Source organism: Scardinius erythrophthalmus (genome assembly GCF_964197995.2).
Source record: "Scardinius erythrophthalmus genome assembly, chromosome: 6".
Classification (NCBI taxonomy): domain Eukaryota; kingdom Metazoa; phylum Chordata; class Actinopteri; order Cypriniformes; family Leuciscidae; genus Scardinius; species Scardinius erythrophthalmus.
The window spans coordinates 12,931,481-13,053,376 of NC_138226.1; the positions used below are offsets into that span (position 1 = coordinate 12,931,481).

The window sequence follows — 121,896 nt, forward strand, 5'->3', positions numbered from 1 at the left end:
GCAAACATCCAATCAACAACTGATAGATAGAACCATAGACATAATAAATACATAGTATTTATTGAATTTTCTGGTACGCGTCACACGCATCTGGTGTGTGGCCCTATTGGCCGCTGGATCGTAAGTCAACGGCGCCGCCATATTGCGGAGGGCAACTTTCCCATAACTCTCATAGCGGGAATTGAGAAAAATGCCTGCTTCGTGTGCTGCTTGGGGCTGTACAAATCGCCGCACAATTAAAAAACAGGTCTCAGGGAATTACCTTTCACAAGCAAGACTGAACATTTATTTCTGGTTGTATTTGGTTGTATTATATAATAGTAATAGTAACTTTAGTTGGCCACCGGAGTCAGTCAGACTAAAATAGCTAGCGATGTCGCTAGTTAACTTAGCTGTGAAAGTTGAGACATGAGTTGACATGACTCGTCTATATATTTATTATGTCTTTGGATAGAACCACATGTCCTACATTTTTACTTTTTTGATCATCCGTTTCACTCGGATGTAATTCAAGATTTGGAAGAAAAGATCTGTCACCACTTCTGTTGCATTGCGTAATCACAATCGTTGGAAACGTTCTGCGAAAACAATCCTGTGCTGTGAATAGCAGACGTGTTCAGTTTTCAACTGTAGTGTCTGTTCTCTAACTGAACGAAATTATTTTTATTACTATAAAAAATCGAAACAACGGTGAGTGCGTGATGTAACTGGTGTTGTGGCTGATCACAGTGTAACACTATAACACCAGTAACACAGACAATCATAGCAAGCCTTTTGAAGAGGCTTACTTGTCTTTACTTTTCAGTGAAAATTCACTGCAAAAACTAAGTAAAATGCTGTTAATATGTTTATGGCAGATTTTTAAATAAATAATTAAATAAAAAATAGAAAAAATGTTGTCACTTTTAAAATGTATAAAATCTTTTCTTTTTTTATGTAACATTCCTCAAAGCTGCCTTTTAGCTACTAAAGTGTACAGTGTTCAGTTCGACACATTCGACACAACCTACTATAAAATCATAGCTTGCCAGCCCGAACCCCGCCCACAACATTTTTTGGTTGGGAAGTTCGGTCTGGACTTGATCCATTGAGGAGTAATTATGCTTGGCTCCCAGAAGGCCGAACCAATCAAATTGCCAGGAATCGATGATGGACAGATGATCTGCGGTTACGTAATCACCCACGTCATCAAAGAGCGGTTGGGTTGAATTAGTTTACAACAAAGATGACTGCCGCTGGAGAATTGAGATTTCACGAGTTCACACTTACAAATAAGTCAGATAGAATAAATGCGTATATGAGATTTAACGAGTTCACACAAATAAGTCAGATAGAATAAATGCGTATATGACGTCCTGTCCAAGGAGAGAACTGTGGGCTCAGTAGCCATACTCCCCCCGTGTTCCTGGTTGTGAGAGAACAAGCCAAGACAAGAGTGAGGATTCGGGGTGGTGGAGGGATGCTGAAAAACTGTCAAGGAGTGTTAGGTAAGTTGCCAGAGTGAATATGCTTCCTCATGCTGATAGATAGGGTAACGTTAGACATAGTATTGTTTGATGACAAGTTGATATTGGATTGATTATTTGTACGTGCTCCTCCCGAACTTTGTTTATGAAACATCATGTGTAGATTCCGCCATCGCGTCAGAAGATATCCACAGCACATTCATTTTAAAAGAGGAACAGAGAGCTGCAACATTTTGTTGGTTGAAAATATGAATGAAGAACATGCGTCATTTACTCCGTTGCTCTGATTGGTTGTAGGTCTATCCAACTGAGTGCAGAGTTTTTTTTTTTTTCTGGTTCGGTTGAGACACGCCCCATAATCAAGGCCCTATGAAGCAGAATCAGACTCACATTCTGACTAGAATATGAGTATGACGAAGTCAGACTAATAAAATCATAGATTTTTGGTCATTATTGTTCGTTTTCTGCCTTACACATGTAAATGTCATTCTAGAAAACAATATTCAATGAGGAAGGGAAGAATTTTTCAGGTATACTGTATTATCAATATGCACCTGGCTCTGGTTCTCATAGGTGGATAAGGTCCAAGGTTGCAGGACCAGGTGGCCTGAACGAGTGACACAGTAATGGATTCATGGCAATGGTGGCATAGTAAGCAGGTGCAGCTCATCACCAGGAGTGCCAGTTTTATTGCATTTCTGCTTCCATCCTCTCAGGCACACATTGCTGTTGTGGGCCAGTGGTAGAAGGACCGTGGTGGCTGAATCAAAATTTGCATATAATCCTTCCAATATAGTATAAGAGAGTTGGATTAGTACATCTCAACTGATTCACCAGTACCTACCTTTTTGGAGGGTTCTTGGAAACATTCAAATTGGCTCAAAACATACATGGTTGCTATTTAGCAAGATGCTAGCAATCACACATGCAAATTATATGTGATTAAATGAGTCTGTGGTATATTTTCGTATTACTACACACTAAAAAATATACTTTCCATTTGCTAACAAAGTACTTACTTTAGGTGCATAGTAAAAGTATGCAAAATTGTATTCATATGATGACTGGAGGGTGTGAATCTCCTCCGTCACACCGGCCATGTGTGAAATGGCTTTCTTCAGAAATGGGCTTCTGGACATTAGAAGATCTAGTGCCCAGAGTCTGACGGGCCAGAAGGAGAGTAGAAATAAGAAGATTAGAAGACAGAATGACAGAGAGAAACATCCGTGGTGAGGGAGAATGAGTGGAGGAAGACTGTCTGAGGACAGGTTGGGCATAACTCTGTGTGTGGTGAGGGATATAAACCGTCCTACAGGCAGGTTTCTGTGGGCCTGAGGGATGCGAGGAGAGCTTCTGTTCTGATAGGATGTGATAACTACCGTATATCAACCACTACTGGATCAATACTACAGCACTACTGCACATACAAACACCCGGCGCGGCCACATACACACCATAAAACATTGAATAGCACAGACGCTATCGAGTGATCAATCTCATAGGTCTATCCATGACGTGAGGGATCAATATCACCCAATACCTTAAAACAATCTACACTGCATTTTTAATTGAAATAGCCATTTTTCAAGCCCATAATACAATAGGTTGGTTATTCAAACATAGGCTACATGATGTCATTTAATGAAGGCTATTGTAAACATTATAATTATTTCACTTTTATTTAAAGAAGAAAATCAGCATTTTACATAATGTTAGGCCTAAACCACCGCAGTGGACAAGCATAAGATGGTAATGAAATGAAAGAAAAAAAGAAAAGAAAAAAAAACACGGTTTAGGGCAAAGAAGAAATATTTGAAGAATTAAGTCTCAAGATCAAAACCACCCTCAATTTTGTCTAGATCAAGTCAGATTGTTTAGGAGTATCTGGTCTCGCACAGGCAAACTTTAGACTATTGGCATGTGTTCTGGTTCAAATTCCAGATTATGCTGTCCAAGAACGCCTACTTGGACAATATAGTGCTTTATTTATTATTTTCCTGATGCAATTGTAGTTACACTATTACTGCCCACGAAAAAGCAGATGCTAAACAGAAGTTTACTTAAAAGTGAAGTTTGAGAACATTTTATTGTAATCATGGCTGCAGTGATTCATTACACGATGGAGAAAAACATTATAAATGGGCATATCGGACGGCCATTGCAGTTAATTGCACTTTTTAATATTTAATGAGTTGATCAAGGTGCTTATACATTAATGATGTATAAATTGTGCTAATCTACTGAATCTTCCACATAGAACTCATAAATAGCCATGTAAGTTTGCCTTCAGCACAAATTTTTCGATCTGTTTCTGACATTACATGATTTTCATAATCGTTAAAAGAAATGGGAGGTAAAACAAGCAATTGTTATTGAAAGATGTACCTAGATCGCAGTGGTGAAGCAAAGATGTATACATTGTGTTTATCTACTGCGTTTTCACAGCAGTGCCATAGAAGAACCATTTTGGGTTCCACAAAGAACCTCTCTAAGTTAGTAATCCAATCTTTTTCTTTAATACTGTTAACTGCTACTTACAGTAACTGATACTGTACATTTTTTAAGTCAGTTACATACAAATGTAGATTGGTGTAATTAGATACTGAACAGTAAGACTGATTGATTACCCTTAACTAACCGCTCGTTGGTCATTCTAGTTAAGACACTGTCTTAACATAATGGCTATATTTATGCAACTGTCCCCAGGTCTTCCTTTTTTTTAGTGTGAAGAACATTTGAATAACCCAATTAACCTTTTTTTTTCACTAAAAATTTCCGGGAATGTTTGCTGTGAATTTTTCTCTTTCTTTGGAACCATAGATGCCAATAAAGAACCTTTCTTTTTAAGAGTGTACATGTTTTACAATGTCTGAATATTTGTAGTAATGTTACATATAAGTTCAGATAACTTTGTTTAATGTCAGTGAAGCAATCTTTATTGGACTTTTATATTGGAGATCCAACCTTTGAGCAGCTTGGGCAAGATAGTTTTTTGGTCATGTAAAATGGTAATAGTTATTTGGATTCTTTAGTTTAGCAGACAAAGCGCTCGAGTGGGTGTAAATACCACTCACTTTCGTGTTTTTTTATTTGTTTGTTTTTTGCACAACCTGCAAAAATTGCTCAATGCCATTTCCGCTTCTGTAAACCACTGATCAATGCTACATACCAACACTTTTGTTGACACGTTTCCTGCCTGAAGTTTTCGCGTCGCTCTGCAAAGTACGTCACCCGGATCGTTGGTCTGATTGGTTGAAGGACTATCCAATTGCGTACATTGAAGTCATTTGAACTATGCCCGTTGATCACGCCTCTTGTGCTTGGTCTGGTGTTAGCCAGACTAGTCTAGTGTGGCAAATTGGAAGAATTAGACGTGTGTCACCATGGCGGGTATATCTACAATTTATACTAGCACGGTTATAGAATTACATTATTCAAATACTTCCATCTCAAAGTGGTGGTAAACAAATAGGAGTTTACCCCTACAGGTAAATATTTAATTTGCTATGCTAATGCTTAAGTCATCAAAGCAGACTAATCTGAATGGAAATGGTGTGGATGCAAGCACAGAGAGCAAGGAATAGGAAACCAATGTAGCAAATTAGTTCAATGAATTATTAATAATCAATAACAATTTGTTATAATTGATTATAAATGTTTGGGTCAGTTAATAGAATTAACTTAATGTTGTAAATTAATATTACAATCAATTAACCTGTTTGTTCCGTGAACGCTCAGTGTTAACTGTTTATTAATTCTAAGAAATGTACATTTCTGGGGCATGAGAAATGTCTGTCTTACTTTACAGTACTAAAAAGAGCAAGTAGTCAAGATCTATGATTAGAGACTCCAGATATGAGCTTGAGACACAGACAACTTTATGTGTGACATGAACAAGACTTTATTAACTAGACTAAACACTTAAACTACTCTAACATATACATACATCCATGCATACAGTTTACCAAGGGAAAGAGAGCTGAAGTAGAATACAGGAAAGCAAGAAGTTATGCTGTAGCAATAGTTTGAAATTCACCAGATCAACAGCCTTGAGCAAATCATCAGTTTAGTTCTAACACGCCCTTCATTAAAAAGGGGTAAGGATACTTAATGTATCAAATAATGAGACTAAGTTTGATACTTGCATGTCTCGCCCATTTGAATTAAACTGTCCTGATGCAATTTGTTGAGGCTCTAGTTGATCTTTTCTGATGTGGGCTTGATGAGATAGAACCAGTGGGAGTCAGAGGATTTTTGGTGAATGGAAAGTCAAGGCCGCAGCCTGGCACAAGCTTGGGGGTCCTTAGAAACTTCTAGTTCAGCATCATCTTCAGATCAGGATTCCAGAAAAGGACTAGAGAGTAAGAGGCTAAGAGAGCTGATCTTGTGATGAGTGATTTTTAAAGTGTGAAGATGTCACACCCCCTGGAGGTGTGTGAGCCAATAAGAAGTTTTCCCCTTTGGAGGGATATTTTACGACCCTTTGTGCTCTAGCAGGGCATTTGAATATGTAATTTCATTGGGTGTTCAAGAAAAAGAATCTTCAAGATTCTTATAATACTAATGCGTCACAAAGTTAGCAATATGTAATGTAAATGAACAAATTAGAGACCAAACATGGTATAGTTGAGGTTTACATTGACTGTTGGTTCTATAATAAAATTCAAGGTCTGTAGGTCTTTCCTTTGGCCTAGGTGCTGACCACATGACCACATTTTTCACAGCAATATAGACATCTTATCTGATCATCGCCCTGGCGACTGAAACCTTTCCTGCTCTCTTGTCTCTTTTGGGGGGGTGTTTCATTCCTAAGAGTGGGCTTTGAACATTATTTGTTAAATGTAACAAATAGTTATGTGTCTGATTGTCTCAGTCGTTACACCAAGTTTAAATGGGAAGCCCTCTGTGCTAAATTGCCTGGAGGAAAAGGGAAAGCAGAGGGAAATTACAGTGTTCCGTTATTGCGGCCCATATGGACAGACGTGTAGCTGTCAGGAACCAGTGAGGTGTGTGTGACGCTACACTGACGGACTGCCTCTCTGACAGCCTAATCTCCATCAACCTGTCTGTCTGCTGTCACACCTCCACTGGAGCTCTCTCCCTTTTATTTTTCTCTCACATTCTTCTTTCCCACCTTTCTTACTGCTGCTCTACCTTTTGTGCACAATCCACACTGCATCACACTTTTCGTTTTTATGGCCTTTTTTTGTGTACTTCCTTAGTGCCTTCCTAATAATAAGTTTGAGTTTTAGAAAAACTGCAGATGTACACTTTCTTTCACTCTCATGTTGAGCCCAAATGAACAACTATCACTTGGGATACGTTGGGTCCCGATTCCCCTATAAAGACGAAGCGTTCAGTCTACCACTGAACTTCACTGAAATTAAATATTGATTTGCATGGTTCAAACAGTTTGGGTTTTATACTGTACTGTGCCTTACTGTCAGATGTACATGAATTGTGTTGAATATGAATTAGTCTTAAGAGGAAAGATCCAAAACTTGATCAACGATTCTCATTGTGATTATAAAGACCCCTGTTTATGCAAAATGTATTTGCACACTGCATAATGGGCTACTTACTGTATATGGCATTTAGGATAAGTTTCAATTCATCGCTTTTTATTTTATTTTCTCCATTAAAGCAGTGGCTGAAATGAAAATGACGAGGGGGAAATGAAACCTTAATTCATATCTAGGGGCTCTAATTTGTCTAAGTACATAAAATCTTAGGAAAAGCTAGCCAAAGTCGGGCCACCGTTTAATGAGAAAATTGTTGTTTTGCATTTCAGTCCTCGCTCTTATAGACGTGATAACTCTGAGTATTCATATTTTTTAGAAAGTACATTAAACCATTTTTCCCCCGTCTTTTTCTCAAGCTTCTAGTGGATGTGTGAAAAGTGCTGACTTTTCCAAAACATTTCATTTGTCCCCTGGCGACAAAGAGGTAGTTCAAAATTGCTGATGTTTTTTAAGGTTCAAATTATGGCTTTCAAGTTGGACAAAGAGTTTATGTCGGCATAACCACCTGCAAAATTACAGACAAACTCTCCTTTTACAGTCGCATCTAGCCATCCATTAGTGTACATGCATCATATTTTCCACAGTAATAAATAGACTGCATTCTGGAACAATAAATAACCAACTGGAGGGCAAGAATAGCAAGCCAACATGACAATCTTAGCATAATTCTGTGTCCTGCGGTGCATGTTAACATCTTTTTACTTAAGCGTATCCTAAATGCTAATCATCTCACAGCTCTGAAGAAATTCATGCAAAATGCAGTTGTTGTTTTTTTTTTTTTTTAAATTCAGGAGTTTTTAATGGAACAAGTGTTCCAGATATGGTGGATTGTGTAGAGATTACATCTTGTACATTGCTACATTACAGTTAAATTGGCTAACTAAAAGTAAGCTAATTGAATTATCCCTGTCTCTGTTTCCTTTCTTAATTCAAAGGTGTTAAGATTTATCTTGCCTATTGCTTCACTGATTCCAGCCTGATATTTAAATTAATCTCACTAAAGCCAGCAAATTAAATAAACTTCAGCTATAACCAATCATGTGTTTAATGGCCCTTCACAGTCTTAGCTAAACGCTATACTGCATGGTCAGACATTTATTGGTTAATATTCATTGTTTTGCCAGGCGGCTACACTTCACTTGCCATAGAGTTAAGCTGCAGTCACAAAATTACTCCGGACCCAGCTATGCAACAGGATATGATGTCAGAGTCTAGTGCATACACATTTTTTGTCCACTCCACATTCACAGAACACTACAAGCCATCCAGGTTGTTTGAATGCAGCAAGTTTGTTGTATTGCTCTTTGTATTGCATTGTCTTCGGTCAGAGTTCATCAAAATATTGAGTTTTCACTCTCTGAGGTTAATGTGCATATGAGTTTTGAATCATTCTCGCTTTAAGTGTGGACAGAATAATTACTCTTCACTGTGTGCCATTCAGAATTCAGAATTGGGTGTAAATTCCAATGTTCTGGACTTCCGGTTCAGGTTTGCATGGAAAGAGCTGCTCTTGTATCGTAATAACTTCACGATAAATGAATCTGTAAATAGACATTTAACCCTTAAATTTGTTTAATCTTGAGTCAGAAATCAACTAAAACCCACAGCAATGCCAAAACACCCGGAAAAAAACGACAAACAAAATGAAGAGACCGACGACCAGGGTAAGGCCACGGGAAATGCTACGGGGGAGCCAAGGCTAGTTGGCGCTACTGGTAGTGGAACCCCTCCTAGTAACCAAGACATCATGGATGCGATAACAGCTTTAAATGCTTCCATTAGCCAAAATTCGACACGTGAACGTGACTCTCCCTCGATTTTTATATTTATTTTTTTCAATTCCTGTTCTGATACCTGTCAAGCTATTTGCAAAATTAGAGTCTATTATTATTTCATTTATATGGAATTATAAAGCTGTCAGAATATCCAAAAAACATCTGTGTAAGCCAAAAGCAAAAGGAATATTTAGTCTTCCCCACTTCAGATGTTACAGTTCCTTTCCTGGTGGAGACAAACTCCAAAGAACAATGGGGAGATACCGGAATGGGTCTGGTTAGAAAGGACCTCGTGTTGGAAGACATCTGTAGAGGTTTTGTTGAATAGTCTAGTAAAAATTGAATCAATGAGAATTTAATAATAAATAATTCCCTTAAAATATGGAAGCGGATTAAATCATTTTTGGATCTTCCACATATATTTTTGGACAGCCCAATTTGTCTGATCAAAAGAGTGATAGTAAAGACTTTTACATTATATGGTTACATTATATATACACAACGGTTTTAAAATCAGATAATAAGGAATGTCTCTTGAGCACCAAATCAGCATATTATGACACTGAAATCAGTATATATATATATATATAACAGGAATAACATTTGTAAGTAAAATATATTCACTTAAACCGATTAGTTTAAACAATCATATTTCACAGTATTACTGAATTTAATGTATCAAATAAGATACTTCTAAAAAAAAAAAACATTTAAAATTCTTACCTCCCCCAAACTTTTGAACAGTAGAGGATTTTTTTATTTTTTTGAATTACAATTCAGTAAATTCCTCTTCCTGACATTCCGATTCAAATTCCAGTTAAGCTTCCTGTGTGGTGACAGTTCTTTGATCCTAAAATTGGCACAACCCTGGTTAGTGTTATTCTGCCGGACAACAAAAAAAGTTAGCTTATTTCAACAAATGTTTGGAGTATCAGCTTTAAAATCCACTAAATGCAAATCAGTGTTTGAAATCACTTCATATAAATACTACAATTCATTTTCTAAAAGTAACTGCCTTGTCCCACTTACCATTTGAACAGTTCTATATAAATGCCAGCATGAGTACCATTTCCCCGAGCCCTGAGAGGACCTGGACCATTTGAACACTTCATGAACAATGGGAGCTCTCATCATACACATGTTGAGTCGATTCAACCAGATTGCTGCATCACAGAGGTCATGTTTCCCATCAGGGTGGTCCCTGTGCTCGGTGTCTCCACGACCTCAGGATTGAAAGGGATTGTGAAGAGGTCATGAGCAGTGAGCAAGAGCAAGAGCAGTGTGCGCTTATAATCATATTTCTGAGAGGAGCAGCACGGTCACTGATCTACTGTCTAATCAGGGAGATTTTTGGAGTGGATTCTGTGGTCAAAACTCCCAGTGACCTCCACTTTCTCGAAATCCTTTGAGTGTTGAACCCTTAACCCTATCCATAATGAGCCAGAGTGCTTTGTAGGTGATATGGAACCTCGGTTGAATGCGATCCAGCCGTGCTGTGGGATCTTCTGAAAATGTGAAATCTCTGTTGTTTTCTCTCATGGCTCGATTGCTTGGTTGAAATCTGAGTTTGGTGCCAACACTCTTCCTCTGCCCCCACAGGTCTCATTTCACTTTATTATTTGGTGTAGTATGTTTGCAACCTCAAGCTTTTTACAACTGTGTCTTAATAACAAGGAGAAGACTGAAGCAAAAACAGAAAGCATTATTTTATTCAGATTCTTCAGCTGTTTTTGTCCCTTTGGTTTTATTACCAAAAGTTAACACCATGACATTTACGTCACTAATGCACAAATAATGCGAGCTGTGCTGCCTGCAGAAGTAATTTCAGCAGAGACATGCAACAATGAGATTAACAAGATAGTTCACTTTCAAAAATGACACCAAATTACATTCACACAAATTGCAAACCATACTAGATTCCACATAAACCGTACCTCAGATACCTACTTGTGCGAGGTTTCTTTTTGCACAGCCAAACAGTTTTATTAGTATCATTATTATTTAATGGAATCAGAGATTTTATTTTTATTCATTGGCAGTTTATTAGATATACAGTATTGGATGATAAAGTGTGGTCTGTTCTGCATTTCTACTCTTTTACATTTAGATTATCTTTGCCATCATCTAACTCTCACTTAAAGTTGATCTTTAATAAACAAACACTAATTTAATTACACTGTTTAATAAATGAATATCCTTTTTTTTTTAACTGCACATTATAACGTTGAGATGTTTAGTGTATTTAGTGTTTATTGGTTCATTTTTAATACTGGTTTGGTGCCGATCTAGTTGGTGATCCAGCATCACAGGTTTCAGTCTCTTAAAAATACAGTAGTTATGGCATGAACTCAGCATAAGCTCGTTGTTTTGGTTCAGGAGGAACTGTAAAAGCTGGCTGCTGTTTCGGTTGCGGTGCTCAGTGACTGACGTCTGTCTAACACTGCATAGCATGAAACACACTCATGACGCGATGTCTGTGCGAGCAGGTGCGCGGAGAAAATGCATACGTTGACAGGCAGGTAGGACATCGTACCATTACATTCAGACCGAATGCAATGATTGGGAAACATTTTATGGTCCTACACCTTCCACTGACGATATATATACATACATTCAGACCACTTAGTGATTGCTATCAGGATGTGAAGAGACTTTCAACCAGCATGACAAAAAATGTTTCTGGAACAAATCGTCTGCCCTGCCTTGAAAGGGGCACGCCATCATCCCATTCTGGGGAACTGCATTCAAAGCACATCATACACTTCACAGCTTTTAATGAAAACACATAGTGATTGGTTTCAGTTATATATAATGCATAAAGTGTGGCAACCATCATTTATTATTTGTGGACCTTGATACATGTTCTTGTTAGGCACTGTATTAGTAGCAGAGCAGAGCACTGATAAAGCTGAGGAGAGAGTTTGCTGTGACCTTGCATCTTATCTGCTCCCTGCTACTAAGATGTGGGTTGACAGGGTGGCTAATAACCACACATATTTGTCTTCTTGTTTAAGTTACATCCTAGAGGAATGGTTACTGCTTTCTCATGAGAGGCCATTAGCAGGGTGCATGAGAGGGATCCAATTTTGGATGAATGTTTACCTCTTTCTGGCCATAGTTTGATCCCTCGCTGGACCTAAATGTATTGTATTGGAATAGGGATTAAAGTTTACAAAAAAGTAATGTTTATGACATTATGAAAGTTTTAACACAAGCACAGATTTAATTGAAAGAAAATAAAACAAATTTCAAAGACCCCCAACTGTACAGTAATGAGGCAAAAATAATGATGTATTATTTTTATTGTAAAGTATATGTATCTGTATATCTTTAACTGAGAGCAGCTGAGGCACATAGCATAAAAATAAAGGCTTCCCCTAGGACAGTAAACACTGTTATCAAAACAATAGTGTCATTATGAAGACTGAAGAAGAATGCTGACACACATCTCTTGCTGATTACCTGATATTGTATTCAATATATCAAGTGGATTTACAACAGGAACAGACAATGATTTCCTAAAAAACGGAACAAATTTTATTAAGCCATTTCCACTGGATAGACTTTTTGTTCAGGGATTTAAGCAATAATTGTTGCTTAGAGAGATAACGAAACAGCTGTAACGGCACATCTCTGTACATTTACAGTGATTTATCTGACGAATAGGCGTACAGAAGTGCTCCAGAGAGAGAAATGCAATGAGGCCACTGCCAGAAGGACAAATGAGAGCTTTCCTTCAATGTGATTATTCTGCATGCACACTCAACAAATCTCCATCAGCTGAGAAATAGGGCAGTTATAAAAAGTAGAAACTAGCCACACATGACAAAATATGGAAACATTGATCTCATTTTTGTCACTTTGAGGTAAGTCTGTTTATCACAGTGTTTATTTCAAACACTTTGTCATGCAGCATAAGGCCATATTTATGGTGTACCTAACACACTCTGTAACCTTTCAAATTTAAATATGCTTGTGTTGTAATTTAAGTAATTATTTCAGTAAAAAGGTCTAACAGACTTTCAAAAGGATACTATCATCAATGGCACATTAATACTTTTAACTTGATTATTTACACAAAGGAAAAAAATAACATAATTCCTTGTGGGATTGAAATGTCAACTAAATTAAATTTGATGTTTATTTGAATCACCTTTTGAAATTTTAATAAAATCATAACTTTTTTCCAAGCAGGGTGGGACTTGTTTTAACACTAGAAATGGTCTCTTTCTGGAGGATGAAGGAACTGGATTTTTAAAGAAACAAACAAGGTTGAAAATTATTTTCATGACATTACTAATAAAAATTTTAGTTTGAAACATTAGAAAGGGGATAAAATGGCAAACACCTGGAATAATTTTTTCATTTTAGATTTTAGTGAAAAATAAAATCCATCCATTGTTGCCTTATTTTGTGATATTGTGCTAAAAATGAAGAAATATATTTTTAAATATTGTGAATTTTATATTTTATCTAATATATCATGATATACAAATATGATGATTTTAGATGTGCTTTTGAACCCTGAATATCAGACATGAAACCAAAGAAATGGGTGACGGCATTCATCTTTTGTCATAACTGGTCCCTTGTGCAAGGCGCTTTGCAGAAGGATCCAATTAGCATACATTAAGAAGTTGCTTGCAAGTAACACTAGTGACAATCACTAGGTTGTTTGACTCTTATGTACAAATACAGGTCACACAAGAATCAGAAATGGCTGGTATCCATTTGGTGTAATGACAGATTTACACACAATCAGTGTAGTTGTGTTATGAAGCAGAGAATGAGAGCAAGAGAGAAGGATAGAGATAGACATGGTGAGAAAGACGGCAAGAGACCAGGACATACAAGACGCTCCTGCATGGAGTGGAATATCAAATGGTGTGAGGAGAATGATTGTGTATTCTTCACAGGCTTTTGCTTAGTGAGACTGGCAGCAGAGATTTCTGATTGGTGATCAGAGATATGCCAGAGTCCATGATCGAAAGATCCAAACCTTACACACAGAGGAATTCAAGACTCAAAGATTGCAATAGTTGCACAGGAATGGTTCACTCAGAAATGAGAATTTTGTCATTACTCAATCTTATTTTGTTCCAGTTCAATATGCTGTTATGTTTCAATGGAGCACAAAAGGAGAATTTTGAAGAATCTTCACATATATCTTTGGCATACTGTGACAATGACCATGAGCCAGTGACCAATTTGAGAGTTATGCTTTGTTCCTTGCACAAAAAATCTATTTTATGTCTTCAGTCAGTTTGTAATATAATTCACAAGCTAGATAGTGGACTATTTTGGAGGTTTAAATTTAGATTCAGATATCTAATACAGACATTAAAAAATACATGAAAAGAACATTTCAGTAATCACACTGGTTACTTCTATAAGAAAGTAAAATTTCCAGAGAAGTCATTCAACTCATTTTATATTTAGAAGGAAAAATATTGATTAATACCTTGATTATAATCACTCATTACATATGCATTGAAGCAGCAGTGGATTCCAGTCCACCCCCTTCACTGTCGATTAGGTTTAGGGTATAGGGTTTAATGTAGTTGGTAAGGTTTTTTTTTGTATTCAGGATAGTGCATCCCATAGAATTTTTTATTTTATTTTTTCTTCAATGAGGATGGGTTGAAATTCTGGCTCATCCAATGGCATAAGTTATGGGTGGGACTATCTACTTTTCCAAAAATAGCTGATTGGAAGTAGGGCAGATAATGCAGAATGTTCATAAAACACACAAAAAATTGTTGTTGTTTTTTTTTTTTATTATTGTTTGTATTTTTTTTTTTTTATTATTCCTAGTGGTGCAAAAATCTCTTTTTTCAGAGACGTATTTGGTATAGTGTTTAAATGACAGAAACGAGCCCTGTCTCGTCCCAGACACCTTATGCTAAGTTGCATGCAACACATTTTTCCCTCAGAGTATTGTTTGTGTTTACAGAACAGGCCGGTGAGGTAGAGGTGTGAAATGGGTGGAAAATACGAGATGGTTCCATTCTCTCCTTTCCCCTCCCTCATTTCACGTCCTTTCGACGGGCTGTGATATCGCAATAGCAGCAGTCAATGGATTTGGCGCGTTTAGGCCGCATCAGAAAAAATGGGATTTTATACAAATGCATCTTGACACGGGGGCGGGGGAACACTGGGCATGTAAACTTGGCAAAGGCACAACCAGGCTTATTTCACACTGGGAGACTCCGATTAGCTGTATATTAATAATCCATCTTTTTTGGACAGAAATGAATGCCGAGAGAGATAATGGAGGAGAGGCGGAGGTAGAATATCCCATATTGATATTTGCATCTGAATCTGTTCTTGACGTTGAATAGCCAGAATGTTAAAAGGAAGCCATAATAGACCAATCTCAGTGTGAGGAAAACAATTGAACAAGCTATTGAAATGATAGCATTCCCACTTTTTCTGTGAGACCTAGCGTTAACCCATTAGCTAGCTTTTTTATGTCAGATTGGTGGCTGAATTAATCTTTCATGACGTGAAGGATTGGCTTGATAAAACTGTTAAAAAATGAGCCTGGGGAAAGTATGTAAAGGATAATGGACAGTGAGTTAACCAGTCATTATTGGAAAAAAAAAATATATATATATTTTAAGTTCTCTTTCATACAGCTCTTTGTGTCTCTTACAGAGTCTCTCAAATATAGAATGGTTAAAAAAGGTTATCTTTATTAAGTTATGAAGAGATTTAAAAAAAAAAGAGTAGAATTTTGAAATCTATTCTCTGTCGAACTGGCAGCCAGAGAAGAGATTCAGACTCCTCGCCTCTAGCCATCTTTCAAAAGAAAGACTTAGTGACTCTGATCATTTTTAGATGCAAAATGGTGCCAATTAGCTATTTCAGCTTGCATTTGTATGACAAAACTGAGAAACATGAAAGGATATGTGGGAGATAGACGGTTTCCTGGTCAGTTATACAGAATTACCTGGATGATTGGTGATTGTTCAGAAATATTTTTGAATGCTGTTATTGACCAATTAGAATCCCACATTACAGACAGCTTTAAAAAAAAAAAAAAACAGCTTCTTCTTTTTAGTTACAGATTCAAGTTTGATTGAATGATTTCATTTTATACAAAAAAGTGCCATGGTAAATTTATTTTTATGCTTTTTGGACATGATACCAGGGAAATACCTTTTTGTGTTTTTTGCTTTAATTGTTTTGTTCCCTCTGTGAATTTGATGAAACCATGAACATTGGTAATAGTATTGCAGCATTTCTGTCCCTAGACTCCCTACAGTAATATTTTCTATACATTTTTCCAGATTTCTTTCAATTCAAACGTGTAAATTAGGTGAGCTACGGGAAATCTGTGAGATAGCAATGAAATCTATTTCCCTAACATGGAGCTCTGTTCAAATTTCTTTCCTTTGCATCACAGAAAGGCATCTGATGTGGCTAATGCAGCTCCTACCAGTGACATGCAGTGGTGTTCTGAAATGAGGAGACTCATTTTTTTAATAAAATAAATGTAAAGTAATGTCCCAGTTTTACCTATACTTAATGCTGTCACATTTTACTTGTTAAATAAACATTACATTACTTTGAAAAGAAAAAAGAAACCAAATACAATTTTATTTTGTATATTTACAGTAACAATGTAATTAATGTTCAATTTATTAAACCCAAATATAAATCTCATCAAGTTAGTGTTTTAAGCATTTATTCCAAAATAATAACTAAAGGCAGTAACAAACAATATATTTTATTTGTGAACTGATGTGCAGCTGTTCTTTTTAATAGTCAACTTATTTTCAAAACAACAGATAGCGCACAAACCAATCGTATCCAATCATAACCAATCATATCCATTCATAGTTGCCTCCTCTTACGTGACTTTCCTCCATTCATTCTCAATTACCCCCATCAAACCCAGCATACGCTTTAGGGGGTCTGTTAAAACTCAATGGGCTCAGGGGAGGCAAGAGAGACCTAGACTCTCGCTGTAACTTTACCTGCTGTCGCTGTTGGACAGTGTTACTTTAGAAAAACTAGTGATTTATACACTTTTAAATGTCACATTTTGTAATATTTGGCTTTTTTATTTTTGCAATATAGACTAGTTTCTCATTACATTTTTTGAGGAGGCACTGCCTCCCTTGCCTCCTCAGAGGAAACGCCTCTGGCTTATATAGCATCATTTGATTTTTGCCTTTTATCGATCGAAAAATTAGAGAGATGTCAATACATGGTGAGGAAAAAAAGGATTACAGAGATCAGGGCATGACACAGGCTGGATTCAAACCCACATTGAATGCATGACGTGTTAACATCTAATCTTTTATTCATCATGGGCGTCAGTTGACACTGTACAGGATAACTTATAGGGATTAAGGGACTGATATACTCACTGCAAAGTTCTTTTTTTATTGTTCGCTTAACGGGAAAAAGTTCAAAATATGTGATCAGTGGTATACTGTTAGCGAACACCCCAACGCCACCCACACTGTGTTTAGATAAATATGTAAATATTAGAGATGTATCAGCCAACAATCAGTATCTGCCGATAAAAGCAATTATTTTCACTATCGGCCGTCGGCCGATTGTTTAAAAACAGCCGATGATGAGTGCCGATTATATCCTGTCAATCAAAAGAGTGCGGTTAAACATGACCAACTGTAAATCACACTGTGTGTGAAGTAAATCTCTCGTGTTGAGTTAGTTAAGGCAAGTTAATGCGACAATAACGCATTAACAGCTAAAAACAGCTACATAAAAGCAGCCTCTATTTGACCCTATGAATAGTTCAAGCCAGGGTTGCCAGATCTGCGGTTTTTCCCTACACTAAACATTATCGCAAATAGCTCTGTGCTTTAACTTCTAAAAAGAAACAAAGTGTCATCTTTCAAATTCTGTCCATTTTATCACGAAATTCAAACAATAAATTTGTTGAGTTTTGACGCTCTTAAATGTGACATGACAGATCGCTGTGGGGCCTCAGTTCAAGCAGCAGCGCAGAGCACGAGTCTTTTCTTCCACTTTAATACATTATATCTAGAAAACGTGCATGAATATTAGAAGGTAAGTTGAAAGATACAGTATAACTTACTGAAATCCGTATCATGTCTCATGTAATCACTCTATCAGTGTTTCAACCGTGGAAAGGTGTCAATAAAACAGATTGTGAACAATATCACTTAATGTTGCATTTACCTTAGGAAAGTCATCCATTTGTTAGAAGCTTTAAAAAAATAGAGAGGAGCTTTATTTACTGTTAATTATATATGTACGTTTGAATAAATTTGCCATGAAGACAAGTGCTTATGAAAACTACCTTATATGTGTCAAACATTTCAGCTTTTATTTGAGTTGAAGAAAAATTTCATGAGGCTGAGAAATTTCATATCGGTGCATCTCTAGTAAATATGTGATGCACGGTTTCCATTCAACAACAAAATAAAAACCCTCACACAAAAAAAATTGTGGTGAGTAAACGGCAGTTAAGAAAGCATCTGAGACATGGATATGTTTGCACAAGCTCTGCCATTCAATCTAGTAAAGTCACGTCACGTTTATTTATGTAACAATTTATACAATATCAGTCTCTTTAAATTGGAATTCCAACTTCTTTTTCTTCTATAAAGCGGTTCTCTAAAAGCCTTTATTTAAACTTGGCTATCCATTAAAAACATGCCAACATGTTTCGGCCTCTGTGGCCTTCTTCAGGGCAAATTCAAAATGGCAGTCTGTAGACTGCATGCTGTATATCTGCATGTGGTCACATGACCTAGAAGCACAGGTGCTCATCTGCACAGGTATCACCTGACAGAGAGCAATTACAACAAGTTACTTTAGATAAGACAAGTCACATTTTCAATATTTTACCAATTCCCACATCAGGATAGTTTAAAATATCCATATAAAAATGGATACATATAGCAAGATTTTTACTTTATATAAGACAAGTTACAGAAAAAGGTTACATTGTGAAAAAGATTTAATTTTATTTCATGCTCTAATAAATATGTGCAGTCTCAGATGTTAAATAATTTTACACTTTCTATATTTTACCACTTTCCACATCAAGATACAATTTGAAATATTAATATAGATACATATAGCAAAACATTGACATGTACATATAGTCAGTTACAAAAAAGGAGAAAAATCCAATTCCAAGTTTAGACCAGGATATTGATTAGCTTTTAAAGTATAAATCCAAAAGGATTCTCTTTGTAAAAGTTTTTTGAGTCTATCTCCCCCTCTTGGTGATAACATGTTCTATCCCAAAGATTTTTAGAGTATCAATACTTTGTAAGAAGTACACCTTCTTGGTTGTAAGAAGGTGTTTACCAGCCAGAGCGAACTTTTACGTAAAGTTCGTTCCCCAAAACAAACTTAAAACGAACTTCATTTTGGCCTGATTTTGTTCAAAATGATGTCACACCATTTCATTCTTCAATTTCGACTGAATTGTATTGAGGCCTTTAACCATGCTTCTCTTTCCTTATACAGTACACTCAAGGTCTTTCTTTTTACTTCAGTATAAATGTCTGTGTGTGTCAAGGAAGGTTAAGCAGTGGCCCTTGAGCGCAGTTTGTTCATGCCTTGAAATTACCTTTAATAGAATGAGAAAGTAATGCATGCCTCTGTTTATCCAGCTTATTGTTCTATAACTACAGAGCTGTCTGAATAACAAATGCAAGCAGTTGAGCGCAATACAACTACACATTCATTACAGTGACGCATACCACACACAAGTGCTGTCATAGATTCGTGTCAGGTTCTTAGCCTCTTTTGTGAGCAAAATGTATTATTCTCCTTCTCTCAATGTATATCTTTTTCAATACCTCTTCCACGTCTGTCTATTTCTCACACTCATTGACAAACTCAAGTAAGCACACACTTATTAACCTGTCTTTGGGAAAGGGAGCAGTTTCTTCAGCTCTGGCTGCCGTGATGATGAGTATGCAGATTACCCATCTGTTACTGGGTCTCTCTCTCTCTCTCTCTCTCTCTCTCTCTCTCTCTCTCTCTCTCTCTCTCTCTCTCTCTCTCTCTCTCTCTCTCTCTCTCTCTCTCTCTCTCTCTCTCTCTCTCTCTCTCTCTCTCTCTCTCTCTCTCTCTCTCTCTCTCTCTCTCTCTCTCTCTCTCTCTCTCTCTGCCTCACTTTCTCTCAGCCTCTGATTAGTAAAGCTCATTGGAAGTCCATCTGTCCTCCACTGCCACATCTATCAGAAGTTGAATGGGTTGCTACACAGTTTTTGAAGCATGTGCCCAAGTTGAATTGATATTAACTGTGGAAAGCTTTGTGTTTGTATCGTGAGGGAAGGAGGACGTGGCTTGGTTTCCTGCAGCTTTGTCTTAGGATCAAATAACTTTTGCATTGATTTTACTGACATTTTCTGCAGGAATAAAAAAGTAGTTGCATTGCTTTTGTAGCTCAGGAGACTTAAAGGGATAGTAAATAAAAAAAATAAATAAAAATAAATAAATTTTGGTATGTTTTAGCTTACCTCAAGGGCATCCAAGATGTAGGTGTCTTTTTTTCCGCAGTAGTTTCAATTTTGATATTTTTAGGTCAAACCGTTCTTGTCTGACAGTCATATCATGCAGGTCTATGGTCACTGTCTCAAAGAGCGTGCACACAGTCCAAATTAAAACAATTCCCCATCGTCCAAATTAAACAATTCCCCATCGTAAGTACACATTGATGGCCTAAGACACGAAACGAGCGGTTTGTGTGAGAAAACGAACAGTATTTATATCGTTTTTACCTCTTATAACACAGCCACATCCAAGTGATCTGAGGGCGCGGGCGCTTCCTGCTGTGTGACGTGTGCGCAGACTGGTGCATAGATATATATACACTAGATGTCGCATTAAAGACATTCGTTCCAATGAACTGCCGTAGCCAAGGCGACATCTAGTGTATATATCTATGCACCAGTCTGCGGGTATTTCCTTTTACTTCAGTATTAAATGTCTGTGTCTAGGAAGGTTAAGCAGTGGCCCTTGAGCGCAGTTTGTTCATGTTTGTTTCTGTTTCTCAAACAGAAATGTTTGAGTTCATATGGATTTGTCCATGTGAGACATTGTTTGAGATCTCTTCTGAAACTCTAGAGACGTGAATTTACTTTTCTACTTCTGTTTCACAGGAGACAAAAATATTTCTTATGTTATAATTTCTTTTTTTCTTTTCTTTTATTAGACAAACTGAAGTGTAAACACTTTTATTTCATTAGACAAACTCAAGATTATTTTATTTTATCAATTAAATGCCTTAGCTGTTTAGGAGAAACAACTGCGATATTAAAGAGCACTCATTTGTGAGATCGTTCTTTCTTATGGAAAAGTATTTGAATTTTGGAAGCACATTATTTATGAAAACCTCAGATGACTTAAAGAAAAAGGTCACAAGTGTTTTTGTGTCTTGACTTGAACATCATGTGTAAAGAAGTTAGCAGCCAACAGGATAAGCCAGGCTTTACATTTTAAAAAAAATTCAAGACATGTCACACCAAGTCTGCCATCACTGTTTTGAAATTCTCATCGGGAATTTCTTCAGATATGCTGCCATAACCAGTTATATATTTTTTTCTGAGACTCATCCTTGTGTGCCTCCTCAGTGCACTGCCACACTGCTGGACAGATAACAAGTTTATCCTTCTTTATAGTCAAACTTCACAGAGGGTCCAGTCAAGCACACAGACAACTAAACCTCTTAGTGTCCTCTCAACCAACCGAGCCTGACACTGGCACTGCTGATGCAGTCGAGCATGTGGCCGTGCAGCCAATCACTGGCACAGAATTTTCAGATAGATAGGCACATGTTATGACAAATACTTCCCATGGCTGCTCTCAGAGAGGCCTCATAAAATCTCTGACATTATGAAACACGGTTTGAGCAGAACCATTGAGGAGTGTGTTCCATTACTGTCATTTTATTTGATTTAGGATCATTGAAATGGCATTATAGATTTGCCGGCTTTGGATAAATAAAATGGAGAAAAAATAGTATTTTCATTTATTCTTAGTTTATTTTGAAATATATTAAAATATATTTTAATTTTAAAAAGATGTTTTTCAGTAGTAGAGGTTAATACTCCGACTCTACTGACAGCATTTGTGGCATAATGTCTATACCACAGAAAATAATTTTGACTTGTGTCTTGTTCCAGAGGTTTTAAAGCACTTGCATGAATTATAAAATAGTTTAGATATTTCAAGTGGTCTAAGTAATGTTTTTGAAGAGGGACTACCTTTCTTAGGTGACTGAACCTCTGGTTATCTGTTTCCAATGTAATTACTGCACAGTCCCAATCTATCCGTAAATTAGTTTCTGTGATTATCGACATTGTGTCCCAACAATTTTCGTCCAATTTCTATTATTTGTACTACTGCAAAAATTTTTGAGAAACTTATTTTTAATCAATTATCAAAGTATATAAGTCAATTCAATATTTTATCTCCATCACAATCTGGATTTAGACCGAATTTTTCTACTACAACAGCTCTACTAAAGTTCACAAATTATGTGTTGTCATCCTTTGATAAGTCCCAATTTACAGGTGCAATTTTTCTTGATCTTACTAAGGCTTTTGATCTGGTCGATCACTATCTTCTCCTTGATAAGCTTTATTCTATTGGTTTGAGTCAAAATGCTCTGATGTGGTTTAATTCCTATCTTCATGGTAGACGACAGTGTGTTGTTTTTCATGGGTGCCAGTCTGACTATTTACTTGTGGATAAGGGTGTTCCACAAGGATCAACGTTAGGACCACTTCTTTTTACTATTTTCATTAATGACTTACCACAAATATGCTCTAATTCTTCTGTTCATCTTTATGCTGATGACACTGTTATTTATACCTCTAACTCTGATTTATCTCAAATTCAGAATTCCTTACAGTCTGACTTCAACTGGGTACAAAAGTGGCTTTATAGTAATAAACTTATATTGAATAGGAAGAAATCATGCTGTATGTTGTTCGGAACTCGATATAGTCGTGTTTACTCCTCGGAGTTACAAATTAAGTTTGTTAACGGGACCCTTCTTGAGAAGGTTGATTCATTTAAATATCTCGGACTCTGGATTGAACCTGAACTCTCATTTAAACTACATATTGAGTTTATTACTAAAAGATCATATGGTTGTCTTAATTCACTCTATCGTTCTGTTAATTGTTTCACTCTTCCTGTCAGAAAAAGAATCATTTCTCAGATGATACTGCCTATTATTGATTATGCTGACATTGTTTATCAGAATACCACTGACACCAATCTTATGCCCCTTAATGTTGTAATGAACTCGCTTTGTAGATTTGTTTTGAGGTGTCCTTATAGAACTCACCATTGTTTAATGTATGAATCACTTAACTGGTTGCAGCTTAAATCAAGAAGGCAACTCCACTGGGTGCAGTTTATTTTCAAATGTGTTTATTTTAACTATCTCTCCTATTTAAAACAGTATTTAATTCCAGGCAGGTCTGCATATTCACTCAGACACATGCAACATCCCTTTTTTGTTGTGCCCAGAATATACAAAGAAGTTGGACGTAGAACGTTCCAATATAAAGCGCCATGTGACTGGAATAATCTTCCTCTTTCTTTGAGGTCTATAACTTCTTTTCGTTTTTTCAGATCATCCCTACTTTTATATTTTCAAACAACCTGTTTATGTTTTAAAAGTTAACCTCAATTTTTTGTGTATTTTGTTTATTTTTAAAATATATATATTTATATATATATATATTTTGGTGAGTGGGATAGGTAGGTGGATGTAGGTGTATGTTAGGGAGATAATCTGTGTATGAATGTGTTGTGTCTGAATGAATTTATGTGTATTTGTAATGTGGTTATTTATTATTTTTTGTTTATGATTTGTTTTGTATTCTGTATTTGTGTTTATAGGACCCTCTTGAAAATGAGATGTTGCATCTCAAGAGGCTATCCTTCAATAAATTCAAATTCAAATTCAAATGTTGTCCATAAAGTTTACCTTATATTGGACCCGGCACATTCCATTAAGTAAACGCACCCTACAACTGATACAGTTTTTTATTAATGCCGTAAATGTTCATTTCTTGGCCATGCAGAGTTCAGTGCCTGGAAACTCCTGTTTGAATGGAGCCATAATAAACGAGTGCCCAGAAACTGTCACTACAAAGTTACACAGTCTCCTTCACCACAGGGTCAAACCCTTCAATTACTACTCGATAACAGTGCAAGTAAACCTGCAATTCTGAAAGTGTGGGAAGGCTGAGCGGTGTGATGAGGTTAAAGAGTGCAACTGGCCAGATTAAGATGTGGCTGGGCTGGGGCAGTGCAAGGGTTGCGTTCACCTTCTTACCCTTTTTTTTATTTGCCTTATATGCAGTGGGATCTATTATTCAGCCAATAATCCAACCCCTAATGGATAGAGAGAGCGAGAGAAGGCGAGAAGCTAGAACATTATACCAAAAATAAGGATTCAAAGGTATGTTAGAACAGCAGAGGAATTGCTGCTGTGGATCTGACACTGTTGCCTTCAAAAGCACTTGATATTTTCATTTTAAGTGATCTCTGTGGCTAGAATTTCCATAGAGGGAAATAAAAAAAAAATTTCCTCCTGAAATTTAACATTGCTTTGGTGAAATTATTCCTTTAATCCATAGAAAGCGCAGGAGGTTAATTTGCAATGCTTTTGTGTATTGTAATCAGCACCCTTCATTTGCATAAACCCCTGTGGGCTGTAAAGATCTCCAAGAGATTGTGAGGTAATGCTTAGATAGACAGTGCTTTGTAGATAAAAAGAAACATCATTCCAGTCAGTAATGTGAGCATCTGTAAATTAAACACATTTTAATGTAATATTTAGAGGGACAGGGACAACTGTCAGCGTTCCTTTTTAATGACTTCCTATCCTCTGAATCACCAGTGCCTGTTCTTCAGTTTTAGTTTAAGTTGGTAAGCCAACCACATTTCTGGAAAAGTGAGGCTATTGACACAAAGCTACCTGGGTGTATGTATGTATGCATGTATAAATGTATGAATGAATGACTGAGGGGGCATTAGTGCTGACCAAGGCTTATTTGGTGGCCTAGGAGAGATAAAACAGGACCAATAGAAAAAACAAAAATTCAGTCTCTAGTTATTTATGCAAGAGTTAAAGGGATAGTTCACCCAAAAATGATTTTTTCACTTACTCATCCTCAATTTGTTCCAAACCTGTATTGCATTGATCTGTTGCTGTGGACGCCATTATAGTTTTCACTACCGTTATTTTTATAGTTATCTTTTTTGGTGTGAACCGACCTTTAGTCTGGAAACTGCTCCTGAAAAAAACAACAAAAAAACAAAAAAACTTTTTTTGACTCGAATCCTGATGGATCAGGTGAGTCCTTAGCTGTTGGTGATGGCAAGGAGAAAATTTATATTGTGGTTCAGATGTTTCTCATTCTTTGTAAAGATTTTTTTTCTCAGCAGAATTACATTTAGCTGCCACGTGCACAAAGGACTAAAAATACAACACTGTTTGTAAAGCTGACAGCCCGTTTGACAAGTGTCTTCGGAGGAAGTTTTACACTTCCATTCTTTTTCCCCCACTGTTTACGCTCACTCTCGTTTTGTACCCTGTAGCAGCAGCTGTTCAACCGCAGTGTGTTTCAGAGGCAGTGTGACTGCTATGCCTCACGGCAACTACTGTGACTCATACCAAATCTATAACCATGTTGCTTAGCTCAAACCCATAAATCACGTCCTCGCGGCTCACATACAAAATCAGTACAGTTACACTTTACCATATCTAACTTTGTTGTTGATGCATTTCTGCAGTCTTAGTAAGTGACCCAGTGGTATTTTGTTTTTATACTGACACCGGTTGGCCTGGATGTATGATGTCCTATTTCCTGCTGCTTCACACCAAAGCTGCTTGTTTGTATGTATATATATATATATATATTTCTTTTTTTTTTTCTTAATCATACTACACATATTCCTACAATGGACATGTAGTCTTAACAAATATTTGTGTTGCTGGTGCTACTAGCAGGGGCGTAGTTTGTGGGGGGGTTTAAATCTATGCATTACAACCCCCCCGATATTTATACCGTGATCACATGAAAAATATGCAGACCCAAACTTCAACCCCCCCAATGTTCAAACCAAATCTACACCCTTGGGTGCTAGCAATACTGGCTACTGCATTGCGTTATGACCGGTCTACAGTAACACAAACTCTTTCACTGGAAGTATTTTACAATATAGCTGTGACTGTTGTGTGTTTTTGCTCTATTATTATTGTAGTAATTATTTATTTAAATTAAAATTATTAAATTAAATAATTGATGAAATAAATAAAACATAAAAATATTAAATTGATAAATGAATTACGGAGCCCCGCACATAGCATGCGGTGGAAAAAAATATGTATATCGTGGCCACAAATTAACAATTAGTTTCCACGACTTACTAATGGGTCAGATTTATAAATTTGTTTCCTTGTTTTAATTAAATTTTGCTCCCGATATAATAATTTGTTCCCTCATTTTACTAAATCGTGGCCACATTGTAATAATTTGTTCCCTTGTTTTAGTTAAATCAAAATGAGGGAATTAGTTCAATGTGGTCATGGCCACAATAAATCTTAATTTGTTGCCACGATATGCACAGTAGGCTATATTTTTGTCGTGTCATGTGCGGGGCTCTACAATTAATAAATCAATCATTACATTTAAACTACAATAATAACAGAGCAAAACACACAACAGTCACAGCTATTATATTGCAATATTCACAATGCGATACAGCAGCCAGTCACACTTTTTTAAGAATTTTTTATTTGTTTTTTTATTCATTTAGTGCACTAAGTAGTTCTATTAATACATCCATTTTGCCAGACAACAGTTCTTTTATAACTTTACATAAATTAATATTTTGTTTTTTTAGTAGTTTACTGTACATACGATTATAAATTGTAAGTTTGGTTTACAAAGAGTTAATTTGTTGTTATTAGTAGTTGCAATAGTAGTAGTAGTAACTCTGTCGATTGCATGAAATGGCTTGGAATGTGATAACAACACGACAGCACCTACGAGAATAAAACAGCTATTTCTAGAAGTCTGATACAACTTGAGTCTTCATCTCATGGGATTTCATTTTATTCATATTTCTGATTGCTATTCAGCACCTGAATAGTTCTATTAATTTCTTTCAGTATGAAACTTTTTTAATTAGCAAAAATAATGAATGAGTGCACCTTTAAGATGACCAGCCCTGGTGCAGCTATTCGTTAGCATGCTGTACTTTATAGCCACAGGGAACCCTGGGCTTATTGTAGCAGCCCAGACTTAGCATGGCACTGCTGATAAGGCACATTTTCATTAAATTCAGAATCGATTCAGTTATTATTAAACCTCTTTTCATTTTTTACTATCCCATTTCTCAATACTGGCAGTGCACATCCCATCCCAGCAGAGATCAATGCGTTTTGGGTAGATTATATAGACTTGGAAGGCCAGCACAGGTTAACGGTTCGGATTTCAGCAAGTAACTGCTGGCATTTAAAGAGACTGTAGTTTGAGTTGCCAATTGCTTATTCGTTGTAAGTGTCTGGATTGTAATAAGATGATGCTTCTGTTCGGAAGTATGAATGTCACTGATTCAGAGATGCTCGGAAGTGCACATGGAGATCTCGAAGTAGGGAGTTAGCATGAATAATTGACGCCTGTGCTGTTAAATGCCTTGGGAAGTGCCGTTCATTAAACATGATGTGTTGTGGGCTATCACAAGAGGTTTGTATTTGGGTTGCATTAAAAATACATACGTTTGTGCAAAGTGGGTACAATCTTTAGATAAGGTGAACATCTGAAACTTTATCAATTATTGAGCACATGCTCTGCATTTAAGAGGAACCATGGCTTGCCCGTCACAGAGAAGGCTTGATTTCCATCTCCGTGATTTCTGGGCTTTTTAAAAACAATACCTCTTTCTTTTGGTCTCGCTTCTTGTTCGTTCACAGTTTGCTCATTTTCCCTCGCTGTTCCTCCTATTTGATTCATGTATGTTTTAGATTTTTGCTTTCCATAAACAATCTCCCACAGGCCGTGACACATAATTCAGAGTGATGAAGAGGGACATGGGTTGCCACGGGCAATGAGTCTGTTGTCATTATTAATTACACATTGGTGAGAATAGTTGGTTTTGCAGCTCATAATTATTAACCAGGGACACTATGGGGTGTAATTATGCCATAAACATGAGGTCTTATCAACATTACTCTCTCGTGGTGCTTTATATTCCCCTGCCAGGCCTTGTATTAATGTTCTGTCACAGCTGGCTTATTTGTGTAGCTTACCTACATGTTTGTGCAACGCTTGGAGAATGTTGTGGCAGAACCATAGAGTGTGCGTTTGCGTTAGTGTGACTGTGTCTACGTGCCTACATCATATTTGAAGGAGGCAAACATCATTGCAATACAATGCCATACTCGGACCGTACATGTTTTCAGTTCGTTTTTTAGCACTAGGCTTGCTCGGAATTGAGCAAAGCAAATGGTGAGAGCTTTCAAAAGCAAAAAAAATAAAAATAAATTGGTTTAACTTTTTGAGGGAAAACTTTTATATAGTACTTTATTACAATATTTACACCAATGGCTTTAACAATGAAATTATTTAAATTGGTTAAATGGGTTGTTACAACGATTTCGATTTCAAATAAATCCTGTTATTTTGATCAGTCTAATCATCAAAGAATCCTGAAAAAAAAAAATCATGGCTTTGCCATCACAGGAATGCAGTAAATGACATGGTAACACTTAGGTTCATTTGTTAGTGTATTAACTAACAATGAGCAATGCATTTTGAGCATATTGTTAACTTACATTTATGCATTTGGCAGATGCTTTCCAAAGTGACTTACATTGCATTTCAAGGTACACATTTACATTCATATCAGTTCTTGCTTTCCCTGGGAATCGAACCCATGACCTTGACATTGCAAGCGCCAACACTCTACTGTTTGAGCTACAGGAAAGCATTAGTTAAGCATTAATTGTAAAGTATTACCAATTACATTTTAAAATATTATTTATTTGAAATGTAATAATATTTCACAATATTACCGTCTATTAGATCAAATAAATGTGGCCTTGATGAGCGTAAGAGACTTTCAAAAACATTACTGACCCTATGCAACCCTTAAGTGTAGTGTAGATGAAACGGGTGAAAGTTTAGCAGTCCAATAAAAAAGGGTTGCATAAAGTAATTTATCTATTGTACCATGACTCTATGTAATGATAACGTGTCCCTTTCTTTTTTCTAGCAGCTATTGGCAGCGATTACTACCAACATATGTGTTGACGTCTATCGAGTTTGCATTTTTTGGGGGCATTTTGAACAGGTTTCTTTCGCACTCCTCACTTTCGCCGATACATGGTTTGTTGCCAATTCTGCATTATGCTAGTCTTTCCTGCATCTGGAATACTGGATCCATTTGATCCATGACTTCCGACTTCTCCTGCTCCCGCCCCCTTGATTAAACCACCACATCTGTTCCGGAGAGGTTCGGAGTGCAATTTGATTTCTCATGGGCTGTTTTATAAATAGCTTTTCTTTCAGAAAGCTGGACCTGATGGTGTGAGGAGGTAAAGAAGCTCTCAGTGACTCACTCCTGCTTTGTTTCAGGAGCTTCGGGGCGACTGAAATGTTGATACAGTTGTCAGAAGTGAGATCTGCCTGTCTGCCTCATGATTCAGTGCAGACTTGGCCCTCCGCTCAGCCTCGTCCCCTGAGACACTGCGGGCTGAGAGATGGTAAATAAAAGAGGAGGTGTCGTACCGGAGATAACGTAGGTTTTACTGCTAATATCCGTCTCAGGGAGGGCGGCTGGAATGGTTAATAAAACAGAGGAATGAAACTGTCACGGTATCTCAGTGCGGTTGCTGGGTCTGATGCTGTCTCTCTTCCAGTTTTGATACTCATTTGTTATTCGTAATCTGCAGAGCAGCCAAAGGACATTTTCTCCTGTGTGCAATAGCTTCAGTCAGATGCACTAAAGACTATGAACATGTGATGCACATATATATTCACATATCTCCAATATAGTGGAATCCTTAATCCTTAAGCCTCTTGATCCTTTAGAAACACACTCACACACACTGCGTTTTATGGGGACATAAAACATAAGTATGTTTGTCCATAGACATAAGGAGTTTATACCGAACAAAATGTATAGTCTCTTCCCAAACTGAACCCTACTACTAAAAAAAAAACAAGTTTTACTATCATTGTAGGGACATTTCATCCCCACAGTGTAGGGTTTTCCCAACTTATGATGACAAAAAGTAGTAGTATTGTTGTTATTGCCATTATTTCATTTATATAAATAGTATATATGAATACTAATTATTCATCATCATATTATTATTATTATTATTATTTATTTATTTTTATTTTTTTTGTATTAGTGTATAATCAATATATTAATATAATAATAATAATAATGAATAATAATATGAATAGTTGTTGTTGTCTTCGTCATCAGAAATTATATAATAATAATAATAATAATATGTAATAATAGTTATAATGATAATAGTTGTTTTGGTATGTGACATCAAGTTATAATTTAGTTTTTAATTAATTTAATTTAAACATCATAAAATTAATTACAGTCATGACTGAAATAAACAATAGAATATTTGATACACACATTTTCAGCACTCCTTAATAATATATAAATTATTTATGAACTATTAAAGTCCCCCTGTGGTGAAAAGCAAACTTTTAATGTTGTTTATATGTATATGTGGTGTTTTTAATATGTTTTAATATGCTTTAATAAACAATGTGCAAATTCATAGTAGTTTCTCCTTAAAACTGCAGTGAACTGAAGACAGTCTCAAAAACACGATTCGAAAACGCTGGTGTTTCTGACGTCACAAACTACCTCGTAACCAATCATGTCAACGTGTGATCGCCAACGAGTGGATCTCTGAGCTGGTGTAAGTTAGTGGAGGCAGGGCTAATTTGCATATTCATAGAACCTTGTATACTAAAGGAGGCAAGGGTGTAGAGTTACATTCAAGCTATTTTAAAGAAAAAAATTTAAATATGTAATTTTGGTGATCAAAGGTGAGTTTTAAGGGATAAAATGATTGACTACAGGGGGACTTAAACTAAGCCTAAGGTGCCTGAATCCACTAAGTATTCATATAGGTATTCTAATAAGTTGTGTTTGTCATTGCTTTATCATAATTGGCAAAGATTTCCAAGCACAAATACACAGTGGCGGACAGGGCATGTATAATCCACCAGGGGGCAGAAGACAAGAAGGTGTTTCAGGAAAATTGATTGATGATGTTAATGTAGAAAAAAAAACTGTCCTACAGCTACTATAATGCAATCTGATTATGTGATGTGGGTTACAGGTTTTGCATACATCAGTTTAATGTAGTGCCTGCATGCTGGTACTCTGAATCCTCATGACAGAAAATTATGTAGAAAGCTCCTTTTTTTCCTCACCCTCTGTGGAGGAAAGATGGATGAATGTGGCCTTTCGCGTCAAACGCTGCTGTGCATCAGCGTTCCGGATCGCCGTCAGAGACCCGCAACCCGTCTCTCCTTCACTCTCCTCTCTCTCTATTAGCCTGATGGATTGACCATTTGTCCTGAACGCTGGCCCAAAATTGTACACGCAACTTGCAAGCCAAGCATCCATTTACAGCCTCAAAGTCTATTTAAGGTTCCTAGTCTCTTCAGTTATTCAGCGCAACACTGGGTTACATATGGGGTTAAATAGACAATCTGTTACACTGATGACTTAACGTCGCGAGTCCCACATGGAGGGCAGGAACAGTATGGTGTATTACTTTGTCAAGTAGTTATTTAACACGATAAGAGACACTAACGCAGGTGTGACAATAATAGCGAATAGCTAGTCTTCAACAGAGTGTCATTTGAGAGAAGGAGGTGGAGGTGACGGGTGTAGTGATGCAATAACATGACATTTGTCTTCCCCATTATTGTACTTTTGACCTCTTAGTGTGTTTTCCTATGCAGTTTAACCAAGTCCCAATACACAGTTTACATGGTAAACAGATTTTAGGCCTCTTACCTATTTCAACAGTATGTATGGCAGATTTATAACCTGATGTACAGTAGTCTGATGAATTTACATTGTTTAAATCTTGTTAGAGGCATTTTCTGATCCCTCCAATATTAAAATATTTTAATTTAATATTTTTTTATTTACCATAGTCCTCCGATCTCATTTCATTTATCGCTATGCGTTTTTGCTTAATGTGTGTGCTTTGATTAGAATCCTTTATTTTTGCTCTTCACTGTTACTATCCATATCGTTTGCTTCTGTTCTCTTATATTTGATCTCATTTCGTATGGCTTATCGTTTCTCTTTCAACTTTGTTCTTGATGAATATTAAATATAGAATAGTAAAAAAAAGATGATGTAAATCTGTTATAACTTATATTAATGTTTTGTTCAATCTTTGTGTAAGAAATATTATAAAATGTAACTTTTTTCGTGAAATGCTGCATTTCATGTCACAATTCATTCAGTCTACAAAATTAGTTACACTTGGTCATAAACTAAACTAAAATGTAGGCCTACCTCTGTAACTGTACATCTAATATACAGTAGGCTACATCTATAATGTAAGTTTAAATGGATCACATCTCTTAAACTTTTACTCATCCTGATTCACTGAAACTGTGCCTTCTCTTGTGAGGTTTCATCTCTTTATATCTTGAAATACCTGTATGTGCTTTAATTTGGGTTATAAAGCGGTTAGTTCCAATCCTTGATTCTGATTGGTCAATAGCTGTGCTTTATTCACAATAAAACACGGCTATGACCGCTTCACCCAACTGTTCTATGTATCACTACACAACACCCCTAGCAACCACTCTAAGTAACTTAAACACATTTGATCTCATCGATATTGTTCATTGAAGCTATAGTAGAGTATTGTGAGAGATCGAATAAGCGAGTGTACCTGCATTTACAGTAGATATAGCATTTTTCCTTCAGGTCAGTCATATTCATAATCAAAAAAAAATCTGTTTGAATGTCCGCTGCGATATCTTGTCTTTTTAACAGTTAAGGGGTTTTTCCGTGCCCATAGTCATCTGTCAGTTGCATCTTCCTTCTTCGTGTTCACAAGTTTGATTCCTTTCAATTTAAAAGTCTTCACTACTGACTGACTCACTCATAAAGACCGTCTTTGCCGCCATCTATTGGTGAAATAATGTATGTAACTTTTGTTGCTGTTTACGGTCAGGGACTTTTTTTCCAGCGGAAGGAAGGCTTTTAGTGATTTTACTTCATAAAAGTTGCATAGATACATGTTTTTCGGCTTTAATAGTTGTATTGTGTGGTAACCGTTTTCCGCTTCGCGTCGTGCCTAACAACGCCCTTCAGCCGTTACTTATTCACGATACAGCACAGCTCTCGTACCTTATTGCTTACTTTTATACTTGGGTTCTAACTGTTTGTTTTCTCAGGAATTTTAGCACATAATGGCAATTTAACACCACTTAATTGTGTCTTGTATATGTCTTGAATTGTGTCTTGACATAACTGAATATTCATATGCTTCTCAGATTTGTTGGATCATAACAAAAGCGGCAGCTGTTAACTGTATTCTCTTGACAACCTCGGGACTTCATTACGATTTTCTGGGACACCAAATCCCTGCATTTCTTGCAAAGATGCAGCCTTACACAGATCCTGTTTGATCATGCGTTTGATTGGCGGCACACCATGCTTTGTTTGTTTGGTCTCTCCCATTTTCTGCTTAGTTAACTCACAGCTCGAAAAACAGCACCAAAGATTTTTGATGGAACCAGTAAGAGCAGAATCAGGACAGAGACAGTATTTTATGCACACAGCCACTCGTGATGAGTTGAGGATTATAATAAATCCTCAAGATTATGAGGAAAGAGTGAGCAACATCTTCTTCAACAGTCTCACTGGTGGGTCCCGTTAAAAAAAGAAAGGACTAAAGAAGAAGCTCCATCAACTATAAATACCACAATATCTCACTGCTCTATAATAAGCTGAGGACACATCCCAGACTGCCGAGTGTTTCCATGGTCTCTGCTGCTGTTGCTGGGCAGGTGTTTTCAGCTGGAGATATTGCGCTTGAGCAAACACCCCGCATCACTGTGTCAATAAAGTGTTGAAGATGAGTTTGTGTTTTCCATATGGACGGGGTCACTCATATTGAGAACTGCTCAGAGAGGGTAATTATGCCTCTAAGATAGCGGTGTATATTATATTTCATATCACGCTCACATGTTGATACAGCCCGCCTGAGATGGGGTCTGGGATGTCCTCTAAAAAAGTATCTATCTGTTTGTCTGTCTGTCTGTATGTATGTCTGTCTGTCTGTCTGTCCTCCTTTTGTTACCGTTCTACCTGTCTGTCTGTCCTTCTTTTGTTATATCGTTCTACCTGTCTGTCTGTCCTTCTTCTGTAATATCGTTCTACCTACCTGTCTGTCTGTCATCCATCCATCCATCCATCCATAAATCAGATGAGTAAATTATTTTAGAAAGACTAATTTCTTCACATTTACTGACAATCACACATTATTCTACTGGAACAAATATTAATAACCCATGACATTTTTCTTTCAAAACATGTTTTGTGCCAGTGTTGTTGCATCCAAATTATTTTGAGGTTAAAAATCAAGTCAAATTATCTAATAATAGCTAGCAAACATAACATTCGTTTGGTGGTGCTTTGGGTCAATGATAGTATTTAGGGTGTTTTTTATTCTAAATAGCTCAATGAAATGTAATGGTTATTAATTGAAAATTTAAACAGTTAATGTATAATTTTAAAAATATATATTTTTTACGCACCAATACCTTAGTGATCCATTTGTGTTGGTCTGTTTGTCTGAGTGGGTAGTTCTACAGAGTCATTCTGGCTAATGTATTCTCCAAATTATCATCTGTTTTGAGACTAGTCATATTATGCTGCCTAATCTTGCTGAAAATTCCAGAAGAGCAAACAAAAAATCCTTCTCTCACCATTTGACCTCTTTTCCAGTAAGAGAGCCCTGCATGTGAATGCTGTAATCAGATCTTAACACCCCCCTGGTGTTTCAGACTAGTAATGCAAGGGTGTCTTCTGTTATACGCCGCGTCTAAATAGGCCTGAGAAGCGCTGTGTGCTGAGTAGTGGAACTCCTGCTAGTACGGCTTATATTCAATAATGGTTAAATCAAATATAACATCTTTTTTTATTCCTCTTTAAGGTCACACTAACTGTATCAGGTGGTGGATCACTATCTGCACTCCCGTTGGCAGTCGCTGTATAGTTTCGCTTAGTTTTTGCATAAAGTTCAGCTCTGCTCAACTTTCTCTGTTGGGGTTACATGGAATTTCCGGTTGCTTTGTTGTTGTGGATGGCTTTTTTTCTGATTGCCCCTTTAAAAGTGAACTATGTAATTTCTAAACCCCAAACGTAAAACGGATTCTTGCTGAATAAAATTATTTTTTTTTTTTTAAATTATCACAAAAATAAATCTTACTGATCTTAAACTTTTAAATTGTAGCGTATATATTATTTATAATATATTTATTATATTTAGTTATTATAATTTATATTTAGTTATACTATTTAAGTTATTGCAAACCAAAGCCATAGAGCATGCCATCATATCCTGTTGGCCATATATGTGGTGTCTGACTTGATTTTCCATGCTTGAAGTCTAGTGTGACCGCATTTGCATTGGGTAAGTGGAAAAATCAGCTGTTGAATTTTCAAATTTCATTAAAGTCTTAATTGAAACAGGAATAACACACTAATCATGTTTTCCATACCTAATCTGTGTCATTTCTCTCCGTGATGATGATCTCATCTATGTTGATGACCCTTCCTTAGCCTTTCCCAGGGTTCTAAGGTATACACTTCTCTGATTGGCTGGCCACTTGTACTGAAATCAAACTAGCAATCAGCTTAAACAAAAACAAACATTTCACGTAACCTGAGCCTGCGCCACAGGGCCAGTCTGTGTTCAATCCAATCAGTGTCCAGAGTGATTGGCACGGCTCTCAATCCCAATCCCACGAGCCCCTGCTCCACAAATCACACAGTGACGGCAGAGGATCCGGTGACTTTGCCGTATATCACAGCCCGTGCGATGGCGCGCTCAACCAGCATCATTATCCTCCCTGCTCTGAGGAGGGCGGCCATTTTAACTGCACTGATTATGCTAATCTGGTGACAGGGGACCACCCTCGGTTGATGTAGTGGCTTATTAATATTTACTGACAGCGTCCCGGCATGGGGGAGTGTGTGACATAGCACTGGATCTGCTGGGAGTGCTGACACACTGCCGCACTGTGTTTACATCCCTTCCTTTCTGATGTTCTACAAACTGTTCAATTAACGTTACAAAGACAAAAACACTCAGGGCATTTGTATATTTATCATTTAGCCACTAGGCAAATCGGAGTAGTTGGACTTTGCTGTACGGACAGGGAAGAGATTTGAAGGGGATAAAGGAATGGATGTATCGGCGTGACAGGTTTCATTTTTGTAGAGGGCTGAAGCGATAGACCGCCAGTGGGGTGTGAGAAAGAAGATTGAAGAGTGAAGAGAGAAATGTATTTATTTGTGTCAGTGCTACACAAGTGTGGTGAGCATTCCTCACTGTTTGTTTGGAGCTGACAAATGGCACAGTCCTTCTGGCACAGACTGATTGACAGTATTGAAGACTGTGTTAGACATCAACAGTGTGTCTACAGAGGAGACAGCTTAAGCCAATCTGTCTTCAACTCTAGAATAAGGAAACGGGGTGCGGAATTATGTTGTGTGTATGTTATGTACAAAAAGTATGTTAGGTTTTATTGTTGAAATTAACATTAAAATTAACAATTATTTTTCATCAGTAATTAATGTGAACTAATGTAGGAAATTTATTGTAAATTGCTTTTTTAAAATAATGTGTATGCACTTTTTTAATATTTAGCTTTCATTAATTTTTATTTCAGGTTTAGTTTTACTAGTACTTCAACTTGTTTTTTTTTTTTGTTAGTTGCAAAGGCAACATTTCTACCATTCATTTTTTTACTTTTTTTTTTTCAAACTTTTTAAATAGTTATAGCACCCCATGTGTCTTTCTTTTTTGCTTCTTGGGAGACAGTAACAGATTTGATTTCTTGTTGGAAAATGGCATAGCTTGGACATTGTTGATAAATATTTCCTTTTTGTGTTGAAAAGAAGAAAGTCTCATGAGTCATATGAAGTAAATGGCCAAATTTTTACTTTTCGGTTTAAAGGTGAGGGTTTATTGCACTTCCCCCCTGAGGTTTACATCTTACATGATCCTTTTCCACTCTCTATTTGACTTTGTTACTTTAAGAATTCTCTATGTGAATCACAATTAACCAAAATGACCTTTTACAATTGATAAACATCTTTGCAAGTGAAATGACAAACAATTCTTGCTTACGTGATGCAATATAGTTCTCTTCCCCATTTTCCAAAAACAGCCTTTTTGCAAAGCCAGCATCACATTGTGACAAGTTCACAAATCAGTTCACACTGCATGTGCCACACAAACTGTAAGGTCAGGCTCCAGTTAACAGGGGCCTTGGTAAAAGACTTCAGTCCAGTCAGAAGGGATCCTTTGGGAAGGCTATGAATGGCCTCTTTAAATTTAGTTTTTTTTTTTTCCTCCCTTTTCTCTGCTCATGTTTGCCCTTCTGTCAGATTAATACCACACAGAGAAGAAAAGCAGCTCTCATCACACATAAAAAAGTGTTGTCTTTGCATTTAATTAACACAGCAGGAAGCAGACAGCAGGGAGAAAGAAAACAATTAACATTTCCAGCATGTCTCTCACTGTATTGCACATATAATCTAATTTAAATCTGAATTCAAAGAAGGAAAGCATAAAGCCTGTTGTCAGAAATCTCTCTGGAATTGTTTATATCGTAAACACATTAAATGCAGAACATAAATTTACGCCTGGCAAAACTCTCAATACGTGCGACAACTGAAAATAAATAATGGACTAAAAGTTAATGGTAGGTCATCTGGGCTGAATAAGCACATTTGGTCAGCTATCTGCATTGTGGAGAGTTAGCATCCTCTTTGTGGGTTCCGGTCATTCCGCATAAGAGAAGGATTTTTCATGCATTCAGAACTTGATTGGCTTCAGTACGAGCGTCCGCCTTGCATTCAGTCATATAGCCACTGAGTTAAAGCAGATAAGACTTGTCCCTCTTCTCTTCGTACTGCAAGCGCACTGGCAGCATTGTCAGCCTGAAGAGTCGAATTCAACTCCCTTATTTAAGCAGGTCAGCCGGTGTCAATTCCGCCATGATAATAAATTCTCACGGTAGACGGAGAGTCTGATTCAATTTCTGCACAATGAAATCTTAACCTACAAACCCCAGCAGGTTCCTCGAAAAGAAGAAGTCCGTGCTCAATTCTCCTTTGGCTCTGTTTATGAGAGTTTCACAAGAGCTTGACCCTTTCCGTTGCCGCTCGAATCTATTTCGGCGACTTACAGAGCTGGTTTGAAACATAATTAGATGGCACTTTTGGGAAAACGCTCATCCCCAGACAATTTTGGGGGTTCTGAAAGATTTGATTTGAGCAGATCCCAAAGGTTCTAACTACATCTAGTCTCTGTTAAACCACTAACTTTGGTCGGTTCCATGTGTAGTACATGTCTCGGTTATCAGTAACTTACACCTTGGTCATTTCTATTTCCTCTGAGAGAGATGTAAGCAGGCAGAGGGGACAGAGAGAGATCTCTCTGTAGTCATTTACTCTGACATTTCGGGTGCAAGGGAATGCACAGAAAGAGACAGGGGGGAGAGAGTGAGCAATGTAGCCATCCTCTCTCTACCACTTAAATTACATCTGTGGTAGAATCCAGTCTTATCTCAGGGGAAAGAGAGTTGTGCAAATGCCCAATACCATCCAGTAGTTCCTTCAGACAAGGTGGACAGGTCCAGACTGTGGAGGTAGAGGTTAAAGAGGAACCACTTCAATAGGAAAGCCTGCAATGAGGAAAGACAACTTTTCAAACCACATATAATTCTTTTGACGATATGTGAAAATGAGATTGCACAAGTGAGTGAATATTGCTGGCAGTTTACAAGTAAAGGTATGATTTTTCCATGTATGAGTCCATTTGGTGTGAGTTAACTTGAAAAGTCCAACAACTTTTAGAAAATTGGATCTTTTGAATTTGTTTAAATGAATCCGGTCAAAGAATTGATTCAGTGATTTGCTAAAATGGAATTCCACTGAAATATGTAGTACTATTTAGTGCATGCTTGTGCCCCGCTGCTTGTAGTTGCAAGAATTTTAGTGGAAAAAGCATATTTCGCCTTTTACAGTTGTTCAAAGGTATAGCTGTTTTGCCAGTTTACTTTCGCTGTATTATTTTCATTCATTCATTCATTCATTTCTCTGCAACTTTTGATATCACAGCTCATGATGGCCGCTAAGAAGGGTTTGGGCATGTCTTGTGGTACAGTACACTCTGAAAAATAAAGGTTCTTTATTGCCATTGATGGTTCCATGAAGAACCATCAATCTTTCCATTCCACAAAAGGTTTGTGTGAATGATTTGTGTGAAGGATTTTTAAATGTTCTTTACACTAACAAAAATTTTAAAGAACATTTAAAGAACTGTTCACTGAAAGGTTCTTTCGTGGAACCAAAAAATGGTTCTTCTATGGCATCACTGTGAAAACCACCTTTGGGACCTTTATTTTTAAGAGTGTAGCCAATCTGCATCAGGTTAAGACAGACCAATTTGTGATTCAGTTTGACCGATTCATTAAGAGGAACTCATGCTAAAGATAAGAATGATCTCAGTGGCAGTGAGAAAGCATAGCACACTGTTAAATGACTGGTGTGTAGCCTTTCAGCCTGGGGGCTTTGCACTGCTGCCTGCTTAATTACCGCTAACTCACTTCTTCCACACAGGCATTTTGTTCGGAATGGCAAACACACCACAGAATTACAGTAAAGCAGAGAGTTATGTCTGCACCTCAGGCCTCCATTGATTTCAGACTGATTTTATTGGTCTGGGGTCCCGCGTGAGCAAATATTATGAGGACCCATGCACTTTGTTTTACGGCTTTTAGTTATCATTACAGAAGTTTCTTGCTGCTATAGCTCAGTAATTTTTTATTTTTGTTTTTTGGCAGGTATTGATATTTTGGGGCATTACTTATTCACATTTGTGGCTGGCTCTCTCCATTTGCACATCTAATTGCTTTGGCAACTCATCTCTACAACTCCCGCACTCTCCCGTGCTCTTCTGTTTTCAGGGAGCTATACGCACTACCAGCGAAACACACTGCTTGAAATAGACATGTTTAATGGCAAAAAAAAGAGGATTTTCCCTATTGGTGGTCTGATATGTCAATAGTGTATTTTCTTTTTCTTTTCATTCTCTCAGCTCGTAAATTGGTGAAAAAAGTGGTGTTCTCTATTTTTGCTCCAATGGCTGTTGATTCATATCAGTTTAATTAGATTATTTGGCTGACAGACAGTTAGGTTTAATCAGAGAACCGACTCTCGTGTGAGTGTGAAGTAATTAATTGCTTTAATTACATTTAGTTCCAGTCTTGGCTCTGAGGGAAGTTGTCAAAGATAACCCACATGCTATCAGAGCTCAAACTTGGCGATAAAAAAGGCAGGTGAGAGTATGACAGAATGACCAGGGAAAGAATGAGCCTCACTGATATGTATTTTATTTGTTTGTTTGTTTGTTTGTTTGTTTGTTTGTTTGTGTGCACTATACCATTCAAAGTGTATGGATAAAATACCATTTGCATAATATTAATGCAAAAAATACCATGGATAATGGATCCATGGCCCAAAAAAGATTAAGAACCTCTGTTTTAGGGCTACTGTAGAAACATGTTGATGCATTTCAATGTATGGGGACCCATGGAGTGAGTAGATTGTAGGTAATAAAAACATAACGGTTCATTAAGTGAGGTCTTTATACAACACTGAAAACATAGTTATGTATATGATATTGCATTTCTGTCAACAGATCCTCCTAAATATTACACAATGCACCTTTAATCAAGAGAACAGTAAATGGTCTTGGATTATATCACTGCCACCTCTGCTACTTGTCTTTTTAGGGGCTCGTTATCTTGTCTATCTGACGTGTGTACAAAATTTAGATCAAGATCAATATTTATATCCATGAATTATGCATTTTCTTTGACACACTGACATTTCTTGAGGTGGATTTTGCTTTAGGACAAATCAAACACATGGAAATGTGTTCCAGGAGAGCGAGTCTGCAAGTATAGCACAGGCAGTTTGCCTGACATCCTCTCTCATCAATGTTTTGTCAAATGTGAGATACACTTTGATTACAGGTGTTAATGTGCTTGACTCAAAGTTTACAATGTAATAATGACTTCAAATCATTTTTTACACTATATTAAGTGTCATTTTGTTCATTAACTTGTGACACCAAATATGTAATATTGTTTGAACAGTACAATAAGTGAAAAAAAAAAAAAACTTAATGAGAAGGCTTGTTTTTTTTTGTTTTTTTTTCTCCCAATGTAGTCTTGGGGAGTAATTATATTCTGGTTGCTACGGGCAGCAGCTCACATACCCTCAGACTTGTCTCCATCCAGATGACTAGCTCCAGCCCCACTGTGCTGTAATTAATCATTACGCCAGATGCCAGTGCTTCCCCCATGAGCTCCGTCAGTGTGTGTTTAATTGTGTGTTCGCAAGTGTGTACGTGTGTCCAGTTTGCTCTTGACTCTTGCATGCCAGTGTGTGAAAATCATAAAAAGAACATGAGTTGGTCATTCTCAGATGAACGGAGAGACCTCCAGCTCAAGGAGTTTGTCTGCTTTCTCACACATTCATGCTCCAGCTCCAGCATGCATTCGTGTTCTCATTCATATGCTGTCCGCTGCCCTCACCTCTACCTGAGCCACAAATTCACAGAGCACTTTTAACGAGGAACCTCGGACCTCTCACTGTCATCTCCGTATGATTGGCTCTGCGGGTAAGAAGAACATGGTGATTTCATCTGGTACTGAGCAGTTCTCAAGGGGAAAAAAATACCTGAAAACTCATTAACCCTCATGTCGTCCCAAACTCAAATGACCATATTTATTTATTGCATTTAACACAAAAGAGTTATTTAGCATGCTCTCAAGGTCTATCTAAGACTTGCAGACTTTAGAGCAGATGGGACAGGGAAAGGTTGGGTACAGTAGCTGTCTTTGGGTACTTGGGCAGCCAATTCTTTCTTTCATATATGCTTCGCTTGGGCAATTTTCACTATGCGTTCCTCAAATTCCCTGGCAGCCTTCAATGTAATGTTACTCCACTTGGATCTATCAGCTGCCAGTATCTCCCAGTCTTGGGGGTTAATATAAACTTGCATCAACTGTTGCTTCAGCTGATCCTTATAGCGCATGTGTGGGGCTCCTCAATTTCGCTTGCTCTGGCAAAGTTCCCCATAGAACACTGCTCTCGGCAGCCTCCCATCATCCATGCGTAACACACATGTCCTGCCCAGTGAAGCTGACGCAGTAGTAGCATGGTCTCGATGCTTGGCAAGCCCACTTCTTCCAGAACTTCTGTGTTTGTCTTGAAGTCCTGCTACTGAGTTTCCATAATGGAATGGAGACACCGTTGATGGAAGTACTCAAGTAGTCGGATATGCTTTCTGTGGACCCATGACTCGGAACCATACAGCAGAGTGCTGAGGACAACTGTCTTGTAAACTTGGATCTTAGACAGCAGGTGCAATGAGCGGTTTTCTTCAGGCTGATAGTCAGACCAAATTTTCTGGTAGACGAGTAACTGGAGTAACTGGTCTACTTTTGTGTGTGTGCAAAGAGTGTGCAGTCATCTGCAAATAGTAGCTCTGTGATCAACACTTCTGTCATCTTGGTTTGAGCAAAAAGACGACGAAGGTTTTAAACACTACCATATACATATAATCTTACCATATATATATATATATATATATATATATATATATATATATATATATATATATATATATATATACCAAATTATTATCATAATATCATAATCATTATCCAAATATAGGAATAGAGTTACTAAAAAAATAGATTTTTTTTTTATATAGTTCTGACCCACATCTGGCTATGCAAAGACATAATTGTGTCATTGCAACAAATACATATAAATATACAGTTAATGACAGCTCTAGTTGTCACTATTCTCTTTAATTGTATAGAAAAGAGCAGCTTGGACATTCTGCAAGAGTTCCATTTCAAACTATTTAAATTGGTGAATCACATGCTAAAACAACACAGACAACGCATTCAAATAAATGACACTACCGGCAGCTGCAGTTTATTCTTACTGGATTCCTCCCTGAGAGCGAAATGCAATGCAAGAACAGACCACATATATAAAAAAGAAAAAGGCAGATCAAAGCTTTGTCTGTCTTGTGTCCTTTTCTTTTCTTCACTATTTTTGTACCAGGTGCTAGATGTTCCAGGCTGGCTAGTCTGATTGAAGTGATTGGGAGGGGGTTTATAGAAGTTTCGCTGTACCTTCTCATCTCTCCAGCTTGCAAAGACAGTTTTTTGTGCCGCCTGTGGTTTGGTGTGATTTCTGTGGCAGGAACATGTGAAGCACTCTTGTTGTACCTGCGGTTCGTGCACTGAATTTTTGATTACTACCTCTCTCTTATCTCTCTCTGTCTCTTTTTCTTTGTTTTCCAGGTGTCCTCCAGGTGTCAATCTCGCTAAAAAAGGTGGAGCTGAGCGTCGGAGAGTCCAAGTTTTTCACATGCACAGGTCAGAACTCTCGCAGCATCACCTGATCATGTGTCTGACATTGATGTAGATGAGATAGATGCATGACTGCACACAATTTACATAGTGCTACCTCAAGTAGTCCTTTATTTAGGTTGAGCGGCTTAAATACCGTCTCCTGTCATAAGCAGTATGGAATACTAAGACTAAGGCTTTCTTCATGACCAAGGCAAATTGTCTGATTGTGTGTGTATGAATCTTTTTTTTTTCTTGGACTGACAGCTGTTTTTATATTGATTGTTTACAATATTTGATTTATTTTTTGGAAACTGGGTGGGGACCTTCAGGGGTCTGTAATAGGTTGCTTTGAGGAAATTTTACCAAGTATATTATTAAGGGCTGTTAACATTACCAGGCTAACCTAAAATTTGATGTGATCAATTATGTTTATTTTGTTATGTTTATCACAGTTACTGAATTTGATTTTATTGCAGTCAAAATCAGTAATCACATTTTTTCATTATATTGACAGGCATAGTTTGTAATAGTAAAATGCTAAATATATTATACACACACACTCACACACTGCTGTTTAAAACTTCAAGGTCAGTAAGTTTTTTTTTATATACATTTTTTTATATTAATACTTTTATTAAGTAAGTTTCTATTAAATTGATTTTAAAAAGATTTATATTTTTACAAAAGATTTATATTTAAAATCAATTAAATGTTCTTTGGAACTTTCTATACATCAAATTATTTTTCTATTTCTAAAAACAAATTAAACACGGTTTTCAACATAATATTTTTTTTTTCGTGCTCACGAAATCAGCATATTAGAATGATTGACATTGAAGACTGCTGAAAATTCAGCATTGCCATCACAGAAATAAATTACATTTCAAAATATATTAGACTATAAAACATTTATTGTAATGGAATAGTTCACCCAAAATTTTTTATTATTCCATAATTTACTCACCCTTCTTCAAGCCATCCTAGGCGTGTATATATGACTTTCTTCTTTCAGCCGAACACAATCAGAGTTATATGAAATAATATCCTGGCTTTTCCCAGCTATGTAATAGCACTGAATAGTGCCCAAGTTTTTGAAGCTCCAAAAAGCAATGTCATGTTTGGGGCATGCCCTTGCCTTTAAAAAAGTTTGTAGTCTAAACAAAAAAAATCAGCACAATTCCCTTGCTGAAAGTTACTTATCATTCAAGACCAGTCAGTTTCTGCCTGTAAACCGCAGATCCTAAGCCTGTCTCTTCTTGAAGACTGCAGGCAAGGTTGTGCTTGGACATGAGTATGGATATCCATGTGCACAGGGGTAGATTATGTTTTGTGGTGAAGCTGGGTGTTGTTTTTCTTTTCCACATGGCTGAGCTACTGTAGTCAGGTTGCAGGGCTTTGCTGCGTGAGCTCCAGGCACTACCTGACAGGGTGATGCATGCTGACCCCTGCTGGACTCCGTCCAGATTGCGAGTGATTAGCACACCTGGTATGTGTCTGGAGATATTATGGAGGGTGCACACATGCCCTGCAGACCTTCAGGTCAACTAGCTGAGACAAACCAGCATGCTTGCCTTCCAAAATAGCTTTGGGATATGCAGGGATATTGCTTTGATGTATTTATAAAGTTCTTTTTTTGGCTTTAATTTCTGTGCTGCATGTTATGGAAATAATTTGCTTCAGAAAAGCTAATGTTGCACATGATGGTGGATAACTGTTGAGGAATGATTAAAAGACTATTTTTAGCAAAGAGCTAGACATGTTCAGTGCATACTGAAATAGAAAACATAAACAGGTCACAGTATACAGTGTCTTTGATGTCTAAAATGGATCGTAGGCTCAGTAGGCTATATGTTCATTTAGGGACCGTTCGGTATTTATGGAAGGGGCCACCGGAGGAAAATAGGGGAGGGTCTCCATTACGGACATGACTGCTCTGAAAGCGACTTTAAAAATTTCACAGAGACCTCAAACAGAAAGCACAAAGCCTTTCTTTAAAGTAAATTTCGTTTTTTTATTAATTGTATCTTAATTTTAATCAATGTTTCATCTGGATTTAATAAATAAGAAGTAACTATAGTGGAAAATAGATAATCATGACACGGAGGCGCGGGCGAGTGAACTGGACTCTTGTCTCATAAATGAACCGAAACTCAGCGTAAGGTAGCCTATGCTACTTGCCTCACAGACCTGAGAAATATATAGAAAGCTTGAAATGTCTACTTTTAAACAGAACAATTCAAAACGAAGGAAAACAGACTGCTTTCTGCTTATGAAATGTGCATTTCTCTCTGGCGCGTTCTGAGAAGATCGCGACGCATCGTCAACTTCATCTTTGCAGCCGACACAGAAAACACTTGTTTATTAATAAACAATTAAAATGTCTCCTTGCTATATTTGACATATTAATAATTCTTTGTGACAGCTTTTAGATGCTTTGTTGGCATCGCCACCCACATGTTGAACGAGTCACACCGCATCAGCACCGAAAACATGATTTTTTTTAAATCTAAAATCAAAAATCGTGAGACGAACTGAATCGTAGGTTTGGTCTATCGTTACAGCCCTAGTCAAGTCAAGTCAAGTATATTTGTATAGCGCTTTTCACAATACAGATTGTATCAAAGCAGCTTCACAGTATTAAATTAAAATAATACAACAAGGTTTGTTTCTAGTGGAATTTATTGATTGATAAAATAAAATTAAATATCCCCAAATATCCCCAACTGAGCAAGCCAAAGGCAACAGTGGCAAGGAACCGAAAAACTCCATCAAGTGACCTAATGGTGACCTGAATCTCCATCAGGTGACCTAATGGAGAAAAAAAAACCTTGGGAGAACCCAGGCTCAGTCGGGGGCCAGTTCTCCTCTGGCATTTATGAACTAGAGGCCGGATTGTAGTTTGAACTGTAAGATTAAAAATATTATATGAATGCCTGGCCGAAAAGATGCGTCTTTAATCTAGTTTTAAACTGGGAGAGCGAGTCTGAGCAATGAACAGTATCAGGAAGGCTATTCCAGAGTATTCCCTAGTAAGATGAGAAAGCAAGAGTTTATGGTTTAAAAAAAATAAAATAAATGGCTATCTGAACATCTTTGCAAAACAACAAAACCAAGCGCAAACCAGTACAGAAGTAGGCTAATCAATAAATTATCGGGAAGGGTCATGCCTTTTTTCACAATCATTTTGGAGGGTCATAGAAAAATGTATTGCTGGTGAAGGGAGGGTCATGTCTTTTTTGACAACAGATCTCAAAACTCCTCCGGTGGCCCCTTAAATAAAAAACGAACAGTCCCTTAGTGGATTATTTTATGTACAGTGAGTGTCAGTGACAGAGCTCCACGACATAATGAAATAAAATTGATATTGTCAAATGGCTTAATGCAATAGTCATATCACAAAGACTGCGATTTAATGAAATATATGCCCTACCATTTTTGAGTGAAGCTCAGCACTGTGTTCGTTTATAAAAGTGCAGCTCATGATAGTATGGAAGCATCTCGCAATTCTGATATAAACTCACAATTGCAAGATGTCAGAAGTGTGAGTTTATATCACGCATTTTGACTTTATGACTTGCAGTTGCGAGTTTATATCTTGGAATTTTGAAGGAAAAAAAGTCTGAATTGTGAGATGTAAACTTGCGATTGCAAGAAAAAAAGTCACAGTGGCAATGTGGCATAATTTTTTTAACAAAGACAAAGAGAATTCTTGTAAAGAGAATACCCTATGAACACCCACACTTTTCTGTTAACAAAAAAGTCAAATTATTTTTATTTTTTATGCAAAATCGTGCGGTCCTAAGAGTGACTAACAGTACTCTTTCACTGGGACAAGTAGGTTAAGTGTCTTGCTCAAGGGCACAGTGTTAATATCTCATGAATCCCCCCCTTTCAAAGCTTGAACCTTCAACCTTTTGGCTGCCAGCCTACATCTTTAACCACTACACCTAATTATTAAAACTAAACTTCATTCACAAGCGAAGAAAATTGAATGTGACCAGCAAAGTGCGCTAAGCTTTGTCCCTGAGCCCTTCAACCCCTAACATCTCATCCTTACCCCTTCATGGTCCAGCGTCTGCTGAGTGGACTGAGATTATACTGCCATGTCCTCTCCTTGAACCCCTCACGTCCCGCAGATCATCCTCTGCTCCTTCGCTGATAACCCCCTGCCCGCTCTCAGCGTCTCTCCCCTGGCAGAGCTGCATCACAGGGCCGGTTGCATCCTCGGCCTGCCCGTCTGCCTGGAGCCGCAGTCTCACGCTCCCCCGTTGTGCAGCCGAAGGCCCCTGTTGTGCAGTTGATTGATGCTTTGAACGGAGAAGTGCTGCACCATGCTGATGCTTTTTATGACCTTCCAGCAAAGCAGGATTTACAGCGCCAAGCACCTTGGTACCAAATGTGGGTCCGGCCAGCCAGTCTCTGCAGGGCAAAGCACATGACGAGTTTTGTTTATCGCAGTGTGTGTGTGTGTATGAGAGACAAAGAGAGAGTGTATGCCACTACCAGAGGCTTAAGAGATATCCTTAAAGGGGAAGTTCTGCACCACTAGCAGCACCAAATGGAATGGCAGTGAAACGTGTCCAGTTGTTTCCCTTTGGGTATGAACATACTGTATTTGGGCTGCATGGTATATCAAAAATAAAATCAATATCGCGATATGGCTTTGTGTGATTGTCAAATATATGCGCTATTGTTTTCAGTGAAGTGAAGAGGTTTCTGCATGGGTGTGAATGAACACAGTGTCAACGGCAGTGCATATTTTTATTTATTTTATACCCGTCAGAATGAAAGCTTGATGGTTTAATGTTTGAAAATGAGATTAAGACATAAATATTAGTATTGTAAGTATACGGTAAAAGAAAGTTATTTTTACTATAGTACATTAGTAGTATTAAAAATTTTCTTATTTTGTTTTTTTTATTTAATAATAGTTATTATTTATTTTATTTTTTATTTTACAGTCATATTGAATTGGTCAAAAACATTTGTCCTATGAAAACTTACATGGAAAGATATTTTTGTTTTGGTTACTGAAATGGTAACTGAAAGAGTTGGTTCTTGGAAAAAGCAAACCCTGTTTGAACTCTCACTTAGTATTTTTTCAAAAATCATTCAGCCCTACAAGGATTTTGAAATATGAGTAAGTTACATGTTTTTTTTCGTTTTTTTTTTTTTTTTTTATGCAGATGCACTCCCAAAATCACCCTACTCACTCTAAAATTAATAATTGAAAATTGCTGTATCTTTTCATATAGCAATAAATATCGCAGGAAAAAAAAATGTCAGTTTTTTCCAATATTGTGCAGCCATATGCTTTATCAAGTCCTGTGCAATATTGTCAAGTAGTCATTTACACTATATTCTGTACCGCACTATGACCGTAACCGTGTGTGTGTTTGTAGTGATCGGGGAGCCTGTGAATCTGGACTGGTATAACCCACAGGGGGAGCGGATGGTCCCGTCTCAGCGGGTGGCACTGCACAATGAAGGTATCCGTTCCAGACTCACCCTCTACAATGCCAAAATAGAAGACGCTGGAATCTATCGGTGCCAGGCCAGCGATGTACAGGGACATACAGAGGAGGCCACTGTGGTGCTGGAGATCTACCGTAAGTAGCAAACACACAAATAAATCTGCTCATACACACTTTGTATTGCCATCATGGTTTTATAACTTTGCGTACTGTATGTAGATACGTTTGAAATAGGATCCGATATTAACGGGGACTTGGGGTAAAATACCAAACATATCCCATAATGTAGCAACACAAAATGCCCTTTGAATAATGAATTCCTCTGTTTTTAGGTGTAAAGTATTTTATATACACTAAAAAGATTGTAAGATTGACATTATGTGTTTTAGCTATATATCTATATATCTATATATATATATATATATATATATATATATATATATATATATATATATATATATATATATATATATATATATATTAGTAAAGTCAGTACGATATTTTTTATAAAATAAATGTATATTTGTATTTGATATCAAATAAATGCTGTTCCTTTGAACTCTCATCAAAGAATCCTAAATATAGGCTATCACTGTTTCCACAAAATAATTAAGCTGTTAATATTTAACTGTTTTAAGTTTTTCTGCAGAAAATTCAGCTTTGCCACCACAGGAATAAATTACATTTGAAAATATATTTAAGTAGAAAACGTTATATTTGAATTGTAACAATATTTCACAATATTAAGCAGTTACTGTATTTTTGATCAAATAAATGCAGCCTTGTTGCACATAAGATTCTTATTTCAAAAACATTAAAAAACATCTTACTGACCCCAAACTTTTGAACTGTATTTTTGGTACTATACTGAGGAATGAGGATCAGGAAATGTCATGAGCCAGAACTGAACTTGCATCGCCTGAATGAGCACCGCAGCTCAGTTAGCCATAGAACAACAAATCGTTTAAAATTAATGCTAAAGTGTTTACTGTATTGCTGGTGTTTGGAGACAGAACCAATTGGAGAATTTTGAGAATTTAGATTCTAAATCACCTGTGATTCAACACTGTGGGGCTCTTCAGCATGAAAAGCAAGCAGCTTTTTCTCCCACCTGTTCATGGCACTCGGCACACAGAATCCACCCAGGGGATACGATGCTTCATGGCACGCCTGTGGTCTCTCAGCAGTGGGGATCCTGTCCCTTTCAACGTCCCATCAGTGTCAGAGACCATAGACTCACATCTGTGCTGAGAAACCAGATGCCCAGATTTTTTTTTGCTCTATTTTACAAATCAGCAGAGAAAATAAGCAAAGGGTTTTCATGTGGGCAAGTAAAGTTGTGACAGTGAGGTTTGCATTTCAAATCACCTATTTACTTTGGATGTAGGCCTATGTGTTGAAATGATATCGGCACACTTGTGTGTTTCCTAAAAAGTTTGTTTTGTCTCCAATGACACATCATTCCAATTTCAATATAATTTTTTTTTCATGCATCTCAAGAAGAAAAAACATTCAGTTATCCTCCATCTGTCCTCATTTGTTCTCTTTGGAGATTAGATTTGATGCAAACTTGTACCGCGAATGATCATACATTTACATTGAGATTTATTCAGCGTATTAAAAGGAAGCATGCTGTTACATGTCCCGACTATAAAAGCAATTCAAGAGTATTGTATATTGATGCAGATTACAATGAAACAACATCTTGGCACAACTATTTAGGAATCCATTACATAGCAGAGGACATTATGTGTGTTAGCACAAAAAAACCTTCCACCATTGGAAAAGATGCCATTGAAATAGCTGTTTTGATTTCCCTCTGAATAGGACATCCAAAAGCTTTCAAAGAGAGAGCCTCAAAATGCAGGGAAAATGGACGTGTTCCATCCAAAGATGTTTGACAAATCTGTTGATGTAAAGCTAAATGTAATTCCCCCAACAACAAGACAGCTGTCGCCACACGACAGGGAGAAAACCGGCATCAGTAATGGGGGAAAAGTGACAGGGATAGGGGGAGGACTTCACTATAAGAAAGAGAGAATAGTTGTGTTGTGGTCACAACCAAATCGAATGCTCCTTACAGTGGTGCATTTAAAGCAGTAGTTCACGACTTACTTTCTACTGTGGAACAAACAGGAGAAATATTATAGAATGTTCAAGTTGCTGTATTTTTTATTCAATTACAATAAATGATGAATAGCTTTCAAGTTAATAACAAAGATGCAAAAGTGTCAAAAAAGTATCATAACTATGAATTGTGTACTATATTTCAAGACTTGTGAAGTCTATAGCTTTATGTGAAAAACTGCTAATCTTCTCCTCCAGTGAGCTGAGCTCTTAAAGAAATAGTTCACTTCAAAATGAAAATTCTGTCATCATTTACTCAACCTCAAATTGTTTCAAACCTTTATGAATTTCTTTCTTCTGCTGAACATAAGGGAAGATATTTCGAAGAATGTCGGTAACCAGACAAAACAAAAACAAAAAAATAATAATCATACAGTTTTGAAACAACTTGAGGGTAATTAAATGGTGACAGAATTTTCATTTTGAAGTGAACTATTTCTTTAACCTGAGAGCCAGTTTACTACAAAAAGTGATTTCCTACTATGTCTTGTTTTCCAGGACAAATATCAGTAGCACTTTATAATTATACAGTAATGAAGTATTTATAAATCATTTGCAAACTATTATTTTATAGTTAATTCATAGTTATATACTGTAGCGTGTAGCCTCTACATTAGTATATTATACTGCACAAACTGTATATTATTTCCCCTAACTGTAACCTGATGTGTTTTAACAACTTGATCTCATGATTATTATGTATATATTTTTTCTACCACACGTACATTTACTTACATTCGGATTGACACAAAAACATACAGTATTGACATATTGACAGCATTTTTTTATTATATACATATTTAAAATGATTAGGTTTAGCTTTGGGGACGAGGTCATGTACACTGCCCGGCCCAAAAATAAAAAGTTGCTGTTTGGATTTAAATATGCAAATCCTTATGAGTCTATGATTGGATCATTATTGCAGTGATTAATATGTTTCTAGCATGTTATACTGTATGTTTGGCAACAGTTCTTCTTGATGGAGTGTGTATTTCATTTAGGCCATTTTCCAGGATGACAATGTCAAGATTCATCAGGCTCAAATTGTGAAACTTAAATTCAACTTTATACTAATGCAATTAATGTCCAATAAGACAGTAGACAAAATAATGTTTGAAAAACATTCATCAAACAAAGCTCTCATACACTTCTAAAGAATCGATAATATAATGCAAGAATCATAAGTAATATTTTCATAGATTTTCATTATTTCCCATTCATTGTAATTGGATAGAAAAGAGCAACCGGCTCAAAGTCCAAAATTTATTCTTATTGTACATGTTGCACAGAACTAAAAAAGTCAGGTAAAAAAATGAACTTTTTGAACTTTTGGAAATACATCGTAATTCCTTTGTTAAACTCTCTAAATTAATGGGGAAAAGGTAATAAAGAACGAGTATGAAAGCGAGAGATCCCAAGCACAGACAAAGTGGAAAAAAAAAAGAAAAAGGTGCAAGGGTGAGGAAATCTTTCTCTTTAAAGGGACCGACTTCAAAGGCTTGAAACACGGGGGTAAAACAAGTCTACATGAAATGTTCACCAGAAATTCTAATGGATGTTGCAAAACTTTCAGGAGATATTTCACAAGCGTGCTTCTCTGTGGCTGACTTTGTACCAGGCTTGGCATTTGCCTGTTCCATTAGAAGTTGTATTTGGAGCAGTGGGAGCCGTGTGTAAACAGACATGACTCACAGATCGTTATGCAGAGCTGCTGCGCTGATGAGGGTGTGCAGCATCTCTCAGCCCTCTGAAGACACATTTCCTTATACTGCGCTGGAGCAGCTGTTTACACCAGCTTCCCACACAAACAGAATGTGGCTGTGAATTGTGAATAATCAGAGACTATGTACTGTAGAAGCATACCTGATTTATGACAAGCAGACATAGATGTTGACACGTCCCTTGTTTTTCGTTGATTTTTCTTTGGTTTTCTCACTGGGGGTCTGAACTAGGATTCCAAAGCCCGCATGTTGTTTCTTTCATCTACATACAGCTGGGGTTTCAACTGTTATCAAAGTCTACTAAGTATTCAAGTGTACAAATCTGTACAACTTCCAGCCAACATACAACCCCGTCCTTAACAATTAGCAGTATCCAGCTTAATTGGACAGGTTTGTTTGTGTGTTTTATATTTCATTAAAGAGTTGTACAGTATAGAGAGGAGGAAATGGTACACAAGGTAGAATAGAATTTGCATCTTCTACATAAGCACTATGACACCATATCAGAGCATGTGCACTAACAAATTAGCCATGGCTCAGACAGATACAGATGTGTTCTAAACCTGAAAATGCTGTCTTATCAAATGATCAAAGTCAACTTTATTGTCATTTTTAGCACATCACATGGCAATGGATCAAACCAAGCACAGTTCCTTCAGGAAACAACAGTGACGCATGTGTAACCCCTCCACCTGGGTCCTACTCGCCCCTCGAACCCGAAGTCAGACGCTCTAACATGGAGGCTAAAGACTGCAGCTGCTAGCGCGCCTATTGAGATCAGAGGAGTGAGGTTTACTCGCACAGCGACTACTAGTCTCCGTTACACTCAGCCCCCTCTGGGTCACGGCACCAATTTAACCCCTCCACCCGGGTCCTACTCACCCCGCTCTGCGCGGGCCTCGAATCCGGGTCTCCGGCATGAGAGTCAGGCACTCTAATAAGGAGGCTACTAGCTGGCCTTCATGTAGCATTGAAATGTTACTGACAACAAGTGGCACTGGCAAAGGATCTACGATCAATATATCTTCATTGGAGCCAAGCAGACTCTCATTGTGGAAACCCTGTCATGCAATAAATACGATTACACACTGATAAGTTATGCTAGCTAAACAAACCGAAACTAGCTGCATCTAATTGTTTTTTTTTTTTTTTTTTTTTTTTTTTTTTTTTTACACATTCTTTTTTTAATAATTTATTTACGCTTGGTATTGTAGTCGTGTTACTAACTGTACTAAAACGTTTTCTCACCGGTGAATGACACATGATGGTATTGCAGTAACGTTGTCTCTGGTCTTCTTGGCTGTGCGCGTTCATGCTTTCAGCATGCGTGGCTTTGGACGGCGATTTGCAGGGAGGATGGAACGTGCGCTTTTAGTGCTATCAGGCTAAAGTTAGCATTTTCCCAGATGTCCTACAGTACCTTTAATCTTTCCAAGGCTGATCAAAAATACAGTAAAAACAGTAATACTGTGAAATATTATTGCAATTTTAAATTAATATATTTTAAAATCGAATTTATTCCTGTGATGGCAAAGCTGAATTTTCAGCGGCCATTACTTCAGTCTTCAGTGTCACATGATCTTTCAGAAATAATAGAATTAGCACAGAATCACATTTGCGCTGCTGCCCGTGCATCTTGACAAGGAAAATTTTGAGGAAAATAAAACCAAAAATGTAACCTTTCTCCTTCCTGCTCCACAGAGAAGCTGACGTTCAGAGACGTGAGGTCTCCTCAGGAGTTTCGACAGGGCGATGTGGCTGAAGTGGTCTGTGATGTCACCAGCTCCCCCGTGCCTGTGGTCTCCTGGTTTTACAACAATGTGGAGATCATTGAAGATACTGAGAGTAAGTAATCTGTCATACCGGCTAACAGCTATATTGTTGTAAGATAATTGCTTGAATATAGATATAATTGTCTGTGAACACTTGAATTGTTGAAAGTTAACATAGAGTTCATGCTGCTCTGGATATAATTTCAGAAAGAGAAAAAGAAAGAAAAAAGGAATAAATAAATGCCAAAAGTATTGTCATTGTTAAGGATTTAAGGCCTACTTTCACTGTAAGACTTTTAAAATGTTATTCCCTTTCACGACTCAGTGTTGACAAGTGTTAACAAGCATATTAGTTTAAAAAAATCTGCGTTTTATGTAAATGTCATTTCTGCCAGCAATAGCTTCTTTGAAGGCAAAATTAGCCTGTCATTAACACCATCAAATATTTTGTTCTCCAGAATTTCAACTCTTACAAAACAACAATCTGCAAGTCCAGAGAGTAACTAAAGCAGATGAAGGAGTGTATCGCTGCGAGGCCAGAGTGGAGGCCAGGGGAGAGATTGACTTCCGGGACATTATCCTGGTGGTTAACGGTGAGTTTGGGAAGATATGTTCAGCACACAGGGATGTAAGAAGCCGTAGGATCCAGTAGTCTTTTTTTGAGATCTGTCAGTTTAATTATTACATTATATTAATAATCACAATTTTTAGGTGAACTATTCCTTTAAACATAAAGTCATTCCAGCCCTATCTTTCAGACGAAAGCCGTGCGTATCCTGTTATCTCAATGACATTAGCCCTGTTCGCTCTGATAGGAAGGAAACGGCACAGTGACATCACCCTGTCTGCATGTCCTTGTATAATCCAATGATAGCGAACATGAACGGGTGTCTGTTTAGTTTACTTCTGAAATTTTCCTTGCTGATCCAATCATGGTGCTCAATGAGGCATGACCGATAATCCTGCCGACATGACAACACATATCAGAGACCGACATAAAATAAATGCCACTCTGCGGGGCTGTTCAGAAGCCCCTGGTCAGATAAGTGTTAGATTGGGAATACAAAATTAATATGTCTTTGTCCTCTAGGAGACGTTTTGATCTTTTCGAAGTTAGACGCATTTGCTGGACGCGTCTTGTTGGACACTTTGAGATGACTTTGAAATGCCCAGGCCATACTAAACAGCATCTCTGTAATATCCTGTGGCTTTAATGTGTGAGTAAAACTGCAGAGAGCTTAGCTGTCCTTTGGACCCTTCATGATGTGTGTTTGTTAATATAGATATGAATAAAAATGGAATGAAAATGACTGTTCAAGAAGTAGAGAGGATTTCCTAAGCAGGAGTTTTCATTCAATTAGTTTGCATAAACAAGTGCCACTGGAATTTATTTTTAATATCGTGTTTACGGTTGTTATTGGTGTTGGAAATCACATGGATAATTTTCACTATAATTGGTGTACATACAGTGGGGGAAATAATTATTTGATCCCCTGCTGATTTTGTAAGTTCGCCCACTTATAAAGAAATTAAGGGTCTATAATTTTTATGGTAGGTTTATTTATAACAGATAGAGACAGAATATCAACCAAAAAATCCAGAAAAAAAAACACACACATTATATAAAGGTTTGCATTTTAGTGTGCGTGAAATAAGTATTTGATCCCCAAGCAAACATGCCTTAGTAGGCAAGCACAGGGGTAAGACGTTTCTTGTAGTTGGTCACTAGGTTTGCACACATCTCAGAAAGGGGTTTTGGTCCACTCCCTTTACAGATACTCTGTAAACCTTTACTCTATAAAGGTTTCTTGGCTGTCGCTTGGAAACTCAAAATTTCGTCTCCCTCCACAGATTTTCAGTAGGATTAAGGTCTGCAGACTGGCTAGGCCACTCCATTACCTTAATGTGCTTCTTCCTGAGCCATTCCTTTGTTGCCCTGGCGGTATGTTTTGGGTCATTGTCATGCTGGAAGACCCATCCACGACCCATCTTCAGAGTTCTGGCTGAAGGGAGGAGGTTCTCGTCCAAGATTTGACAGTACATGACCCCGTCCATTGGCCCCGTCCCCTCAAAACAGCCCAAAAGCATAATGTTTCCACCTGCGTGCTTGACTGTAGGGATGGTGTTCTTGGGGTCATAGTCAGCATTTCTCTCCCTCCAAACACGGCGAGTTGAGTTGATGTCAAAGAGCTCAATTTTGGTCTTATCTGATCATAGCACTTTCTCCCAAGCCTTCTCTGAATCATTAGATGTTCATTGGCAAACTTCAGACGGGCCTGTACACATGTGCCCTCTTGACCAGGGGGACCTTGCGGGCGCTGCAGGATTTCAATCCATTGCAGCGTAGTGTGTTACCAATGGTTTGCTTGGTGACTGTTGTCCCAACTGCCTTGAGATCATTCACAAGTTCCTCCCATGTAGTTCTGGGCTGATCCCTCACCTTTCTCATGATCACCCTTACCCTATGAGGCGAGATCTTGCATGGAGCTCCAGACCGAGGGTGATTGGTGGTTATTTTCTATTTCTTCCATTTCTGAATAATGTGTCCAACAGTTGTCTCCTCCTCACCAAGCTTCTTGCTGATGCTCTTGTAGTCTATTCCAGCCTTGTGCAGGTCTACAGTCTGGTTTCTGACGTTTGACAGCTCTTTGGTAGTGCCCATGGTGGTGGAGAGGATGGAATGGAAGATACAGATTCTGTGGACAGGTTTATTTTATACACATAACTAGCTGATATTAGGAGTACTTTCTTAAAGTGACAGGGCTAATCTGTGTTACACATGGGCACATAACCAGTGGGAGTCTGTGGGAGTCAGAATTCTTGCTGGTTGGAAGGGGATCAAATACTTATTTCATGCGATCAAATGCTAATCAATTTATAACCTATATATATATATATATATATATATATATATATATATATATATATATATATATATATATATATATATATATATATATTCATTTATTTATTTATTTATTTATTATTTTTTGGTTGATAATCTGTCTCTATCAGTTAAAGGGCACCTATTATGCCCCTTTTTACAAGATGTAATATTGGTCTTGGGTGTCCCCAGAATGCATTTGTGAAGTTTTAGCACAAAATACCCCACAGTTAATTTATTATAACCATTTGAAAATGTCATTTTTGGGGCCTGTTTTAAAAAGAGCTGTTTTGTGCGTACCACTTTAAATGTAAATGAGCTGCATATCCCCGCCCAGCTGCTGGACCTAGATGATGAAAAGACTCCGGCACAGAATAAACATGAATGAGAATGGACTAAACGTCTCGGAATGGTTATTTGATACATTTATTTAACTTACTTACAAAGTTTTAATTGCGTCCTCTTTGCAATTATGGATGAGCAACACACACATACACACACACACACACACACACACACGAACTGTGATAACGTTCGCGCAATTTTTTTAAACCACACACACACACAAATACTGTGATAACGTTTGCTAACGTTAAGTACAAACGATTTATTTATTTTTTTCTTAAGAGGAGGGAGACGTTTATATACTGTCTATGGAGATAGAGCAGACCTTAATTTATTTACATTTGTATTTGCTGCAAAAAATGATAGCGTACGTGGCATAAAACAGTCTGACGTTGTTTGTTGAGACATCCTATGACGACGACAATAAATAGCTTTAGACGCAATTGTTGTTGAACTGGCTGACATCGATTGAAATGACTATTTGCTCAAAAATAATAAAATACACTTACTTCTTCTGGAGGTGAAGTTGGATCGCGAACAGTAGGCAACGATCCACACTTGAGGATTAACTTGAGGATTAACTCGTTCACTAAACAGTCAGAAAATGATTCTCGTATTTAGGAAGTTTAAGTGGCGCCTTTTCTTCATAAAAAAAATCCATCCGCTGCGTTTTCAGTGGCTCAGATGTCAGTGAAGACTAGTATGTCCATTCTTACATCCCGCAACAGAACACTACACTTAGCCATTCTTACATCCCGCAACAGAACACTACACTTAGGAGACATTACCGGCTGTCGTTGAAACAATGGAGGATGGTGTACAGATCACTGAGGGCGGGGTCTATGCCAAAACCAGATGTCAATCAAATCATGTTGGTGGGGCTTAGCTCATTTCTACGTCACAATGAGGGAAATCTAGAACAGGGTGTTCTGAGACAGTGCTTATGATTTATTGAGATAGTAAAAAAACTACTGGGTGGATTTTTATCATTCTAGGGTGGTTTTGCTCACACACTGCCAACACACATTTATGTTCAAACACCATGTAAAAGTGAATTTTGCATAATAGGTGCCCTTTAAAATAAACCTACCATAAAAATTATAGACCTTTCATTTCTTTGTGAGTTTGTAAACTTACAAAATCAGCAGGGGATCAAATAATTATTTCCCCCACTGTAGATATATCAGGGACATTATATAAAATTGTTGCTCTTTCATGGCTTTTCATAGCTCAGAATAGTTGCTTTATCTTCTTTTCAGTTGCTTTATCTTCTTTTTCAGTGGCTTAATATTTTTGTGGAAACTGTGATGCATGTTTTTGCAGGATTTTTCTTAATTTCAAATAGTAAAGACATAAATAATGTTACAACAAAACAAAATTGTCTCACTGGTCAATTTAATGTGTCCTTACTGAATAAAAGTATTAATTTATTTTAAAATAAATCTTACTGATGCTAAAACTTTGAACTGTAGTGTAGCACAACTAGCTTTAATTAGATGTTTCTTGGTCAATCTATACACAATTTGAAACATTGTTGAGATCTCATCTAAAACTATAAATTATCCATTGGTGAGATTATTGTTTTCTATTCCAATGAGAAAAATTAAGAAGCAGGAAGCTTAAGAAGCAGTTGCACTCTATCGTCTCATAGGAACAATTAAGATATTAAAGAGATCACAGTGGTTTTCTTTCCTATAAGATTTTTTGTCATTTCTGACTCATAAGTGTTCTTACTGTCCTTCAAAAGAACTGCTTTATAGTCATTTTATTTATAACTGGATTATTAGCCTTTGAAAGCATGTAGTTGTTGATACTAAAGGTCAATTCAGTCTGTATCAGATGGTTTGCTGGCTTGATTTGATGTCTTAATGCCCAATTGTGTCTCACATTAGCAGAGCTGTTTCAGTTGGGCATGCGTATCTGGGAATAGGTTAAATTAGATTACTGCCTTTGGAAAATAGGCATCGATTGGCAAGAAATTCAATGATAATCTTGTTGAAACCATTTCAGTGCATGATAGCCCAGTGCTGTGTGTGTGTGTGTGTGTGTGTGTGTGTGTGTGTGTGTGTGTGTGTGTGTGTGTGTGTGTGTGTGTGTGTGTGTGTGCCTCTGTTTCCTCTGACTCTTACCAGAGTTCCACAGTGTGTGTGCAAATTTAAAGGGGTATTTCACTGAGAAATTAAAATTCTTCACTCATTTACTCACCCTTAAGGCATTTCAAACCCATGACTGACTTTCTTCCATGTAACACAGTAAACACACACACACAATTTTTTTTTATAAATTCTGAAGACTGTGCGTGTCACTTTTTTCAAACAGTTACAATGAATGGGATAGCTTTTCTAATGTTGATGCAGGTCCTAAAGCTCTTGCCTGGTCATAACCCTTCTTTTTTCCATTGATATTCATCAGACCTTTTCTCTTTTGTCTCTCAGCCATCTCTCTTCTCACAGTCTTTCTTCAAATCTCCCTCTTCTTGCTCTCTCTTCTCCCCCATCATGAGTGGACACGCCCCCTACTGCTGATTGGCTACAAGTGTGTTGTTATGCTCAGTCTGATCCACTTTCAACAGCATTTCTCAGAAATCTCTTGCTACACCTTTAAAGTTGTTAGTCATTTGATAAGCTTCATCTCCAGTGGTCTTCTATGACAGTGAGTTGAACTTCCACAAATCATTTTTGATTCGTGAATGAATCAATCTTGACTTCCACCCTTGCTCTCTTTGACACATTCATAAATCAATAAGAGAAAAATAGCAATGTTCTATTTTGTTTCTTTCTCGAATAAAGCTATTGTGTGATTTTAGACTTGTAATATAGTGCACAAGTCAAATGGGTAAATTTTATGCTACTTTTATTCTGGTTCTAGTGTTTTGCCGAAGACAGAATGTCGAGTGTGAAACAGTTTGATAAGTTAACTATCGCTGTGGTAATGGGGGGAAAAGCACAATCAAAGTCAGAGAAAATATAGAAACCGACAAGTCTGCAGTGCCCTGTGTGATCTTTGAGCTGCCCACTCACACAGACACCCTCATTACCACCAGCTCAATTGTAGGACTGTCTATTTAACCCTGGAGAGTGGTCAAAGCATGCTGGTTTTGAATGGTTTGAATAGAGGTTTGAGATTGAACCCTATCCGTAATGATGATGATTCCCATCAGGACCTCCACGGCTGTCATCTCATCAACAAAAACATGCTCATTCTTCTTCAAAGTGCCCTTGCGGGAGTAATGCGTGCCATGGATGGACTGAAGACAAATAGCAAATGGCAAAACAATTGTGGCATTAATTTGAACTTGGCTGTCAGCAGTTTGGGTTTACCTAATGAATGACCCATAATGTGCCAGGGGAAAAGCAAATAGTGTGTGCGTATATGATTTCTAATAGAGGATGAGAGCGATGTGTTAATATACTGCCAAGTCAGGCTGAAAGTGACCATGAATAAAACATCCATTTAATCTAATCTTTTTACCCCGGCGCACACTCCATTAAATTGTGTTATGTCTTGAAACCAGTCACAACTCAAAATTATGCCTTTTTCCAGACACGATGGGTCCATCCATTCCCTAAACCAGAAAACTGGAAAAGGGGAAAAAAAAGGCTGTATTTAAAAAAAACGGTGTTGGAAGTTTGCAGAAGAACATTGCTGCCTATTATTGAAACTATTTGAACGCCGTTCCTTCTCAGGTGAATTACCTCATTCTGAAGGGCAAGGCAGAGTAATTTCTGAATGAGTCAAAATTGGGTTAGGTTCAGTCTGAAATTACTTTATTACCTTCCAGTTCTCTGCAGAGATGGAAATATAAAAATTCTCACTCAAATCATTGCACATACAGTACCAATAATAGAATCCGCCAATGAAAATTGCTATATCTGCCTGATCTTGGAGTGCACATATAGAGCTTTAATAGACACACACACACACATACTTTCAGCTGTAAACAGTCACTTTACGAAGATAAGTCGATTTTTCTCATGAATATAAAGTCTGAAAAACTGAGATTGTCAGTGGAAGTTTGTTTGAGGTCATCCAGGTTGACCTCTTGTTTGACCCAAGGTTTTTCTCAGTTGACCTTTTACTATATAATTAAGTAGACTGCTCAGGACATATTGATTCAGAGACAGAGGGTGGCTGATGTATTTATTCATTCTATTTCTGGCTTGTGACGGGGCATTTTGAGTGTGATCACGTTGTTGATGATCTGTATGCACTGGGGATGAAGGTGAGTGAATAGAGTTAGTTCTATCAACTGCTGTGCCTGTGTGTGTGTGTGTGTGTGTGTGTGTGTGTGTGTGTGTGTGTGTGTGTGTGTGTGTGTGTGTGTGTGTGTGTGTGTGTGTGTGTGTGTGTGTGTGTGTGTGTGTGTGTGTGTTGGAATATAAATGAAAACTCACTACATTACAGGATAAAACAGCATTAGTGTTGTCATACACTCTAAAACAGCTGTTTTCAGCATGACTGGACATTGTATGGAGCGATTTACATCTTGCTTCTTAAGAATACAGCATTCAAGCATTAATTTAGCTCAATGACTGCCACATGCTGTCAACCACCATTTCCCAGGAAGTGAACATGAGAACATGTTAATGGCTTGTGTATGAATATGTCATTTGAATAAGATTTGTTGACACTTAAACATTTGACACTTAACACTTAAATCCACCAAGAGATTTCACACTTAAAAATTTGAAATGACAAGTTAAGTTTGTGTATTTGGATAATTCATTGGTGACAGACAGAAACACCCTATCATATTTTTCTCTGTCAAATAGTTCCACCGGTTGTCTCTGTACCTCAGCAGTCCTTCAACGCCACTGCGGACTATGGAGAGTCTGTGACCTTCACCTGCCGGGCATATGGCTCACCTGAACCGGATGTTAGCTGGCACAGGTATTACTTATCAGCATCGCCGCCATAAACTAAAATATATTTGTCACTTTTGCTTTTGTTTGCTACAATAATGGTGTGTTTTGGAATTATCTGTATAGGGGGGCTTTTTGCAGTTAAATATGATTGTAATATAGAATTATTAGAATATTATTCAATTATTATTTACATTATTATTTGTCTATAATGTATTTTATTTTGAAATAATATTAAAATAATTGATTGACAGCCCAACAACAATTTCGATTACTTTATATAATTGTTTAAAGGGTTAGTTCACCCAAAAATGAAAATTATGTCATTAATGACTCACCCTCATGTCGCTCCAAGCCCGTAAGACCTCCGTTCATCTTCGGAACACAGTTTAAGATATTTTAGATTTAGTCCGAGAGCTTTCTGTTCCTCCATACTGTTCACGTACAGAAAGGCAATACAGACATCATCAAAGTAGTCCATATGACATCAGTGGCTCAATCTTAAGTTTATCAAGCGACGAGAATACTTTTTGTGCGCAAAAAGTAAACAAAAATAACGACTTTATTCAGGATGTATTCATTTACTCACCCTCATGACTTTCCAAACCCGTAAGACTTTAGTTCATCTTCAAAACACAAATGAAGATATTTAAATTAAATCTGAGAGCTATCTGTCCCTCTTTTGACAGCTACACAAATACCACTTTGACGCTTCAAACTGTTCATAAAGAGATCGTAAAACTAATCCATATGAATTCAGTGGTTTAGTCCAAATTTTCTGAAGACGCGATCGCTTGATATGATGAACAGATTGAATTTATGCTTTTATTCACATATAAACATTCATCAAACCCTCGCATCAGTAAACAGAAGCTCAAGCATGAACCAAATGAAGTTCATTCTCATGTGATGCACAGCATGTTTGAGCTTCCGCAAGAACCAATGAAGTTTGTTCTTGCACGTCAAGAAAGTACGGTTGAGCTTCTGTTTATGTTGCTGATCAATGTTTATATGTGAATAAAACCCTAAATTCAATCTGTTCATCATGCGTATGAAGCGATCGTGTCTCTTAAGAAAATTTGGAATAACTGTTTGATTCATATGGATTAGTTTTACAATCTCTTCATTAACTTTTTTAAGCTATGGGTAGTCGTGGACTGTCAATGGAGGGACAGAAATCTTTCAGATTTAATTTAAAGATCTTCATTTGTGTTTCGAAGATGTACGAAAGTCGTACAGGTTTGGAACGACATGAGGGTGAGTAACTGATGACAATTCTTTTTTGTCTTTTTTCTTTTTTTCTTTTTTTTTGCTTGAACTAACCCTTTAACCTCGCCTTCTGTTTTTCATAAAAAATTACTAAAATGTTGCACAAACAAAAAACTTTTTTTTTTTCTCAGAAAACAAAAGTTTTCATGAATTAAGGTGTCACATTGAGGAAGCAGAAATTGGGGAACAGGAACGGGGGTAGCGCAGCCAAGAAAGAGCTGTGATAACAGAGAACGGACACATTTATTCCATCCTTAATGTGCGGGCTTTGAGTGACAGCAGCACAATGTGTTGATTACAGGCTCTCAATCACTGTAATTACCTCCGGCTCAGATGAGAATGAACGTGATGAAACCAATCCCAGCCAAGCATTCTCACACTTTGACCTTAAATGAATGAGCCTAACCAAACCACTCACTGATACATTGGGACATTACAAAACCACTACCAATTACATTATGCTTGCTAAAACCTGATAGTTTCATTTAATTTTATGTGTGCATGTGTGATGGTGCCAAAAAAAAAAGGATTGTGGAGATAGTAAAGTATATTCTGGGAAAAAGCTATAAATAAATGTATTCCAGTAGAGTTAAAGGTCTAAATAGTTTGTGTAATTTTAAATATTTTTTGTGTAAATTAAAATATGATACTTAATACTGCCTAAGGGTACGTTTACACGACAATGATATGCTTAAAACGGAAAAGTTTTCCCTTGTTGTTTCCTGCGTACAGAAGACACGATTGTCAAAACGATCCCCATTCACACGGATCCGCGAAAACTACTAAAAACCCTGTATTCTGCTGCCAGGCCATTAGATGGCGATGAAACACTATACACTGAACACGTAATACGCATGTGCATGACGTCATCATCTTCAGAGATTTGCGTTTTTGTTGTTTACACGGAGACTGTTTTCAAAAACTTGCACTTTGAAACCCGCTTTCAAAAGTTTGCGTTTTCAGGCACCCAAAACGTTGTTTAAATGAACGGCCAAAACGCATAAAAAGTTTTACGTTTTTAGTTGAAAACAGTGTCATGTAAACAGCCCCTAACCAACTCGTTTTATGAACAGTGAGGAATATTTGTTACACCACGACTCTTTAAATTACTTCTAAATTAATGAAATGTCTGCTGTTTGTTAGCCGTCACGTTACCTCAGCTAATTGTCTGACTGTAAAAATAAATAAATTCGGGAGTGACGCGTTACCAAGATGGCGACGGTCGCCACGGCCACTTTAGGCTTCAAAAACGGTCTTCAGAAACCTACGGGTGACGTCACGGACACTACGTCCATATTTTTTTACAGTCTATGGGTAACAGGCAGGGAAACTAACAATGGCGGTAACCAAGGAGACGGATGAGTAGCGGGAAGCTGAACAAAGAAACATGTGACAAATGAAAACACACTCAAAGTCCATGAACAAAACTAAACTGGGGTGCGTTTCCCGTACAACTACGTAACTCACTGCTTCACTACCATAGTACGATGCATCGTTGGAGAAATCAACTAGCTAGTTACGACTGTTTCCCGAAACTATATTGTCGCAAAGTGGTCGTTCAACCACCTTGGTTTATGACGTCACGCACATGATGGAGTAATAACTTATTTTAATGAAACTGTTTGAGATCGAATTAACGCTAGATTTTTTTATATAAATTACAGACATGGCATTTGAGGACGATTTCTCATTTTTCTCAGTTATTTTGCTTTATTTCCAGACTCAATCTTTTGCTCGTTCTTACACAGTAGAGCACGTTCACACATGCGCACTCTTCAAAAAAAGTGCTTTAAATCTCTTGACAAACTAAAAGACGTAAATTACATTTTTATGTATTCTAAATAAATAACACGGGTTGTACTGAATGTCAGCTTGCTTATTTAGCTCAAGATCAGGATTTATTTAGTCCACATGTCATTTAAACTAGAAACTATGCTTAACCACAGGTTGAGAGTTGTGGTTCCAACCACACAAGTTTGCGATGCTGTTTGCGAATGTTAGTTGGAACGATGGTTTCGGGAAACACAGATTCGTTGAACTATGCTGATAACGACAGAACTTGCGAACATAGTTGTCTAACGATGCTTTTGGGAAATGCACTCCTGAACGTGACACACATACATGTATTTTATTATTAAATAATATTAAAATAAAAAAATATTGACTGACAGCCCTAAAACATAAAAAAAAAAAAAAAAAAATAACACAAAAAAAAAATATATATATATATATATATATATATATATATATATATTCTCTCTGGCTATACACAGAGACACAAACAGATCTATATATATATATATATATATATATATATATATATATATATATATATATATATATATATATATATATATATATATATATATATATATATATATATATATATATATAGATCTGTTTGTGTCTCTGTGTATAGCCAGAGAGAGCATGATTTGATTCCCTTCTCCCCATTTCCTGTAGCCACACAGGTCTCTCTGCTTTAAATAGATTTCATTTCCGCTCATTCCTCCCCTAACATTATGACAGTCTGAAGCCGTGCTGTAATCTTCTCCAAAAAAATATTTCATTATCCTGTCTCCACCTCGGCGGCATACCTATACAGTAAGTATATTGAATGTAACATAACAGAATATTCTGAAATGTTGCATCTCCATCTATGATGAATAACCCATCACCTGGCGTTTCTTTGCTTCCTACATCTGCATTATGCAATATTTTTTGATTGTCTTGTCGGAGACATTTCCATCCTGCAATATGAATAAAACCACAGTGTTGAGAACTGAGGCTTTGTTCGACTGACATGTGTTGTGTATGTGTGGTTTGTCAGGAAGGGAGTGCAGCTCCAGGAATCGGAGCGGTATGTAATGAGAGCTCGAGGTACAACGCTCACAGTTCGAAACATTCAGCAGGACGACGGGGGCTCCTACACCTGCAAGGCCTCTAACAAGGCGGGAGAAGTTGAGCATGAACTGTTTCTCAAGGTTTTCGGTGAGAACTCCTTTTTATTGAGCTATATATCTCTGTATCCGTTAAATAGGATGTTACCTGTCAAAATGTGGCTACATTCAGGCTGCAGGCAAATGTAACCCAAATCTGATTTTTTTTTTGCTCACATGTGACTCAGATCTGTTTTTTGTCATGGCAGTGTGAACAGCACAAACCACAAGGAATCTGATCTTTTCAATTCTGTTTTGGGCCACTTCCGTTTGTGATACTAAATCCGATACAGGTCAGATGTTTTGCAGTGCGACCTCAGTCTGAACAGTCATATTTGAATTCATGCGACTTTATGTCACTCTAGACTAGAGCAACATTCGTCACAATTCTGCACTCATGGGAGTCATTCAAAAATGTTACATACCCGAAGTTATCAAGACAGTTGCGAAAGGTAGTCAGTAGAAGGACAGTAATGTGTGAGAGCTCATAAGTATTACAGTGACAGCTCATACAAGCAAAACATGAGGGTTCGTATCATAAATGTTTAAAAACCCTGCTCTCTTTTTTTTTTATACTGCCTGCGCATAAATTCGCTGGCTTCCGCGGCAGATCTCACCATAAATAAACGCGTAATCACTTACTTTAATGTTCTCCGTGTTTTCTTCCATGTGACAGCGTGAATATGCTAACTAGTCCTTCCTCCACTCACAGATTAACTTGGACAACTTACTGAGGTAAACGCTGCACATTGGTATCGCTCTTTACTACGTCGGACACATAACAATAATTAATATGATTAGCCTTTTGCTGGACTATCAAACAAATAATAATGTGTTGCTAATGTTACACAAACTATGGTCCCATTCGCCATCTCAGTCTGTCCTCTAATTATAGAACGCTAAATCTACCCGATTTTTCATATTTACAAAAACATATACCGGGATAACCTGGCTTCTCTCACGACTCCCCTGCTAGTTCGCAGGAATGTTGAGGTGATTGGTTACAAGGTAGTTTGTGACGTCAGAAACACCAGCGATTTCAATCCACCTTTTTGAGATTGTCTTTGGTTCACCGCAGTTTTAAGGAGAAAATACTCAGAAAGCAATGGTGTTGACTTATGAATTTGCACATGGTTTGTCTTATAGCACATTCAAAACACCACATAGACATAAACAACATTGAAGACTTGATTTTCACCACAGGGGGACTTTAAAACAAAAATGTGAATAGCTGTACAAAAATTAATAATTGAGTGTGTTGGTAGTGTGAAGGTAGTCTATAAGTGTGCTTGCTGTTCTGTCAAATTAGTGTTCAAATTTTGAAATGAGAGGAGACAGTTGTTGCTACATAAACATAGTCATATAAATCATTTGAAAATGAAGCCACTGACTAGTGTTTAATGAGGAAAAGGCCAGGCTTTGTCAGGATGATTACTGTGCAAGTGTTGATTTTAGGTCAAGGCCAGGCAACATTTTTCACATGAGGTGCTTTTTTCCCCCATCACTGTGCCTCATCACCCAGAAGTTGTTGTGATGTCACGTGTGACCAGCATGCACAACAGCATGAATAAATCATACTAATTAGAGCCTCATTGTTTAGTGTTTAGTTTGCGCTGGTGTTTGTGTTTGTTGTTCTTTGAGTATTGTGTCATGTGTGATAATTGTAGTTGTGGGTCATTGAGTATGTTTGCATGTGCAACAAAACATCTTAGTATGAAAAATCAGCTCATTATAAAACCAGTGATTACATAAAAAAAAAAAAAAATCCAGGTTTTTCTGCAGTTAAAATGTATGCATATTGAGAGCTGTGAAATGGAACATTTACATGCTGAGCGAACATGGGGTAATTGTTTCAGTAGTTTGGGGTTTGTAAGATTGTTTTTTTTTTTTAAATATGTATTTTTTAATATAAGTGTCTTATGCTCACCAAGGCTGCATTTATTTGATCATAATATTGTACATATTATGTAAAATATTACAATTTCTAAAAAAGTTTTCTATTTTAATATATTTTCTAATGGAATTTATTCCGGTGATGGCAAAGCTGAATTTTCAGCAGACATTACTCCAGTCTTCGATATCCAATTAATTCTAATATTATGATTTAGATGTTCCTTTTTTTTACTGTTACAGTATCAATGTTAAAAAATGAATAAACCATGATACATTATTATAATACATAAGTATTCTTCGATGAATAGAAAGTTCAAAAGAAAACTTTACAGTCACTTTTGATCAATGTAATGCATCCTCACTTCATAAAAGTATTCATTTCATTAGAATTTTTTTTTTGAATGGTGGTGTCCATTAAAAATAATTGTAATAAATATTATTAACAGAATTTACATTTAATAAATAAGTATATATATACAGTACCAGTCAAAAGTTTGGAAACGTTACTATTTTTAATGTTTTTGAAAGAAGTATCTTATGCTCATCAAGCCTGCAGTTAAAAAAAAAAAAGTAATATTATGAAATATTATTACTATTTAAAATAATGGTTCTCTTTTTTAATATACTTTAAAATGTAATTTATTTTTGTGATGCAAAGCTGAATTTTCATCAGCAAGTACTCCAGTCTTTGGTGTCTTATGATCCCTCAGAAATCATTCTAATATGCTGATTTATGATCAATGTTGGAAACAGTTGTGCTGCTTAATATTTTTTTTAGAACCTGAGATACTTTTTTCAGGATTATTTGATGAATAAAAAGTTAAAAAGAACTGTATTTATTTAGAATAGAAATCTTTTGTAACAATATACACTACAGTTCAAAAGTTTGGGAACAATATCTTTTTTTTTTTTAAATTAGTACTTTAATTCAACAAGGATGCGTTAAATTGATAAAAGGTGATGGTAACGATTTATATTGTTAGAAATGTTTTTATTTTGAATAAATGCTGTTTTTATGAATAAATGCTGGTAACGTTTTACTCATCAATGAATCCTGAAAAAAGTATTCCAAAAAAATATATTAAACAGTACAACTGTTTCCATCATTGATAATAACTGAGTATCAAATCATCATATTAGAATGATTTCTGAAGGATCATAAGACACCAAAGACTGGAGTACTTGCTGATGAAAATTCAGCTTTGCATCACAAAAATAAATTACATTTTAAAATATATTAAAAAAGAGAACCATTATTTTAAATTGTAAAAATATTTCATAATATTACTGTTTTTTTTTTTGTTTTTTTTTTACTGCAGGCTTGATGAGCATAAGAGACTTCTTTCAAAAACATTAAAAATAGTAATGTTTCCAAACTTTTGACTGGTACTGTACATTTATATAAACATTTTATATTAATATATCTTGCTCTTATCGCTGGCATGCCAGTAATTAATAATAATCCTAAGTGCAAAATCAAGTTTATTATTAAAGTAAAAACTTAAAAACTTTAGATCTTCCGAATGGATAGTGCAACTGAGTAAACCCTTATGTTTTGAGAACAAGGTAAATCCCTGTGATTTCCAGTCTGGCCATACAACATGCTTTTCTTCCATAAACAGACAGCATAAATTACATAAGAATGGGTGACACATCCTTCATGGCAAGGAATTTTGATTTTCATGAAGCTGGCAACATTTTCACAGATTATTCAGATAGCGCCTTGTCTGCTCATGTAAATGTATGGAGATTTATTCTGTAGTCATCAGAATCCTTTCCATGTGCAAGCAAAAGGTATTCTTCAAAGCAACTCATTTAAATGAGCCCCCGTTATTGGATGGGAGTTCTGTTTTGCAAAGCGAGGTGGGATCCTGAGTTGTAACTTTCCTTTATGACCCCTGACAGCTGACAGAGACGGAGCTGCTAGGGTTTCCACTCAGCTAGGCACGTATCTTTCGTGTTTCCTGGGTGCTCATAAAACTTGTTTTTGTTTTGAATGAATGGCATCCCAAGGTTTAAGAGCTGGATTATCTCATCACGCCTTATGTCAGCGCTGTTTTTTTTTCCCCGGCGGTGTTTTAGTAATCCTTCTTAAATAATGAGTATTGTTCAAAGTGTGCAATGAAACTGACATTGTGTACAAATCATGGGCTGCATTTGCTATCTATTAACAAAAGTGTCAAAAAAAAAAAAAGTAATTAGCAAACCAGTCGGTGTCATTAGGTTTATCCTATTTTTTTAGATTTCAATGCGCACCACAAGATATATAGTGTCTTGTATGAGGCATGAGAAACATTTTTTTCACCCAATACTGTTATTGTTATCATAGTTGAGTCTGTTTGAGTATGTGGTTTTGACAGTGTTGACCTAAAACCAACACGTCCGCCAATGGTGCTGGACTTTCTGATTTTGTGGAAAGTAGTTTGTTCATTTAAAAAAGCAATAAAACTGCTCAAATTAATTGTGAACTCTGTCTTAACTGAAAATTTAGGTATATATCATTTTTTAGCACATTTTGAAACATCTGTATGCCCTGAGATACGTTGCCAGATTAGGGTAAGAAAATCCACAATATTGGCAATCTATGTATTTTGAGTTAAACAATTGCACAAATGTTAATATTCACACGTTAAACTGATATTATCATTGTCAGTTGACAACAACTTTGATTTTTAACTATAGATATTTTCTTTGTAGGGTTTCACACAGTTGAAAAATGAAAAATCTAACCAAAGTCTTTAGGAATGGAGCCAAACGTTGCCCACCCCTGAGGTTAAAGATGAGACATTTCAGCAGTGTAAAACAAGAAATTTACATGCTTTAATTTTAGGACACTTAGACATGTTTTGCATATTACATATTTTTTGCATCACATACTGTACATCACAGAAATATTGGGCAATGTATCCTGGGAGATACTCCTCATAAATTCAAAATATAGGCTATCAAATATATATAAAAAAAATCCTTTGGATATGTTTCCAGATAATATAAAAAGTAACATGATCAGTTATTTTTTTGCAGATAATTTTCCACTTTTGCCTGTTTAAGTGTTAATTGTTAGCTGAATCAATCTCTATGGATCCCCCTTAAGGGACATGGTAAAAAAATGAGATGGGAGGAAAACATTTTTGGCAATGCTTTTGCCTTCTCTCGCAAATGTTTTGCGTTCCCCCGAGAAACTTTGCGTTCACTCACAAAGAACATAAAGTTTTACGAGTGAACGCCAGGTTTCTCGGGGGAACGCACAACATTTGCGAGAGAATGCAAAAGCATTGACTTATTATTTATAATTGACTTATTTTTCCACCACCATGTCCCCTTAGGGGCTCCGTAAATCTCTAATGTCAACATAGTAAGAGAAAGAGATTATGCTGACAAGATTGTTTTTGATAACACTTTACAATAAGGTTTCATTTGTTAACATTAGTTAACTACATTGGACTAACAATGAAAAACGCTTCTAATGCATGTATTAAACTTAGTTCATGTTAATTTACTAATGCATTGCTAAAATTAAGAGTTGCATCTGTTAATATTATTTAATGAACCTGAGCCAGCATGAAGTAACAACAAAGGTTTTTTTTTTTTTGCAAACTAAACATTAACAAAGATTAATCAGTATGCAACAAATGTATTGCTCGTTGTTCATGTCAGATAATACATTAACTAACATACACTAATGGGACTTTATTGTAAAGTGTCGCCATTTTTTCTTACTGTTCTCTTTTATTTATCCGTTATTATTGTGCACCCTGCGGGAAAGCGTTTTCTGATGTATATTTATCAGGTTAAATGCTGCGATGTTGTCACCTCTTTGCTTGAAGGCTGCCGCTGTTGTACATCAGTTACTCTACTAATGAGCAGCTACACAAGACAAGCCTCATCTTAGATTTATGATGAGAATCTAAAGTATTCCTATGCCACACAACCCCTGCAGTTTACTAATGTTTATTTACCAGTGGGAGCCTGTTAGATTCAGATACAACAGATGTGTTGTGCTTATCAATGTGCTGTTTTTTTTTTCTGAACTCTAGACAAAGCAAAACGCTGACCTTTCTGCAATATTCTGTTGTTTTCTCTTCCATCTGGGTGCCCATGAAGGATTTTTGATAGTCAGACCAGAATGATGATGTTGACGCAAAGTTCAGTCTGATATTTTACTGAATCGTTACCCAAGAGCAATATGTACTCTGAACAAGAAATCTGTATTGAGCAATAGATTATATTTGTTTACATGCGTCACGGCTATTGGATTACTATGCATATGGTATTTTTGTGCATGTAAAGGCAGTCAGTGATGTATATTATATGACTATTGTAAGCTAAGCTTCTATGTTTCTCTAAATATCCCCACTCTTTATATATGTTACTCTTTTGTCTTTGTCACATTGTCCTTTTGACCCTCTCTTGCAGTCCAGCCCCACATTACTAAGCTGAGGAATGTGACCGCTGTTGAAGGCAGTGCTGCTATGATATCCTGCAAGGCTGAGGGTGAACCTCTGCCTGAAATCTCCTGGAGGAGAGCAAGTGATGGACATAGCTTTTCAGATGGAGATAAGGTACAATATGATTCTTAAAGATAAGATGTTTTCGTGTTTTTGAAAGAAGTCTCTTCACTGAGGCTACATTTATGTGAAAATGTTGTGAGATATTATTAACAATTTAAAATAACAGTTTCCTATTTTAGTATGTTTTAAAATCGAATTTGTTCCTGTGATGGCAAAGCTGAATTTTCAGCATTACTCCAGTCTTCAGTGTCACATGACCATTTAGAAATCATTCTAATATGTTGATTTAGTACTGCTGTTTACAGTACATGCTCTTTTCATAAAGAGCTGTAAAAAAAATTGTAAACTGCTGTTTACAAATCTTTTGTAATATTTATGTTTGTCACTTTTGATAATTAAAATAAAAAGCGTACTGACATTTAGTCATTAGATTGGGACAACAAGCATTTTGCTCTCAAGTACATTTCTTATAGAAAACATAATAATGAACTATTTCAAACCATAGAATTTTAAACTTTGCATTGAATTCATACTTCTTGTTCTTGTTAGACTTAATCTAAATTATTAATTGTTGCAATAATGGCAGATTTTAAGTCATAGCAACTTAGCATTTTAAGTTCAGTGAATAATTTTTTTTTTAATAATTAGAAGAATCCAACAACAAAAAAAAGCCCTGCAAAATGTTGCGATTTTTTGAGTGCTGTGAACATCTACTGTAATATAACCAAACTATTTACAAGAACACGTGTATGTACACTATATTTGCAGGTTTTCAACCACCATTTCCTCTATGATACTAAACAGTAGCATTTTGCCAGCACATTAACTGCCAGATATGTGAGACATTCAGTCTTTGCTCACGCCCACTGTAATAGTCATGGGCATTAGAGGATATAATAGACTGGCACGGAGAGACACCGCCCTGAGGCACGCTCAGTCTGTGTACCGGTTGAAGGCTGAAGAAGGCTTTCTGTGCTCCAATAATGCTCTGCAGTTCCTACCGGCACGCTCCGTGTCTGCGTTGAATACGAATGCGCCCTGCAGAATGGCAAATGCGATTGCAGTGGCCAGCCGGGAAAGATGATGGGAACAGAAACTGTCAAAGATCATTAGAATTCTGTGAAAGGTGGGTTGTTGGTGTCAACAATAGAGGCAAAGGGAGCCTGACTCCAGGGAGGAACTGTGAAAAGACTCCCCATCACAGTTAATCTAGCGAGAGCTGCTCAGGTAGCGATTAGAATAGCCTGCGTGGCTGGGAAATGAAAGAGGATTCATACAAAGAGGTGTAGGAGAGCAGCGATGCTTGCCGCCACTCAATATGAACAAAATGAGTTTGATTTAAGCTGCTCTTTTAGAGGTGGAGGGATGTTGAGGTTAGGTAGGGGAGTTAGTCTGGTACAATTACACAGGGGCCGGGACAGAACCTGTGCTCTGAATTCAGAAGTTGCAAACAATTGATCTGGGAGCCTCTTCCCTCCCCTCCGTTTTACTCTCAATTGTTAAAGTAAGCGTTCAAAATGGACACCAATTCACTGCTAGGAACGAGTTGAATGGTGAAACTATGTGGTGAGAGATTTGACATTTGGTGCTTTAGCACAGCCCATGGGGGCCAATTAACAGCTTAGAATGATATGTCTCACTTATTCAGAGGTATCTGAATGCGGAAAAAACAAATGAAACACTGTGTACATTTAAAAGAAATACAGCTAAATCCAGTTTAACATGTTTTTTTATGGCTTCTTGCTGGTCCAAGGTAATTTATGGTCTGGTCCAAGATGGTCTGAGCTGGTTTACATTAGTTAGCTCCATGTCTGCATTGAATATGAATGTGTCCTGCAGAATGGCAAATGCGATTGCAGTGACCTGCCAGGAAAGATGATGGGAACAGAAACTATCAAAGATCATTAGAATTCTGTGAAGGTAGGGTTGGGGAGTTATTGTGTAGGGGACATATATATACTGTATGTATATATATATATATATATATATATATATATATATATATATATATACATTATATATACTCTGTGTGTGTGTGTGTGTGTGTGTGTGTGTGTGTGTGTGTGTGTGTGTGTGTGTGTGTGTGTGTGTGTGTGTGTGTGTGTGTGTGTGTGTGTGTGTGTGTGTGTGTGTGTGTGTGTGTGTGTGTGTGTGTGTGTGTGTGTGTGTGTGTGTGTCACCACACACCATATGTCCTTGTGGTGCTTAAGGCAAATTCATCCTTAATCAGCTGTTGTCACTGGTTCCATGTTCCCAAAAAAAGAAAAGAAATGGTCAACTTAAAAAAGACTTACTTTCTTATGTGGAGGACAAAAGGTACATTTCTTAAGAACACCCTTCACACTTATATAATAAAAGTGAATGGGGAGAGAGTTTGTCAAATGACAATAAAAGCACCGTAAAGTAGTCCAAATGACTGGTACACCATACTTAAAGTCTTCCGAAGCCATTTGATAGATTAGTGTGACGAATAGATTTAGTTTAAATTTATTCACTGAAAATCTTGACATCCAGCCTATTTCTCCATTGTGTGTTCATGATGTACTGTATAATGGTGAGTTTATGAGAAATGTAGTGTCCAGTTCATAAATAATCATTCTTTTGAATCAGATCCTTTCAATGAATTGGTTGTTCACAAAAATCTGAATGATTTGGTCATTCAGTGCTTGAGTTCAACCCACTGCCTCATTGGTCTGGTGTCAGTGAACACTGATACAAAACTATTGTATAGCTTCAAAAGACTTGAAATACAGTGCACATACCATGTGGGCCGCTTTTATGATGCTTTTCCATCTTTTTTTGAAACTTGAAAGCCTTTCATTGTAATTACATAGAAAGTCAGTCTTCAGAATTGCTTTGTGTTCCACTGAAGAAAGAAAGCCAGACGGTGTTGGAAGAACGACATGAGGGGTATTGAACAATGACAAATTTTTAAGTTTTGGGTGAATTATCCCTTTAGGCTGGTGTGACCTGTTTCTTTCAGCAGAGAGTGTCTGGGAAATGGACCTGCTTGCTATGATGCATGTGTCAGCATGAGTATGGAGATTAGTGACTGACTGAGGGCAATTTTGGTCAGCTCGGATGATGAGCGGGGTGTTGAGACAGGAAGACAGGCCTCAAAACTGTCATCATGCACTGCCTCTTGTTAACCACACTACTGCTCACTCTCACTAATCAAAACTGACACGCCACACATCCCATTGCTGCTTATTATGCAGTGAACGCTTCAGAGGGCAGTGGGAAAAACTGAAGAGGTGATTTACATCAGAGCTGTGTTGTGGTCTGAGAAACAGAGGTCTGTTTAATGTCTGCTAAACTTGTTTGCTTTTAAGATGGTTAAACTGTCTGAGATCCATGTTTGAAAGGGTCTGCCATCCTATGGCATTCCTCTCACGGATTTAAATTTCTTTTGCCAGTGGTTCAAAAAAGCCTTGTGGATGTGCTGTATTTGAAGCTGTAGTAAAGTTCGAAAGATTCGGTTTTCTAAAGTCGTTTAGTGAGCGTTTTGGAAAGTTTTACATATCAGCAACATGCATCATACAGATTGTGTCTCGATACAAAGGGGCATTTCTATTCATTTTAAAGGGTTAGTTCACCCAAAAATGAAAATTATGTCATTAATGACACACCCTCATGTCGTTCCAAGCCCGTAAGACCTCCGTTCATCTTCGGAACACAGTTTAAGATATTTTAGATTTAGTCCGAGAGCTTTCTGTTCCTCCATTGAAAGTCAATGGACGGCATACTGTTCACGTCCAGAAAGGCAATAAAGACATCATCAAAGTACTCCATGTGACATCAGTGGCTCAATCTTAAGTTTATAAGGCGACGAGAATACTTTTTGTGCGCAAAAAGTAAACAAAAATAACGACTTTATTCCACTATTCATTTCTGGGCCTCGAGCTATTTCACGTAGTGTTTTTGCGCAGCGCGTCTATGTTGTACGTCACACGTTTGCTCACTATTGGCTGACGCTGGTCATGTGTGATGCGTGTGACGTACAACACAGACGCGCTACGCAAAAACACTATGTGAACTCACTCGAGGCCTAGAGAGAAGGAAATGAATAGTGGAATAAAGTCGTTATTTTAATTTACTTTTTGCGCACAAAAAGTATTCTCGCCGCTTGATAAACTTAAGATTGAGCCACTGATGTCACATGGACTACTTTGATGATGTCTGTACTGCCTTTCTGGACATGGACAGTATGCCGTCCATTGACTTTCAATGGAGGAACAGAAAGCTCTCGGACTAAATCTAGAATATCTTAAACTGTGTTCTGAAGATGAACGGAGGTCTTACGGGCTTGGAACGACATGAGGGTGAGTCATTAATGACATAATTTTCATTTTTGCGTGAACTAACCCTTTAATAGAAGTTGGCATTATCATGTTGCTTAGCTAACAATGCACTGTTATAAAGCATAAAATAATAAATCATAATAAATGTTTCTTTCTTTTCAGAATTGATTAAAGAATAGAAAGAATAGCATTTATTTCAAATAGAACATTTACTGTCACTTTTGATCAAATGAATGTGTCCTTGCTGAATAAAAGTAATAATTTCTTAAAAAAAAAAAAAAAAAAAAACGTATTTTCTTGGCCGATTCCGATTTTTTTTAAAGTGTGACCTGCCGATAACGATTTTTGCCTATTCCGATTTTCTATAATTGAACTATAATTGACAGCATATAGAGACGAGTGAGTGAAAAGAGGCCGGTGTGTGTAACTTCGCTAGCCTGGCTCCGCCCTCCTGCGTACTTCCGCTCAATTTTATTTCCCTTCAGTACTACGTCTGGGATTGTGGTGTATTCTTTGGTTTTCTCCGGCCAAATTTTTGGCGCCCCAATCAGCGAACAGAGGGAGTGGCTGAGAACGATGATGTTGATGTCGTGCGTTAGTTTGAGTTGTAGGGTTACGTCACGACCAAAGGTTAGCGATTGGTTATGGCAGATCCAGAGTTACTCTGGGCAGATCCAATAGTTTTAAACTTCAACAGAATACCCGCCTACAAGGAAGTTAGCGCTTGTCAATGGAGAGAGGCCAGACTCTCTGTACAAATTAAATGTACGAGAGTCTGGTAGAACCAGGCTATCACTTTGCTGCCTGAGAGAAGAGAGCGAGAACTCTCACTGACGTTATTGTCTGTGCCGCTGGCAACAAAACTGACCGGCTCTGAATCAGAAAGACATGAAACTGTTCAACGATCAACGGTCCAGGCCGATCATGCGGAAAAAAGGCCGATACCAGTCCCTGGCTGGTCGATCAGTGCATCTCTAAATCTTGGATCTTCACACTTAGCTTGGGGTTGTATTTTCTGCTAATTTCATGCTGCTTTAGAAATTGTCTACAAGAAGGGGATTTTGAAGGCGGCATAATTACACTTCCTGGAGCAGCCTTTTTTTTTTTTTTGGTAGCATGCTTATCATGCCTTAAAAGCCTGCCAGCTCGCTTTGGCACAGGGCCTGTATGCATAATATCACCTACATGTATGCTAATTAACTATATTACAACTTCTATTTGTTGAACATTGGTGCCTTGTATCATAACACTATTGTCGATATTTCTAAAAGATACAATAGCTTTATGTTCTTTATTTAGAGGGAGTAATGGGATCAGGACATGACACAGTCCTAACTTGAATTCGTGTTCACAAGTCAGACAAGAGTGTGTGGGAAGTTAGAAATAGTTCTGTACATATTTAACATTATAAATGTCTGTCTGATCATGTAAGGGAAAAGCAGATGATATGCTTGAGTTATGTTAAAAGCTGCACCAATCTTTTCACCCTTATCTCACATAAATCCCCTAAAACTCCCTGGTTGCTTTGGATATGTACTTGTGAGTGAGTCATGTCTTAATTTGTTAAATCCCCACTTCTTGCCATTACATGATTTTATACTTAATTCTACAACCTTGACTATCTGATAATCGCATTTATCTACTTTTCAAATAACTGAAGAATGTGATGTTGTTTCAGAGTACAGACGGGCGTGTGGAGGCGCGAGGCCGTTATGGCGAATCCATGCTGACTATTGTTGGAGTCAGGCTATCTGACTGGGGACGCTTTGACTGTGAGGCTCTCAGCAGAATCGGTGGACATCAGAAGAGCATGTTCCTGGATATTGAGTGTGAGTGGTCTAAATGATCAATGCAGGGTGGAGAAAAATTCTGAATTTAATCATTTATGAGCTGGAATTTGAATTGAATTGGTCACAGCTTTCAGTAAACTGAATTGGTATTTGAATTGGAGTAGCAGGAAGAGGATTTAAATAAATAATTGCATCATTAAATTAAAATAATTATGCCTATTCTCAAGTTTTAATTTAATAATAATAATAATAATAATAATAATAATAATTGTACGTATTTATTCTAGAAATACCCATTATGTTGTGTGTATGATAACATTTGTACTGAAAAATGAAATGTATAACGAAAAAGCTTAATTTACATCAACATTTTATTTCACTTCCTAAAATTCAAATTACAATTCTGTATTATGTATCCTTCAGTATCCTTAGAACCAGTGGCAGCAGCAGGGTAGATATGTATCTCATTATGGGGTGCACTGGAATGGACCATCTAGCAGGGTTGCTAATATACTCATTCATTCAGTCTCAATCTGTCACCGATGTGACACTGCGGGCTGCATCAATCTATTTAATGGAAAAAATGGGTGTGATTGTGTGTGTGCTGTTCCTCTGTGCCTGTCTATGTGTGTGTCTGCTGGTGTATGTGGGTGTAAGACTGAGAAATCACATATAAGGCAGCATTTCCCAATATCACGATACTCTCTATCTCACACCCTCTGCCTCATTGCGTCTGTCTTTCATACTGCCAAATGAAATCTTCCACCACCCATTGCATTGTGGGAGAAGATGGGGTTTGAGTGTATGTGGGTTGTTTTGAAAAATTAAAGGCAACCTGCAAGAAGTGGCCAGGCTTTAGATTCAATATGATTAGGAACCCAACTCCATGATAAAGTGTTCGGTTTACTCAAATGTGGAAGCTCCTACCTGCTTGGTACATGCTCGGATTTAATTTAGACCTCGGGCAGCTAATCTTGAATGAGCTTTTGATGGATGACTGTTAGAAGAGCTTGGCGAGCCATTACTGAGTACTCTTTTGCCGTTCTTTCACAGATGCACCAAAGTTCCAGACCAACCACACTATATTTTTCTCATGGGAAGGGAACCCGGTCAACATTAGCTGTGATGTTATGTCTAACCCTCCGGCCACAATGCTGTGGAGACGGGAAAAGTTGACCATCCCCAGTGAGGGTGCTGGAAATATGCGAGTTCACAGTGTCCCCGGCAAATCGCTCCTAGAGGTAACCCACCCACTGCTGTCGGTTATTTTCACTCCTATTGGATCTTTGTGTTTGCTAAGATAGGAAGACCAAAGGAGTTAGACATTAATTAATATTTAACATTTGAATTTATATTTTTTACATTTTAATTCCTAAAAAAAAAAAAAAATTAATTAATTTTTTCATAATCAGAAATACAATTAAATAATCTAAAATTTGATCCAAAAAAATATAAATGAATAAAAATATCTGTTGTGCTACAAAACCATTTTATACAGTGTATTATTTGCTACTGATCATGCAGTTTATAATATTAATACATTTTAATGTAAGTTTTTTGCATGATAAACAATTTTGGTGCTGAGTTGGATTGCCTCTAGATCAGTGTTGCCAGATTGGAAATGTCCAAGCACCGTACCATAAGCTCAAAATTATCGTATTTGGAAGAAAATAATCGTACACGAGTCAAACGTACAGAATGCAGCTATTTATCTAGACCAACAACTTTTTGACATGGCCTGCAAATTACTTTTTTGCTAAACTATCAACCTCAGCTTGGAAACAACTGACTTAAGCGCAGGAAGGTTAACTTGTGCTCGTGAGAGTTATTCTCCACGGTGATTGGCCGAGAAGACTTAACGTGAGATGAGATGGAAGACGTGTAAAAGCACGTTCATGTTCTCCTCACAATCATGACGGTAGACATAGGGTCACAACGACGATCATTTGAAGAGTCACAAAATTCTGAAATTATAGTACATCGTGGGATTTTTGGCATTATTGATTGTACAGAGGTCAAACTGATCGTATGTAGATTATAATGTAAAACCTGGAAAGTCTTTTGCTAAAACATTCAGGGCTACAGATGTAGCAAGCTAGAACATTATTGTCTGCAGTGAATTTTATTTGTAGTGATACAAGCAGATTTGTCTTTCTTCTGTGACCTCATCTGAACTAGACAACTCATCTGAATTCACTGGAAACAGATGTGTCCTCAGCAGTTATGTTTACTGAGCAATATTAGTCTCAAATGAACACAATAATAACAAAACAACATCTTGTCATTAGAAGTTTACAATGACAAGCATGTGAAACAAGAGAAATGTATGATCTCACAAAGGCATTGTCCTCAGGTTACCCCGATGTCAGACAGAGATTTTGGCCGTTACAACTGCACAGCCAGGAACAACATCGGGATGCGCTTCCAGGAGTTCATCCTAGCTCAGGCAGGTGAGTGTGGTTCAAATAATCCACCTGATTACTGTGTCTGTCAGTATATTAGCTGCATGACAATAGTAATCAAATTTGTTATTTTCAATGTTGAAATACTTTATTTTAATCCCAGTTTAACGTGTAGAGACAACAACATAATTGTCACTCATATAGGATTAAATTTCAGAGGACCGTAACCACCATGAATTATGAATGTTGTGACGAGAGAAACTAGTTTCGATTTCTAATGTGCTGTAGTTACTGTAACTTCAAGTGGAATTGAAAATAATAATTGTTTCCAAACAGCTTACCTAAATACTCCAAATGCTTCTAAGAGGGAATGCGGGAATCCCACCCCAAACTCACTTCTTTAGTGGAGCGTAGAGGTCTATAATACTTGGGAAAAGCTATCTGTTAGCTTTCCCGTTCATTTCAATGGCAGTTGCTCAACCTTCTGAAGTGATAAAACAGCAAATATTTTGAGCTCTACAATTGGTCATTGGCAAAACATTTTATAGAATTTAATACAAATATTTGTGATTTAACCCTTATCCTTCCCTCACGTTCTGCAACAAATCCTTCCCTCGTGAGTCAAAATGACCCGAAGCCTTAAAATTATATACATTTTTTTGTCCAGAAAGCTTATTTTATTTAATTTTGATATTTTTTATTTTATTTACCTTTAAATTACTAGATTTTATCAATAAATAATAAATAATAGTAATTTAGTAATTTAAGCACATTCTTCACATTCTTTCAACTTAAATTTAAAATAACTCACAATTTCATGCATAAACCTTTTATTTCAGCTCAAAATATCTTACATTGGGTGTCTTTGCCGACCTCTTGTGGAAAAAAAGTAATATAGGATGATATTTCATGATATTTTGAGCATTTTTAGGTTTTTCTACGTGTACTGAAGCATTCCTCGCATTCCATTCACTCCTGTGGCGGTCAAATTGACCCACGAGGGAAGGATTTGTTATTTTTTTTAAATTTCAACCACAAAAATCCTCACATCCATTAAAAAATGTTTTGTGTATTCATGGTTGAAGTGCGACAAAAGTCCTGGGGTCTTGGACCCCTCTGATGAACACTAAATTTTTAAAAAAATATTTTCCAGGTCAAAATAACCCAAGGGAAGGATAAGGGTTTTAAATGTTGTTTGTAAAAAAAATTGAATTCATGACTACTTTTGAATGGCCGTCAATGGGAAAACTGGCTTTTTGGGTCCATATTGAATAGTTTGCATGCGAACCAGTCAAACCATGACCCCCTTGGGTCTAAAATGTAAATTTTCGTGTCAACCAACATTTGGAACGGGATTATCTGTTTGGTGGAATAATGGCAAATGGGGTGTGAGGAGTGTTCAGGAAACTGTGATTATTTCAATTCTGCTTGGTGCTGCAGAAATTACATACTTCACTTGAATGGATTTTAGGCACATTAAAAGTCCCAAACAGTCTCATTGTTGCCTGTCCATGTACATGTAATCTCCTTTTGTATCCGGCTGAACGCCGTGGCCCCGCCGGAAGTAAACACGCTTTAGCTTTCAAACAGCCAGCAAAAACATGTTTCGAGTTACTCAAGCTTTAAAGAGCTTACATGGCAGAAGATCACTCTGACGGATTGTTGTCTACTGTTGTTATATTGTTTGCATCTTGAAGTGTTTACCACAATGAAAACACATCTATATGAGTGCATGTGCTTGCCTGTGTTGTAAACTCTTTCATACCTCGTTCTAGCAGACAGACAAAGGTGGATTCTGTGGCACGACTTCCCTTTTCTGTCCGTCTCTACTGTTCCACCCAAATGTCTCAGTCTGTCCCACTGGCTCTTCCTCTCCCTCATCCTCTATAATGCACACCTACATTGTTTCTCTCTGTCATCCTGCTGCCTCTCCCTGTTTCATTTGCTATTTCTCTTTCCATCAGCGGTCTGGCTCTCCAATTCTCAGATGCTTGTTATTCAGAGCAGTCTGTGTTTTCTGGCTTAGCAGGGCAAAAAAACTAAAAATATCTGAAACTATGAAGTATCACTTACAGTACATGCATGAGAGGTTTAGGCAAGGTACAACATGTTTTTGTATCAGATTGGCAGCATCATGGTTTGTGTTACCTGAGGACTGTGAGCTAATATTTGTGCCTCTGTTATGAAAAAGCCTGCATGGAATCATTCATAAAATATGTTGTATCCCACACACTAGTGCTTTTGTTTATCAGTTATTTTGACTATATTTTTCAGCTACCAATAAGAGTTTATAACTCTGCATTTTACACATTTTATCACATTTAAATTCATTGTGTGGCTGGATTTAAGGTTGTCCCCTATGCACAATCAGCTGGATTATTTTTTTTTTACAGATAACTGTAACATCCTGAGACAGAAATATGTATATATTTGTTGGTTTTTTCCTATTTATCTATCACTTTTTTATCATTATTACATTTAATCACACATTAAACATTGGTGTCTTTTAACAGTAACATTTTACAATAAGGTTTAATTTCTTAAGATTAGTTAGCTACATTAGTTAACATGAGCTCACAATGAATAATACTTCTACAGCATCTTAGTTAATGTTAATTTCTACATTCACTAATACATTTTAAAAATCTAAAGTTGTGTCTGTTAACATCTGTGAATGCACTGTGAACTAACATGAACATGAACATTTTTATTAACTACTTTAACACTAACCTTGATGTAATGCTGTATATAAATATATTGCTCATATAGTAGTTCATGTTAACCTTTTTAACGTATTGCTTTATAAAAAAAAACATTATTATCAAGCGTAGCGTCAGTTCTGGCAGGTCACGTTAGTCAAGCTTGCATCAGCTGACTCTCAGCTGATCCACGTCTACCTATAGGAATACGACGTCTATCACTGTATTCATATATAAGCTCCTTCAGTATTATCAACAGCTATCACGTTTCTCAGGAGCTAATTCCCTCCTCCATCCCCAGCTCCTCCTCTCGTCTGTCAGGATTTGGCTTTGAATCAGAATAAATTCTCAAATTATGTTGTTCATTAAAATCTTTATTAATTAATGATATCTGCAAATATTCATGTTGGTTCTGCTCTGTTTCCCCTGTTCTGTTATTGCTGCTCTCCCTGCTCTTATCCATGCTAAGCTGCATGGATGTGCAGGAAGTTCTTTCCCAGAACAGAACCATACCGCCAATCCTCTAACTGTATGCTAATTGTCAATCGTATTTGACAATAGTGGTCCTGACAGAATTATAAAAGCAGTAAGCCTTGAGAGGCGCTGTTACCATGATTTTACCATTGATTTTAGGCAGTAAGAATACCTTTCGATCTTCTTGCTTGCTTCTATTTATATGATTTCATTTTCAATATATTTATTTAACTTTCAACCGTCATTTGACATCATGCATTTTTCATAAGATGGGAGTACAGTGCAGTCCTTTCTTGCTGAGTGTGTTTGTGGTTTTAAAAGTCTTTCGCTGAGGGACCTTGGATTGTAAGACCCTGAAAGCAGCTCTATAACTGTGTTTTCTATACCCCACAGAAAGACACACAACCAGTTCCTTTGATACTCTCAGAAACTGTGGCCTCGGCACTTAAATGGAGTCGTTTGTTAGTCTCTCTTTCCCTGACCCATAATTTCTCTGTCACAGATGTTCCCTCAAACCCCTACTCTGTTCGGCTGAGCTCGGTGGCACAGCGCGTGGCCACAGTTACCTTCACGAAGCCTGACTCCCATGGCGGTGTACCCATCAGTTACTACCTGGTCAAATACAAAGACATCAGCTCACAGGACTGGAAGGATGTGAAATCACAGGGGACACAGAGTAAGTGCGATGGTTGTTCGCTGCTGTGTTTTATCAGTGCCGGTGTTAAACCATAAAATTATCGATGAAACAATTTTAAATATCTTACTGACCCTAAGCTTTTGAACGGTACTGTATTTCCAGGAGTAAATGTATCTATCACTCAAAATCACAATGTTGTTCACATATTTAAAGCAATTGATTACTAAATATTGATTTCTTATTTTTATTAAAACATTAAAGAAATATTTCACCCAAAAATTAAATATACTGTATAACTTTCTTTCTTCCATAGTACACCAGTGTTTCCCACAGGGTTTTGTGAAAATGTGGTGGCTGGACATCGGTCCCTCTAGGGGGGTCCAGGGGCATGCCCCCGTAAGAAAATTTTGCACATTTTAAAGTTAAATTCATCAGTCTGGTGCATTTGAGAATTCAGAATTAAGATCTCCCACCTATATTCAGTGTGCAAATTGAACAAAGAAAAAGTCAGTGCATTGACTTTTACCTGAACTTTAAGAGGACTCAGCCCTCTTTTTAGTTGTGATACAGTGTCTCAGTCTACATTACACTACATAATAATAATAATAATAATAAAAATGTTATAATATTATTCCTATGACAGTAATAGCTATATATTGTAAAACAAATGCACTAAAAAAATGAATTAAACTTTAAACTTTGTCCTAATTTCTATACATGAAAGAGGTAAACCCATGAACTTTTATTTTGACGGAAACTTCAGTCTAGCTTTTATTTAGGTGGAAAACAAGTTTACAAATGCATCTCATTACAAATCTAATGAAATGCTGTAATCGTCAACTATATGCAAATGTGAAAATAATGCGTAACTGTTGGTGCCCACTATGTTCCTTAATGCATGCTAAACTCAGCATGCGCAGATGGAGTTCACATTTATTCACTGTGAATTGAGACATGGAGCTGATCATGTGCGTACTTCTCTTTGCACAGCGCAAACAAACAGTCTTTTGCAATTTGATAAGGACACAAAGCAGGGCCGTGCAGAGACCTCTGGAGGGGCAGGTGCTCAAAGTATAAAAGGGGGCACATGGAACAAGGCTTTAAATAGGGCTGTGATCAAAATACAGTAACAGGGTTTTTGCATCCTCAAAATGAGGCGGAGGTGGTAAAAATCCTAATAATGTATTTTAATAATAAGATAATTAAATTCGTATTTTTTTGTAGATCATCATATAGCCTAATGTGTTTCCCACATTATTTTTGTTGGTGGAGCTTGGTATCTGTAGGGGGGTCCGGGGGCATGCCCCCCCGGAAGAAAATTTTGTACATTTTAAAGATAAATTCATTAATTTGGTGCACTTTGAGTCACCCGAATCCACTGTTAAAAATAAATAATCCACCCGCAAAACCGCCCATATTCTTTGATTTAAATATCTGCATCTGATCATCACATTACAATTATTCAAATTCTCAGTGTTAAGCATGATAATATGGTAACATATCACACTGAAGTAGGCTGATTTAAAACAAACATTTATTTAAAATAAAAGTTCTTCTTTTGGCAAAATTACATTTCCTTAATAGCCTAAACAGAGGCTTTACTCCCTTCAAACTTAAATTGTCAATGTTTCATTACATCACTTTGAAAACACTAATTTTTTGTACCTTTTAAAAAGGGCATTTTTCCACTAATTTTATTAAATGTATGCTCCATCTTTCATTTCAAATTCTCAAATTTGATCAATATATTCAATTAAAATAATAAGACACTAGGCTGTTACCAATCAAATTAAATAATTAACATTGAAAAATTATAACTGTATTAATTTGGATTATTTTAAATATTTTTGAATATACAAATAAGGAATGTTGAAACCGCCAGTAGGAGGCGGCAGGCGACCGTCTTAATGAGCGAGTCATTGAGTCATTCATTCAAACGATTCATTCAAACGGCTGATTTATTCAGAATGAGGCAGTTTATGAATGGGTAATTGAATCTTTGACTCAACCGATTCGTTCAAAATGCTGAATCATTCAGTAATGCAACAAGTGTTGCTTTGAGATTCGTGATGGTTCTTGATCTTTGTTTGGAACTATTTTCGCTGCTGAAACATAACAAAAATAGTCATTGCGTCTAAAATGTAAATGACTTAATTTTAACTATTTGTTTATTGACCTGCTATGAAATCAGTCTCGGTTTCAATCTTGATGGCATTCAGGAAAACAGTTACTTCTATAGCCTAACGTTACACACAGCAATATAAACAACATCTCTGCATGCTCTCTTCACGTCGTCCTTGTAAAATAATAATAAGTAAACGAACATCAAAATCACTTCGCTGAGAATGAAACGCCACTTACCAGCAGCCGCAGATTTGAAGACATCCTCTGGTAGTGCGCATAGCCGCGCGAAAAAAAAAAATGTGCGTGCAGCGTGAGGAATGAGGTGAAAGGTCATCATGTGGGTCATTTTATTTACGGCTAAATTATTATTAATTAATTAAATAAATATATTTGTTTGACAGGGAAGCTGTGCGCAAACAGGAATATATATTATTTTTCAAAAATAGAAAAAAAGCACCCCAGAAAAAAGGGCACTTTCTCTCCAGGAATAAAAAGGGCAGGTGCTCAAGCCCCCTTTGATGTCTATGTGTGCACGTGCCTGACACAAAGCCTTATTGCGCTTTCAATTTTAGTTTGTTTGACAGTAATGGCGCAAAACACGACATTAAAAACCTATCATTGGGGCGGTCAGTGTTGATATTGTGGCAGGCCACCACAAATAAATCAATGTATGGGAAACACTGTACACAGCGATATATATATATATATATATATATATATATATATATATATATATATATATATATATATATATATAAATATATATATATATATATATATATATATATTTTTTTTTTTTTTTTTTTTAAATTTTAGATCATTTCAGAGCTTCGACAGGAATATAGCACTCAAATTGGCTTTTATTATAGATTAATGTTGAATTTTATCAGATTGGCACACAGAATTGCCCAAACTAGGGTCAAAATAGGTGTGGGAGATACAACTCCAGTCCAACCTGAACTTACATTGCTTAAATTGATTTTTTTTCTCTACCCACAACACTCAAATGGGTCTGCAGGATCTTTAAGAGCACATTAGACAATCAGATAACCAAGTTTAGGCTACTTCAAGGACTCTGAGCTAATATAAATAATCCTGAAAAGGCCTGTTTCCAAGAGCATGACTAGAGAAAGCAATCATTTAAAACCATGTACTCTGTTTTTCTCTCCCACAGCAATCGTGTTGCTCACTAACCTTGAGCCCAACACCACCTATGAGGTGAGAGTAGCGGCGGTGAATGGAAAAGGTCAGGGGGAGTTCAGCCGCACAGAGAGCTTTCAAACTCTGCCTATACGTGAGTGCCATCTGCTTTGACCCTTAAACTGCGTAGGTTTGGAAAAACAACCTTCAGCCGTTACTCTATTGTAGTAGTATTTTGCTGCCAACCATTGAGTTAATAGACAACCAGTTATGAATATGAATGTGGGTCATTCATACATTGTTTTCTTTTTTCGTTATTCAGGAGAGCCAAGTCCCCCTTCGGTTCAGGGTCAACGAGGGGTGGGGAAGGCGTACCGACTGGGTCTGGTCAAGCAGGACGATGGAGGAATGCCCATCCTGGAATACATTGTCAAATACAAAACAGTAAGTGAGCTGCTCTTAAAGTCGCAATGAACCAGTCTCGCAAGGGAAACTTTGCTGTAGCGCTGTATCAATGTTTATTCAGTTTATGAAACTTTGCAGTGGTGATGATTTTACTTTGATTCAAAGGATTCATCAAGCCTGGTAATGTTCATGCTTAAATGATGCAGAATACAAAGGTACAACCTCTTTCTATGGAGGTTTTTTAGATTATTTTTTTTTTTTTATTATTATTAATTAAATACATATGTTATTTAATTATTTACTAATTTATTTATTATAATAATGTATTAATTATACTGTGAAAGGTTTTTGTAGGTGGATTTTATTGTTATTTGTTGTAGGATATTAAGGTGGATGGGTGGGTGGATTAATATCCTAGAAATATGCATGCTAATAAGCAACTAGTTAATAGTGAGAATTGGACCGTGTTACCATCATTTTTTTATTATGACTTAATTGGGGAATTGTTAGTTTGTGCCCAGCAGAACAGCATTTTACAAATTGCAATGAACTTCATCATTAACTAGCTGTAAATAAAACAGCACTAAAAGGAATCCTGTGGTTTGGTTTTTTGTAAGTGTAGCGTCTGAGATTGAGCTGAAATGCAGAGGGTGTTATTCCAGTAAACACATGGAGACGAGTGGGCGATGCTTTTGGTAATGAGCAGTGAAAATGCATTTCTTTGTTTGAGCCCATGCCCCTTGTTTATGCACCAGCACGATCTACAGCGTGCATAAAAACATTCTTAACTAATTCTTGCACAAGATATTCTGCTGTTTTTAGGGCTTTTCTTCCCAATAACTATTGTGCGTCAGGTGTAACTGCATTGACGTTTTCCTTAAAACTGGTGTGCGTGCGATCGAGGGGTTTGGGTGGATCAGGTTTTGCATAATGTTGATGAAACTGAAATCACATACACTGTGGGGGAAAGCCAATACTTCCCATGAGAATATACAGCTTATGAATATAAAAACAATATAAGTCAAAGGAAAGTCCCCAGCATGATAGAAAAACAATGTCGAGGGGACATTCAGAGATATTCTCAATGGGGAAATAAAGCCCACAATGTTTTTTTATTATTATTCCAAAAATATAAAATGAATTCTTTTAGGGTTATTTATGATTTGGGTTGAGGGTAGTCTATTGTAATTATTATTAGCTTTATGTGAAATCAATAGAAATATAGGTATATTATCATTTACGTAGCTAAAATAATGCAATCTGTTCCTTTGGACTCCTCTTTTTTATACATTTATTTGGTTACACGATATTTTGCGATTGCGATATCTATGGACTTTTCAGGAAATCAGCTAACCAAGCTAGTTCTTTTGTTGGAGTTTTATTCAATTGAAATATCTAAATATTCCTGAGAAGAAGGCTAAAATCTGTAGGCTATGTTTCTCGGTGCACGTAAGAACACTTTTATTATGCTTATTTTGCACAATTATTGGATGCAGCCCAGTTTTTTTAACAATTAAGATTTTGACACTCCTTTAAGCCGTCTTTTTTCCTCTGACATTCACAACAATTCTGAAGTTCGCCCCCTAGTGGCAGTCGCATGGATCTTTTAATTTGGTGGTGAAGCAGCTATTAACCTCCTCTTATTCAGCAGGGGGAAAATGAATGAATATGTGAATATATACACATAAAAAAATGATATCTGTACTCACAAAGTATTACACAATTATCTGTGCCCACTCATTTTACAGAAATAGTGTTCTCGCCCAACGCTTATTGTTTTGTTTAGAATACATAGTATCTGGTCATATGGTCTGGAAATAAGGTCTGTGTTGAACACGAGCTCAAGATATATAAAATACATCAGTAATACCCTCTTGTGATTTTTTTTTTTAAACTTTTACTTGTCTTGTAAAAGGTGGTTGCTTACAAGTGGCTAAATGGGACAGCAGAGGTTGTCATTAAGCGTCATCATGCTGAACAGGTAAACTCATCTACTCACTAGTCCGCATTCACAGCCTCGCTGTGTTTATAATCATGCTTTTGCGAACTATTAATACTCTAACTTTCAGGGAAAATGTTTTAAAACAAAGACTGAAAGAGTTGTCAGAAGCTTAGTGATGGTGAGGTTGAAGTCATGGGACTGTGGTGTATTTTATTCATAGCCTACATTTAGCTTTTGACTTCTGCTCATTGTATTTACGCTTCAAAATCCATAAACATAATGTTAATTTGTGAAGATTATCACGATGAACAAAACTTGTAAAAATCATAAGCTTTTGTTAGTCACAGACCTTATTTTCTGCAATAATCCAAAAGCAAATGGAAAAATCCTGTAGGGTTTTTGTCGAGGGAACCAGGGTGACGCTAACTTCCGGGTTGGCGACTATTCACATGACTATTGCAGTCAATATTTGTTAGTAGCATAAAATTAGACCCTTCAACAACAAGACTCCGAGTAGATCTCACATGGAGCAAGAGCTGTGCCTGTGAGGATGTCAGCATTCTAAAAGGCCTTGTGTAACTTTGCGTCATGGAGTTACAATGTCACCACTGTTTCACAATCAATACAGTTTTTCTACAGGTTCTGAAAGGTTATTGAGTGTTACCACACTAGTATATACACACATTCACCACAGCTTGCTTGCTCTCTCTCCTACAATCCCTCTGTTTGTTTTTCCCCTCATGGGCCTCAACATTTCCTCATTTGCTTCATCTCTGTCTGTCTCAGTCTGTTTGGTGATGCCTCACTTCCTCCTCTACCGTAATAGGGTCCGCTGGCATCTTTTCCCTCTCTTTTATTTGTACTCTTCCCTTTTTTCTTTTTTTTTTCTTTCTCTCGCTCTCCCTCTCTCTCATTTGCTCAGTCTGTGCATGTGGAGGTGAGAACAGGGGAAATGGAGATGTCACAGTATGCCTAAGGACTGTCGACATGTGAAAGGCACATTCAACCATTTAGCCTTTAAAGAGCTGAGGCGTTTTGAAAATGTCAAAATATAAAAGCAGTGAGTTTTTGAAGGCAGTATGTGTGGGCCTAGTTTTAAAAGTTTAGCTGGCGGAACAGCCGGCACACACACAAACACACACACACACACACACACTATATTATGCTCACACTCGTGCTCAGATTCTCTGCAGGCAGGGACACAAAGAGAATAATGGATGTGTTGGAGTTTTCTGCTCAAGTGTGTGAAAAAGTTTGAGTATTAGAGAAAAGCATCTCTTTCTTTATCTGTTGCTCGGAGAATGAAGGATCAGACGGCCTCATAATATATAATCTTATGTTTTGATTTCCATCCATCAGAGAAAATCGATGAAGTACTATTTATGTTTCAAAAAATAAATTCACTTTGTATAAATAAATGACCAAATTGTATTTATATTTGCAACCAATCAATTGACACATATGCCTAAATATGACAAATGCGACAAATTAAATGACAATTAATAGATAATTAAAAATATGTTGTTGAAGCTATTTGAATATAAGTGAATTTGCATAGCTAAACAAATGTGATCTGTTCCATTTCTCCCCTTGAGGAGCACAATATCATTTTTCATTTTGTCATTGTTGCAAATAAAACAACGGGTCTCATTCACTAATCGTGCGTACACATATGTGTGCAACCTTTTTTACGCAGATGTTCAAATCAATTATAAAAATAGCCAATATTCACACACCTGTGAGCGCACGCCGCTCACATGCATTAACAAGATTTGTTTATGCCGATAAGTTGTCATATGTACAGTATGTGTCAAAATGTGGAGGTGTAAAGTCCAGGGGTCAGAAAGTAAAAGTCTGACCCCTGGAAAAAGAAAAAGAAAGTAAAAGTCCTGCCATATATTTATTCCACCCATGAACTCAGCCAGCTGATTTCACTAATCTCCTGGCTGAAAACTGTGCTAATTTAGCAAATCTAGGTGATTGGAACAAAATACTGAGGAGGACTTTTATTTTCTGAACTTTACAGCTCTGACAGTGAGAACTAATTGTTCGAACAAGTCTTATGTGCCCTAAAGCCAATTGTATAGTCATATGCTCATTCTGTATGTTTATGCTTGTACATGTTTTATGAAACACTTGTGGTTTTGTGTAGGACAAGGAAGAACAGTGGATGACAAAACTGGTTCCAGGTGTGAATGATTTTGTGCTGCTGCAACCGCTCCAGTGGAATACGCAGTATGAGGTGGAAATCACCGCCCGCAACGTCAAAGGCCTATCTGAACCCACCTTTGTGAAGTTCTCCATGCCTCAGAAACCTGATATCACAGGTACAAGTACTTCCACAACACATGCAAAGTATTACTCTTTTTCATTGGACAAATTGAGTTCGATTATCTACAGCACTTCATCACCCACTCACAATATCTATAGCTGAAATTATATGTCTCCTATTATAATTATATGCTTCGCTACAGTTCAGCACACTTGCCAGCACCCACGCTTGATGGAGCTCATGTATCTCAGAATCACAATCAAACGTGGAGCCGATTCTGTGTCCTAATCAGGAGCAAATCGTCAGAGAAAACACTTTCTCCTTAGGAAAAAAGAGATGAGAAAGATATTATCCGACAAAAATAAAACGAATATGATAAAATATGTCTAAATGCCCATTCACACCAAGAACGATCACTATAACTATAGCAATAACTATATTACCATCCACACCAACCATCCGCACTGTTTATTATATGCGAGCGCTGCAGATTTGTCATCTGCCACCTTAAATTCTCAAGCTCTTTAAAGCAGAATGGATCCTGATTGCTGTCAATGTTTTTATCGTTCATCAGCTGGAAAAAAATTGTTGTGAAAGGGATTATAACGATATTCGTCCTCTGTGCAGTTATCGTTATATAGTTGTGCTGTGTCATTAAAGGAGAACTCCGGTCAATTTTAACATTGAGCTAATTTTTTTGTACATTTGGAGTGCTGTCAATACAGAGAACAACGACAAAAATCGGTGTTGCCTACACCGAGTTATTCTATTTTTAAAATTTGCACCCTGTTGACTTCAATAGGGCAAGTACTAAACCTGCTTTTAGCCTCTTAACATCCTTGATGTGTCATTACAAGTGCACAGAAAATGTGAGTGATTCCTTCTGAGTGAACACGAGTGGATCTGACTGCAGTAGATGTAAAAGATATGTATAAAAATGATGTTATTTCAGTCAGCGCAAATACCTGTTTACATCCTGTTTTTCGATTGAAGTCCAAAGTAATCGATTGCCGAGTTCACGCGCGTGATCATAGGTAACTAAACCTATGCGCGTGAACTCGGCAATCGACTACTTTGGACTTTGGCAACACCGATTTTTGTCGTTGTTCTCTGTATTGACAGCACTCCAAATGTACAAAAAAATGAGCTCAATGTTAAAATTGACCGGAGTTCTCCTTTAAGAAGGATTATCATTATTGTTAATAGTTATCATCCTTGGTGTGAACGGGCCCTACAGTAGCTGTCCATCTGTTAGTGCCCCCATATCACTGTTTGGCTGACTGACCATGTACAGTTTGCAGTGATGTTCTTTTTTTGAAGTCATGCTTTTATAAGAAGGCTTTTAATATTTACTGGGTCCCAACAAATCTGGGGTTACAATGAAATCAGAAAAATTCAAGAATCAATCAAAAGCTCTTTGGTAGCCAATGGATGTCTGAATGGTGTAAGCATAAATGGTAATTTGCTGGATGCACATATAGTAAAACTGATAGTTTAACCAGCCAAATCCACAGAAGTGGTTTGTGTTCCCCATCAGTAATACAATAATACCTTTCTAATGTTTTTTTAAATGGAAAGCAATGTAAGGGTAAACACATTTTAAAGAGCTCTGTTGATTGCCTGTCTACTCTCAATAGGCCTACCTCTGTGTTTGTGTCGTCGTAATCAAAAAAACATACTAGAACTTTCCTCTGGTTGAAAATAACACTCAAATTATAGCCACTTAATCTACTGTCAAAAGAAAAGGCTGGGTTTTTTTACACACAATAGTATAATTGTTTGGGAAATACATAGAAAAGAAAAACAATAGTATAATTGTTTGGGAAATACATAGAAAAGACCATTTCGATAGGGCTTTCTCTCAGGCCAAGGATTTATATTGTGATTATATTGTATGGTTTAATGATAATGGTGGTTTTTACATTTTTATTTTTATTTATATATATATATATATATATATATATATATATATATATATATATATATATATATATATATATATATATATCATACCATCAGCATATCACATATGATATAAACATGGCTTTCAAGAGTTACATATTAATATTCACCTAACAAAGGCACATACAATTCACTTACTGCGCTGATACGCTATAGCTGTGTTATGCAGAAGTACTGTACCGAGATTATTTTTTTTTTTATTGTTTTTGCTAAATAGACATTCTAGATTTATCTTGGAAATTTGCAAATGCTTTTCTATTTATTGATAAAAAATGATTTATGAATCACAATATGGTCATGAAATCAACTATTTAAATGATTCAATTCCAAGTTCTCTTTATACCACGTATTGTGGATTGTTTTCTATTTAACTTCCTCCCACTGTCAATCCTGGAAATTTGTCTTTTAGTTTGATAGATGTTTGGAATAGAGGATAAATGCAGTACATAATGGTGTCGATGTAAGTGTTTTGCTTTGAATGCGTCAGGTCTCAGGCTCATACCTGCTCTAATAACAATGTTTGTTTTAATGAACCAAGCAAAATTGCTGCTGTATACGTGAGTGGATTATATTAGGGGACGCAACTGACAAACACAAAATTGCAGCTGCAAGCTGTTTCATAAAGTTGTGAGGACATGTCCTCACATTACCACCATAGCATGATAGATAGATAGATAGATAGATAGATAGATAGATAGATAGATAGATAGATAGATAGATAGATAGATAGATAGATAGATAGATAGATAGATAGATAGATAGATAGATAGATAGATAGATAGATAGATAGATAGATAGATAGATAGATAGATAGATAGATAGATAGATAGATAGAATTCTATGATACTGACAGATGATATTTAAATTTGTCCAATTATATGTTAAATATTCATAGATGCCGTGTCAGTGCATGCATATGTGTATCTGAATGAAAAATATCTCAATGTGAGTGTGTGTGTTGACAGCACTGCTCCTCAGCATCTTGGATTTACCTTGTTAATTTGATGTCATTTGTATATTCTCCCCCAACTCTTTCTCATCCTTTCCTTTTTCTCTCCTTCTCCACCTGCACTTCTTCATCCCCGCTGGCCCATGCTCTTATTTATAATTCTATTGTGCTTTGTCTCGTTGTTTCACTCTAAACAATCCTGTTCTCCAATTCCCACCTAATGAATTATGCAAAACATTCTGGGCCACACCGCAAATCGCTGGGCTTTTTGTTTTGCTATGAACTGCCACTAAACTTGCTTTTCTGTTTGCCTATAAACACCCCGCGATCCTTTCAATCAAACAAACCTTTACAACGGACACTGGTTTGGACTGCTCGCTCATGTGTCAACATTTTTGTCACATTCACCCATGTTTATCTCCTGACCTGCACCAAAATAATATCATTTCCACTTTTGTAATCATCTTTTCTATTAACCCAACGCTCAATGTTGTGAATAAACTGCTTTTCATTCTCTCGTGTGTGTGTAACCATCCTGCGTCCTTTGCTGGCTCCACACACCTACTGTATGTCTTTCCCTCTTCCTTCCCACTCCCTCTCCCCTCCATCTCATTGCAGATCAGTGTTGCAAGCCCCCTCCAACCGGACGTGGACGTCCCCATGCGCAGCCTGTCCATACGGTGACCGTCTTCGGAGCTTCTCTGTCATTGTTGCTGTTCTCATGTCTGTGTTGACATTGCTCCATCTTCACTTTGCCTGGAATGAGCCCAAAAGACTGAGCCAGGGACTTTTTTTTTTCACCCCCACCAATGGCTCGCTGACCCTTAGCCGTGCCGTTTCAATGCTCCTTATCAGACTCTGGTGGCGTTCTTGTTATTGTCCGAGCCTATATGCTTGTGAGCTGATCCCTCCACTATCCTGGCCTCCCTCCATTCCAAATCCAGCTTGCTTTTTTGATCCATAAAGGTCTTGCATATTACTGACAACAAAGGAAGAGGAAAAACTGAGTGATTAATTTACTCTCTCCACCTGTAGTGATCAGACCCTTAGTTTTGTATAATGAGCTCCTTTTTGCTGGTGTTTACAAAAGACACAGTAAGCCACCAGCATTAGGGCTTTTCCATCTTCTGTGCATCCACAGGCTCTTTTGTTTTGGTTTATTATGTCTATGGGAAATGTCAGCAGCTGCATCGCTTGAGAGAATGCATTTAATGATGTTGCTGATACACGCACACAAAGACATAGAACGCAGCACTCATTAAATGGAGTCAAGTAGGATTTCAAATTGATATGACTTTTAAACACTGGTCTCATAAATCAAACAGGCCGATTTTCTGTTACCCATAATGTGAGACTGAGAAACATAAAACAAGACTTCTCCCTTGCAGTGAGTCAACATATAATGCACATTAATTTTCATTTTCTGGGTACACCTCTGGCAGAGACATTTTCATGCCATTTTATTGTATATTCTCGGTTTAGATGAGAAAGAACATTAGTAACTGGAATCATGTGCAGTCTGTGAATATGAATATTTGTGTAGTATGTTGCTGCCATGCAGGAGTTGTAGTATTTGAATACAGTGAATTAAGCTAACACTCATTGTTCCATGTCATTGTAAAGGACTAAAATCAGCTGATCGTTCAAGAGTTTAGGTCGGTGGGATTTTTAAATTGTTTTTGAAAGTCTTATGGTTTCCAAGGCTGCAGTTGTTTGATTAAATAAAGAAAAATATTATATATATAAATAACTGTTTTCTAATTTCATATATTTTAAAATGTTATTTATTCCTGTGATGGCAAAGCTGAATTTTCAGCAGCCATTAATCCATTCTTCAGGGTCACATGATCCTTCAGAAATCATTCTGAAATGCTGATTTGGTGCCCAAGCATAATTTCTTGTTATTATCAAAGGGAGAAAACAGTTGTGCTGCTTAAAATTTTTGTAGAAACCATGATAATTTTTTTTAGGATTCTTTGATAAATAGAAAGTTAAAAAAAAAAACATTCATTAAAAAAATCGTTCTGACCTCAAACTTTTGAACGGTAGTGTATGTTTTAAAATAGTAAGAATGGATATGCTTCACTTTCTTTACTGTGTGGATGCAGTATTGCAGTCTTGATTTGATGAAGTGTGTGCTTTAGTCAGAAGCTTGTTTATTTTCTGTCATCTGAAGAATGCATTTTGAGAACCATGAAATGTAAAGACCATAACTATAGAAAGTCTATGCTATACTGATGCTGCATGTTTGAAGAATATATTTGAATTCATGTCAGAATCAGTGTAGAAGTCTTTGTCGGAATTTCTCAAATAAACTCTGATGTTCAGCCTCTGAGCTCAGAATCCTAAGACTAATCATGACTTGTTGTCAGTGTACCAGTGAACCAGTTAATGTAGAACACTGACATATAAAGCAGTTTGTTTACATAATTTGGTTTATTATTATAAGAAATACAAAAGCATTGTATTATCTGAATCATTGTACTGCACAGCGAATAGCTCAAATTTAATATTAGCCAGTAAAACAATCAAGCAAAGATAAAGATTGAAAAAGTCTTTGTCAATTCTGAAGGGCTATTTAGCAGAATTACGAATGACAAGGTTCCTTATTTTTCACGGAAGCAATGAAACCCGATATCTTAAAGGAAGGGTAGGCAATTTGGTTATGAAAATGCCTATGTTGAAAGGCAGGTAGGACATTGCATTTGGACTGCATATTCCACAATTGGTATGATTCTTTAGGGTCTTCATGTAAAGTTTGTAACATACTCAATGGTTGTGTAAAACAATACCCTTTTACCTCCTCAAAAACAGCTCTGTTTCAGCGACCCGTTTCGGTGCATGTTTCTTAAATGATAATGAGCAACTGCTCCCCCCACCCCTCACTTCCATGGGGGGTGTCGTAAATAAGCTAATATGGGACAATCCGTCAGTGGTTGTGGGCGGAGCATGAGCAATATGACATCATATTGCTTAGAAAATCCAAACGGCTTGATTATTGAGTGTTTAGGCTTTTTGAGGATTAAAAAAAAGGAGTGAATGGATTTTTTTCATTGTATGGTGGTTGTGTCCACACGCTTTAAAGACACATGTATATGCAAACACCATATAAAAATTAATTTAGCATCCTATGACTCTTTTAAGTGATCTTGAGTTTATAGAAGGTAATCTGTCTCTGATCCTCTCTTGTCCACAAAGCATCATCCACAATCATTTTTATTGTTTTGTTTTTTTTTTTGAGAAAATGGTAACAAACATTCCTTGTTGTTGTGTCCATAGCACATTATCACAATTAGTATCTCATAATGTTTTGCAGTTTAAATTTTTATCATTGTAAATTTTGTTGAGAGGTTTTAATCCCCTCGAGGCATACCTCTCAAATCAATGGAAGTCAAGTCAATGGAGACCATTAATCTCGATCATCTCTACGCGCTGCCCTCTCCATTCTCTCATTACACGGCAATAGAACATTGCATTTCATTTATGGGTATGTCAAAAACCTCAATATTTTTCTCGTTAAAAGAAAGGGTCTGAAGCCCAGTCCATTAAGGCCTTTATTTCCTAATGTGGCTTGACTTCTTATAAGATTAGAATGGCTCTTTGTTGACTGTTCCAGCTGGAAAAGATTCGGGCAAATGAAAATGGACCTGTTGTTTTACTGCTGTCCATTACTGCTGATCACACCACCCATAAATAAGGTTTTTTTTTTGTTTCTGGAAGAGAAATAAGCTAAGTCCATCCAGCTAGCCAGCGTACAGCCATTTGTTCTAAAGCCAGGTGTATGAAGTCATAAATCAGAAGGTATCAGACATTTCCTTAAACAACACGAGCAACAACGTGTCTCTAGTACAGGGAAAGAAAAGACATTGCAGAGATGGGGGTCTATACACACAAAAATTAAAGACTTTTAAAAATGTCTCCTCCTTTGGCTATATAGCAATATTCAATGTTATTTAGACCATTTACTTGCATTTTACTGACAAAAACATTTGAAAAGTTATTCAAAATATCTTATTTTGTGTTTGACAGAAGAAAGAAATTAATACCAGGTAAAAACAACATGTGGGTGGATAAATTATGGCAGAATTTTCATTTTTGGGTGAACTTTGAGGGTGAAAATGGCAGCTCTTTTTGATAAATCCATTAAGTAAATGTGATTGTGGTGTCTGAGACCTGAGCATATTGTAAACTTGACTTCCAAAATTGTTGTGTTGAAAGAAAAAAACGTTTATTGAAACAAATAGACCAACAATTATTTAAGATCCTCTAGATGAATGTGAAATTTATAATGACATTCATTTGGAATTATGTTCTGTTTATACATGACCAACCAATGAAATGGTTACGATAATGATAATTTCCCCAGATACACTACAAGTGTCATAGAGAATTCTATTAAAAGTATGGAAAAGCGATGTTTAATTGGTGCCACTTGACACCCATTTCATTCGTTCTGACCCATCAGTCCAACCTCATGCTGCGCAAAGACATCTTTGCCACTGATAATGGCTATCCTGACGGCAGTCGGTCTATTAATCGTTTAACGACTAGAGGGTCCCTTCTGCTCGTCAAGCATAGCGTCTTAATGAGCGTTAGAGTCTTTAAACCATCATTATGGAGTCATGCTTGGCTTGTGTCCTCTGTGTAGGTAGTGCAGAGGTTGCTGGGTCAGCATAGGGTGAGGGGAGGAGGAGGAGTCTTAAAACTTGGGACCTTTTCCATAATGGCCAAAGCTTTAAATTACCTCAGGACTCCAGAAGGAAGCCATTCAGCCTGGAGATAAGAAAACTGTCTCATTTTATGGAGTGCTCTTTGGGTTTTATGGGATGATTAGTAAAAAGGACCAAACTGTCACTGGTCAGCTCAATGTATCCACTTAATACAACCCAAAAAGCTATAAAAGTGGCATTTCATGTGAGCTAGGAGGTGTACTTTGGCCATTTAGCTTAGTATCAAAAAACCTGATGTTCTTTCATAGCACATCAAATGCATTTGGCAAACGCTTGCTTGACTATTCATGAGTTTGGCAACATTTGCTTGGCTGTTCATGATTCAATTTCGCCATAATTTCTGGAAGTGATTTCTCCAATTCGACAGAATTTCATTCTTTACACTTCTTCCTGACTCCATGTGACATTTATTATGAAATACATTCACAACCCAATTACTTTTGTAAACCATTGCATTATTTAGTCAAACCGAATATTTAATCAGAAACTGATTGGGTTGTGAAAAAAAATTATATCAGAAGTGTTGGAAAAGTTAGGATTGATGATCATCAAGATCTTACAGTACATTATGATTAAAATATTATAAAAACAAGCAATTTTTCATTGGAATAACACACACTGATCAATAATTTAAAGTTTTGATTTAATTTGAACATAAAGGGATGTGAAACCCTAAAATACTTATATTCAACAGATATTGTATGCATGTGTTATATCAATCATATCATGCAATATTTTGATCATTAAGGGGAATGTAGTTATTTTTTATTATATAGGCTCAATGCTACTGTTGAAAATGTTAGGGTCATTAAAACTTTATTTAAAAGTAATACTTTCCACAAAAATATTAATATTCTAAGAAATGCTTCTTAGGCAGCTAATCAGCTTATTAGAATGATTTCTGAACGACCATGTGACGAAGACTTGGGTAATGGCAGCTGACATGGCTTTATTGTCAATTTTTTGTTTATTTTTGTGGCCCAAGGTATACATCCTATTAGGTTAATGACTGTCATACAACATTAAATGCATTTGGTAAACATTTGCTGAACTATGCATGGAGAAAGGGTGTCATTTTCATCTAATCTGAAGCCCCCTCATAACAGATTTACACGGATTTGACTGAAGTCTATTTTTAGACCCCATCCAGTCTCCAGCTTTCTGCATTTACTGGTGTTGTAAGTGCAGAGGTAAGTGTTTGAATGATTAAGCGGTGCAGCTCAAAGGCTGAGGGATATACAGTACTTCAACCTTGAAGAGAGTGCATTAGCAGGGTCTCAACATTGCCTGTACTTCACGCTGCAAGTTTTCCCATGTAAAAGTGTTCCCAAACTAGAAAACCATGGATCTGTTTAAGCCCTACTTAGTCATGTATCAGCGTGACACAGCCATTAAGCCCCACACATGATTACAAGCTTCATTAGCCTGTCAATCATCTGCTGAGAGCCCACCCACAGACCTCCCTTCAGAGTGAGGGTGCCGTCCAGACACAATCAATCGAGCTTGAGTTATTGCTTCTCATTGCTGAGTCTCAATCACCGTTCATATTTAATTAATTGAGTGCGTTGAACTCAGATGCGGATGGATCACGCCCATTTGTGGAACTTCAGGATAAGTGATATTAACGAGATGCTAAATTGAGCTTCTAATGATGTTATAAATCAACAACAAATCAGCTATAGGAGTGCGGACACATTTCTCAGGGAGAGCACGGCACAAGATGGTGAAAAACAGATGTGTTGGCCGATAAGTCACAGTGGAGTTGGTCATGTGCTTCATGCATCAAAAGTAAAACCATACCAGAATCAATGAATCTGAGGTCTTTGAGCGCTACTCGTTCGCGGATAAGCTGATATGCAGTCGCATGGTGACATTTGAAAATGGTCAATAGATCATGATGGTCAAATGATCTTCCTAATCTGAAGTTTTGAGGTCACAATCGTAGATTTAATTAAGGATGTTCCTTCTGTAATGTTTTAGTTTTTTTGGGACCACTTTACAGTAAGATCTCATTTGTTAACATTAGCAAATACTTTAGCTAACATAAACAATGAGTTGTTCATTGTTAGTTCATGTTAACTTATGTTAACAAATGAAGCCTTGTAAAGTTTTAGCATTGTTTTTTAAGGTTAAATTTAAATGTCGCACCAAATGGTAGAACTAAATCTACACTCGTTTGAGGTGGATGTGAATATAAAAAAAAAAAAAAAAAAAACAGACAGCTACTAAATTGTTCAAAGGTCTTTTTAGTATGCCTGTCCTTCCCTCATCTATCATGTGTCGCTTTTCTCACTCTGATGCCCTGTCACTGTGTCCAGATCACACAACAGACTTCTGGAATGCTTTTGCTATAATGGCAATGTTACGTTCAATAGCATGCGTGATTGATGTGTTTAGAGCAATAACATTGCCATGGATGTTTCCCTGCGAACAGCTCAGACAGCCTCATTTCCTCACGCAAAGGCTTTCGCCAATTGAGTTGCATCACCTTGAAGTTCTTAAAGCAAAAACATGAGATAGCTATATTTATTGTGTTTTTGCTAGAAGATTGTTGTTATATTACACTATGTTTAATGAATGCTTTAATTGACTTTTCTTTATTTTCATCTTACTTTCAGCTTGGAGATTTCAACTTGTAAAAAGCGTTTTTTTTCTGAAAGCTCCTACTCCTACAGATTCTTTTGGCCGTTAGTATTGCCATAGAAATGCATCATTCCCAGTCTGAGGACGTGAACAGCTTAATAATAGATTAATTATGACATGGCATAAACGCAGCTTTAGATCTTTTCTTCCTGTTGTTTGGTCAAAAATAACCATAGAACAATTTTCACATGATCCTTTATGAATCATTGTGCCTTTTCATGCCCTTTTAATCAAATGTAAAGCAAACAATAATGCTGGGAACCCCATTTTCAGCACATTCTAAGAGCAGCGTATTCCGTATTTACTTGTCATGAACAAAGGTTCTCGTAAAGGAGCGTACGTGTTGTCGAGGCCCGTCATTGATGGTTGTGTGTGTATCCTGTCTCAGCAGATTCGCTGTTCAGCGGCCTAGGCCTGGGCGCAGTGGTTGGGCTGGGGTTATCTGGCCTGCTGCTGCTGCTCGTGCTAGTGGACGTCAGCTGCTTCTTCCTGCGCCAGTGTGGCCTGCTCATGTGCATCACCCGCAAGCTCTGCAGCAAAAAGACAGCCACAAGCGGCAAGAGCAAAGAGCTAGAGGAGGGCAAAGCTGCCTACCTGTGAGTATCCCTTTTGCATCAGTTATTTGCATTTGTATTGACATTTATTCATTTAGCAAATGCTTTTATCCCAAGAGATTTAACATTTAAAGCAGAATACTTTTTTTAATGTAATGTTCTGGTACATGGAGGGCTCTGAGCTGGTTCGGGGAATGAAATTTGAACATAAAAGCGAAAAAGGAAATCAGGTGTAATCTTTCTGAACAGAAACGCTTATTTGAAATTACTATTAACCAGTTAATAACGTTATTTCACCGTTCTATTTAAGATTTAAATTTTGCAGTCATGAATTCAAATAGTACGGCCTATTCAACATGAGTGAAATGCCTGTGCTCAGTTGTCAAGACATGGGTAATTTGCAATGGCAATCCGCTAGTATTAGCTTTTAGATCTCAGGAGTTTTTCTCATTACAAGTATTACATTTAAGTGAAAATGAATGGCAGGTAATAGCCTATAGTGTAGGACCATTGTGAATCCAATGTACATATGAGGTTTAGTCACAAGCTCTTAGTAAAATGTTTGGAACGGTAATATTACAGAAGGAACTCATGAACAGAAATGTTAAAATACTGATTCTGCTCGAAGTGAACCCATTTTATTTGTTTATTTTAAGCCCTGAGTACAAGATGCATTAGCCGCGTTTCCACTGTCGGGCCAGGGCCGGGCCAGGGCTTTAAACGGGCCGTGCCGGGCTAATGGCCTCGGGCCAATAGCACCGGCCATGCGTTTCCACTGTCGGGCCAGAAGCTCCACAGCGCTTCACTAAAACACGCCCGTAACACGCCTCTCTGGGACAACGTCACACTAACCCATCATTTCACCAACAAATGGAAGTTTTATCAGAAAACTAATCAGAAATCACTGGAAACAGCGTTGAAAACAAACACGATAAAAGCGGCCGTTTGCTAGCTTTTTTTGTTTGTTTGTTTAGCAGCTACTTGAATATTTAAAACCCAAGCATCGATGTTTTACCACAGGTTTACAATAAAAAGTGATACGTTGATCATAATGAATTAATTTATGTAAAAATTGCACATTAGTCACTCAGAAATAAATTACCGTTAGGTCTATTTCACAAAAGAAAGAGGACACACTTACTTTTTCAGTCGCGTCTGTTTCTTTAGCCTATCTGGTAACTTAGTTACAGGACATATTTACATTACATTTAGAAAAAATGATAATTTCTACAAATATACGCCATACGACCTGAGGAGCTTTAGCACTCTCTCGACTCCCATACAGATATTTTCAGTCAGAGAAACAGAGGAAGCTCCCGAAAAAAAAAGTTACTTTATTTTTTGATAGTCCGGTTTAAAGAGACGAGATGTAGGCTATGACAGATAAAATAAAAACATGACTGTGATAGCCTTTAATATTGGTCTGATTTCTTCAAGCGTTCGCTGTTGATTTTTTTACTATGCGTATCTTCAAGCGTTTACTATGGTAACGGCTAGCGCGCATAGTCTTTTGCATCACAAACAGAAGGCATTCAAACATGAACGCGATTTAAATTATTTTATTTTTAAGTCTTTAATGCTGACAGAATCATCTGGCGCTGCCGTCTCCCAACGGTAAACTCCTCCTCTGTTGGTAACCACTCCTCTAGCCCGAGCTGGCCCGCTTTGGCCCAAGGTATTCGACGGGCCAGAAATCCTGGCCGTTGGCCCCGAGTAAGCCCCGATCAAGCCCCGGAAGTGACAGTGGAAACGCGACTGGCCCTGGCACGCACTAGCACGGCCCGGCCCTGGCCCGACAGTGGAAACGCGGCTATTGTTTCCTGTAACTTTAGTTCCCATGTAAATACATGCACTATAAGTCTGAAAATGTCATATGCCATTGCATATAATAAATATTTTAAAGTTCAAAAAAGGTTGCAAACGCAATGCCTATCACTTCCACTTAAGAGAGAGTCTCAGTCAGATATCGGTGGGAAAAAATAACTTGCAGCTTACTTTGCATAAAAAGTAATAATTTAACATCATTAGTTTGTTTTTATAATGAGTTACACTACATGTTACCTTAGAACTACAACAAACAATTTGTTCAGTTGACAGTAAAACATGCCGCAATACAAAGTCCTCAAGTTAGCCAGAAAAAGAAAGGTGTGACAGACAAACAGTTTTGATTTATATGGAGCATGTACGTGAAAGAAATACAGTTCAGAATCAGTTTGTTTACTGTGAATCACTCATTTGAATAATGCAATCTGCTTTTTATTGTTAGTTAAATTGAATGTTTTGCTTCCGATTGGTGCCTTTATGGTTACTGATATCCTGTGTAGACTTTGTCCTTTGGTTTGCAGGGTGACTGATCTGTAGCTATGCATTGCCTGCTGTAAAAACTCAAGTCCTGCCAAGTTTACTTGGCTAAAAGTTCAGAGAGATTAAGGAACGTGATTGTCTTCAGGTTTCGATAACAAGCAGATATGAGCCCCATACCATCCCAAATGCCTTGGCCTGGACTTAAGTAACATTATTACAGAGGAAGGTTCCTTTCCAATGTTATCCCATGTGATGAAGAGTCACACATGGGGCCTTAGAAATAATGCACATATGCGACCAATCCGTCACAGGGCCTGATGCTTACTTTGTGGCCCAAGAGTGTTACACAAATAACCCCCAGAAAACATTAATTTATAAACCTATAGGTTGACATTAAAGTCAACAATAATGTGATGTCAAGTATTCTTGAGTGAAGCCAGATAGCTTGATTTCAACCATTGGGTTATTGCTGTGAATTTTTTTCCAGTCTTTGATAGGTAAGGGTTGAAAAAGTTCATGAGCTGAGCAGGAAAGCGGAAAATGTGTTACTTTTTAATTAAAGATTGCAAAGACAGACATTATTTGTCTTTGAAAATAATATTTCATTATGATAATTTGTTCCTAGTTAAAGAGTTAGTTCACCCTAAAAAAATATTTTAACATTTGCTAACCTTCATGGCATTCCAAACCTGTATGAATTTATTTATTTATTTGTTTGTTTGTTTGTTTATTTATTTATTTAATGTTTGTTTGTTTGTTTGTTTGTTTGTTTGTTTGTTTGTTTGTTTGTTTGTTTGTTTGTTTGTTTTGTCTGTGGATCACGAAATAAGATTTCTTGAAGAAGAAAAAAACTATGAAAGTTTATGGAGTTCCAGTATTGTTTTTGACCCCACTGACTTTAATTGTATGGACAAAAACAGTTAAAAAAAACGTTCATTGAGGTTTGGATGAACATGAGGGTGAGTAAATGATGACATAAGACTGTTTTCACACTGACAGTACCATTAAAAATGTTAGGGTCTGTTAGATTTTTTATTCTTTGAGAGAAATTAAAGCAAATATGCATTAAATTAATTAATAGTGACAGTAAAGACTTTAACATTGTTACAGAAAAAAATCTCTTTTTCACATAAATGCTGTTCTTCTGAACTTTATATTCCAAAAATCCTGGGAAAAATATATCAAATAAATATATTAAATATATTAAAATAGAAAATAAATGTAATATTTCACAATATTTCTGTATTTCTAATCAAAGACATGCAGCCTTTTAGAAATCCTACCGACCTCAAACTTTTGAACAGTAGCCGTAATTTGGGTGCATGGCTCAAACCTGACCCGAAGCCACCTGTTCAAGCATCTCATCGGTACATAAAGTTCCTAAAACAAACCAAACTGTGGTGCCAAATAGACTCTGGTCTGCAAAAAGCCCCCTAAGTCTGAACCACAATGGCTAGTTGTCAATTGAAAATGTGTTTTTGACCACTCTTTCAAACTTACCACTGTGCACCTTTCTTCTCTTCCGACAGGAAATTGCCACTGAAAGAGGAAAACGGCAAGGAGACTCTGAAACCGGACACGATCGAGATCAAAGTTCACGGTGACAACAGCCGACACATGACACAGGAGGACAGTAAAGCGTAATGGAGGCCCTGCTATCCTCTAAAAAAAACATGCAAAGTGAGCCACCCAGAGACCAATAGCAAGCAAACTAATGAGAATACAAGCAAGAACACGCCAACCAATTGTAAGATCGTTTGTTAGAGACTCCTCGTCCGGGGTATCAGAAGAGGCCACGCGATAACTGCTTTGTGAAACATTTTTCGGAGGTTGCCGCTCAACAGACAGGCTCCCGTTTATTTGTGCTTGTTCTCGCTTCTTTTTGGGCTTCTTTTTTTTCAAGGCTTTGCTGTTGCTTTGAGTCTGATTCTTTGTTACTTGGAGGTTGGGTCTACGCCGTAAGCTTCACGTTTTCTCTTGCTCTCATTCCATCTTTCTTTGGAATCCGGCCGTTGCACTTTTTCAGCGTGGTTACTCAAAAAAATCGCTTCTTATTGCGTCACTCAAAATTAAGCGTGTGGAAATCCCCCACTTTTTTGCGGTCTGTGTTGTAGTTTTGAGTAACTGTTTGGGTAATGTTTACTTTCTAGCCTTTTTGCCACTAAATGTCTCACCCAAATGCAAATAAATTACAGAATGCTCAGAAGCAAAGCAAGGATCAACCACACTTGACCCCAAACTGAGTACATGGTACATGGGTACATGGGTGGCGCTGACACAGGTCCAACTTGGCCTAGACGATGAATTACTCATAGATTACAAGTGTATTTGTGGATGAAAATATGTCCTTGTTTCCAACACTGTTGTTTCATCAGAATCAGAGGAGCATCGTATGTCATACTTTCTTGTGGAGATATCTTGGAAACAAACAAAAAAAGAAAGTGCTTTTCCTTTAGAACCGTGTGAAAGTTTGTACGTGTGTGCGTCTGAGCATGGCCGTGTTGTTGTGGGGATGTGTTTGGATGTGTGTGATAGCGAGCATGGAGTGTAGAAAGATGAAGAATGACGTAAAGAAAGTAGAGGTTGCCAAGTCTTAAAGGATTAGGAAATATGAAAAATATCTATTCAAGTGTGCTGATGTAAATACTTGTTATTTCTTTGGAACATTTCACAACAGAAAAAAAAATATGATTCATTCCAGGTTCTGTCTTAGCGTCACACATAAATGATGACAAATTATGTGCATCAAAATTGGCAATCAATGTAACGGTTTTCTGTGTAAGTGATGTTATCGAGAGCTAAAGAAATGCAGGTGGCCAAGAAGGTGGGTTCAGATGAATCACAAAGGTGTTAGCTATACAATTTGTTTTGGTAATCAAATCCATGCCATTTTTGGATAATTTGAGCAAGGAAGCTTTGGTTTTATGAGAGATCAGGGGTCTGCAGGTGATCAGGATCTTTGTGCTGCAGTAATAAGGATGGAAATGGCATTCTGCTAGACGCATGCTCATTTTACCAATCAGAGTTTGAGAAAGAAGTCTTGATATCCATCTGAATGTTCAGCATATTCACTTTGGTTTGGGCCAGCTAATTTCTCCAAAAAACTAAAACTTTTGCATATATTTTTCATAAACACCAGGCTCTTCACATTCAGCGCAATAGAACATTGTGGAATGTTGCCAATTTCTTTTCAGAAGTCTAAAGGGAGCACTCCATACGCCCAACTGTACTTGTGGAATTCTTGTAATCCAGTGTAATTTTTCTTCTGTAAATAAAAGTGTCCCAATATTAAAGTTTAAACCATTTGGACTCTGCTTTTTAAAGCATATAGCACACATTTTTGTTAAAGAACACTTTCATAGTCTTTGATAATTATACAAGACATGGCTGTGTACCAAAACCTAGTGAGCTACCTAGAAAGTGAAAGCTCACTGGGTTTTGCAGCACAGCCATTGAATATGTGGTGTGGGAAATGAATGTAGTTGAGATTCAATGGTCCTTAAAGGTTCCTTTCCTTGTCCTGGAGCCGGTGACCTGTGGAAATGAAGAACGAGACTGGAACATCCATGCCTGACCACGTTTGAAAGAAACCATCTACGTTTCCTTCGGGGTTCCTGTTGTCTGCTGCACTTTGAAGTGTAAGTACTGGAGAGCTAATGCAGACTCACCCGGGCATTGGTGTCCTCTGCCATGGCTATCCACTAAACACACATGGTCTGTAATCAGGGTGAACACAGTAGATAATGACTGCCCAACCGAGAACAGTTTTGAGGATGCAAACTGATCTTTCCATAATAATTCACTCAACCCTCTCAGGCTTTTCTAAATGGGTCTGATATTATGAATGAGCAAATTAAATGGTATTAAATGCAAGCACATGGGACATTTTATGGTTAACATGGGACAGTTGCTTACCTTTTTTCCTCTCTTTTTACTAACCCCAAGGTTGTGCTAGTCTATTCAAAAGCTAGTTCACTTCTTGCACAAATACCTAACTGGGAGACCTGGTGGGTTACATGTTCCCTGCACGCAAGGGATGAACATGCGCATGAACATGCATTTATCTGTGCTGATGAGGGCTTGCATTTTATACTAATATACAAATCATGGTTTAAGGTGTGATGCACATTTTCTGTTGTTCAGCCGATTTTCATGGGCAAAATAAAGTAATTTCAATAAGAATCCCTGTGATGGGGAATTTTGTGTAAAGGCGAAAGATTTTCCCATTCAGATTTCGCAACAGGTTCAAGTTGGTCTCACAGATTTGCCACATTGACCAAAGGAAAGCTGCTTGGTTTGATAATGAATTACGTGTGTGTGATGTGTGCTTTGTGTATCGCTACACCATTTAAAATCGACAATGAAATTTTGCTAATGTGACCACCCCTTGAAGGTACACTGTGTAGGAATTTCTCCCATCTTGCGGTAAAATTGTATTTTGCATTCAAACAAGTAGTGCTCTCTAGCGCCTCACTTTTTCAAATGCGTGTTGCAACTACGGTAAGTGTTATGTACCAAGAAGCTATGACAACATGTCTTCCAATAGCACTTCATCAAGTTTAACTATACATGTTCTACTGTTATGCTGCCTGTATAATGAATTACACAAACAAGCAATGAAAAAAAAGCTTGTAATTTAGACCGTATTGACTTACCTGCCGAGAAGAAAGCAGGCAACTTCAGCGTCCCTTTCAAAGTCTTTTTTCTTCATTAGCTCTTTCCAACTGGGAAAAGCTATCCCGATATTTACCCTCGTTTTTTGAATTCGCCGGTCACGTTTCCTTTTAAATTAGATTTTTTGCTTTTTTGGCGACAAGGATTCCTTCTCCTGTGGCTCGGCATAAGTATGATCCTGCATTATGAAGTACCTTGCAGTTCAGCCTTTCAAATTTGCCGGGGCAGTGACAAGTGCCTCTCACTGATCTCCTTGTCCGTTACAGCTGGGTTCAGTCACGTGATGCTAGCTCTGAACGGAAAAGCGTTGTGGAAACGCTTTGAGGTAGTCTAGTGCTTTTTATCCCTCTCTGCTATTATAGTTTTTCAAAATGGCGGAACGACATGGAACCCTCCTTGGACTTACCCGTCCAATGTAAATAAAGATAAGAAATTCCTCGCTTACGAGGATAAGTCAGATAATTGGCAGAGGTAATTTTACACCAATGAGGACATATTTATGAATAAAAACATTGATTTTAGCTAATAAAATAGCTAAAAACTACACAATATACCTTTTAAGAAATCTGCTACCCATGTAATACAGGAGTCAAAGCCTATGAAGGAAGAAATTTATTAATGCCTTGTGGAGTTTGAAATTCTATTTTTGGGCAAATGTTCAATGAGAGAGAGCTGTTGCAGTTTCCATGTAGTATGTCCAGTGCTGTGAAAAAGTATTTGTTTATTCTGTATTTTATTTTATTTTTTCTACTAAGATAAAGATTCCATACTTTTCCTTGAATACCAAAGAAATGAAAGATGCACCAAACATTTGTGCCCATTTTACATCCAGATTATGTAGTTATAAATTAACACATCCCAAAACTGATCACATAAAATCAGAAATTCAAGGGCAGTTTTCTTTTCACAAGACTGTAGATATTAGTGTTAAAAAGCTTATAAGGATTTAAGATTATTAAAAGGATACAAATCGATTGTGTATGTTCTCTCTCACTTTGTTCTCAAGCCTATCCATTTAAGCTTTTTTATAAAAAAAACAGCCAATAATTTATTGTGAATAGTCTGGTCTTTGCTTTTTTCCTCAATATAATATCCTTCAAAGTTTCATACAGCGGTCAACAGACTCAAAATGGCATAATTTGGAGCACTTCTAAAAAGCCTATGTGGTTACAAAATGATCCTGTATCTTTTTAAAGAGTGAATTAGGAACTATTCGCTACAGTTGTTTGGGTTCATTTCAAGACAGCTGTCAAGATATCTCTCTGGCAGTGGGGGAATTAGAGCTAGATTACAATGTTTATTTGTATTGTGTTTCTCTTTAGCTGAAACTGTTATTGCTTCTGTTGTTAATGTATTTCAACCAAAGACATGCCTTAAGGGAGTTCTCGATAACAGCCTGGACATAGCGCTGAGTAAATACCATACGGCTACAAGCATTCGCTCTGCTTTTACTGCTGTTTTAAATGGCTTTGCTTTTGCCCTAATTACATTCTTGCCTGATGTAATTAGCTTAAAGAAACAAACGGATACCTGTGCCTAATTGCATTTATAATTGATTTTTACAGCCATTTAAGAAAATTGTCATTTGGAAAAAAAAATCAGTTATTTTAAGCAACATTTTAGCATTTAAATGACAAAGCAGGCCATAAAATGAAAGCACAATGAAAGAAACAAGCCCGTTTTTTTGTCCTGTTTTCACAGCAGTATGACAAAAGGACTTATTACTATCAGTGCGACCCAGTGTGAATGACTAAACATAATGACAGATGATAGCAATAATGATAAAACCTCAGAGGGCTTACTGGGGGGAAGCTACTACATCACCTATATTGGTATTTTTATTATGTATTAGAAGTGATTCAAATATATGAATGATATGATTTAACAATAACCTTTCTTGACCCAGCATTTACTTAATGTATTCCTCGCCTACTGACTACATAAATCATGTTTATATGGCCAGCTTTTATCCGTTTATGGTTGCAGCGTTTGTTCGGTTTGAAATTGATCCGTTTGAAAAGATTTATGGGGATATTCAACTTAATTTGTCACTCGGAATTGAAAGAGTAACTTATCTAAAAAAAGTACACATGATTTATTTTCCATGATTTATTTTCTAGCAGTCTTTTTTGAGAAACACGCACAAACACAAGCTGTCATGCTCATATTAATAGAAACGTAGAATGCTAAACGTAGAATGACGTAGAATGCTAAACTGAAGCGCCATGCTCGGCGAACAAATCCCTGGCTAAGCCAGAGGGGTGCAGAAAGCCTTCTGTAATCTGCACACAACCAGAATCATCCAGTGAAGTCAGCCACCATTTTGGGGCATCCCACTTATGATTAAAAAGCAGGCGTGTAAGTTCCTGAAAGATCGCGAGGCAGTCTTTAGCAACACTTTCCTATAAATGCATGCATGTGTGTCTGCAATCTAGAAAACTTACAAGCTCTCACACACCTGAATTTATTCTTAAAGCAGCGAACATGTGAAGCGTTGCCGGAATCTCTGCAAACTTCAGTGAGCAAATTCTGCACTAATCCTTTTGGCAGGTGCTCCTCCTTCCTAATCTGCCTGCTCTCAGAATCTCCCATGATGCCATGGGTTGCTTGGTGCACCTCCTCACCTGCGATAAGGCGCGCCTGAGGGACATGCTGAGATAAATGCTTAATAATTAAAGAGATGGAGAGGCGTGTCAAGGGCTCTGTGCGGTTAATGCCTCACAGGCTGTGAGGATGAGAGTCTTACAGCCACAGCCAGAACACGGCTCTCTCAAACAGATGGGACAGGCTCCTCTCATTCTCTACATCCATCTCTCTGTCTTTGTAGCTCTCACTCTCACCATCTGACCATCATTAAAACAAATTTGATTTATTGTATTAACAAATTAAAAGTGCTCAAAACACATTGAACATACACTACCATTTAGGGTTTGGGGTCAGTAAGAATGTTTCATGTAAAGAAGTCTCTTATGCTGACCAAAGCTGCATCAAAAATGCAGTAAAACAGTATTGTTGTGAAATAGTATTACTATTTAAAATAACTGTTTTCTATTTTAATATATTTTAAGATTAAATGTATACCTGTGGTGAATTTTCAGCATCATTACTCATTACAGTCTTCAGCGTCACATGATCCTTCAGAAATCATTCTAATATGCTGATTTGGTGCTAAGAAATCAAAACTGTATGATTATCATCAATGTTGAAACCAGTTGTGCTGCTTAATATTTGTTTTTTTCAGTATCTTTTGATGAACAGAAAATTCAATAAAAGGTGAAATTGAAATAGGTGGGGTTTTTTTTGTAAAATTATGTCAGTAACATTTTATTTTGATAGTCCCTTTTGAACATTTTGTTGACTAATAAGTAGGTTAACTTTCCAACTACATGTCAACTAACTCTCATTAGAGTATTAATAGACTGCTTAATATCAGCTAACTCTTTATTGTGATGGTCCTCCAACAGACATTCTACTGACTATAAAAAGTAGGGTGACCAGACCCCGAAATCTAAAGCCCTATTCGCACAGGATAAGTATTACCTGGTGACCTCTAGTCATTTGTAATAATTGCGGAGGTTGTCTGTGATCTTAATCCCGTGCGAATCGGCCATGTCTGTAATTTGTAAAGTAAAAATTCCCCCGCAAATGACCTACCATATTTCGCAGAACACCGAGGTCCTGTGATAATATTAGTCCCGTGCGAATCGGCATCTCTGTGATTTGGCGGGGTCGTTTCTAATTTTTTCAAGGTTTTTGTTTCCTGTGCGCTTTTTTATCCATCTTTCGCGAACAATGGAGGCTGCGTTTGAGTGTTTTAATAGTATTTTGGGTGCTGGGTCATATCGCTATACACCATATACAGTTTGCAGAAAGAAAAGCCGAGAACCATGATTAGATGGAGATGAATGATATGAATGAGCGGTAAGGAACATTCTTCTGTTTATGATATATCATACAGCTAACGACAAGACACTTACAAGCAATAGCCTATTGACATCATATCCGGGAGATAAATCAGTAAATTCGAGTAAAATCACAGGCTTCGCTTATCCCGTGCGAATGCGCCATACGAAATTCAGATGTGGGTGGGTAATTTCTAAATCACACGAGGTCCCCAGATAATACTAATCCCGTGCGAATAGGGTTTAAGCTGTTGTCCTGAATCCCGAATCCGGGCCTAATTGTCCCGAGAAATGTACTAAAGCAAAATATTGAGTAGTTATTGTTTGATAAAACATTAAAAACCGTCCGTGGAGGTTGAGTCGTCCTGCAGCCAGCCCTCGCCGGCTGCTCATTGGCTGCAGCATCTTTTTTTCTTTTTTTGAAGTGTTTTTTTTTTTAAAGATACTATAGGCGCGAATTTATATGCATTGATAAGCGAGCGCAAGTTGCCGCAGTCGTGAGGACAGTGAATGTGCAGGCAGCCAGTCGTAAAAGAGTGATTGATTTGGTGTGCAAAAAAATACTTCGGCCTAATGTCTGATGTCGGGTTACACAAAGCAGATCATCTACACAATTATTTAGTTTTCTTATTTAATGACCGGCAATTTAGTTGTAATAATAATTTTGGCATGAGGCTTATTAGCGTTAGGCTAGCCTGAAAGGTCTGATTTTACGCACTGTTACAACAGTTTTTTTTTTCACAATAACATTTGAGTTCATGATTTTAATGTTGTGTTTTTGTGGCAGACTAAAGACTATTGACAGACTGTTGATCTTTGAATAAAAATATGTTTGGTTCAGGTTTGAAATTCCTTATCTTTTATTATAGGCTATGTAGTCTAATATCATAGTAGGCCTACCCCACCAAAGCAACCGATCCTCCCCATCCCGTCCCGAATTTCAGCCAATCTCATCTGGTCACCCTACAGTATTTGCAGCACAGTTACATTCTCTTTATGCTAAAGGTTAAACATCAAAGAGAATTTGTTTCATGTAAAATAATTGTTATCACTGTTATCTTTTTATTGAGACCTGGTAGGTGCCCTCTAAATGTCAGTAAGTGTCTGTTAATCAAAAGCCCTGGGGTTCTCAGTAATGGAGTGTAAGCTGTCCGTCAGGAGCTAATGCATTCAGAAGCTCAGTGTGATGTCATCAACATGAAGGGCAGAAAATAATGAAGCAATAATGAAGCCTCTGTCTCTTAATCAGAGCAAGCAATCAGATTTATGTCAACACATGTCTACCTGTTTATTTATGTGATTATCTATTTTGCAGCTAAATTTACTTGCGCCTAGACTGCTTTGGGCGAATGCGAATCAGAAGGTCAATGCAAATAATGAATGGATTTTTATTAATGACGTTTAAGGAAATGAAGACAGAAGAGAGGGCCTAATATAGGCTAATGGATCAATCAATTGAAGCCAAGCGCACAGTATTCTCGACTGAAAGTTGATGCCCTGCATGCATTTAAAGACTCACAGTTTCTTGTTTTCTGTCGTGTTGATGCGTATATTGCAGAAGTAATCGCAAACTAACTGTGTCAATTACAAGATATTTCTCGTCCTCCACAGCGAAAATCCTGGAATACATTCGGAAACTTGCTTAAAGCGATGGTTAGGGAGAGATTATGTTTTACAACATTTTACCAAACCGCTATACGGAGGCTTGTTTTTGCCCTGATTTGCACAAAATGGGGAAAAGAAGGAAAAGAGAAAAAATATTTACATTTAATTGGTCTGTGAGATTTCAGCAGGTTTGTGTGTTTGTGCTTGAAAAGCATATGTAATGAGTATTTTAGTTGTACACTTGAACACTGAGAATTCGCCAATGATTCTTTTCAGAACTATAGATTACTGAAACGCTGAGTAAATGTTGAATTTTTGAGACCATTTGACCCACAAATAGTTACACTTTGGAGGTTACTAAAGTAGAAATTGGGGGGGGGGAAAGCACTAGAAAGGTTAGACCTTGCATCAATGTCAACACAGAAATCTGGTTGTACTCTGACAGAGAAAGAGTAGGTCTGTATATTTTTGGTATGAATATGAATGGAGTTAGTCGTCCATGCTTTGCTAATGAGACACTGGGAGCAGCCAGAAGACAGAACTAATTAATTATCTGCTGACATTTATGGATAATAACCTTATGGTGCATATCAGACTTTATGAATATACATGGGTACATGTACATGAACAGAGCATTACCAGACTGCTAGATAAAATGAAAGAACACAAATATACACATCAGCTTAATACCCTGTTGGGTACTATGAACAATGTCAAGTGTCCATCACAAATTAGCTCTTCACCAGATTGCATTGCGAAACATCTTTTACCTAATCATTCAATGCTTTTGTTTTTTTGTTTTCCAGTAAAAATATCTAGGCTAAATGCCAGCTATACAGTGCATTCTTGAATGCCTGGTTCTTATTGGTTGATAGAGCCATCTATCAGTGGTCAGATGTTTTGCAGCTGGCAACGAGGTAGACCGCTTTAAACACTTTCTTCAAGCAATCACTTGGATTGTGTCTGTTCCATGCAAATGCAATGGTCGTCATCTTGCGTCTCAGTAATCGATTCTAATTCAGAGGACTATTAAATATTACTGTATTTTTTTTTAGTGTTTATCTTGATTAAAGGGGTCATGAATTAAGAAATAAATTTTTCCTTGATCTTTTGACATAAGAGGTAATTGTACTATAAATATATCCTGTAAGTTTCTGAACTCAAAATGTTCTCGTTAGTCCAAAAACTGGACTGTTTTTTTTATTGAAATAAAGCTGCCAAAATGACTTGTTTGGGATTTTGTCTCATTATGACGTAATAGTGCGACTCACTCTGCAGATCAACACCTACTTTTACAGCTGCCTCTTTAGCCCCGCCCACCGATTTGCTCATGTCATGTAGTAGTAAATATGGTTTGAGGCAGACGCAAACACTCCAGCAACAAAACAATAGATCCCTCTGTTAAGTGCCAAGTTGTGGAAAAACAGTCTTTGCATTGCAATCCTTGTGATCCAAACATTAAGAAAGTGTGAATGGACTTCATTTTCCAGTCGGATCGTGTCAGTTAGACACGACGGACGAACGATTTTACTGTGGGTTCGTTTTAAAACCATACACAGTTTGCAGGCTTTTAAGAGAGACTGAAAGTAAAAGATGGTGCAGTGATGACTATATTGGATCCGACAGTAATTTTGCAGCACACAAGTGTGAGTAACAATGTTTTTACCATGTGTCACTTTAGCTTTTTGTGTTACAGATCTTTTGAGTATTTATAGCCTGCTGATCTTTTGAGTATTTATAGCCTGCTGTAGAAAACTGTCAAACTGTGAATAGTTGTGATTTACTGTTCTTTCCTTTGTTTTTGAAATTTATGGTTAATGCAGAGGGTTCCCAGATATGGAGGAAAAGCACGTGGAGAACGCTGCTTTTGTTATTGTTTTGATGGAAGCCATCGCTGTAATCCTGAACAAAAGATTCAGTGAGCGACATTTTTGTTATCAGTACGACAGCGAAATTACGTTTCATTTGATTTAAAACACAACACTGCAAATAACAATGTAGGCCTATACTGTACGGTTTTCACTTTAAAAACGAAAAGATGAACAATGAATAGCCTATAAGAAAGTCATTGCATGCAACAAACAATGGTACATTCAATTATAATTCTGTTTAAACAAAACACCGCAAGTTATCCTGTTAACTGTAACTGTGGGAACTCCAAGTACTTATAAAGCATATGTGATACATGTTTCAACACTGTAACAAGATTTTTTTTTTTTTTACATCGGGAGTTTTCAAATGAATTCCACACGTTTAATGGCGGGGACGTTGAAAATTTACTTCCAAGTTTTGACCGCAGCACGCCTATCAAAATGGAATGTTTGAAAAAGAGTGTCAAAAACAGGGTAGAAAATAGCTTATTGCTTCTAAATTCGTATGTTTTTGATGTAAAATCTTGATACATTATAAGTGGACCTCAGTGAACATTATAAAATAAAAAATCCAAGCTGATTTAATGAACTATTAAGATTCACTCAGAAAACATATTTATTTGTGCTTAAAAATCCAAGGTACACATCTTAAAGGGATAGTTCACCCAAAAATTTGGTCATTATTCACCCTCATGTTGTTCGAACCCCGTAAGACTTTTGTTCATCTTCGGAATACAAATAAAGATCTTTTTGATAAAATCTGAGAGCTTTCTATCTCTCCAAAGCTACGCAACTGAAACTTTGACGCTTCTAATCCATATGAATTGAGCGGTTTAGTCCAACTTTTCTGAAGAGACTTGATTGCTTTATATGATGAACAGAATTAATTTAGGCTTTTATTCACATATAACCGCTCAATTCATATAGATTCGTTTTATGATCTCTTTATGAACGTTTTGAAGCGTCAAAGTGGTAGTTGCTAAGCTGTCAACAAAAGGACAGAAAGCTCTCAGATTTAATTTAAATATTTTCATTTATTTTTCGAGGATGAACTTAAGTCTTACAGGTTTTTTTTATTTTTGGGTGAACTATCCCTTTAATGCAAGGTCTAACGTTTTTAACAGTTGACTTCTTTTAACTTGGGCGCTTCTTTATTTAGACTATGACATGCTTAACACGCTACAATATGAAAAACAATGGAAAACCAGAGCAGTTGAATGCAAAAACGTGTGAACCATCCCAAATGTAAAGTAATTGCACAGTATCCCTAAATTGACTTATATCAAGACTTATTTTCAGTGCATAAATCATGAATTGTGTAATTTTCTTACCCCATTGACATAATTCCAATTTTTTTTAGTTTGATTAAATTTTAGTTTTATGTAAGCATGGGAAAGAATAGGCTACCATGTAAGATTTTTGCAGTGCAGTGTTTTTAGTGTATTCTGACCTATTTTAAAATGCCTTTTTAAAATGACATTTACAATTCAATTCCCCACTATTGAAGTGTTAAATGGTCATTTCACATTCTAGGCCCAAAGGGTTCTATCACATGGCAATAATAATTCATCGGGTCATTAGTCGCAGAAGCCCCTCAATCACGGCTGTACCGCTGCTGTCAGCATGTCCAGCCGCTCATGAACATCAGTGCTTTAGGTCCAGGGTCCACGCAGAGGCTAATGGAAGCATGCAGCTATATTTCCCACAGGTTTTCCAGAGGTTGTCCTCATTCACAGGCATCCAGTCACCCCCCGCTATCAGGAATACAACAGCTCATTAGCGTCTGCCTGCTTTTAATGAATAAATCTGCATACGCTAATTACGTCTGATTGTGTCTATGTGGTGCAGTCGCAGGCTGACTGATGGTACGGGGAAATTGCCGTAATATAGGCTGTCTGACTCACAATCATGTTTATGATTATGAAACACATGTTGTCTTCTCCACACGCCAGATACCGGCAGCGCATTGTAACACTGGTTATGTTGGTTTGTAATAAGCTAGCAGGTGATTCTTATTCCGGTCACTCTTGGCGACTACACAGATTGCATTTTAAAACCAATAAGGTTTGATGAAATTGCATTTGGTCATGACTGCCATATGCAAGTTATTACTTTTAATCTCGTGCATGAAATTTCTATGGGATACATATTCGAGATAAAGTTTGATCGCGTTTGTATCAGTGTACTGTTGTGGTAACCTGGTATAAGGGGTTGCTGGTACAGTTTATGAGTATTGGAGATGGGTCTCTCCAGCACCTGGTAATTGCTCGGCTAACACTGTCATTTTCTTTTTCTAAGCGACACAGTCGATAAATCAAATAAATGAGGCCTTTGTCGAGGTTAGATGTGTTGCACAGTGCAGAGTTCAGCCTTTTCTATTGTCTGAGATTTCTAACAAACACCCCACCATTGATCTTTTCACAGTACATCAATAACCGAGAAAGGGGAAGAAGTAGTTGTGTTCATACTGTGTAGAAAAGTATAAGGAAAATCACTTTCCTTTGTTTCTTTACAGTAAGTGCACTGCAGTAAAGGTGCTTTTAAAAGTTGTTTTGGAAAAGTTAAAGCATTCTGTGAAGGTTAGTCATGGTATGTGATAAAAGTGTGATAACGTTATTTTAAGAAGTAGATGCAACTGATTACAAAAGATGTTTTTGAACTTAGTAGAGCGTTTCTGATTTATGAGATTGAGACGTGAGATCCTTAAAGTATGCTGACAGTACATGGTAAATAAAGGATATTTCCGATCACATTCAATAAGGGTGTCATGGAATTTCCAGAACTACTTACAGTAGCAAATGTCATATTTTTGTCTCTCAAAACACTTTTTTTAATGCAGCATTTCATTTAATCAAGCACTATCTCAACCAACACAAATAAGCTTTGGGATTTAAAATCAATGAAGGTTAAATGAGATAATAATTAAATATTTGAAACTGCCTTTGCGATTTATGAAATATGATTATCATAACCAGTGACATTTTTTATATATCAGACGCATTAGATCTATAGCAATGGACAGGTTACAGTCACTCAGCTCCAGTCGCATGCATATAGAATGGGCATTCAGATATTCATAAGAGCTGTAATCTTTACTGTCAGGCACCCTCAGCACCTAATCATTTGTGAAGCATGTTGTCCATCCTTGAGGCTGTCAGCCTCGAGCAACTCAACCCTCAATTCCACTGGATAGCTTGATTGCTGC

At 37.1% G+C, this 121,896-nt stretch overlaps 1 protein-coding gene across 1 annotated transcript; it reads left to right on the forward strand.

Moving 5' to 3' along the window:
- Nucleotides 1–39,198: 39,198 nt before the first annotated feature.
- On the forward strand, nucleotides 39,199–109,935 carry LOC308692837 (neural cell adhesion molecule 2; the record flags this gene model as incomplete). The annotated part of the gene is made up of 17 exons (XM_081369245.1): nucleotides 39,199–39,232; nucleotides 43,464–43,538; nucleotides 48,917–49,123; nucleotides 54,538–54,681; nucleotides 55,067–55,201; nucleotides 62,610–62,727; nucleotides 66,799–66,959; nucleotides 73,217–73,362; nucleotides 79,291–79,441; nucleotides 80,456–80,643; nucleotides 81,756–81,852; nucleotides 85,480–85,653; nucleotides 88,913–89,032; nucleotides 89,201–89,322; nucleotides 93,378–93,552; nucleotides 104,173–104,377; nucleotides 108,169–109,935. The coding sequence occupies 17 exons, from the start codon at nucleotides 39,199–39,201 to the stop codon at nucleotides 108,281–108,283; spliced, it is 2,367 nt and encodes a 788-aa protein (XP_081225371.1). The 3' UTR covers nucleotides 108,284–109,935.
- Nucleotides 109,936–121,896: the final 11,961 nt, after the last annotated feature.